Below are 123302 nucleotides of genomic sequence, written 5' to 3' on the forward strand. Positions count from 1 at the left end.
TGTTACCTCTATCACACAATTGTGATACACTTATTAGACTGTACTTCACTCTATCAATTAGGTAGACATTCTCAATAGAATGAGAGTCAGTCTTACTTACTTTTCCAACCCCAATGATCTCACCTTTCTTCCCATTTCCAAGGGAGACATTACCTCCTTTAAGGTCCTCAAGTGAAAGGAACTGGTTCTTACTTCCTATCATATGCTTTGATCAGCCGCTATCCATGTACCATATTTAGTTGCTTCCCTTCACTTGACCTTTAAAAGGAAATTAGGGGTTAGTCTTAGGAATCCAAACTAGGTTGGATCCCTTTCTATAGGCAAAAGGAAGAACCAAATTCTTTTTAGCCCAGCTTGGCAGCCTATTTTTCTCTTGAACAAATTCTTTGTTCTTTGAACATGCATTTTCTTTTGCAGTGCATTCATTTTTATAGTGACCAGTTTTACCACAGTGTGTGCAAATTTTATTATCAGGAAGTGTGAGGTACTTGCTTTTGGGATCCCACTTGGGTGCAGGTTTCCCAAAGCCAAGTCCTCTTTTGTTTCTACTATGGTGTTCTTGTAGCCATGAAAGTGCATCGGAGGACCTTCTCCATTTACAAGTTCTGTCTAGCTCATGCTTGACCTTGCTCAGATCTTCCTTTAGAATTCTTATCTGCTCATCTTTTTTGTACAACTCATCTTTCATTTTTCCTATATTTTCTTCTAAAGTGAGTTGTGTGTGATTAGCTGTCTCTTTACCTGTTCCTAATTTCAATTTTAGATTTTCATATCTAAGCTCTAGGACAGTAGTGTCAAGTTCATGAACCTGGTTCTTCAACACAGCATTTTCACTTTCAGTTTCACAAGCCCTAAGTTCCAGGTTTTTGCACTTAGCTTTTAAAACTACACTCTTTTGATAGTTGTTCCTTTTCATTGTTTATATCCTCAGATTCATCAATTAGCTCTAGGAGCAACTCAAATAACCTTTCCTTAGAAAAAAATTTAATCTTGTCTTTGAGATGAGAAACACTTACCTCAGCTTCTTCATCAGATTCTCCAATAGCCATAAGTGCTCGTTCATCATCATCATCATCATCTGAGCTATCTCTCCAAGCAGCGACTATAGACTTTTTTGATCCTTTGCTATTGCTTTTCTTGGGTTGAACCTGTTCCTTCTTCCAATTCCTTCATTCAGCTCTTTCCAACTTCTTCCACTCAATTTCCCATAAAGGACAGTTCTTGATGTGGTGATCAGTCTTTCCATACTTGTAGCAACCATCATTAGTTCATTTCTCATGAGTTTTTGATTTGAACCCTTTCCTCTTCTTAGGTACTTCTTGAAATATTTGGTGAGCATGGCCATTTCATCATCTTCCAGATCAGAACCTTCAGTGATTTTGAGAGCCAAACTTCTTTCCTTCTTAGGTACATCCATCTTCATTGTCTATCTCCTAAGTTCATAGGCAGTAAGATTTCCAATCAATTCATCCAGAGGGAGAGTGGCAATATTCTTTGATTCCTAGATGGCAGTGATTTTGCTATCCCAAGTGATAGGCAATACTTTAGTTAATATCTTTTCGACCCTTTCTTCTTCAGGAATAATCCTTCCAAGAGATTTCAGTTTATTTGTCAGTGTAATGAACTTTGTATACATCTCTTGAATGGTTTCTCCTTCTTTCATAGCAAAACTCTTATAATAAGAGTATAGTAGAGTTCCTCTGGATCTTTTCACCTGAGGTGTTCCTTTATGAGCCACTTGTAGTGTGTCCCATATTTGCTTAGACGTGCTACAGCCTTGGATTCTGTTGTACTCATCTGGACTAAGTCCATAAATAAGCCATTTCTTGGCTTCAGCATTCTTCTCCCACTTTCTCAAGTCTTCAATAGTGCAATCAGCTCTTGTCTTTGGCACATCTACTACTTAACCATTTTTCTTCAAGGTAGCCAATGGACCATCGGTGACAATGTCCCATAGCTCGTAGTACTCTCCTATAATGTGATCTCTCATCCTGTTTTTTCACCAAGAGTAGTACTGGCCATTAAAGAGTGGTAGCCTAGTAGTGGATTGCCCTTCCTAGTTTCCAGGTGGTGCATTCATGTTGATCTTCTCCTGAGATGTAAGCATGTTCAAGGATAACTCGCTCTGATACCAATTGATGTTTTATACTTCAATGTTACACAAAAGGGTGATGATTTGTATGGTGTCCAATTTTCGTGTGCACAAATTATAGAAGGACCTAGTTCTTCTATGTGTTCTTTAAACGACTATTGCAGAAATAATAAATGCAAAAAGTAAAGAACACAAGTATTTTACGTAGAAAATACCCGGCCCAAAAGGTGAAAAAATCACGATCTACTACTTAGTAGGATTTTCCCCAAAACTTCACTAAACCACTAAGCCAAAATAGCATTTACATAAACTCTTTGTAAACCTAAAAATTACCTCTAATCCCGTTGTGGAAACCAGCCTTTAACTGTTGCGACAACTTCAAGTTAACTCTAACTTGAATACTCAGAGTACCTAATACAATTGCTTCTAAATAAAGTTGAAAGGTACAATTTGAAAACCACCTACTACAATAAAAGACAAACACTTGGAACTGGTTCTTCTATCTGGTTCATGTAGCTTCAGGTTCGCACACTTGAATCACACAAGAATTGCTTGCAAAATACCTTGCTATTTTGCTCTCAACTCACGTTTAACTTCAGCCTTTTGTGCATGCATGTAAGGTGAGAACATCCTACAATTTATAGAGTTAGTAGAATAGGAAATAACTATACTCCCAATGCTATACTCTTCCTTGGTAGAAGAGTTCTAGTTATCTTCAACTTCTAACTCCTCTCTTATCTTGGATAGTGTTCTCTTCTAGTAAGGAGTCCTTCTCCTTATCAATTATGCAACCTTTTTGATCATGAGATATCTGATATAACCACTTAAGCTTATCTCCCTCACGTATATCCCTTGTGTTTGAATCTTCCTGTGTCTATGTACACTGTAGATGGACCTGGTTCATGCTTGAGTTCCTTTGTCAATATTCAAAACAAACTTCACTTGGGTCAACATCTTTAAACATGAAATCCTGGTGCATTCATGTCACGGTTTAAATTACCTAAACAATTCAAAATAATTGAGAGATAAACTTCCAGTCTTTTCTAGTTATTAGGAGCATTGTTATTTTCTTTCAGATTACGACACGTGTTATTTCACAACCCCAATGACAGGACCAAAATGTCCCCAACATAAGTCACTTGTGATAGTTAAAACATGTAGCATAATAGCCTTAATTTATTGGTGGACATACTTCTTTTTTGACTCATTCGACAATCGAGTACAATAATTGTAGATGTTGCTTTTGTAAATATGTGTAATTTACATTAGAATCTTGGTCAATTATAACCACTAGACCATCATGTCTCTATTTAGAGTTTATTTTTGCAAACAGAAACTTTGAACAAGTAATGCAGATACATTGTCTGCATATCGGTCTTTAGTTCTGTCACGACCCAAAATCAACCGTCGTGATGGCACCTATTGTGGAACTAGGCCAGCCTCAACTCAACAAACCCAATACAACAACAATAAGTTTGAAAACATTAACGGAAGCATTTAATATTTAAAGAAAAGTGTTTAAAACATAAGAAATCCCAATATACGATACAATCCAGCCCAAAACCGGGGTGTCACTAAGTACATGAGCATCTACATTAGAATATAGTCCACCACAGTGTATAGAGAAATAAACTGAAAATACTGTCGCGCCCCCTTTTTTTCCTCTGCGGAGAGAGGTCCGGGTTTTGACATTCATGGGGGAAATAACTCGTTTCCTTTTAGGAATTGGGTATTGAAGAGTCGCCACCTAACGGATTATGGTACGTTAGGGCACCTAGAGCGATTAACTCTTGGATTGGTTTGTATTACCAGAGACTTAGGGTAAGGGCTCGAAATAACCTTGTGGGGAAGGTGTTAGGCACCCCTCTTGGTCCACAACTGTGGGTCCCGACCGAACTTATATTTATGAACTAGTCCATCAACAAACAAATAATTTTAAACACATAATTACAAATAAGAGCACGTTTTGGACATTACATGACTCAAATAATGAGACAAAGGAAAGGCTTAAACAAATTGTATACATATAGAAAAGTAAAGTTTTAGCAAAGGGAATTCGGGAAGGAGGGGTCCTAGGTTGGTTAGCCTACAGGATCACCCCACGCAATGCCTGATAAATACTCCTCAATGAGGGGCTACACGTGACATTAGCGCGTAGTCATCATATCCCATTCTACCCATTCCTAACCCTTAGCGGCTATTTAAGCGAGTGTTATTTAACGATCTCTCTGTGTGTTGTTACCCGTCCCTTCTTAATGGTCCTGGAGAAAATTAGGACCTCTACCTATAGGCAGTTCTAGACAAACCCCTAAGGTTTAAAAGGAGAAAATACTAGGCGACAGGCAAGAACAAATAGGACTTTAGAAAATAAAGGCAGGAAAGAAGCAATTAGAGGCTCAGGTTTACCTCCACAGATAATGCATGTAAATAGCACGACTCAAACACAAACAAGGACAGTATTATTAAACAGGGTCCTAATATCAAGACATAGAAGATATGAAGTTTTATTTTATGAGCTCAGAAGCAAGGGCCCTAATCAGTTTGCCTACTGATTTTAAGCTTATTAACCATTAAGCAATAAACATAAAGAACAGTTTCTAGTTTTATAGAGGTTGATTACCTAAGGCTTGCCTAGGCGTTGGATAGTGCACAGTTGTTACCAAAACCATTAGAACAATGAAGGAGCTATTTTACCTAAAAAGCATGTTGTTCTAAGTCTTACAGGATATAGGATTATTACTAATTTGTTAAAGCAGGATGAGACTGTTTATATTCCTTTTCATGCATCAGTAGTTTAACTAGGCATAGCTGAGTGAGTATGAACGAGAACCTAAACATGGTATCCAATATGCACACATAAGGTATAGAATGCTTTATATGCAAGATTCCTAAAGCAGGATTTCTAAATGCACAACATGATTGTAGAATTTCCTAGAGCAGGATTTTTAAATGCACAAAAGGTTACAGCATTGTAGAGCATGCTGTCAAGTGTGCAGGAGTAGCGTTTTTGTTTTAATGTTATTTATCCTAGAAACAGGATTTCTAAGTGATAGCAAGAATGTCAAAATGAGATGTTGAAACAATATACATGAAACCTAAGAGCATGGTATCTGATGCATGATGTGCTTCGCATGTATTGGTCCTAAACATGGATTCTAGTGCGCACATAGAAAAATGTAAACCTACAGCATGGTTCCTACCCTTGATATCTATAGCATGTATAACTACCCCTCCCCCCTTTTTCACTAGCCATCCCCAATATTCGTTTACAATAAATTATTACAGACCAATATTGCATGAATTACATAAGTAGATAAGCAAAAATAAGAAGTTACACTATAGGGAGCCTGAAAGTAGGCCCAAATTTCCAGAATTTCCAATACCATATTTCCTCACAGCCTTTCACATAATCTGGGTATGTCAGAGTTCCCTAAGGACCTCAAGGGATCCCGGGCAGTGCTCACAGCCAGATTTCATAATCATAGTTGAGTAAGTGTAGTGTGGAAGGGCTAAATCCAATACATCAGAGTTCGGAGGGATCTCATGGGGATCCCTAAGCAGTCACACATTGGAGGGGCAGAACATAAGGACCTAAGAGTAGAGTGAGAGTGCTTGACATAGTTTTGAAAAGGTTTTAGCAGGAAAGCAGTGTGAAAAGAGACTTAGTTGAAATAGTTTTATAAAATAGGAGAGTTTGTTCAGTAAAAAATAGTTTTGACAAAAGTTGTGTAATCAAACAAACAGCAAATCAAACATATAGCCAGGACAGATTCAGCCACACTCAAATAACAGTCCTTCACACAGGGGTGATGGGAATTGGGGACACATAGAGCACATAGTATACAGGAACATAGCAGTTCTTGTGGGGTTTATGGGATTAGGGGATAGCTAGTGGTACCAACACAGTATGAATTTCAGAACCAATCATAGAATCAGACATTTAAAGTGACAGATCAGTTTGCAAAGTAAATGCATATCAAAATTGGATAACAAGTAGACAAGCATTCTAAACAGGGTAGAGTCACATTGAGACAGACTACCAGGGGAGTAGAACATGTTCTGAAATGCCCTAATAGGGTTAGACTAGCACGCTAGATGAAGCTGTAATGTAAACATGTCAATTACATGTTGAACAACAGAACCGTAGATAGAAGCAAATTAGAAACATGATAAACTGAAGTAGTAAAAGAAACATATTGGTTTTGGGACTTGAATTGAAATCAGAACTTACTAGTAAAGAAATAGTAAACACAAAGTGAAGAATAGGAGAGCACAATAATTAGCCTTGGCTTGCAGCCAGCTAACTCAGAATAATAGCAAGTAACCAAAGAAAAAAAGCAGAAAAGTTTTGAGTGTGAGATAGTTTGAACTAATGTGTTTGTGTGTGTTAACTATTAATGAGAGAGCATATATATAGTAGTTTGAAACTAGGTAAAATAAGGTAAGAATCACAATTGTATAGTAATTATGGAACTCGGAACCAATTAGAGCAAAATCAGTACAAGTACTCCATTAATTAAGGGAATCAATTCAAACGATAAGAATAGGTAGCAAATAAGGAAAGAAATCAAAGTGTAACTGGAGCATAACAGATAAGAAAATAATTCAAACATAGTAAGCATAGAGTAAACAATTAGGGCTAGGTTCATAAGGTTCTAATTAAGGAAATAATATAAGAATAAATTAACAGTATAGTCAGCCATGTAATAAGGCAAGAAGTAAACTAAAGGTCGGAAATCAGTAAAGAATATTACCATAGGAAATCAGTAAAGGGTATCACTCACAGAAAATTAGGGATTCAACTAGAAATAGTACTGAATAGAGGAAATTACCACAAATTTCTGTCAGTAATCAAAGTAAACATAATATAGGCGGGAGAAGCAAAATCAGAAACCCTAATGAGCATAAGGGGTAGAAAATCACAGAGACTCAGAACATATGCATGAGAAACAGACATACACACAAATCAGACGAGCAAATAAGCAAAGACAATCTCAGAACCCAGGATTAAAACCAAAAAATTAGGGTTCTTAGCATAGTTAATCGTGTAAAAGGGAAAACCTAGATTAATTGTTTAAACACGGTAAAAATTGTAGAATGACACTTAAAATCAGAGAAAAAGTCATTTTGAAGAGGGTTAAGAAACCCTAGTTATGAAAATGAAGAGACGTTTTGAAAAAAAATCGAAAATATTCTCATAGAAAACGGTAAAATAACTCAAAATACTCTGCGATCTGTTACAGATCTAAAGAGTCAAGATATGAAATTAGGGTTTTAGAGAGAGATAACCTAGAGATAGAGATATTCCGGCTTAGAAGCCATAGATCCAACTCGAAAAAAGAAAGATCTTACTCAGACGGGCCAAGGTGGCCTGAGAATGGTGAGCACAGACCATAGGTGTGAGTTGAACAGCCGATGGTCCCTTGAGGACCTTAGGGTAGCAATAATCCGGCATGGGGGGAGCCATGGAGGCTAGGGGTGGTGGTGGAACCACCATTGTTACCGGCGAGCCAATGGTCAGCGAGTATGAGCCATGGTTTAGCAGAGATAGCTTGAGAGAGAATGAAGGGGTGTGATGGCGGAGAGTGATGAGAGAATGAGGGTTTGGGGGGGTATGGTCTTAGGTTAATTTAGGAAAGAGTGAATCTTGGCCATTGATCAAAATTGATCGATGACCAAGATTAAATCAGGTCTGGGCCTGGTAGATTTAGGAATTGGGCTTTGGGGTATTAGGCTGATTTAATTGGGTGGGGTCTGATTCAATTAGGCTAGAATTGAAATGAAATTGGCTATTTGTTAAATACCCAATTAAATTAAATAATTTTTAAAAATAGCTGATAATTGTACAAAATGAATTTCATGCATAGAAAATAGTTAAAAATGATTACTTAGTATTTTAAAATACAAATGATTAATTTCCGATCAAAAATAGTATAAAATCGTATGATTGGGCTATAATTGCAAAGTTATTGTAATTGTAGCCAAACGATGCCAATTTGGCTAATTATGAAATAATTTGGTTTAAATAGGACCATAAATAATAAATTAAATCAAGAAATGCTTTTGAAATCATTTGTAATGCTATTTTGTAATTATTTACTGGAAATAAAATGCTGGATAAATTAATAAAAATATAGGAAAATTATGGAAAAATACCAATTGCTATTAATGCATGATTTTGAAGGTATATATGCAATTTAAAATATTTTTGGAAAAAATTGGGTATCAACAAGTATGACAAAAGATAAAGAAAGAGAGTCAAGGCCCACGAACGCCATGCAGCTACCTCGATAGTCTCCAAACTCTAGAACCTCAATCAGCAACCGCCGATGCGACCGATATCGCCTGGATATGCACACGAGGTGTAGGGAGTAACGCGAGTACACCAACTCAGTAAGTAACAAGTCCAAACTTTGGACTGAAAGGTAGTGACGAATTCAACCGCAATAGATGTAACAGAAATGATGTGCAGAAACGTAGGAATGCTTTCAAGTAAATAGACAACTCAAGATAATAAAGGAAATACAAATTTGAACAATGTAAGGTATACAGCTCAGCTATCTCTACATGCCAATGCACAGACTGTATGAAATGCACTATATGCTCCCACTCTCCAGTGCTCAACCACTCGGTACTGTATATGGCTATCCGGCTCAGGGAAATCTATCCCGGAGCATATACAACACTGAGAATAAGTCACCCAGTACCGAGGAAAAGGGGCGATCCAACCCTACAGAGAAATCCATCTCCAGGTATCAAGTACTTCGGACAAATCCATGTCCGGAAAAATCCATTCCCCACTAATATCATCTACGCTCATTGAGGGTGTGTTACAGACTCCGGAGGGGCTCCTACAACCCAAGCGCTATCATAATCATCAATATAACCAATGCGGCATGCAGCCCGATCCTATAACTGTCACTTATAACCAGGCTCTCATCCTCACTCAGTCATCAACCTTTCCAGTCTCACCCACGGGCTCACAATTTCATGAAACAAACCCGAAACAATGATATGATAAATCAATAAATAACTGAGACTGAGATATGATATAAAAAATGCATGAACATGATTGAGTACGGAATATAAATTAAAATAGCGAGATGACAGCAAGAAACGACCACTAAGGGTCCCAACAATACCGACATGAAGCCTAAACATGATACCTAGCATGATTTACAGTTCAATCACTTTTCCACATGATGAAAACATGGATATCAACAGGATAGAGTCACCAAACGGTGTCATGGAATCACCTAGGTCACAATTCTCACGGTGCATGCTCGCACGCCCGTCACTTGGCATGTGCGTCACCTCAGCATTTATCACATAGCACATAGTTTGGGGTTTCGGACCCTCAGAATCAAGTTTGGAAGTGTTACTTACCTCAAACCAAGCAAAATCCTACTCTACGATGTCTTTGCCTCTCAAATCGGCCGCCAAACGTCTCTAATTTAGCCACAGGTAATACAATACAATCAATATAGGATAAAGGGATCAATTCCACAAGAAAATTACCAAAATAGAGTCAAAATCCAAAATTGGCTCAAACCCAGCCCCCCGAGCCCACGTCTCGAAATCCGAAAAAAGTCACAAAACCCGAAAACCCATTCACTCACGAGTCTAATCATACCAAATTTGTCAAAATCTAACCTCATTTGGTCACCCAGCTCCCCAAAATCCACTCTCCAATTCTCAAGCCCTAAATCCCCAAATTTCCAACTCAAGTCCCTAATTAGGTGATGAATAAAGCCATGGATTCACGAAATTTAGACCATTACGGGTTAGAATTAATTACCCCAATGTTTCCCTTGAAATTCCTCGAAAAATCGCCTCTCTCCCGAGCTTCTCAAGTCCAAAATTGAAAATGAAAGACAAAACCTCGAGCTGGTGTTTTTCTGCCCAGCAATACAGCATATGCGGTCCATTTGACGCTTATACAACGCCGCACCTGCGGGAATTCCATTGCGAGTACGGATCCCACTTAATCTCCCAGATTCCGTATCTACGGTCAAATAATTTTACTTGCAGGTACGCACCTGCGCGCCCTACCTGTTTTGCAATCCTCCCTTCTCAGGCCCTTTTCCGCATTTGCGCTCCCCTTCCGGATCTGCGCTTTCGCAGATGCTCTCCTAACCTTGCACATGCGATTTCGCAGATGCGCTCCTTACCTCGCACTTGCGCTTCCATTCCAGCCATGCCCGCATCTGCGACCTCCTCTTCGCTTCTGCGGGGCTGCACTTGTTGGCTCCCTACCGCAGGTACGAAAACACCAGAACCAGCAGCTTCAGCTGCACTTCTTCAACTCAAAACAATTCGATAACTACCCAAAAGCATCTCCAATCCCTCGGGACCAACACCAAACATACCAACACATCCCATAACATCATACGAACTTAGTTGAACCTTCGAATCACTCAAAACAACATCAAAACACCAAATTACACCCGGATTCAAGCCTAAGAACTTCTAAACTTCTGAATTCAGCAAACGACGCCGAAACCTATCAAACCACCTCCGAATGACCTCAAATTTTGCACACAAGTAATAAATGACACTACAAACCTACTCCAATTGATAACTGTTGTTGTAAGCAAACTCCGCGAGTGACAAAAACTGGTCCCATGAACCTTCAAAATCAATGACACAAGCGCGTAGCATGTCCTCCAATATCTGAATAGTGTGCTCAGACTGTCCATCCGTCTTAAAGTGAAATGTTGTGCTCAACTCAACCTGAGTGCCCAACTCTCATTGCACGGCCCTCCAAAACTACAATGTAAATTGCGTGCCTCTGTCTGAAATGATAGAAACTGGCACCCCATGAAGGCGAACAATCTCTCTGATGTAAATCTCAGCCAACCGCCCTGAAGAGTAGGTAGTGCTCACAGGAATGAAGTGCATGGACTTGGTCAGCCGATCTACAATCACCCAAATATCATTGAACTTCCTCGAAGTTCGTGGGAGCCCAACTACGAAATCCATGGTGATCCGCTCTCACTTCAACTCTGGAATCTCTATCTTCTGAAGTAAGCTACCCGGTCTCTGATGCTCATATTTCACCTGCTGACAGTTGAGGCACCAAGCTACAAACCCAACTATATCTTTCTTCATCCTCCTCCACCAATAGTGTTGTCTTAAATCCGGATACCCGGATGGATGGAATACCGCAAGTCGTGGGCCTCCTCAAGAATCAACTCCCATAGCCCATCCATATTAGGCACACATATCCGTCCTTGCATCCTCTATACCCCATCATCACCAATAGTCACATCTCTGCATCGTCGTGCTTGAGGACAAGTAAATGAGGATCATTATACAGGCACTCTCTGATGTGATCGAATAAGGAAGACCGAGAAACTACCCAACTAGAACCCGACTGGGCTCCAAAATATCCAATCTCACAAATCGATTGGCCAAGGCATGAACATCAACTATAAGGGGTCTCTCACCAACAGGAAGGAATGCAAGACTACCCATACTCACTGCCTTTCTACTCAAGGCATCGGCCACCACATTGGCCTTTCCCGGATGGTACAAAATGGTAATATCATAGTCTTTTAGTAGCTCCAACCATCTCCGCTGCCTCAAATTGAGATCCTTCTGCTTGAACAAGTGCTGGAGGCTACGATGGTCAGTAAACACCTCACAAGACATACCATGGAGATAGTGCCTCCAAATCTTCAGTTAACTCCAAATCGTGAACGGGGTAGTTCTTCTTATATGGCTTCAACTGATATGAAGCATAAGCACTCACTCTACCCTCCTGCATCAAAACACACCCAATGTCGATCCGAGAAGCATCACAATATACGGTATAAGAACCAGAAGCTGATGGCAGAACTAACACTGGAGCTGTGGTCAAGGCAGTCTTGAGCTTCTGAAAGCTCGCCTCGCACTTATCTGACCACCTGAAAGGAGCACCCTTAAGGGTCAATATAGCCAAGGGCGATGCAATAGACGAGAAACCCTGAATGAAACGATGGTAATAACTAGCCAAACCAAGAAAGTTCCAAATCTCTGTGGCTGAGGACGGTCTATGCCAACTCTGTCCCGCCTCTATCTTTTTCGGATCAACCTGAATACCCTCACTGGACACCACGTGTCCCAAGAACGCTATTGAACTGAGACAAAACTCACACTTTAAGAACTTGGCATAAAGCTTCTCCTCCTTCAGCTACTGCAATACAACCCTCAAATGCTCGGCGTGCTCCTCCTGGCTACGAGAGTACACCAAGATATCATCAATGAATACAATAATGAACGAGTCGAGATAAGGCCGAAACACAATGTTCATCATATGTATGAACGTTGTTGGGGCATTGGTCAGCCTAAAAGACATCACAAGTAACTCATAATGACCATATCGGGTCCTGAAAGCTGTCTTAAGAATGTCCGAGTCCCTAATCTTCAACTAGTGATGCCTTGACCTCAAATCAATCTTGGAGAACACCCTCGCTCCCTGAAGTTGGTCAAATAAATAATCAATGCGAGGCAGAGAATATTTGTTCTTGATTGTGACTTTGTTCAACAGGCTGTAATCAATGTACATTCCCATAGTGTCATCCTTCTTCTTTACAAATAGAACTGGTGCACCCCAAGGTGACACACTAGGCCGAATAAACCCCTTATCAAGGAGTTCTTGAAACTGCTCCTTCAATTCCTTTAAATCTGCCGGTCCCATACGATATGGTGGAATAGAAATGGGTTGAGTGCCCGGTACCAAATCAATACCGAAGTCAATATCCCTGTTCGGCAGTATGCCCGGTAGGTCTGCATGAAACACATCCGAAAAATCTCGCACCACCGAAACTGAATCAATAGTAGGAGTCTCTGCACTGACATCCCTCACAAAGGCCAAATAAGAAAGACAAACTTTCCCAACCATCCGCTGGGCCTTCAAGAATGAAAGCACCCTACTGGGAACATAATCCAATGAACCTCGCCACTCAATCTATGGAAACCCCAGCATAGCCAACATCACCATCTTAGCGTGACAGTCTAGAATAGCATGACATGGAGACAACCAATCCATGCCCAATATCATATCAAAATTACCATACTAAGCAGCAACAGATCAACTCTAGTCTCTAATCCCCCAATAGTCACTACACACGATCGGTATACACGGTTTACAATAATAGTATCGCCTACCGGTGTAGATACTCGAACAGATGAAACTAGAGACTCACGGGGCATGTCTAGATAATGAGAAAAATATGAGAACACATATGAATAGGTGGAACCAGAGTCAAATAATACAGAAGCATCTCGATGACATACGAAGATAATACCTATGATCACTATGTCTGAAGCAATGGCATCTGGTCTGGCAGGGAGTGCATAGAAATGGGCCTGACCGCCATCTGATCGGCCTCCCCCTCTAGGGCGACCCCTAGCTGACTGATCTCCACCTCGAGCTGGCGGGGCGGGTGGTAAAGTAACCGGTACTGAAGTCGAAGGCTGACTCCTCTGCTGAGATGAACCTCCCGTGAGGAGGGGACGGTACCTCTTGATATGACCCAAATCTCCACACTCAAAGCAACCTCTACCGGCCATTGGCGGTGGGGACTGAAGGGAGCCCTGAGCACCGGGATACCCGCTAGAAGGTCCCGACATAGATGAACCCTGAGTTGATGGTGCATGAGACGAACTCTAAGCTGGAAGGGCACTGAGAGATGAGTGGCCCTACTGAGAACTGTGAGAACCATGGCCAGATGATGCACCACGGTGAACTGGGTGGGCCGGCTAAGCATGCCTGTAAGAATGACTTCTGTCGTGGTGAAACTGAACCCCATGAGGAACACCACCAAAGCTACCTAAACCATGAGACCTCTTGGCCTCCCTCTCGACTCGCTCCTGGCTGCGAACCGACTCTATCTCCTGAGCAATGTCAACAACCTCATCAAAGGTAGCACCAGACACTCTCTCTAGTCATAAGCACCTGCAACTTAAATGTGAGGCCATCAATAAACTTCCTAATCCTCTCTGTGTCTGTGGAAACCAACCAAACAGCATGACGGGCTAACTTAGAAAATCTCGTCTCGTACTGTGTCACAGTTATGTCATCCTAACGCAACCTCTCGATCTGCCTGTGCAGCTCTTCTCAGTGAAACTACGGCACATACTTCTCCAGGAAGAGTACGGAGAACTGCTGCCATGTAAGTGGAGCTGCACCCACTGGCCTATGCCTCTCATAAGCCTCCCACCAAGTGAAAGCAACTCCAGTGAACTGAAAAGTAGTGAACGAGACCCTACTGGTCTCCAAAATACCTGTTGTATGGAGAATCCTCTAACACTTATCCAAGAAACCCTAGGCATCCTCGCCCTCTGCACCGCTGAAAGTCGGAGGCTGGTGTCTCTCAAACCTCTCCAATCTATGTTGCTCATCATCGGGAATGACTGGAACCACATAGTCCTGAGTAGGTGCAACCGGCTGGGCTGGTAGTACCCCCGGTGTCTGGAGTCCCTGTACCACCTACTCTAGTGTACATGCGGCGGGAGTCTGAGTACCTTCCCGGGCCAGGGAAGTGGTTGCTGCAGTAGAAACAGAGACCGCCTGAGTAAGACTGGTGTACACGGTCAGAATCTGAGCTAAGGTCTCTTGAATACTAGGATCACGAAAGGAACATCTGATGTCTGAGCTGGTCCCCCTGGTGCATCCACAACTAGGACCTGATCTTGAATTAGGGAAACTGGTGGATCTGCAGGGGCTTCCCTAGCTGCTATGCGGGCTACACCTCTGCCCCTACCACGGCCTCTACCGCGACCTCGGCCTCTACCGCGACCTCGGCCTCTCGCGGCCCTGACTGGTGGCACTAGTGGTTGTCCGTCCTACCCAGTAGCATGTGTCCTCACCATATGTGAGAGAATAGAATAACAGAAATTTAGTTACCAGTATCAACATATTCGCACGATAAGAATCCAAGAATGTGAAGTTTCCTAAGATTTCTGTAGCCTCTCGAAGATTAGTACAGACATCTCCGTACCGATCCGCGAGACTCTACTAAACCTGCTCATGACTCGTGAGACCTATGTAACCTAGGCTCTGATACCAACTTATCACGACCCAAAATCAACCGTCGTAATGGCGCCTATCGTGGAACTAGGCAGCCTCAACTCAATAAACCCAAAACAACAACAATAAGTTTGAAAAAATTAACGGAAGCATTTAACATTTAAAGAAAACTATTTGAAACATAAGAAATCCCAATATACGATACAATCCAGCCCAAAACCGGGGTGTCACTGACTACATGAGCGTCTATATCAGAATACAGTCCATTACAGTGTCTAGAGAAATAAATTGAAAATATGACAAAAGATAAAGCAGGAGAGTCAAGGCACAAGAACGCCATGCAGCTACCTCGATAGTCTCCAAACTCTAAAACCTCAACCAGCAACCTCCGTTGCGACCGATATCACCTAGATCTGCACACGAGGTGTAGGGAGTAACGTGAGTACACTAACTTAGTAAGTAACAAGTCCAAACTTTGGACTGAAAGGTAGTAATGAACTCAACCGCAATAGATATAACAGAAATGATGTGCAGAAACATAGGCATGCTTTCAAGTAAATAGACAGTTCAGGGCAATAAAGGAAATACAAATTTGAACAGTGCAAGTTATACAACTCAGCTATCTCTACATGCCAATGTACACTATGTGCTCCCACTCTCCAGTGCTCAACCACTCGGTACTGTATATGGCCATCCGGCCCAGGGAAATCTATCTCGGAGCATATACAACACTGAGAATAAGTCACCCAGTACCGAGGAAAAGGGGTAGTCCAACCCTACAGAGAAATCCATCTCCAGGTATCAAGTACTTCGGACAAATCCATGTCCGAAAAAATCCATCCCCCACTAATATCATCTAGGCTCACTGAGGGTGTGTTACAGACTCCGGAGGGGCTCCTACAATCCAAGCGCTGTCATAATCATCAATATAACTGATGCGGCATGCAGCCCGATCCTATAACTGTCACTTATAACCAGGCTCTCATCCTCACTCAGTCATCAACCTCTCCAGTCTCACCCACGGGCTCACAATTTCATGAAACAAACCCGGAACAATGATATGATGAATCAATAAATAACTGAGACTGATATATGATATAAAAAATGCATGAACATGACTGAGTACGGAAGTATAAATTAAAATAGCGAGATGACAGCAAGAAACGACCACTAAGGGTCCCAACAATACTGACATGAAGCCTAAACATGATACCTAGCATGATTTACAGTTCAATCACTTTTCCATATGATGAAAACATGTATATCAATAGGATAGAGTCACCAAACAGTGTCATGGAATCACCCAGGTCATAATTATCACGGTGCATGCTCGCATACCCATCACTTGGCATGTGCGTCACCTCAGCATTTATCACATAGCACATAGTTTGGGGTTTCAGACCCTCAGAACCAAGTTTGGAAGCGTTACTTACCTCAAACCAAGAAAAATCCTACTCCGCGATGTCTTTGCCTCTCAGATCGCCCCCAAACGTCTCTAATCTAGCCACAAGTAAAAAAATATAATCAATATAGGCTAAAGGGATCAATTCCACAAGAAAACTACCAAAATAGAGTCAAAATCCGTAATCGACTCAAACCTGGCCCCCTGGACCCACGTCTCGAAATTCAAAAAAGGTCACAAAACCCGAAAACTCATTCACTCACGAGTCTAATCATACCAAATTTATCAAAATCCGACCTCATTTAGTCATCCAATTTCCCAAAATTCACTCTCCAATTCTCAAGCCCTAAATCCCCAAATTTTCAAATCAAATCCCTAATTAGGTGATGAATAAAGCCATGGATTCACGAAATTTAGACCATTATGGGTTAGAATTACTTACCCCAACGTTTCCCTTGAAATTCCCAAAATATCGCCTCTCTCCCTAGCTTCTCAAGTCCAAAATTGAAAATGAAAGACAAAACCTCGGGCTGGTGTTTTTTTGCCCAGCAATACCGCATATGCAGTCCATTTGTCATTTCTGCGACGTCGCACCTGTGGGAATTTCGTCACAGGTGCAGATCCCACTTAATCTCCAAGATTCCGCATCTGCGGTCAAATATTCGCACCTGTGGGTGCGCTCCTGGGGGCCCTGCCCGCTTCTGCGATCCTCCCTTTTCAGGCCTTTTTCCGCATTTGCTCTCTCCTTCCGCATCTGCGCTTTCGCAGATACGCTCCTAACCTTGCACCTGCTCTCCAGTCCACCCCAGCCTTGCCCGCATCTACGATCTCCTCTTCGCTTCCGCGGGGCCGCACCTGCGAGCTCCCCACCGCAGGTGCGAAAACACCAGAACCAGCAGTTTTAGTTGCACTTCTTCAACTCAAAACAATCCGATAACTACCCAAAATCATCCTGAGGCCCTCGAGACCACAACCAAACATACCAACACGTCCCATAATATCATACGAACTTAGTCAAACCTTCGAATCACTCAAAACAACATCAAAACACCAAATTATACCAGGATTCAAGCCTAAGAACTTCTAAACTTTCGAATTCCGCAAACGACGCATCAAACCACCTTCAAATGACCTCAAATTTTGTACACAAGTCAGAAATGACACCACCAACCTACTCCAACTTCCAAAAATCCAATCCGACTCTGATATCAAAATTTTTACTGCCGGCCAAAATTCTAATTCAAGTCTAATTCTACCACGGACGTCCAAATCACATTCCGGACGCGCTCCTAAGTCCAAAATTACCTAACAGAGCTAACAGAACCATAAAGACTCAAATTCGAGGTCGTTTACGCATAAATCAATATCCGGTCGACTTTTCCAACTTAAGGTTTCTATTAAGAGGCTAAGTGTCTCAATTCACACCGAAACCGCTCTGAACCCGAATCAACTAACCCGGTATATCATAATATAGTTGAAGAACACAAAAGAAGAAGGAAATGGGGAAACGGGGCTACAACTCTCGAAACGATCGGCCGAGTCGTTAAAAGTTGGATTTTTTTTGGTGTTATTTACTTAATAGTATTACATCATAAGTAAAACATGGATATCTACTCGATAAACTTATAGTTGAACAACTTTAAATTAAAAACAGTTAATGTATACTTTAACAGTAACAATTCTGAACAACTCCAACTATCTTGGACAGTCCAGTACACAAAGCATTTTTCACTTACGCAAGGTCCAGGAAAGTGTTGCACCCCTTGGTGTGATATAGACAACCTACCCTAGCTAGCTCATGTGGTGCTTATAGATTCAATAAGAAATACATTATAATTTAGTTTGATAATCAAGTAATTCATGTATAATAAAACTATGTTTGATTTCTCTTTTTCATAGTTAGTTTTTTGTGTTTATGTCTCCAAAATCCTTAATTTCAGTCCAATGCTTATAGGAGATTTGCTTTCACCATTGTTCTCCTTTGCATCACAATTCACACAATTGCTATTGCGATTATGTTGTTGCGCTTATTGGTATCATGACACTTGCATTTGCGAGAATCTACACAATGTAATACACTAGTAAATTCTCTAAGAAAACATAATGAGCTTCTATTTTATTCGTTCAATTGTAAAAAAAAAAAAAAAGTTATTCTTTTGATTGCAGACCGAAAGTTAAGTAAAATACAGAGTTGAGTTTTCAAATGGTTATCCAATTACAAGTTTTTTCCAATAAAAGTCACTAAACTAATTATTTTGACTGTCTTTAATAAATGGTAAATTTGTTATATCATTTGCAGAACACCATGTTCAAACGTCGGAGCTTCACTCTTATTGAACATGTCATTTCTTAAATTTCTAATATTTCCTTGCCAATAAAATCTGAAAAAATAATTAATAGGTGTATCATGTCAACCCGTTTATTACTCAGCTTAATGTAATTTACTCTTTTCATTGTCCTTTTTATTTTTATTTATAAACTCTCACTTTACCTTAAGTTTTTAGCTTGTCCTTTTACTTTATCATCTTAAACAATGTGATTAACACTTTTTCAACAATTGATTATGATTATGGACATTTTTGCTTGAAGCAAGAGAAAACCTCATAAGTTCTACTATAATCTATATGCTTATCTCGCTCTAATAGAGTCAAATAATTAGCGAAGATACATATAGTTGACATAAGTAGCTTGAGATTGAAGCGTAATTGTTGTTTTTTGACATATTTATATTGCGGTGATAATTAAAGACTGATGAGAGATCAATGTGATAGTGACAAATATGCCAAAATTAAAAGGAAATCGTTGAATGCGAGACATAACTTTTGCCTAAATTGGACTTTATGTTCTAAAAGTAAATTATATAATCCAATATTATCTCTGTAAAGATATTTCTATAAGACATATCGTGTAAAACTTTCAAAACTTAGGAGTCATAGTGCCGTCAAATTACATATTATTTTGTATCAATTTGGAGATTGGTCTGTAAATTATTTTTTCATACAATATGAATATCTTGAAACTACATAAAGAATTATGTGAAGTACATTTTTTACGAATTACAAAATACATAAAATATCTAAAACGTTTAACAAAAAAAATTGTCAAACTTGTCAAGTAGTAATAATGGCATAGAAAATGGGGTAAAGGGATACTAACTACTAAGAAACAAAATATTTGAGGCCTCCTCTTCATAAAGCCTTTTCGTTTTGGAATTTATTCGATTTTGGGCAGTCATGAATCATGTGATTGTTCTTTTATATTAATTTATTTTTCTTTTTTCTTTCTGGGGTGTAAAAGGGTGTCGGTAACTTTTTATTTTCTTTTTATTTTTGTTGTTTTAAGGAAAAGTAATGAAATAAAAATGATTATTGAGATAAGGTTGGAAAACAACTTTGTCCATTTTCATTTCATGGCAGGCCCATCATTGACTGCATGTTTGGATGTTTATGGTTTAAAATTCTTACCGCCTTTTTTGCAAGGCTGTCTAATAGATATTTAACTCTTTTTATTATGCAAAGGTACTTTACGCAACGAAATAATACTTAAATGGTTATTATTATAATCTTTTCAATGAAACGATTAGTAAGGATTCATTTGATTCACATACTAATTATATAATATTACAATACATTGATTATTTTATAATAAATAAATTATTGTACGATAAATAAATAAGGTAGGAATTATCATGGTAAATATAACACACGTAATGTTACGAAGGAATTACCTACTTTTTGATATTTTTATCTTAGGTGCTTTTTATTTTCATATTGCTAATACAATTATACTTATTTTACATTTAATGCCACACAAAATAATATATTGTTCCTCGTATAATTTAGTGCTGATATTATTTGATATATCAAACAATATCGTATTAGTTATGTAAGATTATTTTCTTTTCAAAAAAAATATAATTTTTACTCCATCCAGCTAAACATTGTATTATTTTATGAAAGGTTATTTTTCATCATCCTCCAACCAGGTGTCCCTATGAGTTAAATAAATATAGGGACGACTATATATATATATTCAATTTGTTATGTATTTATCTTGTCATTTTTAATTTTAAAAAGCACATTTTTTCACGGCAAACTCATCACATTTCCAAGAGTCTCTCAATCTGAAATAGAGTACTATTCACAAAATGCAAGTTGGATTTTCAGCGGCAAAGTCTTCATATACCAATGATTCCAATGCAAAGTTCGTATTTTCAAACCTAACAGGTAACAATGGCAACTACTATCATTTTCTTTCTAAATTGTGAAACACCAAACCTTTTTGGTTTAGCTATAGTGATGGCGTTTTATTCTCCATACAAAATAATGTTTTTTGACATGTTGTAAAACAAATTATGATTAAGTAATTACTTATCACGTGTTTTGAGATAAGTCGAAAAAGAAAGCAATATGTACTTCTATATCAATAACAATCGGTAAAAGTTTATCCACACTCAATTTTACATCAAATAAATAAATGCTTGATATGTGTTGATATATAAATTTCTCCGCTTAATAATAGTAAATTGATATATAATGTTATGTCAAAAATGGGTACGAATAATTGTTACCATGTTGACTAAGCATCAATTAATTTGTCGCAATAAAATCGAAATTCGAGTTATAAATTATAATCTCTATCTTCCGCATTCAATGCTTTATAGATATGGTAAAAACTTAATCATGTTGGATGTTTTTATTTAATTAAATAATTAATCTTATAGAATCAACAAATTAAATTAAAAAAATATATTACTTGATTATGATTTAGTATTAAAAAGTACATATGTAACATATATCTTATATTTATTGGTTTGGTATAAACACCTAATACGATTAACTATTTACATTATCGAGTCTATAGTTATTTCTCTTTTATTTAGTTTTTTTCCCTCAGTTTTCCTGTTACTTTGTACCTTCATGGATGACATCGAAAAACTCCAATTTCTTTGTACTAGCATAAATATTTTAATAGCAATCTCAGACGTCTGATCAAATATGAAGTCGTCACTCCAGCCATCTTTTTTGCAAATCTTAGAGTTGAAAAGGGAGAAATTTTATTTTGTGACTCGTACAACTGACACTAATTGTATGAGGCTCATTTTTGTCTCACAAATATATGGATCCAATCTTACATGTTTGGGTCCACAAGATTATGAGACAAAAAAAAGGCCTCATACAACTATTGTCAGTTGTATGAGACATAAAATAAATTTTTTCTGAAAAAGGGTTTTTTTTTAATTAATTTGTACATGAGTTAAAGAATGTCTATCGCAAGTGTGGAAGCTACATTTCAATTCGGCCCCGCTTTTTTATATATACTAGTCTAAGCGTACACGCGTTGCGCATGTTCTTCGTGTTAATGAAAATAGATTTTTAAAAATAATATAAAAAATATTCAAAAGATATAGTTGCGTTATAATATAAAAATTAATAAAAAATTGCAAGCTTCAAAGTGATATATATTAATCATATTTAGGAGTTTAATCCACTCTATTATATTCCTACCTCTGTAATTCCAATAGGCATTCAAACTCAGTTATTATTAATCGTTCGTATAAAATTTTAGCTTGATTATTATTTTATATTACCTATAATTTCTTTTTAAAGTACTTCTTTTACTCGAGACCCATTACATGTATATGTCATTTTCCTATTCATATTCCTTTGTACAAAATATTAATCAATCTATTTACCTTTTAAAATAGATTTTATATTTAAAAAAGATTATAATTTGATCATTTTTTAATATTTAGACAATAAAAGTGGACAAAGAATTTGAGTATGCAGTTCAATGAAAAAGAATGTCCTAATTGCTAAGTCTAAACCCATGCCTACATGTTACCTCAAATAAGAATTATCGTTAATTCTTCCATATTATTTTTATCAAAATTATATTTTCCATGCACTTTTTTTATGTTCCCTTTTAAATATTAGCATAAAAACTGCACGAACAGTTAGTTACTATATGATTATATATATCTAAAATACTATTTATTAGAATGTAAAATTATTTTTATATATAAAAGTATTGTAGGAATAATATTCGATTAAAGAGTAAAATGATCGTTCAAATTTTTAACATTTAGTTCTATCAACTGACTATTATAAGTTTCTTACTTTGTATAATAGTAATTAAATAAATAGTGGATAAATTTCTTATTTTATCTTTTTAAAATAATTCTTTTTTCACCATCTTCTCTAGATAGGTTGATTAGTATTATTCTCATAAATCTCTCTTATATGACAAACAGACAAAGCTTTCAATGTTTTATGTTGATGACTTGGTACTTTTTCCGTATGAGAAGATATTTGAGTTGGTACCCAGATTCAATTGGAAAAGTGGAAATTGATTGTTTAACAAATTTATCAAATATAAAATTATTTCTTTAATAGAATATCCTAATTCTTAAGGATGTGGAGGGGGGGGGGGAGCAACAAAAAGAGAGAACGTGTTTAGGACAACTAAAATATTGCCGAATACAAACGTTGTGAAAAGTGAAATTAAATTTAATGTTATGATTTTTTTATATAGTTCAAATAAGGAAGATTTAATAATTAAAAGTTTAGTTAATTTCAAACTCATAAATATTAGGAAAATAATTTAAATGACAATTTTGTCTAGTGTAATCAATAAATATATAATTTTTAAAAATTATATATATTAATAAATAATGTGTTTGAGTTATTGAAAAAATATAAAAGAAAAAATGTAAGTTTCTAAATATAATGAATGTTAATCTCACTAAGCTAGCTCATTAAATAAAGAAATTCTACTCCACATAAGTCTTTATATGTCTTATTATGATTTATGAGACATGGAATATATATCTTATGAAAATTATTATTAGCTTTATTACCAAATACTATACACAAATAAAAAAATACTTTAGAATAATTATTCAAAGATAATAAAACAAATTGAAGAATTTGAATTTTTCGGTCTTTTAGAAATTTGTGAGTGAAGAGATAGAACTATAGCTCTTAGAAAAATATTGATAAATAACAATATAATTCTTAAATAGCTAATATTGAACTGTAAAAAATAATGTAATACGATATGAAAAATATAGGGAGCTATCATTTGTTGAAATGAGTATAAAAAGAAAGAAAAATGATAATGGCAATTTTCCTTAATATTTTTTGTCTTATGGTGTATACTTATTGCTTCAACTTAGCATTTTAGCAATTTAACTTTTAATTCTATATTATAGCAAATTTTGCTCTATTTCTTATTCCTTTCACGACAAATGCTTTTATTGTGAAAATAATTTTTGTACCTTAAGAGTTTTATCAACTTGGCAAATAAGTTTACTTATATAATAATTTTGAAACAAAATTGAATTGACTTTTTTGCTGCTTTATTAATTCAAAGACTTGATTATTTGTTGAGATTTCATGCTTTTATGATAGTATAGAAGATACAAATTATTTTCAAACTTTTGTCGTACTCGAGCGTGATACTATTCTCTTTATCGTTTATGTAATATTAAAAAGTACATTTAATAATTAGAGTAAAAATTTAATTAGGTACAAAACCTCTTGCTTCAGTAGTAACAGTATATAGATTGTTAGAATTATAGGTTCCTCCTTTCTATGGAAATTATCGTGAGTATATATAAGGACCCTTACTTCTCTTAAATAATATCTATTTTAAAGTCCTTAATATTAGAATTTCTTACTTAATTCAATAAGAAAAAATCTAATAATCGAAGTTTTAGTTTCTTTTAAAGTACTAAATATTAGGATAATAATTAAATTACCATTTTGTCTAGTATGAATTCTATTTTAAAAGGGTAAAAACGGCGAACGATATTTGGCTAAGGGCCTTTGTACTTTTAATATAGTATAGATATAGATAGATAATCTTATTCCTTTTTACTTAGAAGTAATAATTTTTTTTTACAGATTTTTTTTTTTTTTTGTAACATAATTGATAGGAAAATTTCAACTAGACAATTATAGTTCAGGTTCGCGATACTGAAATTGGACATAGAATGCTCTGATACGAAACAGAATATGGTAATTTGATAAGATCTTTTAGATTAGAGTTTTCGCAATTTTGAAATTTTAAAAATGATTTGAATAATATTGGTTCACATAATAACGTTAAATATTATAAAAAGTCATGTCTAAAATGTCATTAAATTCAATTAGAGAAGTTTTAACCTTTACATTTACATTCACGAATAGTATGATAAAAATAGTGAAATATTTTTCTTTTTTGGTACATCATGTGTTCGAGATTTATATTGAAACCTCGATTAATTCGAATCCGTATTGTGTAAGGTCCATTATAGAATAAAGTACTTCCTACTAACAGTAATTTCAAGGCGTAATGACTTCCTGACCACTTAAACTTGTAAGGCTTTTGAAAGCCGATACACAAACTTTGGACTTTCCCATTTGAACACTCAAACTCGTGAAACCTTTAACTAATAAACACATTTGACCCTTGACCCTATGTGCGTGTATTACGCATTCACAGACGTGTCCATCCAGTCAGCAAATGACCAATGGAATTGTTACACGTCAAGGGCGCGAATAAATTTATTAATTTCTACTTTTTCTTCTATTTTCCTTAGTTTCTTCTTCACCATAGCTGTGCAACTTTTACCTGATGGGGACAGAGCAAAACGACGTCACCAAACCCAGCCACCATAACTGTGCAACTTTTATCCGAAACATTGGTTGCAGCAATTGAATGGATGGTAGAGGAAAATAAGGCTTCATTTTGCAAAGATGAACTTCCCTTAGAAGGAACGGGACACAATAATGGATTTCATTTTGCAAAGATTCGTTTCACATCACTATGAAGTGTGAAGACTAAGATTATAAGGGAAATCTATCTAGCACTGCAAGTCGGGCCTAATGAGTTCCCGGTCCTATTCTAAGTGACGGATATATCATCGATATAGAATTTTTTTTAGGGAGGCCGTGAGATCATATGGCAGGAGAAGTTCCTTCCACTCTGAACCAGTATGTGAAATTTGAGTGGGATTATCAGGAGGTCATGGTTCATGAAGAACTTAGTCATCCCATCTATTCTGAACACTTGATCCCTATCATTGAAGAGATTGAAAAATTTGATGGAGCTACTTTTCATGGAACCGGCGGAATAAGGCGGAGTCAATAATCCCAGGCACCATTTTCTTCTTCTTTTTTGGTTTTCCTTATAGTTTTTGTTTATTTTTTTAATTTTACAATCTTTTTAATGAATAATAATAAATACACGCGCCAATTGAATTTGACTTGTACGCATTATGTCCACGTAAGATAAGCTACGCCACATAAGCATAGTCAATAGCCAAAGGTGTTTACTAGTTGTAGATTTCACGAGTTTGAGTGTTTAAATGGGGAAGACAAAAGTTTGTGTATCGGCTTTCAAAAGTCCTACAAGTTTAAGTGGCCACGAAATCATTTCGTCTATTTTCAATCTTAGGACCTCAACACTATAACCTTTGTTTAAGGGTGAAGAATCTTATTCATCTCACCACAACCCATGCGATATAACGAAATATGCTATTAAATTCAAAAAGGTTTTTTAAACAATTTGAGATTCTTAGAGCTTTTATCTAAGTTGACATTATATTTGTGTACAAATGTTAATTTTAATATCTAAACTAAAAGAAGAAACAGTGTTTTGTTTCCATTTTGCATTTTCTTTAATAAAAAGATATGGATAGAGCTTGGTCTATAAAAGAGGAAAGTATAAGTAGTAAATACAACAACTGCAAGGACAAATATTAAATAAAGTATTTCCAAGAATTACGTCAACTTTTGCTACCTAACAAAAGCATTTACCCTCTACATAAATACTATATAAAACAAGTAATTTATACTGTCATTTTGGCCCCCCAAATTTCATCAATTGTCCCATTTATGCCCTTAGGTGAATAGGATAACAATTACAAGAAGATCATGTTAAACAAGATAAAGATTCACCTAATCAAAATTTATTTGTTTTTACCTTAACCCTTCTCTAAAATTAATTTTATTTCCTTATATATTCACACAATATATCTAACCATATAAAAAACAAATTTTATAATAAAACCAAATAAAAATTTTGCCTTTGTTTCTTTGCCTTTTCTTTAACCATCAGTTTCCTCGATTTGTTGATCTACTTTGTCTGAAATGGGAAGCTGTTGAATCTTTGTACTTTGAGCTCATTTGGGTCACTGATTAGTGGCTCATGGCTGAAGAATGTCTATTAGCAAAATTCAAGAGAGTGTAAAGTTGGAATTTTTATGAACTGGGGTTTTCTTGAAAAGTGAAAGAATACATCAAATGATGAAGGCAAAAGTACAAATCTTGATTATATATAGAATTTTGTGAAGTGGGGTTTTTTGTTTTTGTGGGTTTTGTTTGATTTGTTTTTTGTGGATTTTGTTCACAATGAAATGGGGTTTTCTTGAAAAAGTGAAAAAAATCAGATGGTGAAGTCACAAGTAAAAAAGATTGATTCTTTATAGAATTTTGTGAAGTAGGGTTCTTGTTTTTTGGAGGGTTTTGTTTGATTTGTTGTGTGGATTTGATTATGGGTGGGTGTTTTCCTTGCTTTAGATCATCACACAAGGAAAGTGGAAATGGTGTTAAAGAAGTTGTAAAAAAGGAGTCTTTTAAGGATGGTTCTGCCGCTCAATCTATCCATTTGAGCAAAGTTAATTCAGGTGTGTATTTGATTTTGTTTCTTTATTTATGTTCTGTTTGCTTTTGGTTATGTTGAATTTTAGTTTTTTAGTTCTATTTTGAGCGTGGTTTTTCTTTTATATACTTGATCTGAGTTTTTCTGACGGTGTTTGTGGTATTTTAGAAAGGGTTGTTACAGATTTGACTGGCTCTTTCATGAAATAAATTTGTTTCTTTTTTACTTTGTTTTTCTTGTTTATTCTTAAGTAATGCTGATGGACATTTGAGAGATCTGTCAATTGTTCTAATTGTTTACTAATTATTTTGCTCTATTAAATTGTTTGAATTAGTCAGAAGTATCTCTATACTATGAGAAAATAGATTCTGGCAAGCACATTCGATGAAAAGCAGCAACTTTTGCTCCTTGGGGAGGGGGGGGGAGGGGGTTCTTAATTAGGTGAAACATGTAACAAGGACTTTTAACTTGGAGAGCGCATGAATTACTAAATGGAAGGAGAAGAAGTTCAATTTTATAACCATGATATGACAATTTCTTGATGGTCTACCTCCTATCGATAATGAAGAATACATATACTAGCTGAACAGGCTGCTAATGAGAATGCTTTGAGTATGAATGTCGAAAGGACTGGCCTAGTCTGAAGAACTATTTAGGAATTTGGACTCTTAAAATATAGCAGTGCCCGAAAGCTCCGTGGAGCTTCATAATTAATGCAGCATAATGTTCAATTTTTATTTGATTTTTCTTCTAAAACAAAAATGTCAACGGAACATTCGCAACTTGACTTGTTTCTTTTTCTTTTCTTCTTTTTGGTATTGGCTCAATGATTATTTTTCATAAACAGATAAATCAAAGTCTCGCGGCAGTCATGATTCTAAGAAAGATCCAGCCATTCCAAAAGATGGACCAACAGCACATATAGCTGCACAGACGTTCACGTTTCGTGAGCTTGCTGCTGCAACAAAGAATTTTAGGCCAGAGTGTTTGCTTGGTGAAGGTGGTTTTGGACGTGTTTACAAAGGTCGGCTGGAAAGTACAGGACAGGTAGGTCTTATTTGATAACAATATAATTCCATAGTGCAAAATCAAATCATTAGCAATCTCTATGTTAGCTTAGCAAATGTTAGCACAGGGAAGGTTATTAAAAAAAGAATATGTTAGCATAGGAAGATTAAGTGCCAGAATCTCCAATTTTGCACTGACTTGCTATTCCAGTATCGGTTATATTGTACTGGTCCATTTGCAGGTGGTTGCTGTTAAACAGCTTGACCGCAATGGTCTTCAAGGGAATAGGGAGTTTCTGGTGGAAGTTCTGATGCTTAGCCTACTACATCATCCAAATCTCGTCAACCTGATTGGTTATTGCGCAGATGGGGACCAACGCCTCCTTGTTTACGAGTTTATGCCATTGGGTTCTCTGGAGGATCATTTACATGGTTAGAACATTTACTGCAATTTATACAATGATTTGCACAGTGTCATTATAATTTGTTTTATCATGAACTAGTTACTTATTGTCTAGAACACTGCCCCTTCTTCCTATATAAAAGGGCATCCTGGTCCATTAAGCTCCTGCTTTTTTGTGTGGTACGAAAAAGGTCGGACGACATTGGATCTATTGTACTTGGCCTTACCTTGCATTTTTGCAAGTGGCTGTTTTTACGGCTTGACCCGGTGATGCATCAAGGCTCTCTTTCTCCCTAGTAAAAGTGTAAAATAATAATAATAATAATAATAATAATAATAATAATAATAATAATAATAAATAAGTTCACATGAAGACGTGATGACTTGGGTCTTGGAATGGGTTAGACTATTACAGTTCATGTCCAAAGTGCTTGTGGAAGCCTCATATGTGAATATAGGTTTTGAATAACACTAAAAGCAAGTTCTAATTTTGCTGAATGATTACATCAATTAAGCATGATATGAACATGTGGTGGAGCATTTCAAAAATTAACTGACCAAATCGAAGCAATTGTAACAGTTCACAGCAAATGTAATTAGATGAGACGCTGCTTGCTGCTGATTTCTCTTACGTTATGGTTTTCTTTTTCTGTTTCTGTCCTTGGTTTTGTGGCATCCCCACTCTTTCTTTTTGAGTCTTCTATTTTATACATAAACATTCCAATGAAGGGGTTGCAATATGGATAAAGCTGATGACTGTCGTACAGTTTACTTATAGATATGGTAGAGGACGCAATCTAATTGTAGAACGTTGAGTATCACATGGAATTGTGGTTCCAATAAGAGTTGGCTATTGCACCAATATTGGACTATGCTCAGTTACTGGAACATTTGGCTGTGCAAAGACATGGCTTAGGTGATTGTGCAATAATAATATGGTGTTTAGACGTCTACGAGCAGCGATTAATCTTTATCGTTTAGAAATATATTCTTTGGTTGAAGAGGTTCTTGCATGTGGTGAAAATTATAACGGAAGTTAATGGAGTAAATTTAAAAGTTCTATTTGGCTTTGTCGCTTACTATGGTAACAGGTGTTAGCAACTTAGCATTTCAATAGCTAGCACTAGCATAGCGTCATTATTTGATTAAATTCAGCAATTGTATCTGTTACTGTGTTACATGTAGTTGTTCTTCTGGGCCGGTCAACGTTGCCCCTCACATTGTAGGATATTGCATATCTGGAGTTATTTGAGCTTAATCATCCTATACGCAGTGAATTCCCATGATTTGTGCAGTGTTGTGGTTATTAGGAGCTCTTTTTTGGGGGGAATGATAACTGGATATTATTTTTTATAAAAGCTAAAATTTGATAGCTGAAAACCTGTTAACATAGAGTACTTTTTGAACAACTGGTTTACATCAGTATATAAGATCTTTTGAAGAAAAAAAAAACATGTAAGATCTGACTCTGGGCCAGAGTCTCTGGCTTAACCTATTAAAAAAAGAGGAGCGTTTAACCACCTTATTACTTACCTTTCCAAAAAAGAAAAAGAAGGGGGGGGAGGGAGATTAACAATCTTACTATTTACCGGAGCTGGAAATTCACTACAATAACCCCAGAGCAAACTTGCAAAATATTCTCTAGCAATGTTGTGGGTTTAGGTGAGAGTGAGAGGGACAAGGAACTCTATAGTGCAAATTTGCAGCAAAGCCTCTGTCAAATAATGATAGCCTACTGCCACTAGTAAGTCTTCAACACCACGGCAATTTATATTTCAGCGTATGTGGGATTAAGCAAAGCAATAATAGTGGAAAGGACTCAGAGGACGTTACTGAGGTTGCAGTAAGCAGTTTAGGCAGGCTACAGCTGGAGATCAAGGACTATGGAGCTACCATAGGTCATAGATGTGCAAGAGATGGAGAAAGAATGTAATAAACGTTGGGGCGGCAGGTGCTGATGGAATTGATGATTGGATACTACTTGAGTGGGAAAAGGAGGAGGAGTCTGGTGGACAGAGTACCTCAGCTGGACTAATATGTGTATTGGATTAGGCAACCACTTCCCACTCCCTCCCTTCTGAAAGAAGCGTTAAATGCCAAAATCAATTGGAGAGCAGTAAAAATTTGTGATTTTATTTTCTCTTTCAACTTTCTGATGTCAGAATGTTTTTCTAAATAAGAAAGGGTGGTAACTGTGTCTGAATTTCCTAAATATATAATTAATAAATTTCCAGAACAAAAGAAGGCCAGTAGAAGCTATCATCAAGATGATTATTCAAGAAGTATTTTGTGAGAGGAAGGATGAATCCAAAACTGGGAAGTAGATTAAATAGATTGAACTTCTATCCTAGTTAGAAATGTTGTTCTGTGTTGTGTGGTGAGGTATAGTTATGCATACTGGGGGTGTCCAGTATGTCTCTATTTCTCTTTTTTCTTTGAGCTGTAACTTCTCAATTGGTAATAATAGTAGTAGTTTTATTTGAAAATAAGTTCCTAAGATGTTATGGTAGTAATGGTTGGAGAGAAGCATTTGGGGAGTACTCTGTGAGTTGTAAGTAATTAGAGTAAAAAAAATATTTACCTTATTCTCGAGGTCCCAAGCTTCAGTTCTTTGCATACTCTACATAAAGGCGTGCATTTAGCGTATCTAGGGTTCAACACTTGCTTGCCTTTCACTCATTTCTCTTCTCCACTTTCTATTCATCTTAGTGAACTAAGGATTAGGAGATTATTCCTCTTACCAGTGGAAGGCCGTGTATAGCTTTATCAAAGATTTGATTCTGAAATCTAATATAGTGACATAACGAGGTTGCCACTTTTGAAGGTTGATTACGTCCTAGTGGATTCTATTACTCATCAAGATGTTTGAGCAAAAAGATCATGATTTGAGTTTTCCTAAACCAGGGGAGGAAGCAATGTGGTTTCCAACTAGGCTCTTTTCCAAATTGGTTCATTTATGACTTCTGTACAGATGGACCAATGTATAATGTATTGAGCTGCTTTTGTTTGATCAATTCGTGCTTTAAGTGTATTGAGCTGCTTTTGTTTGATCAATTCGTGCTTTAAGTCTGAATGTTTACTGTCATTTTAGTTCATATTGTCACAATATGCCATAGTCCTAACTGTTAGCATTCTAAAAATGAAAGAAATATGCCATAGCCCAAATATTGGAAACTTAAGGTAAGCAAAAAAGAGTCGGTCACTTTCCTGGATAACTCTATTTCAATCAGAGTTATATGCTGCATGGAAAGTAGATTCAACCACTTTGATATTGGGGAATACAGAAATACTCCAAGATCCAATATACGTGTAAGTTGTAAAAGTGTGTGGATAGTATACTTTCACTCGTAAGCAATTTTTTTTATAGTTTAATAAATAATGGGAAAATCTCGGTAATACACGCAATCTAACAAAAACTAGAGAATCTACAACATAATATGATTCTCTAGGAACGACAACCAATCTTCTATACGAACTGGAACCTCATTGGTGCACCGGGAAGAAATTAAAATTGAGAGGCTATTCTTCTAATGCACACAGGAGCTCTCTATCCCCTTGAAATCCTATTTCTTTCCTTTCATAAGAGCCACATAAGTGCTAGTGGGGCAACATTCCAAGCTTTTCGATTTTTCTTCCTTCTGCTAAATTTCTGGTTGGAGAGTGCTTGATTCGGTGAGCTTGGCATTGCCAAGTTGCAGCAGGAACCATTTCAAGATCATCGAGTTTTCACCCTACAATGTAGGAGGAGGTGACCAGGGGCATACACAGGATTTTTTGTAAGTTGTGTCGATATTTATAGAAGAAAAATAAAATAATATTAATTACCACATTCGTAAATAAGGAATAACCTTGGCGCATTGGTTTTGTCGAGTCTTAACCTAGAGTTCAATTCTACTTGACCACAATTTTTAACAAATAGAGGCTCTCTCTAATGGTTGTCAAAATATGTTCGAATTAAGGTCCGACCTCTAATTGCAAAATCAGTTGCTTAACCAGCCTGCCAAGTGACAATCTTTGTGAAGTGTTATTTTTTCTATCTATTCATTTTCGCATAGTATTATTACACATGCTCATAAGATTTTCTGACGAAGCGGTATCGCGTGACACCGCTTCATTCAACGTGTGTGTCCGCCCCTGAGGTGGTCCACATCCTCACCTAAACATTTGCACATGAAGCACCAGTTGGCATATGTAATCTTCTTTCATCAAATTCTCAGTTATCAATATTGTTCCACTCGTTGCCAACCAAGTAAAAAGCACCTTTCTTGGTGTCCTGGAATCCAAACAAAATAAGTGTGGGAAACTTGACTCCCTCACCAAGAGCTTAGGATAATATGACTTTTACTGAAAAGTGAAAACAAGCCATCTCTTCCCACCCTCCACCTCCGTGAGCCCTGAGTAACATGAGATGTACTCTGCTTGTAAAATAATTCAACTAGATCTTGAGATGCACAGCCATTTCCCTGTCCCTAAGGTTCCTTTGGACCCTTACGTCCTAATGAAATCCCCCTCTTGTAACATGTGAATCTGTTGTATTGTCCTCTCCTTCTGGTTTGAGATACTGTGAACGTACGTGAAGTTGAGTCTCAACGTCTCTCCTCCACACCAGGTGCAACTCTCAAAGCTGATTCTACTTCCATCCCCTATCTTGAAGGTTTTGTTTCCTGTGTAGCCTTCCCTTCCTTTAGTAATATTCCTCCAAAGTCTGCACCCATAAGAAAGTGTGATATTTCTAGTCCTCCATCCTCCAATAATTCCATATATCATCTACCCGCGTAGAGGCTAGAGTGTGCTCCTCAATCCCGAATCTCCATAGTCATTTTCCTGATAAGGCCTTGTTGAAAACTCAGAGATCCCCCCCCCCCCCCAACTGAAGCAGTCACATAAAGTTTGTAGGGATGCTCAACAGAGTGCTCTTAATTAATACTTTCATTCTTCCTTTCTACAAGTAGAATCTCTGCATTATTTCTGGTATATTTAGATAAAAGTTTTCATTGTCTAAGTTGAAGTGATCTTTAATGTTGGTTGTTTTGTGTTGTGTTGCTACTTCTCTCCTGTAATAGAAACAATGCAAATTATGCAATGGCACCTAAACCCCTCTTTGGAGTCCATATGCAGATCTTCCACCTGATAAAGAACCATTGGACTGGAATACAAGGATGAAGATTGCAGCTGGTGCAGCTAAGGGTTTAGAATATCTGCATGACAAAGCCAACCCTCCTGTAATATATCGAGACTTAAAATCTTCCAACATACTTCTTGATGAAGGATACCACCCTAAATTATCAGATTTTGGGCTTGCTAAACTGGGCCCTGTTGGCGACAAGACTCATGTGTCTACGCGTGTGATGGGCACATATGGCTACTGTGCTCCGGAATATGCAATGACCGGTCAACTCACATTGAAATCTGATGTTTACAGTTTTGGGGTCGTCTTCCTTGAGCTGATTACAGGACGCAAAGCTATTGATAATGCACGGTCTCATGGGGAGCATAATCTTGTTGCCTGGGTATGTCCTCTCTGCCATTGTATTTGGCCATTATTGTTTGTGTCCTCTGTTTCTTCGATTTCTTGAAATATAATGTGTGGAAGATCTGTGTTTCCTTTAGTTGACTGTTACACCTTTGAAAGGCAGGGTATTCTTTTTGCCTTTTTTAATGCATTGAGAAACGTGTTTGCAGGCTCGACCGCTTTTCAAGGATCGGAGGAAGTTCCCGAAAATGGCAGATCCCCTATTGCAAGGCCGTTACCCAATGCGAGGACTATACCAAGCACTGGCTGTGGCAGCGATGTGCTTGCAAGAACAAGCATCTACTAGACCTTTAATAGGGGATGTTGTGACGGCTTTATCATATTTAGCCTCTCAAACTTATGATCCTAATGCAGTTGGTGCACAAAGTAACCGTGTTGGTTCATCCACTCCAAGGAGCAGGGAGGATAGACTACACTCCGCAGATGGAGTAGAGAGCCCTGATGAACATAGCAGTGCTCACCATGGTTCTCCTTCCATCCAGAGGAATTCTCCTGATTCGAGGAAACGAGATTCTGCGAGGGATTTCAATACTGGGATAGAGTTGAGGAAAATTGCAACTAGCGGTGGATCTGGTCGTAAGTGGGGTTTGGATGAATCAGAACGTCCGGATTCTCAAAAGAACAGCCCTGTCAGTGCAGGTAGAACTAGAGAAACCCCAAGGAATCGTGATCTAGACAGGGAACGTGCAGTTGCTGAAGCAAAAGTATGGGGCGAAAATTGGAGGGACAAAAAGAAGACAAGTGCAAGGGGTAGTAGTTTCGATGGGATGAATGATTGATTTGCGCAACAGCGTATGTTCAGGGGTTTCTAGGAATGTAGGTTTTGGGCGTCACGATGCAAAACCCGAGGTACTACAATTGCATCATTATTATGCCCTTGGTCATCCATACTCAGAGTTGAAGCAAGAGTCCTTTTATCCAACTTCCTGTGTTTGCTCATTGAGGTAATTCATTCTTATTCAATGTGAACTTAGATGTTTCAGCTGTTGTAGCGCTTGAAGGAAAAACTGCTAAAAAGAGGGGAAAGCAGCTTGATGGTGCAATATATGGAGCTAGAGTTGGGGGGATAAATGGGGGGTTTCATTATGGCAACATGTTAATCATGTGTTATGGGGTTTCTAGAGTTTATGACACAGGAGAAGTGGGCAAGATATCAAACTTTCGCTTCTTAATGTGTTCTTTGTATGGAGGAACTTGGTGGATATGGTTTAGGATGTCCCTTGTAATTCCATTCTTACACCTTGTGTTCTGTTGTAGTTCCCATCTGTATGGATTTCAGAGTCTTGCGTTTTGGCTTTTATAGAAAAGGGGTGTGAGTATCATACCGTGTCCCGTTAAACGAACTACTGTATATTTTGAATTAACAGCTTCAAGGTTCAAACTGAATATCTCGCCACCATTTCTTCTGACTTGCTGAGGTGACCTATGCAACCGTATGGCATGTAGGTTTCCTTTGGGGGTTGAACCTGCTGTCGACTAAGAAATTTTGCACTTTCATATCATTTTGTTGTCACCAACTAAAAATATCTTAGTGAGAATATTTCAGAAAGATCATTAAACAGATAATCGCAGTTTCAGAAAGTAAAAACTTAGCCATAGTAAGTTCAATTGGTTTGGTGTAAACACCAAGTGCAGGTACCCTTTATTTTTAGTATCTCCCTTCCCATCCCTCCCAAATGTAGTACTACGAAGAGGTTTAAAAATAAACAACATAAACTCCGAATCAGTTTGGCTGGAACAGAGGCAGAGAAGCCGCCCTAGGCTATGAAATGTTATTTACTCATAAAATGAACGAATATGTGAAAAGAGGTGAAAAAATCTAACATAACGGCAACTAACTTCTAATCTGCAGCTTGTCGCCGTAATATTACTTTCCGAACTTTATGTCCCATTTCTTCGAACTTAACAGGATATTGACTTTTGGCTGATCAAGCTTAATTCTCTTGGCATCTCAAAATTCTATTGCTGTTGTTCAGTAAGTTCATTTAACATTTGCCTGTAGGCACCTACTGTTTAATATTGGTAGAACTTATTCTTTTCCAATGAAAATTGCGTACAAATATATACACCATACAAGAGCGGAGTAGCAGACAGGCAAGAACAATGAATTAGTACGTTGATTTTCATTACATAATGTTCAGCCACAGTGATAAGACTAGCCTTAATGGAATTGTATATTTGGATTTTGTACAATGGACTAACACACCATATCTGAATACTCTGATTCTCCTCTGCACCAGACAGAATCGCAATGCCCTCAACATTGCAGCTAGAGAGCATCGGATTGACCAACCTGGTTAAACAAAATACTAGAGGATCTAAACCACAAAAAGAGAAGGCTATCTAAGTTAAGATCATCATTTCTTCCTCTTACCCTGTAAACAGAGGGATTGCGAAAGTTAAGCACAATCTTGAACTCAAACAAAAACAAACACAAAATGACAGCAGAAATATTTACCGAGCTCACATAGTCATCCATTGATGACTGCTTCCGCTTCTTTAAGGTAGGAGAGCTTTCAGTTGCCTGTCTTGCCAAAGTGCGCTTTGTTGGTGTCATGTTCTGTTAAATACAAAAAGCTTTTAGCATCAAATGTAATCTTATGCTGTAAACAGCACTAAGAGGTCCCAGTACCTTTGCAAGCTTCTTTTCTTTGCGTGCCTGCCTCTCCCTCTCATCAAACTCTTGGTTTTCCCTCTCCACCAACCGAATAAGTGCATCACATCTTCTGGCAAGTTCTTGAGTGGTTCGAGACTTCACAAACCAATCAAACCGAAACAAAGGTGATGTGCGGAATGCAGCCTTCAGCTCATCCCAGTTTCCGTAGCCGAGCTTGTGAACCATACATAACTGCAAAATGATCTCCATATACATAAATCCTAAAGACATAAAGTAAAAGATTAAGCACCAAAAGTTTTAGTCCGCTTACCATGAAGCGATCACACTCCTCATTATACAATTTCCCTTTGTTCTGACCATACTGGATCTTCAACTCCAACCATGGATTCTTGTAGCGGTCCAACTTCTTCCCAATTGTTTTCATGATCTCATCCTTCCGCGAAATTCTAGCCTCTCCTCTTTCGATATTCTTTATAATCCTATCATAATCTATACACACACCATCCATTAGAATAACTTGCCTCCAACATCAAATAAAAGCATGCCCCAAATGCTATCTAAAGCAAAAACATTAACCACAAGACAGAACTTTATTCCTTTCCTGCCCGAACATCAAGAGCTTATCCGTCCACTCGTTTTTTGTAATTCTGTAATATCAATTAGCACGACATTGCATGTAACAGATCTAACATACACAAAATGTGTTCCCAATATATATAATACCATTTGGCTGAGCACATATAATAAGATGCCAATGTTGACTTCTATATCACTAGAAATAGAAGAAAATATTAAGCTAATAGTTGAAAAGTATGTTTAATAGCAATTTAACTGTGAATAGTTAGATCTTTTAAAAAAATAACTTTGAATAGTTCAATAATACTGAAATTGTTGAAGTCTGTCAAAGTTGTTTAAATAACACTATTAGCAAAAGTATGTAACATTTTTAATGTGGATAAAGTGTGATTAATCTTCTCTTAGGAGGTTAGAAATCTTTACATGGAACATGAGCGTTACAAGAGCAATCACATAAATAATTAAGTGGTGGTGTATACTGAAGATGAGAACCATATTGCTCCATATTTGTAACTAGATCAATAAAGAACCTTTGGGTTACCATATTTTGCAGCTTATTGCAAGCTTACCATTTATAAAATTTGCGCTAAAACAAGAATATTTGGATTGCCACCATGGAGCGGCTTTTTGCAACAAAAAATGACAGATATTACACAATTTTTAGAGGAAGATGGGGAAATTACACATTTTCTTTTTGCTTTTTGGACTCTAGTTCCTTAGCCTCTCAAACAAAACGGGGATGTACCCTAGACAAAGGAAGAATGGCCAGCACGCAATCCCTTCCCAAATTAAAAGTCAGTTTTTTTCGATAACCAGCATTCCACCCAATACAATATAAACAGTTGCATAGGATCCAAATTACTCATTCAGGCACACTGATTTAATTGACAAAAAACAGTCTACTTTCAAATAGGGTTTCCTCTCTCCTTCCCCATTCTTAGACCATAAAAAGAAAGCAACATGTGCACCAAATGTTTACCACTTAACACTTAAATAGTATTTACCACTCTCGTGTTAACAATTATTTCATATAACAATTGGATGTTCTCTTTGGACCGGAAAGACTAGAGTAATTCTTTCTTTATTTGCAAATTAACTACCACTTACCATTTAACTCTTTGTATCTTTCTTTGAAAACTTTTGCATATCTTTCAACCTCCTCCTCTGTCTTTCCTTCCATTTCAGCAGCAATACTTTTTATGTCATTCCGACCATACTTCTCACATGCCCTGATAAAAGCATTGAAGTCTCTCCTACTCCATGTTGAAAATCCCTACAAGTACAAAATGCCAAATTCTGATACATATAAAAGCTAAATATAACCCCATCATGAGTTAATAAACCACTTACCTCCTCCAACAGTTTCTCCTTTTCTTCCTGTTCCTCAGCAGTTAAAGGCTCTCCAACATCTACAATGCAACAATTGTTAGCACATTTCACAAAGCAAAGTAGACCCTAATGTGTCCCCACATCCAAATTTTAGAGGGAAAAAAATTCCTTTAAAAGGAAAAAGGAATTATACCTTCATGCTCTTCCACTTCTATTGTGTCTTTTAATTGATTCTTCTGGTGCGCTTGCTGAAATGAAACGGAAAATTAAGATACCAAACAAAAAGGCACATACGAAGATGTCAATAAAAGAAATCCTGGGAAATCCCGAGGCATAACCCACCATGAGACAACGCACTTCCTTCTCGTACAGCTCACTTAGTCTCTGGGTATTAAAGAACTGAAAGTCGTGCCTAAGAATGTTAAGATATGTCAATAAACAGAATTTTGGCATAAAGATCAGCAAACTTGCGAAAAGCTGGAACTCAGAGAACTCAGTATTGCTTATGGCACTAGGAAAAATGGGAGGAGTAAAATTAGTACAACTGATTGCAATCAACTTACAACTGAGGCATCCTAGGAATCCTGGGCTCTTTAGGTCTTGCAGGACCACTTTGTCGCATGGTCTGCTTGAAGTATTCGGACTCTGAGTAACTGACAGCAAAGAAGTCATTTAAAATGATGATAAATTAAGCTCTAAATACATCAAAAGGTGAACTTAGCAACTAAAAATCATACTTGCGTTTTCTCTCTCTTTTTGGAGGTTCTATCCAATTTTCACTGGCAATTTTCTTGAAATCCACCTTGTTTTCATCCTTCATCAACAATACATAAACCAGAAAGACGAAAGATAAGCACACTAAAGATGTCTGAAACAAAGAATTGTTAGATAACTAATCAAGTTAAACACCCTTACCTTTTCGTCATCAAAGTCATACAAGTCAGCAGCTGCAAAAAGTAGGCAAATCTTAGTTAAAAAATCCAAATTGTTTAGAACAGCAAAAAAGCACAACCAATTATATAGAGCCAAAAGATACAACCCACAAGCCAAAAAGAAGAGCAGAGTGCATACTGTCATCCATCTTAAACTTGATGGCATCTTCTGTAAACTTCTTCATCTTGGCATCAAGTTCTGCTGTTGCCTCTTCTCCTTTGGCAATGATTCTATCGATATCCTCATCTGTAATAGTACTATCTTTGGAACTGAATACCATTTCAGCACCAAACCGCACCATCTGCAGCAGCTCATCCTTATTAACAGCTGCATGATCGGCCAATAGATGATCAAAATTCAGTATACTCTAACATCTAAAATATAATCAAGAGAAAGCAATAACACAAGAATGAAAGCTTACTCTTTTGTTCAGCCAGCCGTCCCTGCTGGATAACCAATGCATCAAGTGCCAGCTTTTTATAAGCCCTTTCAATCACCTTTTCCTCAATTGTGTACTATTTGAATTAATTGAAATAAGAATGTGTCAACCGTCACTACAGAGACCAAAGTGATGGCATTATTTCAGTATAGTAACACATCTAGAAAGAAAGCAAACCTCAGTGCAGAAACGGAATACTTGGACCTCCTTCTTCTGTCCAATCCTATGGGCACGGTCCTGCGCCTGCAAGTCAACCTGTGGATTCCTGTAATACAATGACAGGAAACCCAATAGACTCAGATATCATCTATTCTCCAGATTCTGAAAACCAGACTTATAAGATCCTCCCTCACCAGTCACTGTCATAAAGAATTACAATATCTGCTGTAGCAAGATTGATACCAAGACCGCCAGCTCTGGTTGACAATAAGAAGCAAAAAATTTCACTCCCTGGACTGTTAAATGCCTCAATAGAAGCATCACGATCTTCTCCACCAGTGTTTCCATCAATCCGACAATATTGGTGACCACGGTACATCAGGTAGTCTTCGAGGATATCCAATAGCCGTGTCATCTAGATCATAATATTGAAGCAAAGGTTCAGCCCGAAAATCTGTACATGAGCTATTTAGAAAAAAGATAGCAGGAATGTCGAGAACAAGAAAGAGAGATAAAAAACCTGTGAAAATATTAAAACCCTAGAGCCACGTTCCTTCAGCTTAGGAAGTAACTTATCTAGAAGAACCATTTTGCCTGCATTGAGAACATGCATTATAAGGAAAAGCTTACAACCAAAAATTGATAAGGTTTTCCTATTCATTTATAGAAATAAAATATTACCAGCATTTTCTATGAGATGCTCTCCTGTTGTATATGGAGGTCCTGGCTCAGCTCCTTGGAAAAGATATGGATGATTACAACATTTTCGGAGCTGCATTGCTATATTAAGAAGACGCTTGCGCTCTCCTCCAGAATTAACAACCTCAAGATCTTTCTGCAACAGAGCCCTATAGTAGTGTTTCTGCATCTGGGACATACCAACCTTAAGAATTGTTTCCTTCTTTGGAGGCAAACCTTTCTCAACATCAGACTTTAGTCTCCGAAGAAGAAATGGACGAAGGACCTGATCATGTAGCAAAAATTGGAAAGTCAGTGGATATACAAGCCCCCCCCCCCCCAAAAAAAAAAATTGTAAACAGTATTTTTCTTAGTGGGATTTAAAAAGTATGGAGATCAAGTCTACTGCAAGCTCTCACACACGTAGTTGATCTATCTTTATGCCCTCAACTAGAACACTGTTTCTTACAACATAGCCGAAACTGCTACTATCAATTATACAAACTACTACTGCCAAATATACCTTATGAAGCTGCTGGACCACCTCCTGCTGGTCATTCTCACCAGATATTTGAAACCACTCATCAAATGTCTCGGCCGAGCTAAAGATCTCAGGCAGCAAAAAGTTCAGAAGTGCCCAGAGCTCATGAAGATTATTCTGTGCAATCGCATAGACCCCCAGCACATCAAGTAATGAGATTAAAGAGATCCATACCAGAGAATAGTACAGTCTAACAAAGTTAAGAGATGAAAAACTAGCATTTCACTGTTGCAAAACCGAAGATAAGGTTTAAATGATAAAAAATTCCGAGAAAAGGTTTAAGAAGCAGTGATATAGGAGAGCTTAATAAAATAACATCTGATATATTAAGAGAAAAAATAGATTAGTTTTCTAAAGAGATGCCCCACATGAATTACAAAAAGGTAACACTATTCCATATCAATTTTAAAGTTCTTGGACAGGTAAATAAGCATTTCAGGATAGGGTCAGGCTAAATTGAGACATGTATAAAAGGACTACTTGCTAAACAAAAAGAAAATCATCAAAGACAAAAATCACCTGAAGCGGTGTCCCTGTGATCAACAGCCTATAATTAGTATTGTAGAGCCTCATGGTCTTGGAAAGAAGAGAATTTTCATTCTTGATTCTATGAGCCTCATCAATGATGATGTAACGCCAACTAAAGCGACGTAAAGCAGATTTCTCTTTGATGGCCATCTCAAAACTTGTGACACACACATCAAACCTCCCAGCAACAAGTAACTCCTCTCGGATGTATCTCTATAAAAGGGAAACATCGGCATAGTCAGGAGAAGTAATAAGATATATACAAAAGGGAAAGAAGGAGAACTCTGTAACTGCTTACCCTTTCTTCGGGGTTTCCAAGGAACTTTACAGCACGCAAAGTAGGACAAAAACGTTTGATTTCATTCATCCAATTGCCAAGCGTGGATTTCGGCGCAACAACCATGTGAGGACCAGTAATGCCTCTAAACTCATGCAGGTACCCCATCAAGGAGATGGTTTGCAAAGTCTTACCAAGACCCTATGCAATTACAGGAATAATTAAATCAAGATGTGTCTCCCAAAAAGCCCGAAGCACAAAATGATAAAGGAATATCCCAAAAAAATTCAAGTGACAACACTGACCATTTCATCAGCAAGTATCCCATTTATGCCATTCTCATATAGCCGTATCATCCAGTTCAAACCAGCAAGTTGATAATCCCTCATCTTTCCTTGAATACCTGATAAACACGCACGTGAACCATTACATCCTTAATGAGGCAAGGAAATGAGAGAATTAAACAAGAAGTTTGTCGGAAATATAAGCATTAATCACAACGGAATTCAAATTTCCACTACTCAATTTGATCTTTTCCACCAGAATGCCCACAAGGTCAAGGCTATCAGACTTTTAGCACTTTCAAGTAAAATGCTAGTAGTGGAAAACCTCAGTAAAGAATATATCGTATTGTGTGAACCACATCATTTGAAGGTCCAAGATGTTGCAGAGCAGACACTCTTATTGAATTATTTTAGATCTGCTACACGCCCCTTCCATGTAGGCCCAATTCTATTCTCCTAGGTCAAAAACATGGAATAGTTTTTGATAAATGGCAGCAGACTCAAACTCGGGACGAACCTCTGCATGCTCCAATACTATATTGAATTGTGTCAACCACCTCATCTAAAAGCTTAAGCTATTCTATAGGGGACACATTTAAGGAGATCCATTGTTCCTAAGCTTCATTTATTCCTCAGCGACTTCATACAAAGTAAAGATTACACAGTTTAAACAAGTGCTGATTAGATACAACCATAGAGAAGGAACTCAAGTTCTTTGAAACTCTGCACACATACTCGTATAACCTAACCGTATTACCCTCAAACATATATAATGCCTTCAATACAGCAAACTAAACTATGGATGTACCTCTAGAACTTAAACCAAGCACATTACATCTAACATAGTAGGAACATTCCCACAATCTAAGTCAACAGTACCTGATATCTAGATTGCTTTAGTTGGTGGTACAGGAATGAGATTGAAATTTACCTAGCCAATAACACAACTTGCAGGCTCTAGGCTTACTAAATTCCCCAGAATAAGACATAAATATTTCTCAATTAGCAGAGAATTCCAAAGATTTACAAATTAACTTCAAATAGGCGAAGTAAAGTTTGAGGAGATTATCTAACCTTATCAAACAAAATGTACTCAAATAGATTATTGAAATCACTTTTCTTACAAGTACTGTTTGTAGGCACGGTTGAAAAAAACATTTTTTTCAACTTGAGTAGGATTTCTATATATATGGCTAAATCATAAAAGAGAAGGATTATAAAGGGAATTACTAAACCAGACATTTTAAATCTCTAGAAAGGAGGGACATATTCGATCAGATAGATCATTAACAATTCCGGTTACATCTGATCTAAGCAATTCTGAGACAGTCCGGTAGAGGTTTCATACTATAAATATACTTGTGCTGAAACATACAGTGTAAAGCAAGAAGCTAAAATACAGGGGAAGTCCTTACAAGAGGGCTGAGCCACTAGCCGTGTATTTCCAAGCCCACCCTCTTCTTCTTTGAGATACTCTTCATCTTCTTCCTCTTCAGTCATCTTTGACGCATGACGACCCCTGAAGAAAAAGTTTAATCAGTGGATTCATACAGAAGACAATCGTACATATATAGAATTTAAGCAGTAAATCACATTAATGAAGCAAGCTTCTCCATATAACACAGCAATTCAACTGGAAGGGATCAGGTTCAATCATGTAATCATCTATAACAATATATAGCAGTCAATTGTAAAATAAGCAAAATACAACCACTATTATTTTTGGGAGTAAGCCTGCCCTAACTGTACTAAGAGTAGAGACAACAATCCCTAGTCACCATTTCAAGAGGAGGTGGCCACTTGAAAACCAAACAAACAAAGTGAATCTCCCTTACCATGTTACTCAAACAGCAAAAATATTTAGGATGTGTTGATTTCAATTTGCCGACTAAACCTACCAAACAAGAATGGATCCATATATGTAAACCTTCTTCCTTTTATCCCATTCTATTTCCTGACCGCTAACACCTTTTTTTTTATAATGTTAACAAGTATATTAAAAATAAACAACACTAGGGCAGTGCCAAGCCATATTTACAAGGAACAAAAACCAGCTATGTCAACCTAGGATTACAGTGCACCTATCAGGTCTACTAAAGATTCTGCCTCCTCAACATAACTTTCTTTACACCAGAAATGAAACAAAAGTAAACACTTCATCTTGATTTTCTGTAAAGAATTGCTTCTGTCTTCAAAAGTTCTTAAATTTCTCTCCTTCCAGACAGTCCACCATATGCACGCAGGAACCAATCGCCACCATTTCTTCTGTCTCACTATATCCCCATTGTAATTCCAACACTTCAACAGTTCACAAGTGTTAGCTGGCATGCTCCATTTAAGGCCCACAATATTAAGAAAGAGCTGCCACAGTTTGTCAGTAAAAGGACAATGAAGAAACAAGTGGCTATTAGTTTCTATAGCTGAACCACATAATAGGCATCTAGAGCATAGCTGAAAACCTTTTCTTCTCAAGTTCTCTTGGGTTAGACAAGCCTTTCTTGCAACTAACCATGAAAAGCATACCACCTTGAACGGTGCCTTTACTTTCCATATATACCTCCAGGGCCATTGTTCTAACTGTTGGTTTGAAGCGGCAATTAGAGTGTATGCGGATTTGACCGTAAAATTCCCACTCCTGCAAAGGTTCCAACAGAGTTTATCTTCAGTTTCTCCAAGACCTTGGAAACGTTCCAAGATATTAAAGAAATCCACAACCCTCTCTAATTCCCAATCATTCAAGGCCCTTCTAAAAGTAACATTCCATCCTTGATGACCCCAGGCATTGTCTAAAGTGGATGTAGGCGATGTTGCAATGCTGAAAAAATTAGGAAAAAAATCTTTGAAAGGACCATGTCCTAACCAGTTATCACTCCGGAAAAGTGTTTTCCTTCCATTACCCACCTTTATGGATGTATTATCAGCCAGAGTATTCCAGTGAAGTCTGATTGACTTCCATACCCCAACCCCATGTGAACTATTAACAATGTTAGAGCACCATAGTCCATTTTGTCCATACTTGGCACGGATGACCTTTCTCCACAAAGCATTAACCTCCTGACCGCTAACACCTAAAAAGGTGCACGGCTCAAAAATACCTGAATCCCAAATCTACTAACAGGTCTCTAGAATCACACTGACAGCTTTCAAACTAAAGTCCCTGCATATAAAAAATACAAAAACCGCATTACACGTACCTTCCTTTTGCCTTCTTTTCTGGAGTAGACTGGTCAGTTTTTGCAAAATGTGCAAACAACTCTGTTTGCTCCAAAAGATACTTCAGACGCCCCTTTCCCTTGTTATTCTGCCAAAGATAAAATTTCCATAAGGCACATCTTCACAAGAAACTAATTGAAAAGAGCAGAACCCATGATCTCTCAGCAATTGGTCTAAGTAAGATACCATATCAGCTTCTATGGCAGCATTCTGTGCATCCAACATATCCTGTATCTTTTGCTTCTTACGCCTCTGCATCTCTTTTAACCTCGCTTTTTCACGCTTTGAGATCTCATTAGCTGCAGCATCTTCCTACAGGTGGCGTAGCAAAACAAACTTAAGATAACTCTCATAAAGCTACATTAAATCACCTAAAAGTCATCATCACTTTAGCTTCACAGATACTACAAATTGAATAATTCATATTGATGAGCTATTTCAACACGTTTTATCAGGGACAAGATCTTCTGTTTCTTTGATGAAATGTTCTTTCCTTTTCCTTTATGCCATCAGAAATTCACTTGAAATATTAACTCTAAACTAGAAAGTCTATGATGTTTGCTAACTTGGGGAATAGTTACTGGGCCTTAATTCGTAACAATGACCAGAGCTTCTAAATTCACATTTGCATTCCTTTCTGCCATTTCAACACCACCTCAAATTTCACATATCCATTCATTAGCACATTATTATCGGGCATTACTTAATAATAATGAGCTAAAAACAGTAACAACAGCTCTATTGCAATGGTTGCATATTCACATTCCTTTCTAATGCTTTGAAGCTTTACTTAAAATATCCACTCAGTAACACATCATTATTCGTCAGTAACACAACATTATTCCTCGTCTATTTCAGCAAAAACACCAAACCGAAGAAGAATTCTAATGTAAACTTAGATCTGCAAAATAACAGTTCCAAAAAAAAAAATACCAAAGCCTAAAGAGAACGGCCAATAAACGCACCTCGTCATCGTCGTCGGCTCTGTTGGATGCAGGAGCATCGTCGTCTTCTTCATAGTCATCGGCGGACCTAGCAACGGCTTCAAGCTCCTCCTCGTCTTCTTCATAGTTGACTTGATCGTTGACTTGCTCCTCCTCGGAACCGTCCGAAAATGGCTCCTCCGACGAGGATTTCGCTCTCGAGTTTTTCGCCATCTGCTCCGATTTCAAAACGCGAGTTTGAGGGTTTTCTCTGCTGGAGGAAAACACCTTAAGAGGAAAGTAAGTGGTACTATAGTATGGACCGACTCGAAAACGGTCTAATACGTTTTCAGTATTTATAGTGAACCCGCTTAGACCAACAAAATTGGAACCTTTTCAGAATATTTATATTTTCTTTTGTGAAGCGACCTTCCCGCCACTTATTGGTGAAATGTGATTTCCCGCCTTTGGACTGGGGTCCGGTATTTGTTTGGGCCGAGTCACCTGATTTGGGTTGGATCACAACCTCTTTTGGGCCTATTGACTATTGTGCTCAAGCCCTTTATTAAAAATTTATAACGAGTGTAATTTGTATCTATATCTATATCTATATCTATTTATCTATACTATATTAAAAGCACGAAGGCTCTTAACGAAATGTCATTCGCCTTTTTTATCCTTTAAAAAGAGAGTTCATACTGGACAAGATAGTCATTTGAGTATTTTAATAATATTTATGACTTTAAAATCAAATCAAATTTTTCCTAAATTTTTGGACTTAAAAACAATTAAGATTTTATATTATACAAAGTTTCCTTACTTAACATAACTCTAAACTAATACGTTTTCTTTGCTTGATTTATTAATGAATCTTAATAAAATCCTACTATAGGTTAGAAAACCATCAATAAAAGAATTCTAAGAATGAAAGAAAAGTTGAGTTCTGCCACAACTCATAAATCTATTGCTTATCAGATTAGACTCTCAATTATGTTGCTTTACCAACTTTAACCAGGTCTGATTCTCCACTTAATATCAAACTAACTTGGGATATTTGACATTTTAGTTTATAAATTTGATTATGCATTCTTTGTTTGTTGCGATTCATGTGGATTTTCAAGGATTTATGTTACCTATTGGTATACCTCATGGTTTTAGTGGATCTATGTTTTTATAATTTTTTTATGTTTCTATATTCTTGAGAGCTCAATCGCGCTTTGTGTGTCATTGCTTTGAAAGAAAAATGTATTAGTATGTTTCTTACTTGCGTACAACTTTAGTTGGTAGTTGGTACTACTTTAATGTTAGGGATATGTAGTTATGCACCACTTTTAGTTTTTGATAATTTTTATATCCATAGATTGTATGTTAGTACATTCCGTCGTGTCACTCTAACGACACTTCATGTAGAATCATAATTCCAATATATGCATTAAGTGAGTGTTAATTTGTACCTAGGAAAAGAAACGAAACTGAAAATCATTCAACCTTAATTCTACTCACATAGAAAAAGTTATCCTAGATCTCTATGTACAAAGATTTAAAAATTAAGAAGAACTCATGTTGAATAATCATTATGCAAGACGCAATCCCAAAAATTTTACTGTAAGAGTTTTAACTTATATTGTAAGTGTAATATTCATCTTTAAGTTTTATAGCAGATTATAGATCTTACTTTTTTTGGTAGTTGCGGTGAGATTCTGTATAATAATTATACCTATGGTAAGCTTATAGGAGTTTGTACACAAGAAGGATTGAAATTGTGTAATGAGCTAAGGCTTTCTAGACAGCTTAAGATTGATAAGCTTAAAGAAAAATCCATTATAGATCTTACTTTTTTTTATGAATGATTATTTGTAGATTTTTGTTGGATGACCTAATAGTATAAATATATTTTCTAAACTATTGGTATATTCAAGTTATACTCGTGTTCAACTAAAATTATTTTATCTCCAATTTAGTTATATGATATTGCCGTTTTTTTTTTTTTGGAAATTTGTGATTCCTTTCCGACATGCTTCTGGTCAGCTTTATTAGTTGAATATTATCTATTTGATGCTTTCTTACATTGTTTGTTAGAGAAAACATATAACAGAGATGAAATAAATAAGAGCCATTTCTAATGTGCGGAATAACTTTTAAGATCTCATTCATTGTTCGTCTAATAACCACTAGCATTAAATTAGGCTAATGCTGCTAGAAGTATATTTATATGTGAAAGATTAATAATCTCTCAAATTTCATATTGATGTGTTTATTCGCTTATCCTCATGTTTATTATTCGAGCTAATTGATAATTTTTTGGCAACTCTTTTTGATAAGTTGTACGCAAAAATTTTTAAGGTATATTAAAAATGTGGCCATGATAAAATAATGTAAATGTTGTTGTCATGATAAAATAATGTAAATGTTGTTGTCATGATAAAATACGTAAACAATAGAAAGGAAAGGAACCCGTAAACTAAATTAATATATTGGTCATGTGTTGTCCACAAGCAATCTGAGTTGAAGTGCTAGGTCGATATTACATTGATGTTTCACACCATGTTCTATTTTCAACAGTAATTGATCACATACTTAATTAAATTATTTTTTTCAAATAAATGATCTTAGAATGTATGTGGTGTAAATTTTATTTCGCTATATAAGTTTCATAATTGTAACATCGATTTATTTTGTTAATATTATCTAATGATAATATTTGAATTCAATATAAAGTTTACTTGATTATGGTAAGCCTTACGGTCTTACCGTAATCATACGAACATATTTAGCTTTTTGTTGAGCTAAAACATACTTGGTTCGTTATAACTAAAGCTAAAGTCTACATATTAGAACAAATTTATAAAAGCTAATCTTAGTTAATTCTAAAGTCTTGCATATTAGGATTTTATGTATAGTTCAAATAATGAAAGATCTAATAAAAAGATTATAGTTGACATACAAATTTAAATACTAAAAAAATAGTTAAATGATAATTTTGTCCAGTATAAAATATATTTTTAACAGGTAAAAAAAATTTGTCAGTATCTTAATTTTGGGCGTTCGGTGAAAAAATAAGAAAGATTTGTCGGTTAGTTGATCCTATTTTATATCTTCTATAATTAACATATGAATATATAGTTTTTCAAGAAAAAAAAAAAACCTCAATCTTCAAGGATATGTGTACTAATAATAAAAAGGAGCATGATAACCTCAGAAATTAAGTAATAAAATTATAAAACTAAAATAAATTTTAAGTTAAATATATTGATTAAGACAATTGATCGACTTATGCAAGGATAATTTTCTTACATTATTGAGTTACCTAAATAGGATCAACAATCATCATTTTAAAAAATTTAAATTTTTTCGTTAACTTCTACCTTATACATATCTCAGACACAAATTTTAAATATAACATTTATGTGATATTTTAAAAATTTAACTTATTAAGATAAGGTACACGCGTTAGGATACACGCGCAACGCGCGTACCCTGAAACTAGTATTATATTAAAAGCACAAAGGCCTTTAGCGAAATGTCATTCGCCTTTTTTACCCTTTAAAATAAAGTTTACATTGTACAAAATCGTCATTTTAGTCATTTTCCTAATATTTAGGACATGAAAATTAATGTATGGTTGACTTATAAATCTTTCCTTATTTAGTTGTGTAAAAAGTCCTAATTTATAAAATTTAAAAATCAGTTTATATTTATATTATAGAATTTGTTTTCTTTTAGAGTATGTAACAAAACTATAAATAAATACAACCAGTTTCACGAATAAACGATCAAATGGTCTCAATTTAAAACACTTGAGCATATGAATGTTGATCTATCGAAGAATGCTTTCAATTGTAAGCCTAATATATTTCCATGTTATAGTTAAACTACTTTTCTACTAAAACAATATTTTTCCATTTATCAACCTTTTAGTATAATATTTAAAAACTACACTCAATAAATACAATAATTAAATAAGAAAACATTTAAGAATATAAGAGAGAAAAGTAGTTGATAAGAGTCAAAAACACTAATAATTATACAAACACAAATATCTAAAAATAAATTATATTTTTTATCTTTTAAAAATATATCAAAAGCACGACGTCCTTTGGCGAAATGTCGTTCATCCGTTTACCTTAAAAAAATTACTGAAAATAGTTATTTAGTTATTTTCATAATATATAGGAATTTGAAATCAACTAAAGTTTTCATTATTAACTCTTTCTTTATTAAAACCAAGAAATATTAATATTTAAACTTTTAAAATCAATTAAAATTTACTTTAGATTGAATGGGTAAATAACTAAACGCAAGAATTTGTCTATATTATTGTTGAGTTATAAGTTAGAAACCCGAAATGCTGGGTTAAAAAGGAGTGTATGCCTCCTTTTAAGAGCTCTAATATCTATTTCTTTTATTTTTAACAGTACCTTATATTTTATAAATTCATTGATCTACAATACAAGGCAAAAAAGGTCTAAAAGATTTCAAAACAAAATATCTTTATTTGAGAAGTAAAAATGAATATTAACACTAATTTTAATAATTTTTATAATAAATTAAATTACTAGAGAAAAATTAGTCATTAATTATTTTTCTAATATTTAGGACATAAAAATTAATTAAAATTTTAGTTATTAAAGTTTTCTTTATTTGGACTAGATATGAAATCGTAGTATTTAAAACTTTAGAGCAATTAAAATTTTACCATGTATAAAATATTTTTTTTACTTGAACTATCTAAATATAGGTTTAAGTTAAAGAAGGAATTCTTTTAGGGCATAATTTTGTTTTTTCATTGAAGGGTCCTTTAAAAGCTCCTTCAATTGATTCTTCTTCTTCTCACTAAGCCAATATTTTTGGGTGTTCATAACCCAAACTTCAAGCATATGTTAGGTAAGTTTTTACTTTTTATGCCACTTTACCCTTTATTTACATTAAAAGTCATTCCCTAAGTAGTTTATTAGCATAACTGTAATGTAAATGTTCTAATATTTACGTTGTACATGCTTCTATGTTTATAACCAAACAAGTCAATATAATTTTTAAGTCTTAAAGTATTATTCTACTACTGTTTAAAAAGGGCATGGATCTGATTTCTATCATGATGTTAACCAAAAATTTACTCGCGATGTTCAGGTATAAACTATGTAACATAATTATAATTTCTTACCAAAAAATTATTAGAAATTTAAGAGTACAATATTCTTCTAATTGCCTTCACAATAAATCACAACTGAAGCATACAATTCCGTCTAGCAGCTAAGCAATAAACATAACCAATAATTATGAGTTTATGATTTCATAACAAAGCAATACTCTTTACAAAAAAGACACAAGAGATTGTTATAGGATCAATATTCATCATCTTTAGAAATTTATATTTTTACTTATAATTTTTATTTTATGATTGCATCATATTCTTTAATAATATTTATGTAATTTTCCACAAAATCAGTACCTATTAATCTCCATCGCTCTTCATGTTCTTTTAAGTTGTTGCACGCAATCTAAAATGCTACCCAAGCCTCTGCAGTCTGAAAATATTGGTTTGGCTGATTAAGTCCTTGCATTATCTCTAATTCGGATGATAAATTTGTCATTTCTCAATATGAGTTTGTCTTCTTTTATTACGTGTGAAAGATGCTTTTCTTGTCCTTCATATTATTTTTTGTTGTTTAGATCCTCTGTTCACCAGCAAATTCGGACAATTTTAATAGCGTCATAGTTTCGGACAATTTTAATAGCGTCATAGTTAATGTGTATGCACCGCCGACCCCTAAAACTTTTGCTTCTTCATATAGCAAACATATTTGATCAATTTTTCTACAATGACTTTAAATTGGTGTCGTAATAGCATTAATACTTGCATTACTTTTAAGTTGTGTGACTAATATATTTATTGTTTTCTATGTATTTGCCTAAAATTCTACGCCATAATTCAGTTTATGTGAGAACATTACTATTTAGGAAGTCTACAAGGTTGATCTTTTGACCATATTCTTCTTAGATATTTTATAAGTATTTTGAATTATAAATTATTATGACTTATAATATTTTTTAATGTAATTTTTAAATATGTAAATTTTACTTTCAAAAACTTGAATAATTTGTATCTAATCTCACGATCAATGTTAAGAAATTTTGCTAAGCAACAACAAGAAAGAGGAGAAAAAATAGAGTTTAGAGGAGAAAAATGACATAGGGAGAAAAAGGTTGGAAAGAAAAAATATTAGAGGATAGAGAAGTAATGCACCTGACTTTTATGGAATATGAGACTATTTATAGAATTAAAACTTGAGAGGAAGATTAAGGATAAAAAAAGAAGTGAAGAAAAAGAGCCTGAAAGAAAGTATTTGAAAAATAATAAAGGATGGGGGAAAATTACATAACTAATGGATGAACATTGCAACTTGGATTGGCACTTATTTAATTTATTTATTTATTGTTTCTTTTCTTTACTTTTTTTTTTAGTTTTTCTTTAATTTGAGAAGAGAATTTTAGGAAAGTTGAAATCTCACTATCTGATGAAATTAAAAGAAATCAAATACTCCTATATTTATGTATCCAAAATACAATTTAAATAAGAAAATAGTGTATTAAAAACCAAGTAAATACACATTATATAGTTTTCTGTTCGAAAAGTACTATAATAAAAGTTGCAATCATTTATGCTCTAATTCTAACGGAAATAATTATATTTGTTATCTCATGAAAATAACTAAATTTCATATCTCTATATACAAAAAAACTTAACATATTCTATTTCGTCATAATTAGGTTTAGTGATCCTTTTTCAATTTCAGTAGTTCATAATATAATAGTATTACTTTTTTCATTTCAAAATCCTAGCAGCCACTCTACCATTGACTCTCCTTCTTCTCCATCGTACCCAAAAGCTTCATAGTCACCTCTCCACCATGAACCTCCACCTCTGCACAACAGTCAGCTGACTGTTGCCCTTCAACAACTCCGCCACACCCCTAAAAGGAGCACTTCTTCGCCAATGTCGCGTTGTAGTTGTCATGGTTTGCTTCGCATCCAAAACAACCTGCGTCTTCATCCCTTTTTTCTCCACCATGGTGTGCTTACAATGCAGTATGATACAAAGAGTAGTTGTTGAAGAAGAAAGAAGGAGTTGTAGCCTCCGTTCACAGGGATTTTCAAGTTCCTGAAACCAGATGCGTTTCTATGTCTCTAAATGTCATTTTTATTAATATGTCAATTTGTTGGATCCAACTTTTTGCATTTTCCTGTGATTTGATTTTGCATCTAAAAATAGTACAACTTAAAATTGTATATACCATCAAACCATGAAAGCTTATCACATATATACCATTAACATATCTTTGTTAGATATACACAGAAAAACAAAAAAAACGTAAATATACGTAATACCATCATTATACCATTTGTATAATAATGATACATACTTTAACTGAAGCAAGATATCATTTAAGATTTTTTTAATTATACCAAACGTGTAAATAATCTATAATGTACATTATACCACAAATATACCTTATATATTTCCACTATATATGTGTATTTTATATTTTTCAGAATATAAGGGTGTTTACGATAAATATACATGATTTATTTTAATATTATACCATATTATTAATTATACATGATTTATATTTGTATGCATATACTTTTTCGTTGAAATAAGAAGGGAGATTTTGAAATATTAATATTCAAAAATTAACTTATAATATACGAGTATTTTAAACAATTTAAGAAGTGAAAATAATGAAATCTTGAATGAAAGAACAAGATACATTGAAAATAGAATAATATTATATAATATACATATACTAGTATTATATGATGTGTATAATATTAATATACAAGGAATGCATATACTAATTTTACATATACACGTTTTATATGATGTATGCGTATATATACAAAATAAATATACGGGAAAAAAAGAATTGGAAATTTTAAAATCTATAAGTAATGTTAAATTAACGTTTTATTGAAATAAATGAACAACATTATATAAGTTAAATAACTATTAGTGGGGTATAACTTAAAAATTAATAACAATATTATTAAAGAGAACACGTTGGGTGAATGTATATTTTAATTCAAGAAGAGTAGCCATCACTTTCTTATTGTAGTAATTCATGAAAGTTCAGTAATTCATTTGTGGATTCGTAGGATTTGTGCATCATTAATTAGTATGCCTATTTCAGACGCGAAATTTGAAAGAGTGTTTAGTTTTGGATGAAAGTCATCATCTTTCCTTTTATTTTTGCTTGAATTTAAGAATTATTAACTACCATCTCTATTTTAACGGGACTAAGTGCTTGGTAATATAATTATTTAATTGCCATGTATGTAAAATTAAGTTTTTGAATTTTTTCTCAACTATTGCCGATTTATATTTTCCCCCCAAATATAAAAGAGTGAAATAACCCATATCATAATTGACCACCAAAAAGAAGCCAGAAGTAAACAAAACAAGACAAACTATCGAAAAGAGGAATAGTGGAAAGGGAGATAATATTGTGATAGGTACTATATGATGACATTTTTAAATTTTTAGTAATTATTTAGAAGTAATATACCATAATTAACAAAAGGGTGAAGATTGACACATTACGAGCGGTGGAGTCAAGAATTTATATTAGAGGATTATATAAATTAGAATGTCACACATAAAATCTGATCAATGACCTAAAATAATTTTTGAACTCCTCTTTCTATTATATCAAAAAGATTCAACAAGTTAGTAAACAAAAAACAATTAATTCGATTATAATATAATTTTCTACAAGAGGGGGAATATGCACAATATACCAGCAAAATAAGACAATAAAATAGCAACTCAACTCAATCCTAATCAGTTACCGGCAGTTGTCAAAACCGGCCTGTATCTGAGTCACAATCTGCTTCTATACGCCACCGCATCACCGCGTTTCCCTCTCTAAGGCAACCTCTAAATAGAAGCCGCAGAAAAATTCACGTTGAGCATAAATAATTGCAATTATAGTCAAACCCAATTCACCTTTTTTCCTGCCTAAAAGCTTGGACCATTCTGCATTTATCGCCGGTGGACCTTGCAAATCATCGCCGTCGCCGGTGATCGTAAGATAGAAAAAGAAAATAATACAATTTGTTCTATGCGGAGCTTCCAATTGAGCTTCTAGAAGTTTCAAGGTGAACTAAGTGGTGTTTATTTGAATTTTATGTTAATTATATCCTGATTTGTATGTACTTTACTTGTGGGTTTTAACACTATTAATTTGAGTCTAAAGTTTTGTTTTGATTGTTGTCATACAGGGCATGGATGGCAAAACTTGGTTAAAGGTCGCTATTTTCCTATGCTTAATTGCCTTTTCGACTAGTAGGGGTAATCATGATTTTCATATTATTGTAATTATGAATGACTACTTTGACTAGATTTTTTTAGTTTCATAGGTGCTAAGTGGAGCATGTTTTTCTTGGATTGTTTTGCCATCCAATTTGTTAATTTCTCTAATCTGAGCTGAATTGAAGATGAGCAGAAATGAATTTAGTTATCCATCGAGGGAAATTGAAGATGAACTGAAGACAAAGAGAAGTCAGAGAAGGTTTTCTTATTCAGCTAATTCACCAAAATGATGTATTACAAGTATATATACACATACGGTTATAGCTAACTAAGTGACAGCTAATTACAACTGGCAACTTAACCGACTACTAACAGCTGAGGCTAAAGACTAACCATGGTTAAACTCTATCTAACTCGAGTTAAATACAAGCAGACAAAGTGTGATAGTTAGTGGACTTGTACACACATATTGAGCTCCTTTACACCCCCCCTCAAGCTAGGGGATATGAAGATGTTCTTCATCCCTAGCTTGGAAACCAAGTAAGTGTGTTGAAGCTTGCTCAACCCTTTAGTTAAGAGGTAGGCCAGCTGGTTGTTCAACAGAGGACAGATAAACAGGAAGAACAAGGCCCTGAAGAACCTTCTCTCGGATAAAGTGACAGTTGATGTCGATGTGTTTGGTCCGGTCATGAAAGACAGGATTAACAGCAATTTGTATTGCGGCCTTACTAGCACAGTGCATTGCAACAGGCAACTGAAGGGTGACCCCAAGCTCTTTGAACAGACCAAGGAGCCATGTCAATTCTGCTACAGTGGAGGCTAAACTGCGATACTCAGCCTCGGCAGAACTCCTGGAGATGGTGTTTTGCTTTTTGGACTTCCAAGAGATGAGAGATTCGCCATACTTCACCATGTAACCAGTGATGGACTTCCTCGTGTTGGGGCAAGAAGCCCAGTCAGTATCGCAATAAGCAGTAAGTTCATTGGAGCCAGTTGAAGACATCAAAACACCCAAACCAGGTTCCAACCGCAAATATCGAACAACTCGCAAAGCAGCTTCCATGTGAGACTCCTTAGGAGCATGCATAAATTGGCTAAGGCTCTGAACTGCAAAGGCAATATCAGGCCGAGTCACCGTCAAATATAATAGCCTCCCAATGAGCCGTTGGTATTGCCCGGGATCAGCCAGAACAGGATCAATTGTGGACGGAGTACCAACATGATGATCAAACTCAGCAGAAGTGAACTTGGAATGTATTTCCAGAGGTGCTCCAAAAGGCTTGGCACCTGACAAACCTAAGTCAGAGATTAACTCCAACGCATACTTGCGTTGATGCATGAGTATACCTTCATGACTTCTTGCAAACTCGATGCCAAGAAAGTACCTGAGATCCCCCAAATCCTTAATTTTGAATTTGCTTTGCAAAGTGTGCTTAGTCTCCTGTATTAAGGACAAATCATCACCAGTTATCAGTAAATCATCAACGTATATTAAGACAACCACCATGTGTACTCCTACTCTTCTGGTGAACAAAGAATAGTCCAAGGAACTTTGTGGGAAACCTGAGGCAAGAAGGGCTGTGGAAAGCTTGATGTTCCACTGCCTAGAGGCCTGTTTGAGTCTATAGAGTGATTTAAGCAGCCTGCACACAGGGTGCCCATCGACAGAATGAGTGAAGCCTTGAGGAAGGGTCATGTAAACCTCTTCTTCTAGGTCCCCATGCAAAAACGCATTGTAAACATCCATTTGCTGAATATGCCAGTGCTGTGCAGCTGCTATAGCTATCACTGTTCGTACTGTGACCATCTTTACGACAGGGGAAAAAGTCTCTTGGTAATCGATGCTCTCCTTTTGATTATAACCCTTGGCGACAAGCCGAGCTTTGAACCTCTTCACCTCACCAGAGGCTTTGTATTTTATCTTGTACACCCATTTACATTCAATGGGTTTCTTCCCCGAGGGCAAAGGGATGAGCACCCAGGTTTTGTTCTCCTCTAAAGCCTGAATTTCTGCTTGCATGGCATCTACCCATGTGGAGTCCTTAATGGCTTCAGAATAAGATCTAGGTTCCACATCCACTGAGAAGTGAGACAGAAAACTCTGATAGCTTGAGGATAGTGATGCTCTGATAGCTTGAGGATAGTGAGTCATAGCCCATCACCTCAGAGAGTGGATACAAGCAGGTGTTGGCAGTGTCCTTCCTTTTGTCTGGTCTGATGAAATCTTTGAGCCAAATAGGTGGCTTGCTTTCCCTTGTTGATCTTCTACAAGCAGACTCTTGGACAGATGAAGCAAGGGGAGCAGATGATGGGATAACAGGCTCACCAAGATCCCCCAAGCAATGATCTTGCTGAGAGGAAGTCAACTCAACAGATTGATCCAAAACAGGAGGTTGCAATGACTCAGTCATTGAGCCCAGTGGAGTTGCAGAGACCACCTCATGAGTCGAAATAACCAATGGACAGTCTGCAGCATCAATAAACTGAGGAAAAGCAGTAGGGGAGTGACGCTCTGCTGGGAAGAGTTTGAAGGGAAATATATATTCAAAAAACTTCACATCTCTGCTGATAAAAAAACATCTGTTCTCTAAATCATAAAGGAGATATCCCTTTTGATATGCAGCATAACCCATCATGACAGATTTGATGGCCCTAGGTGCAAACTTATCTTGCTTGGGCAGGTGTGTAGCAAAGCAGAGGCAGCCCACAACTTTCATATGGCTGATACAAGGAGGTTTCCCATAGAAGACTTCAAATGGAGACAAACCACCCAAGATGGTAGAAGGAACCCTGTTGATCACATAAACAACAGCCAAGATACACTCACCCCAGAATTTGATGGGTAGCCCCCCCGAAATCTAATAGCTCGAGCTGTCTCTAAGATGTGTCGATGCCTTCTTTCAACCACTCCATTCTGCTGTGGAGTGTAAGGGCATGAACTTTGCTGCACGATTCCATGAGAAGTAAACAGTTCTCTGCAGTTACAGTTGGAAAATTCAGACCCATTGTCTGATCTAAAAGTCTTTATCTTTTTACCAAACTGAGTGGAGACCAAAGTAATAAATTTTTTCAGTAACATAACAACATCAGATTTGAGTTGCATAAGAAAAATCCAAGTCATTCGTGAATAGTCATCAACCAATGTAAGGAAGTATTTCATTCCATTATGAGTGGTTATTTTGTAAGGACCCCATACATCAATGTGGACTAAATGAAACACACCAGTTTCTCTGCTAGTACTAATAGGAAATGGCACTCTAGTTTGCCTAGCCAAAGGGCATACATCACAATGATCTAAGACAAAACTATTTTTATTCTTGAACATAGAAATCTTTCTAATAACTGGCATTGGAACATGTCCCAATCGTTTGTGCCAAATCTCAGCATCCTCCAAGTGTTGTACAGCTAGTGAGGTATGACCTCTATCTGATGTTTTTCCTTTTTCTGCTACTAGTAGATATAATCCACCTTCCTCTTTACCAATCCCCTTGACCTTCCCAGACCAAAGATCCTGAAAAATGCAGAATCCAGGGAGGAAAGAAACAAAGCAATTCAAATCTCTTGTCACCTTTGAAACTGACAATAAATTGAACTGAAATGTTGGGACTTATAAGACTTTCTGAATAGAATCACCTTCAGAAAGCTGACAATCTCCTACATGAGACACTAGAGTCGAATCTCCATTTGGTAGCTGGACTTTCCCTTGATCAGCTACTGGTACAACATTGTTCAACAGAGATTTATCACCAGTCGTATGGTTAGTTGCTCCAGTATCAATGATCCATTTAACAAATGATTCATGACCAAATACTAAATTACCTGCCATGTGTACACTAGGGGCGTTTTCTGTTAAAGTGGCCTTGCTCAGTAGTTGTAGAATCTGATTGAATTGAGACTGGGAAAAGGTAGGTGCAACAACATATCCTTGCCCCTGTTGTCCACCAAGAAAAGAAGTAGTTGATCCATTGATGTCACTTCCAAAGACTGTAGAGTTGGCCTTTCTTTTTGTTTTGAAATCTGGCGGATACCCCAACAATTTGTAACAGTTCTCTTTCAAATGTCCCTTCTTGAGACAATAATCACACTTCATTAGTTTGTAACAAGCGTCTCTTGTGTGCCCTTTCATATGACAGAAATCACATTCTAAAGTGTAGTTCCTTTTCTGCTTTCCCCCTGATTGTGCAGTAAACATAGCAGTTGGCTCTATATGTCCAGTGGTGCCAAAGTTCCAGAAATTTGTCGCCTACTTTCATCTTGAAGTACCATTGCATTAGCTTGATTAATCGATGGTACATTAGGCATCATTAGGATTTGACTTCGGGCTTGTTCAAAGCTGTCATTTAATCCCATTAGGAACTGTAACAAACGCTGACACTCCAGTTGTTCAACATAATGCTTTGCTGGTGGAGGAGGTAGTATCGAATCATACTCCGCCCAAAGGTCAGTCAACTTTGTAAAATATACAGAGACAGAAGAAACACCTTGTGTAGAGGTAAAAATTTCCTTGTGCAAGTAATAGAGTCTTGAGGCATTTACCTTGTCAAAGCGTTCCTTAAGTTGTGCCCAGACAGTTTGAGCATTGGCAGAGAAAAGAACACCCGTCAACAGATGTTGGCTTACATTGCTCATAAGCCACGAAGTCACGATCGCGTTACAACGATCCCATTGATGAGCAAGAGTTGGTCCAAAATCTGCTTTAGATGTGGATCCGTCAACCAAACATAATTTGTTTTTTCCTAATAAGGCCACCTTCATCGCTCGATTCCATAGAGTATAGTTCTCCATTCCAGTTAACAAAATCCCCACAGACATAGGTCCATCTGAAGGGTGAAGATATAGCGGGTGGCTATGGTCGAGTATCATTGTTCCTCCGACCATTCCGCTAGTGGCGATTGTCGTTCCGGTACCGGAATTGGTTGTATCGTCAGAAACAACCATGAAATTGCACCAAAAGGTGTAAAATTAGGGTTACGATGCCAGATTCGAAATCGATTCTCTCGATTTTTTCTTCAATTGCATGAAAAAATCCCTATAATCATTTGTACGAAGGCTCTGATACCATGTTAATTTCTCTAATCTGAGTTGAATTGAAGATGAGCAGAAATGAATTTTGTTATCCATCGAGGGAAATTGAAGATGAACTGAAGACAAAGAGAAGTCAGAGCAGGTTTTCTTATTCAGCTAATTCAACAAAATGATGTATTACAAGTATATATACACATACGGTTATAGCTAACTAAGTGACAACTAATTACAACTGGCAACTTAACCGACTACTAACAACTGAGGCTAAAGATTAACTATGGTTAAACTCTATCTAACTCGAGGTAAATACAAGCAGACAAAATGTGATAGTTAATGGACTTGTACACACAAATTGAGCTCCTTTACACAATTAAAGTTGGCTATTTTTCTATGCTTAATTGTTTTTTTTAAAAATAACTAGTAGAGGTAAATCATTATCTGCAATAACTTTGAGTTAATATTATTGATTGAATTTTAGTTTGGTCTGTGTTAAGTTTTAGTACTCCCTCCGTTTCAATTTATGTGAACCCATTTGACTGAGCACGGAGTTTAAGAAAAGAGAGAAGACTTTTGAACTTGTGGTGTAAAATGAGGCACATATATTTTGTGTGGCTATAAATTATTGCATAAAGGTAAATTGTTTCCAAATAGGGAAAGAGGTCATTCTTTTTGGCACGGACTAAAAAGGAAATAGGTTCACATAAATTGAAACGGATGGAGTATTTTTTTCTTGGATAGTTTTGCAATCCACTTGAGGGTGGCTAAATTTAACTTTTAACTGATAGAGGTAATTATGCAGTGCAATAATTATGAGTTACTACCATCTATTTGATTGTTACTTTTGTAGGTGTTAAGTGTATTAGATTTTCTTGGATTGATTTTGCAATCCAATTTTATGTAATCGTGCATAAAGAAAAGAAGATGTCATCTTTCATCGTGCAGGAGCATGCGAAATTTTGTGTTAGAGTTAAGTCAAGCTTATGTTTTTTGTATATTCAGCTTCAGGTGAAGTTCTTAGTGGTTTTTGTAATAGCTGATAGATAATGGTACCTTAGGCATTAGGTCTTACTAGCATTAGTGTTATCAAAGGCGAAAAACACAAAAAACTCTAAGGTCCATTAGGGCTTTAAGCGCAAAACGCAAAAAAAGCGTGAGCTTTATTGAAGAAAGTGCAAATGGAGAAAAAATACACATGTGTAGTCCTAGACTAATAATATAAGCATGAATAACAAATATATGTACAATAGAATTGAAAAGAAATTACAATAAGTAAAATATCAATTTTTAGTGTCCCATTTTCGTGATTACGCTCATTGGCAAGGAAAAGTATGCCTTAGAGCCTTGATGGCATTACTAAGCGTCCACTAAGCGAGGCGAAGCACTCAACATGTTTTGCGTCTCGCTTCAGGGCTTAAGCACGCTTTAAGTGCGCCTTTGACAACACAAACTTGCAATGCTCACTGCATGAGGCCTTATGAGGATAACTTTGATGTAGCTTATGCTAAAGGGTCTTACTCCCTCTATTTTCCATTTGAATATTTAGTTTTTAATTTTAGTTCATGCCAAAGTAATGTCTACTTTCTTTTATTAGTGCAAAAGAAAAACGTGTTAAGGATAGCCGTGGTTTTTTTTTTTTGTTTTGAAGTTTTGCCCGTGGAAGAAGATATTTCTATTGATAGTATCTCAAAGTACTTCACAACAATTTTGAGAAAACTTTAGAGAAACAACATTTTTACAACAGTTTTTACCTCGAAACACTTATATTTCAAAAGGTAAAACAAGACTAAATTTTATTAATTTGTTTTTGACTATTTCTACAGCATCCTAAGAAAACAAAAGATTCAATATATCAGCCTACAAAGTTAACCAATTTAAAATTTAACTTTCTTTAATCTCTGTGCAAGTCAAACTAGGACATTTTGAAATAGAGAGAGTAGGAAAAAGAAAAAGATTGAGGTAGGCACGGTGCGCTGCTTCAGAGGATTGTACAAACACTGATAGCTCTGCTATATCTTTAGAGGTTGGATCTTAGTTTTTGCTTATATCTAAAATGACTGCCATTGCAAACTGATCTAGACTTGGTAGGTTACCAAGTTATTCTAAAAGTTATTTTACTGCTGTATGTTTTGAAGGTATTTCTCTATTTACATTGTGCTCTTTATGATTGTCGTGGTAAACTGATTGTGGACTTGCTTGACTACCGTTAACAAATCTCTAGATAGCTTACAGTTATTTTGGCTGTAGAATTCAAAGTGAGGGCCAAGAACAAGCATCACGCAGCTATTTACAATCATACTCTTGCCACCATATTAGTGGAATATGCTTCTGCTGTAAGTTCTGATTACATACCTCGTTAGGATTTGTTCCAAATCTATCTGAATCTGTTGTAGTTTTGGGGCCGAAAAATGGCTTTATTCTTGTAAAACAGTATAAAAGGTCTGTATTTAGGACCTTGGAGGCTTCATTATTTGAGTTGAGAATGCAATTGAAGTAAGTATTTTATTAGGATCTTTAAATGCTTTTTCTGTAGCTTTAACTTCCGTGTCTCTAGAAATCCTGTCCTTTGTTTTCTGCACTCTTAATTTGCAGTTAGTGAACGACATTTTCCAATTCAGGTTGCTCATTTGACGCAGTAACTACAGTACATTGTTGACTTTTCTGTGATAATTATCAACTAGACTATGACCCAAAAATATCCTTTTTCTTTGCAGGTCTATGTATCAGATTTGACGGAATTATTTACCTGGACATGTTCAAGATGTAATGATTTAACTAAGGTAATCCATTTGGATTATCATCCGCTCATTCCTCATGTTAAAGAAAAGCTGTGCGTAAATACCATGCCATGCTTTTCATATATGATTGGTTTTATTCAAGCTTTCATAACTTCATTATTAAGTTGCTTCGATGATATATTTCTATTTTTCCTGAGCAGGGCTTTCAAATTATAGAGCTCATTGTTGATGTTCAACGATGCCTGCAGGTGTGTATTACATTATGCAGAATCAAGCGTGCTCCTAATAAGAGGCTGTAATTTGTGATCTAATATGTATCCACCTGTTGCAGGCATATGTCGGGGTGGCACAGGATCTTAATGCCGTTGTTGTTGCATTCAGAGGCACTCAGGAAAGCAGGTTTTGTTTTTTATTGTCCCTGTACTTTGTTGTCATTGTTGTGCAATGTTAAATATGATATATGGGGAAGCAAAAGGTGTAGTTTCGTGGTTATGTAGTCCAATTATCGTCAAGATGGACACCTTCGTGGGAAAATGCTCTTTTGAAAGAAATAATGATTTTCTACTTACTAAATCCTGTGAAAAAAGTGAAGGCCAGCAAGAACTTCATGATTGAGGCGGCAGAAATCCTTTAAAGTTGTACTACTATGTATCTTATAAAAAGGAAGTAAGTTCTGCTTGCTACGTAGTTTGCTGGTTATCGGTCTGGATGCAAGTTGGCTATTAGTATTCCTAGCGTATTTATTTGTTGAAAATGAGATCTAGATCTAAACCACCTTCTACAATGTTGTGGATTTGCTTTGATTTGGATAAGCTTAAAAGTTTTAGTTGATCATTGATTTGACATGAACTATTTCTCTTAAGTCTACTTTCAACTTGAATAGTCCAAATCAACGTTAGATGTGCTAACAGCCTAACACGGTGAAGCCTAAGTTCCTCAAGCAGTCAGATGCGGGGATTGCCTGTGAGATTTACAATTGTTGGCATGCCTGACATATGCACCTCAGAGGGTTGTTTCTCGAATGAAAAAGGAAAAAAGGTGGTTAGAAGGGATAATTTAGTCGGTGAAGCTTATTTTAGCAAGATGTTTGGTAATTTATTTGTGGAAACTCATTTTAGCAAACTTCATCATGTGTGCATGTTGGGAGAAGCCCAAAATTATGTGAAATTTTGCATACAAGCAAAACATGAGCCAAACAACCTAAAATTGCCCCTTTTTCTAGGTTTTTTCAGCCTGTCTCTATTTATTTCAAATTTTTGGAGACATTCTTATTAGTAGAAGAAGAAAATGTCAATAATGGGTATTGTTCTTTCACTTTAGGCACCTCATCATAACTAATTTCAGCATCCAATATCCAATAATGTTGATCTTAATCCAACTTTTCAAAGTTGAGATTCAAAGAGCCGACCGCTTCTTGTTGAGATCACTTTACGTGTCACTTCTTGAAGTGCACACTTCTTTAAAGCATATGGCTTCTGCATGAAGCGAATGAAAGTTGAGATTCAAAGAGCCAACTGCTTCTTGTTGAGATCACTTCACTTGCCTTTGTTTGAAGTGCACGCTTCTGTAGAGCATATGGCTTCTTTCATGAAGTGAATCAAGCTCACACCAGTTCCTCGCTTTGAGCAGCGAAGTGATGGTTTCTAATAAGACTAGTTGATTAGAATTTTCAGGGGCTAAGGTACTTGTGTGCTTGTCTAGTGTAATTACTGTATGGCTGGTTCTGATTTTGGCTTCAAAACTTTGTTGAGAAGAGTGAATGGAGCCTTTGCCATCATAGACTATGATTAGGAACTACTGAAGCTGATTGGATCTTCATGTTGTGAAAACTACAGAACTCTATTACTTTCTTTGTGGGACAATACAATAAAGGGGAGTCAATAAAGCTGAGTAGAGCCTTCAGGTCTAAGTTGTGAAATGTTAAGTTAAGACCTTACCTTTGTTTGTTGTTCAATTTGACCACATTTAAAATCCAATAACCTCTGATCAATCTGCTCACGGTTGTGATGTCATATGGGTTATCTAACTTACTATATGAGTATATGGTCTCTGGCTCTGTGATTCAACAATATTTGATGCTGAAGTTCAAGTGTGGACTTTTTGGTTGCAGCCTACAGAATTGGATTGAAGATCTGTACTGGAAGCAGCTTGATATCGATTATCCAGGAATGGAAGGTGCAATGGTGCGTGTACGGCATCAAATCTCTTCTCTGCCTTTCTTGTCTTTTAACCTTCTTTTCTGCATATCAGTCATCTCTGCCTCTTGCAGGTGCATCATGGGTTTTATTCTTCTTATCACAACACGACGATCCGCCCAGGAGTTTTAAATGCTGTCAAAAGAGCGAAAGAGTTGTATGGAGATATTCAAATTATAGTGACCGGGCACTCAATGGGAGGGGCTATGGCTGCTTTCTGTGCCCTGGATCTCAGGGTATGCACTAAAGACTAGCCGCTATTTTGTAAAAATCATTGTCTACCTGTTTTGACTTGCCATTTAAAGAGAGAGATTCATTCTTAAATATCATTGATCTTGCGTATCATTACCAACTGACACATGCATTTTTCTCAACAAAAGTAGGAATATTACATGTTTCTTGTGGACTTCTTGATATAATGCAAGAAATTATCTATAACTTGCAGTTAATGGATTTATCTTCTCATTCAGGTTCATCTTGGATGCCAGAATATTTCGGTTATGACTTTTGGACAACCACGAATTGGCAATGCTGCTTTTGCGTCCTACTATAGTAAACGGGTGCCCAATACAATTCGTGTTACAAATGGTCATGACATTGTGCCTCATTTGCCCCCTTACTATCGCTATTTCCCTCAGAAAACTTATCGTCATTTCCCTAGAGAGGCAAGTTCTTTTGCTGCAACTCAATACCTCTACTGCTTGCTTTTGAACTGCATAAGTCTAACAATGTCATTAGGTGCACAAAGGTTGCAAGGCACGAGGCAGCTATGTTCTTTTACATAGAATGCCTCGAGTTCAGTGCTGCAGGCTTTTCTAAAAATTCTATTGTCAAGAATTTAATTCATTTAGCTATCAAATTTACATGCTGATGTGATCATTTCTCCATTAACCAACTTTCAGCAACCATTTTACTACTTCCATCCTTACAGATAATAAATTTAATTCCGTGTTCACTCAATATTGTCACACAATACAGAATGGAGGGAGTATCATTTTTCTATCCATTGGTTATTTTATTCACTTATCTCATACTCTACTAGAGTACGTTGAAATTAGGGTATCAATGAGTTTATTAAAAATGGAAGGGCGTCAATGACTATATTTTTTTAGTTGCAATTTCTGTATTAATATGTTTGCTGCGATAAAGCCTCATGGTGATAGTCTTTCTCATTGAGAGCATTCAAAGTATGTTTAGAGTTTAGACAAATCCAAGTCATGTGCCTCTTGCTGTCCTGGTTTCTGGTTGCATATTTTGACCTTGTGAGATCTTCAAATTGCAGGTCTGGCTTTATGATCTTGGCTTTGGAAGTCTAGTTTATACAGTTGAAAAGGTCTGTGATAATTCCGGGGAGGACCCTTCTTGCAGCAGGTAAAAGTTTCTCTTTCATGTGCTCAGCAGAAATATTTGCACAGGATTTCTTCAAATTGATTTGCATGTTGGTTAGATTAAGTAAAACTACGATCTGAACGGTGGAAAAATGTTTATGGCAAATCATAACCAGTTAAGGGCACACTTGAATCCCTCTTACCCAATAAAAATAAACCCCTCTTGCGCTCTATAAAGCATCATGTAGCATCATGTAAAAAATGCCAATAGATCACACGAATTTCACTTATCAAAGAAGAAAAATAATTCTGGAAAAAAGAGGAAAGTTACCTTAAACACTAAATTTAAAAAGATTTGTTTTAAAGCTGTACTCAAGCGCACCAAACTGTGATGATGCGAGAGAAGAGTCTCTCTCGCTCTTCTTTTGTTGATAACAAATCAAGCAAGTGAAACCATAGAACACACTGATATTCGATAGGAGACAAGTCACTCTGCAGAAAATTGAGTAGAAGTGGTTTCTTTGTTTTGAAGTTTATCCAAAGAACTTCAAATGGAACATGACATGGTAGTGGTGATTTTACTGATGAACCACGTCATAATGAAAGGAATCTATAACTTGCTGGTAAGTTGAGATCAAAGAATATTATGACAAGGAACACCTAACGACTGCAGTGGCGTAGTCAGGATTTTCACTAAGGGGAGTCAAAATATAAAAAAGTAAACACTCAAAGAAGCCAAGGGGGTGGAACATTATGATATATATCCATTAAAAGAAGTTTTACCTAGTTACACAGGTAATTCTGGCAAAGGGGTGTCAATTTGCCACCACTTGGACAAAGGTGGCTCCGCCATTGTGCGGCTTCCCCTCCTTGATCATCTTCACAGTAATAGATGACTGCCTGAGTTTTTCTAGATCTATTGGTCTCTTTCTAACTTGATAATGAGTTTTTCTAGATCTATTGGTCGCTTTCTAACTTGATAAATCTATGTAGGTCGGTGAGTGGTAACAGTATTTCGGATCATTTAAGATATTATGGTGTAAAATTAGCATGTGATGTATCAGCGGGATGCAGAATCGTGATGGATGATGGCCTAGCGGCGTACCGCACATTAGACAGCGACGGAAATGTCATCTTCTCCAGAGATATATCTTCTTCTGTTTTGAGAATGAATGTTGAGTCTAGGGAGGAAGGGAGATCAGTATAGAGTTTCACTGGGATTACCAGCCGACTCCCTAAAATCTGGGAGAGTTGAAGCAGAGTTTCCCAACTTAAGGCTTAAAGTGGAAATTGTATAGCAAGGCTAATTGTGCAGTTTTATCCTTGGCTGGGGAGGACGTCATGTATATAATTCCTTTTCGTTAACTTTTTTTAATCTTTGTTTTTATTATTTTGTACAGCTCATCCATGTAAATAAAAAGAGATTTAAGTATTTACCAATCATATTATGATAATATATTCTGTTAATTCTTTGAAGCAGCTATCTGCTCCTTAGGAAAAGGCAAAATTGAATTTCCAATCACTGAAAGTTGTGGTATAGGCGAATGATGCTCTCCAATTCCTAAAGCTCGTGGCTCTTATTTTGTTTGCTTAAGGGAGTGCCGTGTTTTTTTATTTGAGCATCTATTTCAAGATTTGGCGGTTGGAATTAATGGTGCCAAAATGGTTAAAAGAAAATATTTAATTGTCGATATTATCTATTAAATAATGGGTTGGATAATGAACTTTTTAAAAACGGGTCAAATATAAATAAGAATCATATTATCAATTTAGAAAATGGATAACTGAAGGGTTTAAATTTTACATTTATAAAATCTCAAATTAGGGATTCCTCAAGTTTGAGAGATTAGAAATTCTTCGAAAAATGATCATATTCAAAAAGCCATGGACAATATGGTTACCTATATTATTTGTCGGTTAACCCGTTTTTTATTCGTGTTAAATATGGGTCGGGTCGGATGTACGATTTTTTATTACCCGTTTTTACCCGCCCCATATCGACCCGACCCGTTTGCCACCCCTAGTTGGAATGCCCGAGTCTAAAACACCTATTTTATCTATTCCTACGGTTTAGTTTCTTTCTCTGGGCGGGGACAAGGGATGGGAGAGTTTAGCCAGCAATATTTTAAAGAAATTTTCATAAAGCACTATCTTTTAGTAGTAATTAGCCATCTATAGATATTATTTGCTATATTACGGATTATAGATACCTTTTGTGTGGTTATAAGATGTATTTGATGTATTTAAGCTATTGTATTCATGAATACAATAGCAAAAATAGGCGTGAATCAGGGAAGTCCAGCTAATCAATTGTTGTATTCGAGTGTATTCGACTGTATTCATGGAGTGAAACATGGGATTACAGCTGGACAAGTTATTATATTCAACTGTATTCACCGCGTGAAATAGGGTATTACACTATTTTTAAAACGGAAAGTGAATCAATTAATATAATAGACTCCTAATATAACTCAACAAACTCAATTATAACGCACAAATTTTGTATTTTCAGTTATAAAAAAGATTCTCAACCGAAAAATACCCCAAAAACATAGCAATCTTTAGAGAAATTATATAATACATCTGAATACATAAATTATATTAATTGAAAAAACATATGAATACATTCATGAAATATAGCGAGACAGTGAATACAATGAAATACATGGAATACAACAGGATACATTAAAATATAATAAAAAAAGACAATGAATACAATGAAATACATCGAATACATCGAGATACATTGAAATACATCGAATACATCGAGATACATTGAAATACAATGAAAAAAAGGTAATAGACTCTTCAAGTTGCTCAGCCCCAAACTCCGTCATGTTTGTTCAAGAGTAACCCTAATGTCGTCTCGTCGATAGCAGATTTCGAACCTAGCTATACGAAAGTTTTATTGTCAGCCCCAATTTATTGTTTATCTTCTTATCCAAATGTTTAAAGGCCACTGCTGGACATATTGACACATATTGTGTTTCTGAAGTTAGCGGTATCTTACGCTTCAAGCCTTTGAATTTGGTGCATTGTGTGCCGATAGAAACGACTTTTTCCGGTGAGTTTCAGAGGCATCGTCGCCGTCGCTGCTGGAGGTAAAACCGCCTCCGGTGCCGTCGTATTCCATTGAGGATCTTTACAGCTTTACTGGGAGAAAAGAGAAATCAATAAAACCTTGGATAAAATCTAAGAATTAAACTTACCCTAAGCACTTGTATCGGCTCTAAAACAGTGATTTTAGAGAAAAAAGAAATGGGGAGTGATAATGGCGGAGACCTAGAGAATTTGGGTGGGAGAAGAGGTATGAATCGTGGGTTTGTGGGAGAAGAGAGTAAAATGTATGTAAAAAGAGAGAGAACGTGGTTAGTAAGATTTACTGTGATTATGTGAGAGAAAAGACTAAAACGGAGAGAGAAAAATATTATTTAGCATATATGGTACCTTAAATGTAGAATGTAACTATAATTAGATATTTTGCTATAAAGGATAAAAGGTATCTATAGGATGTAATATTTTAAAATGGTATTTATTTAAAATAAATAGGGTACTAAGCTTTTCTATAGGGTGTAAAATTTCCTATTTTAAATAAGTCGATACAACTTCATGTATATGACATTTTTTTTGGGTCATTTTTTTTATGCCTCAAAAAATGTTAGCTTGTTCCATTTTTATATACCTTTTAGCTTCTAGAATTTAAATTCATTAAAGTATCTAAATTTTAATAATAATTGACGTGGTATTTTTCTATATCAAACAAACTTCAGTTCCTTGACCGGCACTCACATGATCTATAGATCATATTAACATCTTAAATTTCATATTCAGATAAATAAGAATTATATAAAAAGGAATGAAGGAAACAATATTTAATTTTATAAAGGGTTGATGGTTCTTCTTGATAATGTCAAGGAGACCAAACAGAACAAAATTATGAGTTTTTCCCAACGTATTAATAACTCAAGAAAAAAAGTATGGGAATGATCAGCCATTTGCAGTCACAAGCTCTAACAACAAATTAAAGAAATTCCAATCATAATACCGAATAGAAGTAGATTTTGGTGAAAAGGGACAAGAAGAACAGAGTAGTATATCAGCCAATCCGAAAACAGAACAAATATGTGTACTGAATACTGGAAATTAGAACAGGCTTTAAAAATCAAGGATTAAACTAGTAAACAGCCCTTTTTGATACTCCCATCTCTGCATTCTCAATCTGTTTTCGAATCTGTAGTTGCTGATGCTTCAGTTGCATTCTCCTGCAAAATCCAAAAAAAAAAAAAGAAGAATTTTTTCAATCAACAACTGGCCAACTGCTAACATTATGAATATGGGAATAAGACATTTTGAAGAACAAAATTTTGTTAGCACAAGAACTTTATTTCTGAAATATTTGTTAAGGGGTTTAGTATTGTGCCATTGTTATTGCTTATTGTTATTGCTTTCTCTTTATTTTCTGGTTATTACGTTGCTGATGCTATTTTTCTTTCTTTCTTTCTTGCTTCCTATGATATTACTGTGCCACTGTCTCTTTTCATCTTCTTTAGCCGAGGGTCTATCGGAAACAACCTTTCTACTCCTCCGGAGTAGGAGTAAGGTATGCGTATGCACTGCCCTCCCCAGACCCCACTTGTAGGATCCCACTGGGTTGTTGTTGTTGTTGTTGTTGTTAAGGAGTTCTAACATTTTTATGGTTCAATAATGGGAATCTGAGAATTCTCATACCTCTTTTGGCTTTTCCTCTGTCTCTGGTTTAGCAGCATCTTTGGCCTCAGAAGCAGTAGTAGTAACTTCTTCCTTCTCTTTCTCTTCTTCAGTTGGCTTAATGGTCTCCTCTATGAGTTAAAAAGATGTGCATGTTAACATCAACAAGGGGGAATAAAAGAAAGAAAGGAGATAAACAAGTTCAATTTTTAGTCAAACATAATCCATTGTCTTCCCCTTGTTGAGGTAAAGCACAATTTTGCTATGCTATGTAGGCCTGCAAAACCTATACTGCCTTAATCTTAACACCAATAAAAAATCTTATTCTTTAGGGTTAATCAATAAAATCTTACTATAATGAAACTAAAGTGCAGAAGGAGAGTCTTGAAGCAACGGTAAAATTGTCTTCGTATGACCTATCCGGTCTAAATCACATCATTGAATTGCAGTCCTTTGCCAAACCCTATGTAAATACGAAATATTTGTGCATTTTAAACCATAGGAGGCAAAAATGGCAGCCCGATACACAAGGTATCCCGCGTTCAATACAAGGTGCAAGAAAGGGCCGCACCCAAGGAGTATAATATAGAGAACCTACCCTATGTGTTTCCACGGCTCGAACCCGTGCCCTATAGGTCAACGGGAGACAACTTTGCCGTTGCTCCCAACTTTAAACCATAGGAAACAATTTAAAATCATAAAATGAATTTCTTGAATTTTGGAAGCAAAAAAAGTTTCTTTTTTTCCTACAGATCACATAAAACTACAAGGTGACAATTAACATACCGGTTTTCTCTTCTGCTTTGATCTCTTCAGCTGATTCTTTCTTCTCTACGACATCAGCAGCAGCAACAACAGCAGGGGTTGTTTTTTCATTTCCAATTTTCTTCTTCTCCTCAGGTTGAGATTGTACAACAACTTTTTCTTCTTTCTTTTCAACAACAACCCCTTCTGTTTTCAACTCCTCTTTCACTTTTTCCATTTCCACCTTGGCTTCTTCCTTAGCCACAACTTTTGGTGCAATTACATCTGCAGCCTCCACTTTTTCAGCTGTTTTTACAGTTTCTGCAACCCCAGATTCTCCATTTTCAATTATCTTGACATTTTCTTGGGATTCAGCCTTTGTGGAGTTGGATTTAGAACTCAATGATCTCTTGTTCTTTGGAATGGTGGTGTTTTCTGTTGCAACTGCATGCTTTGATTCCCCACAACCCATCTTTGTTTTTTTTTTCCAAAGAAAGAATTGGAGGAGTTTAATTTGCAGAAGAAAAATGGAGGAAAAGGGGGTGTTGATTATTTCTGTTTTTCCCTTGATTGGATTCAGGGAAAAAAGAAAAGATAGAGAGAAATAGAGAGGAAGATTTGATGGAGAATATTATTAGCTCTCTGTTTTCTTTCACCCTTTTGGTTTTTCTTTGGCGGGGGCCTCGAGGTTTCTAATATAATTGACTGAGGAGCCGTTTTTTCCGTTGGCTTTTTAAGGTTGAGAATTTGCTGAACTATTTTTTTGGTTTTTATTTTTTAGTTATTAAAAAAAAAAGATGTCCAAAGGTATATTCTCTCGCCAAATTTACTACTATGGCTAATTATAAGAAGCAAAATCATGATTTAAATTTATTCACACGCAAGTTACTATATATACATATTTTTAGTTTATTATTAAAAAGTTTAAATTATAACTAAACTAAGATTAAATTCAATTGGCATTGAAATTGCAAAGGAATAACAAACTTTCACTACGTGTCCTTCTAATTGGTTACATGGACTTTTGCCTAACTTTTCGATTATGCTTTTAAAAAAAACGGATTTGAGAAGAAAATAATAGTTCTTCTTTTCGTTTTTATATTTTACCCCTTTCCCGATTTATTAGTTTAATAAAATTATGGATATTAATTAATTACCTTGTTTTGTTAAGCCTGCAAAAAGGACTTTCTTGGACTCCCCTAAACATAAAATAAGCGGCAGAATTAATTGCTCCCCTCCCCCAACCCCCCCCAAAAAGAAGGAAATATTAAGTAAGAAAAATCAAAAGAAAAGAGGTGAAAAAATGTTTAAATAATTATCTAGGAGTACAATATTATAAAGCTATTGCTCCTACCTTTTCATGCAACAATCCAATGCATGCAACAAAGAAAGGGATTTTGGCATGTTGCCGGCCGTCTGAAGGTGGACATAAAAGTTTAGTTTTATGATATTAAAATTGAAATATCCGCTCAACAATTATATTGTTTATTGTTGGCCTTTTTTTTTTAAATTTTAAAAAACCTTTTCTTCTCTATAAACCAGCAGTCAAACTCAAATCTCTACTGCATTTCCTATATATATAATTTAGGGTCGTTTACTTTGTCATTTTCTTTCTGTTCCTTTATATTTCCTATGATACGATAGTCACATGTTAAAACTATACTTTTAGCTGTCTGTTTCTTCTTTTAAATAATCAACTAGTATTACTACCCGTGCGATGCGCGGACTTTATTAAAGAATATTAATCATATCAAATATTTATGATCTGATTTGTTTGTATACATTTTAACAAAATTGTAGTTATCATCTTATCTCAATGTAAGTACCCTTATAATAAAAATATATGTAACTAAATTAAATAATCATATAATCATCGAATAACTCTTGGATGATACTAAAATATCATACTCCTTTCTTTTCAATTTATCTGGCATTATTCGAGTTAGTAAAAAATAAGAAAGACTTTTAAAACTTGTGGTCTAAAATAAACCATAAATATTTATATGCCTACAAATCAATTCATTAAGGGGTAAAGTATACATTCTACTTTTAAATGGCTACATTTTACGTAAACAAACAACATAATTTAGGGAAACCACCGGAAGATGGGACCAGTTAAATATATTTGAAGTTCAAGACTCTAAACCAAATATAAAAAAGGAGAGATTTTGAATACGACAGCATATAGAAACTAAAGCTACAAGAAACATGCGTTATTTAGATTTTTTTTGAAAAGATTTATGATTGAAAGTAAAATGAGTTTAAGGGACTTTTTTTTTGTCAAAGAGGTAGTATTAAATGTGAAGTTAATTCCAACAAAAATTAAGCTTTAAGATAATCGTTCAACTCAATGTACCATCAATAGTTTCCTAAAGATTAACATATAAATAGAACTGATTATTGCATCGATGAGAAATTAATTAAGCAACACTTGCATTAGATTATCTTCTTGTCGACATTTGAGGACTATACCTTTTTTAATCCTTTTTTTTTTGAAAAAAAAAAATTACAGCCGGTATAAATATTAGATTTTTCAAAAAGCATCTTAGTGCATTTAGAATAAACAAATCACACAACCTATCTTTTTTCTTAATTCGTACAAGAAGTGATGCTTTGTATTGTTATTATAAAACTAGTATTAGTACCCGCACGATGTGCGGATAATATTATGATCCTGTTATATTCTATAAATTAAAAAGAATAAATTATATGAATACCTATTGGCATAAACTTAAATATTATAATCCTATGTATAGTTAGTGATACAAACAAATAAAAATACAATATGATTCAAAAATAAATACTCCTTTCCTTGCAATTTACATAAAGTATTTTTCTTATTAGTCTATTCCAAAAGAATGACATATTTCTATATTTGAAAATAATTTAACTTTAGATTTTTTATTTTACTCATTTTACCCGTAATGAGAAGCTCTTACACCCATACAACTATCACGACCTCACAAAGCTTTTAGGACCACACTTAAAAGTTTTTTTTTTCATTCCTAAATTTTGTGCAAAGTCAGACAACAACAACCCAATGAGATCCCACAAGTATGGTCTAGGGAGGGTAGTGTGTACCTGCCCCTACTCCGGGGAGTATAGAGGCTGTTTCCGATAGACCTTCGGCACAAGAATAAGGAAAAAGACAGTGTATCAGTAACAACTAAATTCAAACTATCTCATCAAAATGAAACTGAATGAAATAATACTATATGGAGTAACAACTAATAAAATACATTTAGTAATATCTTAATTTAAATTATAAAATATATTATATTATTATCTCAACATAATAATTTCTCACATCAACATCAACTTCTACCGACCTAAAATTTCACAATGGACAAATTAATATATACACACATGATGATTTATTGACAACCAATATATTCTAGTTTTTGGGAGTAACCAACATATAAAATAGTAGGATCGTAATTTGCTCAAGAATTTTAATGTCACCTCAATTTTAACCACACAATTAAAGCCACTTTATTTTTAACAATTTAAATGATACTTTTGGGATATAGTTAAGATTAACATATTATAATTAAATAAATGTTAAAATACTTTAAATGTACCATGCACATGTACTAAAAGAAGATGACTTCTTACAGGTAATTCTTAATTAAATGAATTTTACCTTACCATTTTTGTAATTCATTTTATTTTGTATAAATAGTAATCCCAAATAGTGCAATTATATTCCTGTATATGTTTACTCTATCTAAATCTACTTCATTCTAAGTGACACATATATACCGACCCCATTAGTTGCTCAATCAATTGGCTCATACATTTGAGAGAACATAAATATCAACAACGGGCTAAAAAGTCATAGTCTATACCTGAGCCATTAGAGAAGAATCCATCCTCCCTTCTTATCTAATTTAGCATAGCAACTGCTAGCACTAATAGAAAAATAAAATAGAAAAAGTGTATGAATTGCTTCCAAATAATTGAGATATAAAATAAATTATAAAATGCTGGATAATTAATTTCACCATAAGGCAACATAATTGACATTTAGTTCAGCCGATATCTGAGTTGCTTTATAGTTTAAAACATTATCCCCACGGAAATGTATGTCATCAGTTCCTCTATTCTTGTGTAAAATTATGATTGAATAACTCCCTTCCAACATTATTGGAGTTGCTTTAAAATTGATTGAATCGAACTGTATTTATGTGACAATTCTCTTTTTGAGAGTCATTTTAAAAGTATTCGACTCCAAACTACATACATCACACATCTTGATTTTTAAAACTAAAATGCTAATTGAGTAAGAGATATAGATTTTTTTTAAATTAATTCAAAATATCAATTTACTCACATTATCTTTATAGCCTCCCCCCTCCCCTTCTATATTATTCCCTCTACTATGAAATTTTATATAATTATTTCATTTATGTGGAAGTGTGACATTAAATTTCCATTTAAAATACTATATAAGAATTTAAATTATATTTAAATATTTTTAATTTATTTCTTGAAATTATGTCAAATGTCTATATTTTTTTAGTTTTACCGGTTATAATGGTTTTAAATACGTATATCTTATTCATATAATGTGACTTATCTCATTATTATTTTAGAAACGTTTCTCTTCTCAAAGATCAAATAAATCTTGTCATTCAATATACATCTGCTACTGAGATTATTATTTATTTACATATTTTTCTTCTTTTTTGATTCCTTGTTCATGTTATTGCATTATCCATAACTTAGAATTGTTCATATCATTGCCCAAAACTCCCATTAGTAGTTGAATTTAGTTTTTCTTTTTCTTGTAATAAAAATTATATTCACTATTTTTTATTCTATTGCTCAAATTAATATTTAAATTTATCAATAATATTTTTGAGTATCATTTATTTATTATCTTTATTTTATATTTTAGCTGAATGGAGTACGTAGTGGTACTCGCATTATGTGTTGATAATACCTCCATATTTATCTTTATAATGAGCTAAGATAAGGGTGTTGTTTTTATCTTTCAGCTCAAAATTTTCTTGTGGTAAAAAACTTATTAGTTAAGATAGGGTAATTGGTTGTATCGTTATAATACTATTATTCTTTCTTTCCATTCAGGTTCAAAATAATCTTATTTACTGCCTTTCCATTTAAACTAAAAAAATTACCTTTTAATTTTAAATTAAATTAAAAATTATTATAAATATTATCCTAAATTGTCTTTCAATTCAACTTTTCTGTGGTCAAAACTTTATTTGTTAAGATAGGGTAGTTGGTCATATTTAAAATAATATTTAGCTTAGCCACAAATGCACATTATTCCTTTAGATTGATTTGAACATTGAGTTTACTGATTGGTGAAGAAAGTACTGATTGGTGAAGAAAGTACGCTATCATTAAAGCAAATTTTCTTTTATTAATCACCATACAAGTTGATGCTTCAATTTATATTTTCACTCTTCTTTTATCACTACTAATATAATATAAATTTTAATTTCATATTTGTTATACTTAAATTTATTGAATTAACGTCTTAGGGCACAAGGAGAAGTGAACGTTATTGATCAACCAAGCTAGTTACGAAAGTTAAGTTTTAATCCAACAATTCGGTAATTATGATTATGGGTTCAAACCTAGATTTTTTAGTTTTATTTCTAGTAACACACACTTTTTTATTTTTTCTGTTGTTTTTGTTGTGAAAAGTTTACAAAAAGCTCTTTCTTATTATTTAGAACAATTCGCCTCACTCATTGAACCTCTCATTTGAATTGGAACATTTATGTGTTGATTAGCTTTCCTAATTAGCTAAACAATCAATTCAAGTTTAACTTTCTTTCCATTTAGATTCAAAAGAATCTTATTTACTATCTTTCTATTTAAATTAAAGAAATATTCTATCTTTCAATTTAAATTAAATACTATAACAAATATTTTTCTAAATTGCCAAATGGCTTTATATTAGCTTGCCACTTGGCTAAATGAGAAACAAACTTTTTTGCTTTAATATATATATATATATATATATATGTCGGAGTTTTCATTTGCAAGTCCTCTAATGGACTGGGCTGCAGTAGTTCGTTTATGGGGCTTCAAAAGCAAAAAGTACAATTGCTTATTGCAGGTAGGTATGATAACAATGGGAGAAAATTGGTAGGCGTCGCCATTTTTTGAGCCGACTATTAGAGTTTAGCTATATTTTAAAACGTAATATAAAAATAGCCACTTTTTAATGCGAAATAAAATTTAGACAAAATATCCTTACTTAAGATACAGCAATTACTGGAATTCAAACCTTCTAAAGGTAAAACTCCAGTATACTGTGTTAAAATTCGAAGATTTTCCTATAAGTAAAAACTCCAGCACTGTATACAGGCATTTTATTTGTCAAAGCTTTGAAATCCAACAACGATTACTAGAGTTTTTTGGTGTTTTAGTTGAAGATATTATTGTCCAAAATTTCTTTCTACTGAAAGAAGTGGCTAAATGCTAATAACTTTTTAAATACTGATCAAATTCTAATAGCAGGGGTTAGAAGTGACTATTTGCTAATATCATACTAGTAATGGCATGATAGTCTTTACTTTTAACTTGAGACAAATATAGTATTCGTTGTCACTAGTTTCAGAGTGCGTACGATTTACAATATCTAAGAATATGCTTTTAAATATATATATATATATATATATATAGTTCGAGTTGAACATATTTATTGCTCATAATTTGAAAAATTAGCTATTGGTTGTTATTTCAGTTGCAAGTTTAGAGTTAAGAAACTGAAAAGTATTGTTATGCTAAAGGCTTGAAGTGTAATTAGCAATATGAGTTTACGAGTCCACTCTTAAATCTAGGATTTTGTTGGGACTAAACACATACGCAAGTATACGTGATCGTCAAGTAATAAAGTGACTAAAAAATCGGATATCATTCCCATAGAGACTTAGATTGATCGTTGACTAAGCAAACTAAAATCAATTAATTGTCCAAGATAATCAAGAGCGATGTTCTTCTATTAGTCTAATATTGCGGAAATTAAACAAGTAACAACTAATTTAACAAGAATGCAAATGGGTATGATGAGACTTTAATTCAGAGGATATGAAGATTCCAGGGTTGTGGTTGGTTTAACAATCCTATTAAGTTCAACAATCACACTCGTTAATAAGAATTATCTATGGTTGCTAGTTGACGAGATCGTTTATATGAATAGTATATTCCCATAATACTATCCGTCTATCCATAATATATCAACCCTATATTCCTATGGCATTGCATCTATCATGAACGAATATAATACGTCATTCAACTAAGCAAGACTGTTAGGTATATTCCTATCCTAACCGCGAAATCTTTCCCCGAGCCACGGGTTCAGAACAAGCTCTCCTTAATTCTACTCTAATCTAAATACGGCTTTCCCGAGCATATCATAGATAGTAGGGCGAATTGCTAGCTACAACAATTCACAAGTTAAAACTAGAATTAAAGAAACAACCACAAGATGATAATCCGAATTAACAGAGATGTAATTAATAAACGTTAATAATCATGTCAACCACAACCCTAGAAAGTAGAGTGCTTAGCCACTCATGCTCATAGCAATAATTTTCCAAGTATTTCGCACAAACAAATTACAAAGAAAAGATGAAGGAATGAAGAACTCGATGAATTTCTCCTCCAAAGAATGCTCCAAACGTCTTCTCCCTTCCAAAATAGTCTCTCTAGGTCTAAGATGTGTCAAAAGTCTCAAAAATAACGTTTTTACATGTATTTATACCAAGTTGGGTCGGGCCCAGACGAAAACACCTTTTTCGACGCGAAATAGGATTCCGTCTCTGTAAAAATTACACAGGCGCACCTCATGGGGCGACGCTCCACGCGCTGTGGTGGTGGGGTTTATCAGGAACCTTGCAATTTCGAGGCAGGAGCAAAATAGGCAGCCGCGCCGCCCCACGCGGCGCGACTGTGAAAATTTGGCAAAATGTAAAACATGAAAGTTATAGACCTTTTAAATAGCTTTCCAACGATATATTGTGGAGCCCAAACTGATTTCTGAGCGAAAATGTTCCTTTTACTGGACAATGCGCAGTATACCTGCTCGATTCTTCATTCGTTCTTAAAGTGCATTTTCATCCGTTGATCCCCGAACACGATCCCAACTTAATCCTGGGGATTTTACTCAGACTTCAAAGCTCCAGAATAGCTTGAATTCATTCCATAATATCTACATAGATCGGAATCACTCCTACATGGCATAAAACACACATTTAGTGCTAAACACTAGCGATTAAAGCTCAAACTTAATTAAAGTCCAGTAAATTAGAGTGCGATAAGTGACAAAAATATGTAATTATAGCCTATCATCAACACCCCACACTTAAACCATTGCTCGTCCTCGAGCAATCAAACTACACTTTATATAGACATGACCTTTTGAAACAATTCTCCTAACTCATCACATCAAGTTTATTTAAAATAGACTAAGCACAAGAGTGTAAATCTTCACCTCAAGATTTGACTCACAAGTACCACGCATTATTCACAACTCACTCACTTACTCTAACATAAAGGTCAATGACATTATCTTTCCTTCATGAATTGAGTATCCTCACACAACAAAAGAGAGTAATTCCACACACAATTAAATTTAAGAACAATTAGGAACTCAAGATAGAAAGAATTCACTCACTCTCAGAAATAACATTCATATGCCTCAAAAGATACACCATAGGCTTGTCCGTAGTGTACTACTCTACTAATCGAGCTCATTCAGTCTAAGATCAAGTAGGACTTTAATTGGTTGTAATGTAGGTTGCAGGACAAGTAGGATAAATTTAGATATAAGCTCCAAGCACTTTAATACATACACTTTAACATTTAAAACCTCATACTTATATCAAACCATAACTCCACCTTCACATCAATGAACATTAACTCCCTACTTCTTGTTGGGGATTTTAGGAATAATGAGGCTTAAAATAAGGTGAATGAGAAATGAAGGAAAATGAAAATTTTAAGTGAAAATTTAAGTTTTCCCCCTGGCAAAGGGACGTTGTCCCCATATTGGAAAAGGAAGAGATTTTTATGGGTATATAAGCAATTGCTCTTCTCTAGCTCTTAAAGAGTTGAGAACAAGGCAAGCCTCGCGCCGTCGTCGTCACTCGCTCGGCTCGGCTTCGGCTTCGGATTTGGTCAAATGATCAATTGATTGATTAATTTTTTGGACCAAATTTATTTGTTAATAGTAAAATATTCACTGAAATGTTAAATCCAATCCATTTTTCAGTTGTGTAACTGAAAATTAAACTACCCTCTTCAATTTTTCCTCTTTATTTTTCCTCTTTATTGTTGAGTAAATAGCCATTTATGCTGTGGCTGTTTTGCAGAAACATCCATTCTGAAGAGTTGCACCTTTTCAGATTTCAGCCCAACTTTGGCTATAAATACAAGTCTATTCTCTCAGAATTTCCATATGACTTTTTGAGTTTCTCCTCCTTCTTCTGCATACTTTTAACATCAAACAAAGCAATAATAAGTGTGATTTGCTACCGAACTTTGTGTTCGCTGAAACACTAGGGTTTGAAGTACCACTACACTAGTGTGTAATTCGTTCTATCCTGGGAGGAAATAGTCCATAACCTTGGGTACTAGGAGGGGATTAAATTCATTAAGGAAACGCTGTAAATTCAGTGGGCTCGAATTGATTTTGTTTCTTTACATTTTCTGTTTATATATTATTCTGTTTTGTTTTTCCAGAATTAATTTACAAATACAGGTTACTAACAAGCTTAAGTAATTTTATATATTTTCTGTATTTGTTTTATACTCACTATTTTTGGAGAACAAAACCTTTGTGGTTTTGTACTCTATTGGAGATTAAAATCTACGTGATTTTAATGTTTGTGTCATTCTTTTATAGAAATGACGAATGACAACGGAAACCAAGCTGTTCCGATGGTAATTGCCAATGCCTCAATGAGTCGAACAACACCGGCAAGATTGGCACCGACAGAGAAACCCAAAAAAATTTTCGGGATTGATTTCAAGCGCTGGCAGCAAAAGATGTTCTTCTACTTGACTACTCTAAGTCTCCAGAAGTTCATCAAGGAAGATGTTCCTGTGGTGTCCGATGAAACTCCAGAGACTGAACGCTTTCTCGTGATTGAGGCGTGGAAACATTCAGATTTTTGTGTAAGAATTATATTCTAAGCGGGCTGGAGGATGCTTTGTATAATGTCTACAGTGGCGTGGAAACGTCAAAAAAATTGTGGATTGCGTTTGAAAAGAAATACAAAATTGAAGATGCCGGGTTGAAGAAGTTCGTTGCTGCAAAGTTTTTGGACTACAAAATGGTAGATAGCAAGTCTGTTATTACCCAAGTCCAGGAATTGCAAGTGATTATTCACGATCTCCTTGCTGAAGGTATAAGTAGAATTAATACTAGTGCTGGTAGTATTAATTTTATTATTTTTACTAACAGAATTTTCATTGAAGGTCTTGTCATCAATGAAGCGTTCCAAGTAGCAATAATGATTGAGAAGTTGCCTCATTTGTGGAAGGACTTCAAAAACTACTTGAAACACAAACACAAGGAGATGTCCCTTGAAGATCTCATTGTTCGGTTGAGAATCGAAGAGGACAACAAAGCTGCTGAAAAGAGAGGCCATGGAAACTCAACAATAATGGGAGCAAACATTGTTGAGGATACATCTCAAAATAAGAGAAAGAGGAAGCATGTTTCTGGACCAAAAAGCAACCCAAGCAAGAAGCGGTTCAACGGAAATTGCTACAACTGTGGGAAAGCTGGGCACAAATCTACAGAGTGCCATGCTCCGAAGAAAGACAATAAGAAGGGTCAAGCAAACATGGTTGAAAAGCATGATGATGTTGATGACTTGTGTGCCATGCTTTCCGAATGCAACTTGGTGGGCAATCCTAAAGAGTGGTGGATTGATTTTGGAGCCACTCACCATGTTTGTGCTGTTAGAGAAGCTTTTGCTATTTATGCACTTATTGGACCCGATGAGACACTTTCTATGGGAATGCTGCAAAGGCCAAGATTGAAGGATGTGGGAAGATTCAAAATGACTTCCGGCAAAGTGGTGGCTTTGAACAACGTCCTTCATGTTCCCGAGATTAGGAAGAATTTAGTCTCTGCTGGACTTCTTGTTAAGAATGGTTTTAAATGTGTATTTGTATCCGATAAGGTTGTAATAAGTAAGAACGAGATGTTTGTAGGAAAAGGTTACCTCACCGAGGGCCTTTTCAAGCTAAATGTAATGGTTGTTGAGAATAATAATAAAATTTCAGCTTCGTCTTACTTACTTGAGTCAAATGAATTATGACATATACGTTTGGGTCATGTTAATTATAAAACATTGTGGAAAATGATTAACTTGGAAGTATTGCCTAAATTTGAATGCGATAAATCAAAATGACAAATATGTGTGGAATCTAAGTATGTTAAACATCCTTATAAGTCAGTTGAAAGGAATTCAAATCCTTTAGACTTAATTCATACAGATATTTGCGACATGAAGTCAATACCATCTCATGGTGGAAAGAAGTATTTCATAACTTTTATTGATGATAGTACTCGATATTGCTATGTTTATTTACTTAATAGTAAAGATGAAGCAATAGACGCATTCAAGCAATACAAAAATGAAGTTGAAATACAACTTAACAAGAAAATCAAAATGATAAGAAGTGATAGGAGTGGTGAATATGAATATCGTTTTGAACAAATACGTTTAGAATATAGAATTATTCATCAAACAACAACCCCTTAAACACCCTAATCCAATGGGATTGTGGAAAGAAAGAATCGTTCATTAAAGAAGATGATGAACGCGTTGTTGATAAGTTCTGGTTTTCCACAGAACTTGTGGAGGGAAGCCATTCTTACGGCTAACCGAATATTAAATCGAGTACCCTATAGCAAAACACAATCCATTCCATATGAAAAATGGAAATAAAGGAAGCTCAACTTGAATTATTTTAAAGTGTGGGGGGTGTTTGGCAAAAGTGCAAGTTCCTAAACCCAAAAGGGTAAAAATAGGACCGAAGACCGTTGATTGTGTTTTCATAGGATATGCGACCGATAGTAAAGCACATCGATTTCTGGTTCAGAAATCAGAAAATCCCGACATTCATAATAATACGGTTATAGAATCAGATAATGCTAAGTTCTTTGCAAATATATATCCGTATAAAAAGGAATGTGAGTCGATTGGTGAAGGATCTAAACGACCTCGAGAAGAAACAAAAGAAAGTACATTTAATCAGTAGGATCCAAGACGTAGTAAACGTCAAAGAACGTCTACTTCATTTGGACCAGATTTTGTGACTTTCTTATTGGAGAATGAGCCTCAAACATTTAAAGAAGCTATGTCTTCTTCGGAATCATTATTTTGGAAAGAGGCAGTCAATAGTGAAATAGAATCTATATTGAACAACCATACATGTGAATTGGTTGATCTTCCTCCTAGAAATAAACCGTTGGGTTCTAAATGGATCTTTAAGAGAAAAATGAAAGATGATGGTACTATTGACAAATATAAGGCAAGACTTATGGTCAAAGGGTATAGACAACGAGAATGTCTTGACTATTTTGATACATACTCTCCAGTTACAAGAATTACGTCCATACGGATGTTAGTAGCATTAGCTGCAGTTTATGGTCTTGAAATTCATCAAATGGATGCTAAGACGGCCTTCTTAAATGGAGAGTTGGAGGAAGAAATCTACATGGAATAACCTGAAGGGTTTGTGGTTTCAGGTAAAGAAAAGAAGGTATGTAGACTTGTTAAGTCCTTTTACGGACTAAAACAAGCACCCAAACAATGGTATGCGAAATTTGAACAAATAAAGTTATCAAATGGTTTTAAGATAAATTAATGTGATAAATGTGTGTACATTAAAAATGTTCCAAATCACATAGTCATTGTTTGCTTATATGTGGATGATATGCTGATAATGAGCAATGCCATTGCCAACATAAATGCGACTAAGCGTATGCTAACTGGAAAGTTTGATATGAAAGTCTTGGGAGTTGCTGATTTAATTTTGGGAATTAAGATCCATAAGACTTCTCAAGGTCTGGAATTGTCACAATATCATTATATTAAGACAGTACTTGAAAAATTCAAGCACTTGGGCTTTAAAGTTGCAAAGACTCCAATTGACGTGAATCTTGCATTAGCAAAGAACAAAGCATATCACAATTGGATTATGTTCGTGTGTTGGGATACTTAATGTACATCATGAATTGTACACGACCAAATATAGCTTGTGCTATAAGTAAATTGAGTCGATACACGAGCAATCCAGGTCAATCTCATTGGATGGAAATGAAACGAGTTTTGGGATATTTAGAACATATCCAGGGCTTTGCTTTGCACTACAGTAAATATCCTGCGGTGATTGAGGGATACTGTGATGCAAATTGAATCACCGGTTCAGCTGATTCGAAGTCTACAAGTGGATATGTATTCACTATTGGTGGAGGAGCGATATCTTGGAAGTCGTCCAAACAAACTTGTATTGACCGCTCTACAATAGCGGCTGAGTTCATCGCCTTAGATAAAGCCGGTGAAGAAGCTGAATGGCTCCAGAATTTCTTGGAAGATATTCCATTTTGGCCCAAACCGTTGGCACCAATATGCATACATTGCGATAGTCAAGCAGCAATTGGAAGGGCTGAGAGCGTTATGTATAACGGTAAATCTCATCATATACGACGAAGACATAAAACCGTTAGGCAATTACTCTCTAGAGGAATTATCACGATTGACTATGTAAAGTCAAGTGATAATGTGTCGGATCCACTTACATTAACTAGAGAGGTAGTTGAGAAATCATCAAGGGGAATGGGACTATGGCCGAGAGTAAGTCATAGTGGCGGTAACTCTACCTAGAAGACTGGAGATCCCAAGATCTAGGTTCAAGGAGATCAAACAAAGTCATTAATGACGGTTCAACATTATCAACTAAATTTTTGGTCCATTCTCGTGATGAGACAATGTTCAGTACCAATGATAAAGAATTAAGGCTTTTTAATGATTTCTAAATTTATACGGGGTATATCAAATAGTGTATCTACGGGATGACACGTTTAGCAATCACCTATGTAAGTGTGAAGTGTTAGCCACTTCAAGGAGAACTTTGTAAGGCCAGTTCTCTACGCACTTATGAAACCAGGCAGTGTTCATGGCTGAAACGAACACAACAATGAGAACCAAAGACGGTTAAGGGTTGGTTGTGTGACTTATGGTTGTCTAGGTATACACCAAAGTTCGACAGTTTATCAAATCTACTAATTGACTGAGTATATCCGACATAAGTTCAATACGGAAGTTCAAAGGGAAACCTACTTATCCAGATGCAATTAATCCTTGCTTGCGAATCACACAGATTTCCATGCATATTTCTGTGATATAGCCATTCCCCATTCATGTGGGGGATTGTTGGGGATTTTAAGAATAATGAGGCTTAAAATAGGGTGAATGGGAAATGGAAGAAAATGAAAATTTTAAGTTTCCCCCCTTGGCAAAGGGACATTGTCCCATATTGGAAGAGGAAGAGATTTTTTATGGGTATATAAACAATTGCTCTTCTTCTAGCTCTTAAAGAGTTGAGAAGAAGGCAATCCTCGCGCCGTTATCATTGTCGCTCGCTCGGCTTCGGCTTCGGATTTGGATTCGTATTCGGATTCAGTCAAATGATCGATTAATTTTTTTGGACCAAATTTATTTGTTAATAGTAAAATATTAATAGAAATGTTATCAAATATTTGTTTTAATAACAGAATATTAATATTAAAATAAATATTAATATTAAATCCAATCCGTTTTTCAGTTGTGTAACTGAAAATTAAACTACCTTCTTCAATTTTCCCTCTTTATTTTTCCTCTTTATTGTTGAGTAAATAGCCATTTATGTTATGACATTTATGCTGTGGCCATTTTGCAGAAACAGCCATTTTGAAGAGTTGCACCTCTTCAGATTTCAGCCCAACTTTGGCTATAAATACATGTTTATTCTCTCAGAATTTCCATACGATTTTTTGAGTTTCTACTCCTTCTTCTGCATAAAGTGTGATTTGCTACCGAACTTTGTGTTCGCTGAAACACTGGGGTTTGAAATACCACTACACCAGTGTGTAATTCATTCTATCCTAGGAGAAAATAATCCATAAACTTAGGTACTAGGAGGGAGTTAAATTCCTTAAGGAAACACTGTGAATTCAGTGGGCTCGAATTGATTTTTGTTTCTTTACATTTTCTGTTTATATATTATTCTGTTTTGTTTTTCCAGAATTAGTTTACAAATACAAGTTACTAACACTTCTTTAAGCACAATTACATCAAGAGCCAACACTATCAAGAAATATTTTTCATACAACAATACAACTATTTTTTTTTCTTTTTATTCAAGTGAGCCTTATTTTTTTTCAAAACAGTGCGCCTTTCTCCTTGTCTCATTAATTCCACTCAAAAGCCAAATCAATCACCCCACACTTTAATGTTTACAAAGTTCATAACAATTCAAGTGCTCATGAGAGGTGAAAAGGTTCAAATAGATGGTTAATTCAAATAAATGAGTAAGACTTGTAATGTGGTTGCCAAAGAAATAGGATTACAAGCTCAAAGGGGTTAACTACGATACATAACAATTAGGCAGGTAAAATATATATATGGCTCAACAAAGACACGCCTATATCACTTCCAAGACTGAACAAAACTATTATTTCGCTTTGCAAACACACATGGCAAGTTCTAGACATCAAATGCAAAGCACAGAACAACACACAAACCTCACACACACATGGCACATAACACACTCCGTAACTCATCAAGACACTCTAGTGAAAGTAATTAAGCAAAGTTAAGATCATACAATTTAAGATACTTCTACAAGAGTCAAAGCGTCACATCCAAAATACTCACTATTCTCAAGGCATAACAAAGTCAAGAGATATTGGTTCAATTCAAAACATAGCACAATGGCTCCTACTCCTAAAAAAATAAAACTAGCTACACCTGGTTCAAACAAAACCCTTGGTAAAGAACCGTGGCACAAAGAAAAACCAAGGGAAAATTATTACACTACCTAACAAAAGAAAATCTTTTTGTCTTTTTTCTTTCGATTTAAATCCCTTAAGAAACCTGGCGAATGAGATCCATCATTGAGAAAAGTCCAGTTTTTCTATTTTTTTAGGAGCTATACCACACAACTACGAAAACAAAAATAAGAAGCTAACGTTTATCTAACACATAACTAATCATCTAGAGAAATTCTCCCACCCCACACTTAAAAGAGTGCAGTGTCCCCAGTGCACCAATAAAGCAAAACAATAACAAGGGTGGACAAGAAACTCCCTGAGAGGCCAAAGGTCGAAGCAATAGCAGCTCACGAGGTACTCAGACTTCACCCAGATATGGTCCTTTGTGTGGGCACCCGACACTTAGTTCTCACCATCTAGCTCGCTTTTACACTCTTCCACTGGCCTTGCTTCCTATGCTTATAATCCTGCAAATTAAAACAAACACTACAAAAATAATATCATAAAAATAAAAATAAAAGAAAGAATTAAAGCTGGGTTGTCTCCCAACAAGCGCCTAATTTAACGTCGCAACACGACACAGAATCTCGTCTAATCATTGGCAAGTAACACCTTCGACTTCTGACGATCAAAGCCACTTCCATAATAGTGCTTTACTCTTTGTCCGTTCACTAAGAATGTTCTCTCGCCATCTAAGATGCGCAGCTCAATTGCACCATGTGAAGTGACTCTCACTACCTCAAACGGGCCCAACCATCTCGATTTGAGCTTCCCCCGAAAGAGTCTCAACCTCGAATTGAACAAGAGAACCAATTGGCCCGATTCGAACTCGCGATGATGGATATACTTATCATGCCGGTTCTTGGTTTTTTCTTTATATAACTTGGAATTCTCATATGCATGCAAGCGAAACTCATCAAGCTTGTTCAATTGCATCAACCATTTTCTACCCGCTAATTCTGCATCAAAGTTCAGCTTCTTTATCGCCCACTAGGCCTTGTGCTTAAGTTCCACCGGTAAATGGCATGCCTTCCCATAAACTAGCTTGTAAGGGGAGGTTCCGATTGGAGTTTTGTAGGCGGTCCGGTATGCCCATTGAGAATCATCAAGCTTTGCAGCCCAATCTTTCCTACTTGTACTAACCATCTTCTCCAGAATCTGCTTTATCTCTCTATTTGAGACTTTAACTTGTTCACTAGTCTGAGGATGGTAAGCAATTGCAACCTTATGTCTGACCCCATATTTCTCTAAGATATTGTCCAATAGCTTGTTACAGAAATGGGTGCCCCCATCACTTATCATCACTCTCAGGGTGCCAAACCTTGTAAAGATATGGTTTTTCACAGAGTTGGCCATAACCTTGGCATCATTGGTAAGAAGAGCAATGGCCTCCCCCCACTTCGACACATAGTCAACGACCACCAAAATGTACTTACACCTACTGGAGGAGGGAAACGTACCCATAAAATCAATTCCCCACATATCAAAAAATTCAACCTCCATAATACCGGGCAACGACATCTCATGCCTGTAATCACCCTGCCGGTCATTTTGAGAGATAGAGCCCCAATCCCCTATTAACTTCTTTCCTCATGTTTATTTATGCTATTGTGATTTGCCGGGATGATTCGTTTTGAGTTTTTGATTGTTTTGAGATACTTAGTCCCTAAATGAGAGCTTAAGCCTTAGAACTTGGACCGTAGTTGGAACAGTATGAATATGGATCTAGAATGAAATTCCGTCAATTACGTTAGCTCCGTTAAGTGATTTTGGGCTTAGAGGCATGTCCGGATTGTGTTTTTGAGGTATGTAGCTCATTTAGGCTTGAAATGACAAAAGTTGAATTTTTGGAGTTTCGGGCCGATAGTGGAATTTTTGATATCGAAGTCGTAATCCAATTCCGAAAGTTGGAATAGGTCCATAGTATTGAATATGACTTGTGTGCAAAATTTGGGGTCAATCGGACATGATTTGGTTGGTTTCGACATCAGTTGTAGAATTTTGAAGTTTCAAGTTCATTAAGTTTGGATTGGAGGGTGATTCGTGATTTTAGTGTTGTTTGGTGTGATTTGAGGATTGACTAAGTTCATATGATGTTATAGGATTGGTTGGTATGTTTTGTTGAGGTCCCGGGGCCCTCGGGTGAGTTTCGGATGCTCAACGGATCATTTTTTGACTTAAGAAGATGGCAGATTTTGCTGGTATTTGTTCTTCGCATTCACGAAGATAAGCCCGCGTTCTAGAAGAAGAGTTTAGGCAGGAGAAGAAAATTCTCTTTGCGTTCGCGAGTCTGGGGACGCGTTCGCGAAGGTTTGGACTTCAGTGTATCGCGAACGCGTGAATGGCATCGCGTTTGCGTAGAGAATATAGAGCAGCTGGGACCTCAGGAGTTTACTCATCGCATCCGCGGATGAGGAGTCACGTTTGCGAAGGCTCTGGCAGCTAAAGCAACGCGTTTGCGAAATGGAACTCGCGTTCGCGAAAGAGGAAAATTGAGTAGTGGAGTTTTTGTTCTACGCGAACGCGAGGTGGTGGTCGCGTTCGCAATGAAGGATGTAACTGGGCAGATTTTAAAGTTCAAAACGAGGGTTTGGGTACATAACTTCAAAATTTGATTGAGAGCTCGGTAGAAGGCGAAATTTGGAGAGATTTTCGGAGGAAGTTTGTTGGTAATGATTCCTAACTCCTTTTTTGGTTATATCCAATTAATCTAAACATGAATTCATCATTTAATTTCGGATTTGGGTTGAAAAATTGGGAAAATTTGAGAAAAGTTCTTAGGCCGAATTTTGGGATTTTTTTTGAGATTTTGGTATCAGATTTGAGTGAATTTGGTATGGTTAGATTTGTGAGTGAATGGGTGTTCATAATTTGTAACTTTTACCCAATTCCGAGATGTGGGCCCGGGGAGGATTTTTGGGCGTTTTTCTATTTTCTTGCCTTAGCTTCGATTTCATTAGCTAAATTAGTTGTTTGTAGTTATATTTACGTTATGTAATTGATTTGATTAGATTTGGGCCACTCGGAGTTGGATACTCGTGGCAAGAGCGTGATTTTGGATGTGTTTGAGCTTAGTTCGAGGTAAGTGGCTTGCCTAACCTTGTGTGGGGGAACTCCCCTTAGGATTTTGGTACTGTTTGATATATGAGCTCCGTGTACGTGAGGTGACAAGTACGTACACGGGCTATTTATTGCAAAACTTTGCTTTCACTAAGTCTTAACCTATTTTTCCTTATTTGAACTACCCTAGCATATGTAATTACCTTGTTAGATTAGAAAAGCATGCCTATGTGTTTAAACTGTCTATTTGAACTCTGTGCAGTATGTTCTAGTGAAAATTTCCTATTTCCTTGATGTAAACTTAGTCTAAACTGTAGAATTTCCTTGATATAACTATTGTTTGTAATGATTGAGCTGCATATTTACTTTGGGACTACGGAACGGTATTTCGGGACATCCCCTTGTACTGCATATTTACTTTGGGACTACGGAACAATATTCTGGGAGATCCCCCAGCATTGCATATTTACTTTGGGACTACGGAACAGTATTCTGGGAGATCCCCTTGCATATTTACGTTTGGGATTACGGGACGGTATCCCGGGAGATCCCCTATTACTATTACTGTGTTCTGAGCTGTTCTTCTTCTGTGCTTATTTTCTGGTTAAAATTTCAGTATTTACTTCTTCACTACGATATTTCTTTCTGTTAAATTTTATTATATTTAAACCAGTAGGGCCTTGACCTGATCTCGTCACTACTCGACCGAGGTTAGGCTTGACACTTGCTGGGTACCGCTGTGGTGTACTCATGCCCTTTCCTACACATGTTTTCCGTGTGCAGATCTAGGTACTAGCTAACAGCCTCGAGTCTAGCTGTGTGGTTTCTGCATCGAGAGACTTTAAGGTATATCTGCCGCGTCCACAAACCAAGGATTCCCTCTCCGCTCTTCCTTAATTTAAAGACTTTCTTGTATTTTCTTCGTTGATAGTTTCCGGAGTTTAGGAGCACTATTTACTTCTGTAGCTTGTGACTTATGACATTCCGGATTTTGGGAGAGTTATTGTACTTATCTTTAAAGTGTTAATGTACATGACGAGCGGCATCTCACTTCCTTGTTTAAATCTACTTATTATTTGATAGCTCGTCTTTATTTCCGCAAAATGTTAGGCTTACCTAGTCGTAGAGACTAGGTACCGTCACGATAGTTTATAGTGGAAGAACTAGGTCGTGACAAGTTGGTATCAGAGCTCTAGGTTCATAGGAGTCGTGAGTCACAAGTCGGTTTATTAGAGTCTTGTGGATCGGTACAGAGATGTCCGTACTTATCTTCGGGAGGCTATGGAACTGTTAGAAAAATTCTACTTCATTTGATTCCTTGTCGTGTGAGATTATTGACTTCGAAATTCTAAACTTCTATCTTCTATTCTCTCACAGATGTTGAGCACACGTGCTACAGGAGATGACTAGGCACCCGCGCCCCTGCTAGAGCTGCCCGAGGCCAGGGCCGGGGTAGAGGCCGAGGACGTGAATGCAGTGTAGCCAGAGCACCCGCACGAGATATGGCAGAGGAGCCACCAGTAGCTCCAATCGGAGCATAAGCACCTGATACGCCTACTACTACAACTCCAGCTCTTCAAGAGACCCTTGCACAGTTTATGAGCATGTACATCACTTTAGCTCAGGCAGGGTTGATTCCCCTTACTGCAGCCACATCTCAGGACGGGGGAGGAGCACAGACTCCTGCCGCCCGCACTCAAGAGCAATGGGTTCAGGTTGATCAGATCCTAGAGGTTATACCGGTACCGCCTGTAGCCCCAATTCAACCCGAGGGTAGGGCAACAACTTCAGAGGAGGAGCAACGGAGGCTTGAGAGGTACAAGAAGTACAAGCCTCCTACATTTAGTGGTCTAGCCTCAGAGGATACTCAGGGATTTCTGGAGGAGTGCCACCTATCCTCCGCACTATGGGCATAGAAGAGTCGAGTGGGGTTTCTTTCACTGCCTTTCAGCTTCGAGGGGCGGCCTATTTGTGGTGGCGTACCTATGAGTTAGACAGTCCAGTTGAGGCAGCTTCTCTTTTATGGACTTAGTTCTCTGATAGGTTTTTGAGAGAGTATGTCCCTCAGAGCCTTAGGGACGTTTGGCCCGCAGAGTTTGAGCAGTTGCGCCAGGGTACTATAATTGTTTTAGAGTATGCAGTCCACTTTAGTGACTTGGCTAGACATGCACCGACTTTGATTTCTACAGTTTGAGAGAGGGTTCGCCGGTTTATTGAGGGTCTCATTCCCAGTATCAGGACTAGCATGGTCCGGGAGCTTGAGATGGACATCTTGTATCAGCAAGTGGTGAGTATTGCTAGGAGAGTAGAGGGCATGCTTGCTCGGGATAGGGAGGAGAGAGAGGCCAAGAGGTCTCGAGAGTCGGGCTATTATTCTGGTGCCCGTGCCCTAGCTGTAGTTCATCATGGTAGGGGTTATGTGAGTCGCCCCGTTCATTCAGCTCTTCCAGCAGACAGTGGTATTCCAACTCCGCCTAGACCTCAGGAGCCTTATTATGCACCTCCAGTATCTAGTGTGCCTCCTACACGAGGTGCCATTAGTGGTCAGTCCAGCAGACCTGGCCCGAGCCAGTCATAACTGCCACATCCTCCCAGAGCTTGTTTTGAGTATGGCGACACTCGCCATATGGTGAGGGATCTCCCCAGATTTAGGAGGGGTGCACCTCTACAGACTTCTCAGCCACAACATGCTCCACCAGGTTCTCAGGCTATGATTACAGCACCAGCTGCCACCCCACCTGCTCAGCCAGCCCAAGGTGGAGGTCGGGGTGGTAGAGGTCACCCTAAAGGTGGAGGTCAGGCCAGATACTATTCCCTTCCTGCTCGCACTGAGGCTGTTACTTCTGATTCTATCATTACAGGTATTGTTCCGGTCTGTCATAGAGATGCATCAGTTCTATTCGATCCAGGCTCCACTTATTTTTATGTGCCTTCTTATTTTGCCCCGTATTTGGGCATATCTCGGGATTCTTTAAGTTCCCTGTTTATGTGTCTACTCCCGTGGGAGATTCTCTTGTTGTGAACCACGTGTATTGGTTGTGTTTGATCATCCTTAATGGGTTTGAGACCAGAGCCGATTTATTATTGCTTAGCAGGGTAGATTTTGATATTATCTTGGGCATGTAGTTGTCGCCCCATTATGCTATTCTTGATTGTCACGCCAAAACCATGACACCGACTATGCTAGGTTTACTATGATTAGAGTGGAGGGGTACCTTAGTGTTTGCCCAAGAACAGGTGAAGTTTTGAAGAATTACAAATGAACTCAGTCATGGACTAGGTCCATCTTGTGAAGCACTGTCATGATCAACCTACACATGTGAGATGCACGTGAAGGAGATAAGTCCTACTAATCAAGCAGCAATATCTCCTGATCTGATCGAAAAAGTTGCATATTGGATAAGGGGAGAAAGTCTCCTTATATGAAAATAACACAATCTGGATAAAGAGAGTGTTGATACTTCAAGGACTCAACTACGATTGAAGATCAGAAATTGAGTCCCAATCAAACTCTGATTTCTAACCTATTAAATGACAACGATTGTTCTCTTTTATAGGTATTTCACAAACGCAGAAGTTAAACTAAATTGAAACCAAAAGAGCAAGACAATTTTGCAAGAAATTTATGTGAGATTTGAGTGTGCACTCCTGAAGCTACTTGAACGAGATAGAAGAACCAGTTCCACTATGTTTTTTTTTATTCTAGTTCAATTGTAGTAGATGGTTTAAAGTTGTACCTTTCAGCTTTCATAGAAGCAATTGTATTAGGTACTTTGAGTGTTCAAGTTATAAGCTAACTTGAAGTTGTCATAACAGTTGAGGCTGTGTGCTACAAGGGATTAGAGTTAATCCTTAGGTTTACAAAGAGTTTTTGTAAATGCCGTTTTGGCTCAGTGTTTTTAGTGGAAGTTTGGGAAAATCCTACTGAGTAGTAGGTCGTGGTTTTTTCACCTTTTGAGCCAGGTATTTTCCACGTAAAAATCTCTGTGTTCTTTATTTTATGTACTTTTTATTCCGCAAACTGTAGTAGTTAGAACATCTAGAAGAACCAGGTTCTTCTAGAGCGAAAATTGGGTACCACACAAATCATCCCCCCTCTTGTGTGGTATTGGCGTTTAGAACATCACTTAGATTACACTCCTAGCAGGGTTATTTCATTTCTTAAAGCTCAGCGAATGGTTGAGAAGGGGTGTGACGCGTATCTAGCCTATATGAGAGATGTCAGTATTGATAGCCCTACAGTTTATTCAGTCCCAGTAGTGAGGGATTTCCCTGATGTGTTTCCAGCTGATCTTCCGGGCATGCCACCTGATAGAGATATCAATTTTGGCATTTATTTGTTGCCGGTCACTCAGCCAATCTCTATTCCTCTTTACCGTATGGCCCCTCCTAAGTTGAAGGAACAGTTATAGGAATTGCTTGATAAGTGTTTCATTCGGCCTAGTGTGTCACCTTGGGGTGCTCCTGTCTTATTTGTGAAGAAAAAGGATGGTTCTATGCGTATGTGCATTGATTATTGTCAGTTGAACAAAGTTACAGTGAAGAACCGGTATCCTTTGCCTCGTATTGATGACCTATTTGATCAGTTACAGGGTGCTCGAGTGTTTTCCAAGATTGACTTGTGTTCAGGTTATCATCAGTTGAAGATTCGGGAGCCAGATATCCCGAAGACTTATTTGAGGACTCGATAAGGTCATTACAAGTTCCTTGTTATGTCATTTGGGCTGACCAGTGCCTCAACAACATTTATGCATTTGATGCACAATGTATTTCGGCCTTATCTTGACTCATTCATCATTGTTTTTATTGATGACATTCTAGTGTACTCCTGGAGTCGGGAAGATCATGAGCGACACCTGAGGACTGTGCTTCAGACTTTGAGAGAGAAGAAATTATATGCAAAGTTCTCAAAATGTGAGTTCTGGTTAGATTCCGTGGCATTCTTGGGACATGTAGTATCGAGTGAAGGGATCAAGGTAGATCCAAAGAAAGTGGAAGCAGTGCAGAGTTGGCCTAGGCCATCCTCATCTATCGAGATTAGGAGTTTCCTAGCAGCGCCTATGACCAGACTGACCCATAAGGGTGCTCCGTTCAGGTGGACGTAAGAGTGTAAGGAGAGCTTTCAGAAGCTTAAGACAACTTTGACTACGGCCCCAGTATTGGTATTGCCTTCAGGTTCGGGGTCTTATATAGTTTATTGTGATGCGTCGCGAGTTGTCCTCGGCACGGTGTTGATGCAGGACCGTAGGGTGATTGCCTACGTGTCCAGGCAGTTGAAGGTGTATGAAAAGAACTATTTTGTCCACGATCTTGAGTTAGTTGCCATTGTTTATGCCTTGAAGATTTGGAGGCAGTACTTGTACGGTGTCCCTTGTGAGATCTATACTGATCACTGGAGTTTGCAGTATCTGTTCAAGCAGAAGGATCTTAATTTGCGTCAGAGAAGGTGGTTAGAGCTACTTAAGGATTATGATATCACCATTTTGTACCACCCGCGAAAGGCCAATGTGGTGGCCGATGCTTTGAGTCACTGGTTGGAGAGTTTGGCTTATCTACCAGCAGCAGAGAGGCCCATGGCAATGGATGTTTAGGCCTTAGCCAGCCAGTTTATGAGATTGGATATTTCTAAGCCTAGTCGAGTATTGGATTGTGTGGTCTCTCGATCTTTTCTTTATGATCGTATCAGGGAGCGTTAGTATGATGACCCCCATCTGCTTATTCTTAAGGACACGGTTCATCATAGTGATACTAAGGAGGTTACTATTGGGTATGATGGTGCATTGAGGATGCATGGCAAACTATGTGCGCCTAATGTGGATGACTTGCGTGAGTTGATCCTTTAGGAGGCTCATAGCTCGCAGTACTCTATTTATTCAGGTGCCTCGAAGATGTATCAAGACTTAAGGTAGCACTATTGGTGGCATAGAATGATGAAGGATATAATGGAATATGTTGCTCGATGCCTAAATTGCCAGCAGGTGAAGTATGAGCACCAGCGGCCGGGTGGATTGCTTCAGAAGTTAGAGATTCCGGAGTGGAAGTGGGAGTGGATCACTATGGATCTCGTTGTTAGGCTCCCATGGGCTCTGCGGAAGTTTGATGCAGTTTGGGTGATTGTAGATAGACTAACCAAGTCAGCCCACTTCATTCCTGTGATGACTACCCATTCTTTTGAGCAGCTGGCTCGAGTTTATATCCGGGAGATTGTCAGACTTCATGGCGTGCCGGTATCTATCATCTCTGACCGGGGCACGCAGTATACATCACAGTTCTGGAGAGCCATACAGTAGGAGCTGGGACTCGGGTGGAGTTGAGCATAACATTTTACCCTCAGACAGACGGGCAGTCTGAGCGTACTATTCAGATTCTTGAGGATATGCTCCGTGTGTGTATGATGGAGTTTAGAGGTTCTTGGGATCAATTTTTCCACTTGTGGAGTTTTCCTACAATAACAATTACCAGTCCAGCATTCAGATGGCACTGTATGAGGCTCTGTATGGTAGGTGGTGTAGGTCCCTAGTAGGATGGTTCGAGCCGAGCGGGGCTAGATTATTGGGCACAAACTTGGTTCAGGATGCCTTAGAGAAGGTTAAGGTGATTCAGGATAGACTTCGCACAGCCCAGTCCAGACAGAAGAGTTATGCGGATCGGAAGGTTCGCGATGTTTCATTTATGGTTGGAGAGCGGGTCTTGCTTCGGGTTTAGCCTATGAAGGGCGTTATGAGATTCGAAAAGAGGGGCAAGTTGAGCCCAAGGTTTATTGGTCCCTTTGAGGTGTTTCGATGTGTTGGGGAGGTTACTTATAAGCTTGCCTTACCTCCGAACCTAGTAGGAGTTCATCCGATATTTTATATTTTAATGCTCCGGAGATATCACGACGACCCGTATCACATGTTAGATTTCAGTTTAGTCCAGTTGGACAAGGATCTATCGTATGTTGAGGAGCCAGTGGCTATATTGGACAGGCAGGTTCGAAAACTGAGGTCAAAGAACAGTGCATCAGTAAAGGTTCAGTGGCGGGTTCAGCCGGTCAAGGAGGCAACTTGAGAGACCGAGCAGGATATGCGTAGCCGTTACCCTCATCTTTTCACCACGTCAGGTATGTCTCTATGCTCGTTTGAGAATGAACGAATGTTTTAAGAGGGGGAGGATGTAATGATCCGACCGGTCGTTTTGAGAGTTAAAGCCCGATCCCCTATTAACTGCTTCTCCCGTGTTTATTTTTGCTATTGTGATTTGCCAGGATGATTCGTTTTAAGTTTGTTAGATGACTAGTTTGTACTTTTAAATTCCCTTTTCCGCAAATTGCATAAGGTTTCAAACTTCAGAAGTCTAATAACAAAGGAAATACAGGGAAAAGCCTATCATTGAAGGGAGAATAAAGAGGGGCTTCTAGGTCTGTGGACGCGGCAGATATACCTTGAGGTCTCTGAATCGCCTCGCCTCACGGATAGAATGGCTGAGCAAAAGAACCTGGATCTGCACATGAAAAATATGTACAGGAAAGGGCATGAGTACACCACAACGGTGCCCAGTAAGTGTCGAGCCTAACCTCGGTCGAGTAGTGACGAGATCAGGTCAGGGCCCTACTGGTTATATATATATAACAAGGTAAATAATATGAAATAAGACAATATAATTAAGCGCTAACAGTCAATAAGGAAGAAATCACAGAAAGAAACAAACTCAATACACAGAGATAGCAACAGGGGATCTCCCAGGATAGCGTCCCGTAGTCCCAAAAGTAAAGGTGCGGAGGATCTCCCGGGATATCGTCCCGTAGTCCAAATCGTAAATATGCAGGGGGATCTCCCAGAATACCAATCCGTAGTCCCAAAATAAACATGTAGGGGGATCTCCCGGAATACCGATCCATAGTTCCAAAGTAAATACACAACAGTCTCAAGAAAGAATTCTACCATTTCTATTCAAGTTTGTATCAGAAAAAAAAAACAGGGAATTTATAATCTAAACATGCTGCACAAATCCAAGTAAGCAGTTAAAGCAGGTAAGGCAGTTAAGTCACATAAGCATGCTTTCCTAAGCTAAATATGAGGCTTCATATACTAGTGATGCTCAGTTAAAAGAAAACATAGACATTTACTTAATGAAAACGAGGGTTTTCAACAATTAGCACATGTACGCACTCGTCACCTCAAGTACACAACATTCATATAACAACAATACCAAAATCCTAAGGGGAGTTCCCCCCACAAGGTTAGGCAAGCCACTTACCTCAAACCAGCTCAAAATCAATCCGATATCGTGCTCTTGCCACGAGTATCCAACTCTGAGTGGCCCAAAACTAATCAAATCAATTACATAACGTAAATAAAACTACAAGCAACTAATTTACTAATGAATTCAAAGCTACAACGAGAAATTAGGAAGAACGCCAAAAAATCCTCCCCGGGCCCACATCTCAGAATCAGGTAAAAGTTACCAATTTAGAACACCCATTCACACACGAGACCACTCGTCCAAAAATCACTCAATTCCGACATCTAAAACCCAATCAAAACCCCAAAACTTGGTTGGGGAGCCTTCCCCCAAATCCCCATCCTTACACTCAAATTCTTAGATTAAATGAGGAAAATAACAATGGATTAGTGTATTAAAATCAAATTAGAGATAGCATTTGTTACCCAATCTTTCTCCTTCAAAATCTCTTCAGAAATCGCCCTCCACCAAGCTCCAATTCGATTTTAGAAGTCATGAAGTCAAACCCTTGAAATTTCATATTTCTGCCCAGCGATTACCGCATCTGCGGTCAAGGGGATGCACCTGCGGTCCCGCACCTGCGTAAAAAGCTTCGCAGGTGCGAAAATAACTTATCTGGGTTGGGGCCGCATTTGTGATCACCAGGCCACATTTGCGGTTCTGCGTCTGCGGTCCCTGAAGAAAAAGACCAAATCTCTCTTCTGCGGTACCCTCAGCCGCTTCTGCAGCACCACACCTGCGGTCTAAGACCCGCAGGTTCGAAAACAACAGGTTCAACAACTTCAGAATTTGCCTAAGTCCAAATTCACTTCCGTTAAGCATCCAAAACTCACCCGAGGCCCCTGGGACCTCAACCAAACATGCCAACCAACCCTAAAACATCATACAAACTTAATCCAACCCTCGAATCACATCAAACAACGTTAAAACCAAGATTCACTCTCCAATCCAAGCCTAATGAACTTGAAATCTCAAGACTTCTACAACCGACGCCGAAACCAACTAAACCATGTCCGATTGACCCCAAGTTTTGCACACAAGTCACATTCAACACTACGAAACTATTCCAACTTTCGGAATCGAATTAAGACCCCGATATCAAAATCTCACTATCGATTCGAAAACTTCAAAAATTCAACTTTCGGCATTTCAAGCCTAAATAATCTACGGACCTCCAAAACACAATACAAACACGGCCCTAAGCTTGAAATCACCCAACGGAGCTAACAGAATCGACGGAATTCTATTCCAAGGCTGTCTTCACACCATTCCAACTACGGTCTAAATTTTAAATCTTAAACTCTCATTTGGGGACTAAGTGTCCCAAACACTCCGAAACTCAAAACAAATATTCCCGGCAAATCATAATAGCAGAAATAAACACGGAGAAAGCAGTTAATAGTGGATCAGGGCGTTAATTCTCAAAACGACCGGCCGAGTCGTTACATCCTTCCCCTCTTAAAACATTCGTTCGTCCTTGAACAAGCATAGAGACATACCTGAAGTGGTGAAAAGATGAGGTTAATGACTGCACATATCCTGCTCGGTCTCCCAAGTCGCCTCCTCGATCGGCTGACCCCGCCACTGAACCTTTACTGATGCAATGTTCTTTGACCTCAACTTTAGAACCTATCCATCCAATATTGCCATTGGCTCCTCAACATAAGATAGATTATCCAACTGGATTGAACTGAAATCCAACACGTGCGACGAATCACCGTGATACCTTCGGAGCATCGAAACATGAAATATTGGATGAACTCCTGCCAAGCCGGGAGGTAAGGCAAGCTCATAAGCGACCTCCCCAACACGTCACAATACCTCAAAAGGACCAATAAACCTCGGACTCAATTTCCCCTTCTTCCCAAATCTCATAACGCCTTTCATAGGCGAAACCTGAAGCAAGACCCGCTCTCCAACCATATAGGAAACATCACGAACCTTCCGATCTGCATAACTCTTCTGTCTGGACTGGGCTGTGCGGAGCCTATCTTGAATCACCTGAACCTTCTCCAAGGCATCCTGAACCAAGTCTGTCCCCAATCTAGCCTCGCTAGGTTCGAACCAACCTAACGGAGATCTACACCACCTACCATACAAAGCCTCATACGGTACCATCTGAATGCTGGACTGATAACTGTTGTTGTAGGCAAACTCTGCCAGTGGCAAGAACTGATCCCAAGAACCTCCAAACTCCATCACACACGCACAGAGCATATCCTCAAGAATCTGAATAGTGCGCTCGGACTGTCCGTCTGTCTGGGGGTGAAATGCTGTGCTCAACTCCACCTGAGTACCCAACTCATGCTGTACGGACCTCCAGAACCGTGATGTGAACTGAGTACCTCTATATAAAATAATGGAAACTGGAATACCATGCAGTCGAACAATCTCCCGGATATAAATCTCAGCCAACTGCTCTTAAGAGTAGGTATTACACATAGGAATGAAGTGCGCGGACTTGGTCAGTCGATCCACAATCACCCAAATAGCATCGAACTTCCTCGAAGTCCGTGGGAGTCCAACTACGAAGTCCATGGTGATCCGCTCCCACTTCCACTCCGGAATCTCTATCTGCTGAAGCAAACCACCTGGTCTCTGGTGCTCATACTTCATCTGCTGGCAATTGAGGCACCGAGCTACAAACCTAACTATATCTTTCTTCATCCTCCTCCACCAATAGTGCTGCCTCAAATCCTGGTACATCTTCGCGGTACCCGGATGGATGGATACCACGAATGGTGGGCCTCCTCTAGAATCAACTCTCGAAGCCTATCAATATTGGGTACACATATCCGGCCCTGCATCCTCAATACCCCCTCATCGCCAATGGTCACATCTCTGGCATCGCCATGCAAAACCTTGTCTTTGAGGACAAGCAAATATGGGTCATCATACGAATGCTCTCTGATACGATCAAATAAGGAAGACCACGAAACCACACAAGCTAGGACCCGACTGGGCATCGAACTATCCAACCTCACAAACTGGCTGGCAAGGGCCTGAACATCCATTGCCATGGGCCCCTCTACTGCTGGTAGATAAGCCAAACTCCCAAACTCTTTGCTCGACGACTCAAGGCATCAGCCACTATATTGGCCTTTCTCGGATGGTACAATATAGTGATATCATAATCCTTAAGCAGCTCTAACCACCTCCTCTGACACAAATTAAGGTCCTTCTACTTGAACAGATGCTGCAAACTCTGGTGATAAGTGTAGATCTCACAAGGAACACTGTATAAATAATGGCGCCAAATCTTTAAGGCGTGAACAATAGCAGCTAACTCGAGATCTTGGACAGGATAATTCTTCTCATGCACTTTCAGCTGTCGGGACGCGTAGGCAATCACTCTACCGTCCTGCATCAATACCGCCCCAAGTCCAATCCTTGAGGCATCACAATAGACTGTATAAGACTCTGAACCTGTAGGTAATATCAATACTGGGGCTGTAGTCAAAGCTGTCTTGAGCTTCTGAAAGCTCGCCTTACACTGTTCCGTCTACCCAAACGGAGCACCCTTCTGGGTCAGCCTGGTCATAGGTGCTGCAATAGATGAAAATCCTTCAACAAATCGACGGTAGTAACCCTCCAAGCCAAGAAAACTACGGATCTCTGTAGCCGAGGTTGGTCTGGGCCAACTCTACACTGCTTCCACTTCCTTCGAACCCACCTTGATCCCTTCACTCGATACCACATGACCTAAGAATGCCACGGAATCCAACTAGAACTCACATTTCGAGAACTTTGCATATAATTTCTTTTCTCTCAAAGTCTGAAGCACTATCCTCAGGTGCTGCTCATGATCTTCCCGACTCCGGGAGTATACCAGAATATCATCAATAAAGACAATGATGAACGAGTCAAGATATGGCTGGAACACGCTGTGCATCAAATGCATAATTCTGCTAGGGCATTGGTCAGCCCAAATGACATAACAAGGAACTCGTAATGACCATACCGAGTCCTGAAAGCAGTCTTCGGGATATCTGGCTCCCGAATCTTCAACTGATGATAACCTGAACGCAAGTCAATCTTAGAAAACACTCATGCACTCTGTAACTGGTCAAACAGGTCATCTATATGAGGCAAAGGATACCGATTCTTCACTATAACTTTGTTAAACTAGCGATAATCAATGCACATACACATAGAACCATCCTTTTTCTTCATAAACAAGACAGGAGCACCCCAAGGTGATATGTCGGGCCGAATAAAGCCCTTATAAATCAATTCCTATAACTGATCCTTCAACTCAGGAGGGGCCATACATTAAGGAGGAATAGAAATGGGCTGAGTGCCCGACAACAAATCAATGCCGAAATCAATATCTCTATCGGGTGGCATACCCGGAAGATCAGCTGGAAACACATCAGGAAAATCCCTCACTACTGGGACTGAATCAACTGTAGGGGTATCAATACTAACATCTCTCACATAGGCTAGATACGCGCCCGTTCTTAACCATTCGCTAAGCCTTAAGAAATGAAATAACTCTACTGGTAGTGTGATCTGAAGTACCCCTCCACTTTACTCGGGGTACACCTAACATAGCTAGCACCACAGTTTTGACATAACAATTAAGAATAGCATAATGGGGCGACAACCAGTCCATGCCCAAGATAACATCAAAATCTACCATGCTGAGCAGTAATAAATTGGCTCTGGTCTCAAAACCATTAAGAGCAATCAAACATGACCGATAAACGTGGTCCACAACAAGAGAATCTCCCATGGGAGTAGAAACATAAATAGGAGAACTCAAGGAATCCCGAGATACGCCCAAATGTGGGGCAAAATAAGAGGACACATAAGAATAAGTGGAGCCTGGATCGAATAGAACCGATGCATCCCTATGACAGACCGAAACAATACCTGTGATGATAGAATCGGAGGTAACAACCTTAATACAGGTAGGAAGGGCATAGTATCTGGACTGACCTCTCCATCTAGGATGACCCCTACTACCCCGACCTCCACCTCGGGCTTATAGAGCGGGTAGGGTGGCAGCTGGTGCTGTAATCATAGCCAAGGACCTGGTGGAGCACGCTGTGGCTGAGAAGGCTGTGGAGGTACACCTCTACTAAGTCTAGGGCAATCCCTCACCATATGGCATGTGTTGCCACACTCAAAACAAGCTCTGGGAGAATGTGGCGACTGTGACTGGCTCAGGCCAGTTGATAACTAGGGGTTCTAGTTCATTTTACACTCTTTTTTACTTGAGTTTTGAGTAAAAATATATACAAAATAGTCCCAAAGGCTTACATGTTGTACTTGTTTGCAGGGTTTGGTAAAAAAAGTAACAAGTAGTCAAAACTATATCAAAAAAGAGTGAAACATGTACAAGTACCAAGAACAAGTCAAGGCACTACTGCAGCATAAAATCCACTGCAGTCGCAAAGGACCCACCGCAGCCGCAGACCATTTAGTGCGGTCCGTGGTGGAAAAGTTCAGAGAGTTGCACTTTTGGGGCCTTCAACTAGTGCAGTCTGCGGAGGATTTCTTGCGGTCGCAGTAGCCTCTTCGCGGCCGCAATCCATTTTGTTCGGTCCGTAGAGAGGGGTGTTCAGAAAGTTGGGAGTTTGAAGATAGAAGCCAATGCGGTCTGTGGTCCTTTTTGTGCGGATCGCAGTTGAAGCCACCGCAGCCGCGGTGCATTTTATGCGGCCCATGGTGGCTAGATTAAGAGAATGAATAATCAAGCCGAGAAGCCTCATCGCGGTCCGCGATGCATTTTATGCGGACCGCAGTACCTTGTCAGGGGTATTTTTGTCCAGAAAATTTGGCCTAGTATAAATACTTTCTTTTCACATTTTTAGGGTATCTTTTGTAATCTGTTGGAGACCAGAGCACGTGAATGGCATTTTAGTTCCGTTTTGAGTAATTTGTAGCTAGATTAACACTGAATCTTCTTTATCTTAGTTTGTAATCAAATCATATGGGTTATTTTTCATCTATTTCTTTGTTTTCGTCCATTATTATGAGTAGCTAGACCCATTAGCTAGGGTTGTGGCTCAACTCTAGTGTGGGTATTTGATGGGTCTTTTGATTTAAGGCTTAGATGTTTATGGGTAGTTGATATTTAGGCTGATGTGTGTTTTCCATGTTGAATTAGTGGTTGCAAACACTAATTTGTGCCTATTTGACTTGGGTTCTTCTTGAAAAAGAGAGCTTGAGTCTAGGAAAATCAGCCCAACAAGGAATTTGGGTGTAATCAAGAGATTGATAGCCCCAATTAAAGGGTTAAACCTAGAGATAGTAATACCTGATTTGAGCCTATATTGCTTGCACAATTTGGACACCCAATTGGTCTTGAGAAAGTCAATTAGGGCAAAGTCACTCAAGCTACTGAGAGGTATAGAGTGAGTAATTCCGTGCATTGGCTATATCACAATCCCTAACATAACATCTTTTCCTTAGGCTTTAGATCCCGTCAAGTATTCACCTAGGAGAAAGTCACTTCCCTAGTGCCTCTTTAACTATTTAGAAAACCTTACAAGCAATCATTCTTAGTTTAATTTAGTAGCTCTTTAGTATAAAAGTAGAAGTAACAAACAACAATTATGATTGGAAGTATAATTAAGAGAACTACACATTTCTAGTTTAGATCAATTCTTGCTCCCTATGGATTTGATCCCGACCATCTCGAGTAAAAGCTGCTTCGACCGCTCTCGACACTTTGTAGTGGTGTAGGGTTAGTATCGATCACTTTTTGGTGCCGTTGCCGGGGAGCTAATGGTTTTGGCTATCTATCTAAATAGTTTTGTGTATTTTTCTTCTTTCCTTCTGTGTTACTAATTTGTGTGTGTCGCAAATTCAGGTACAAAATGGCAGCAAACAATGCACCTCTTGGAGATCTTCCGCCGGGGGAGAAGGTAGATGACAATATTGATGATGAGGTTCCTACTGTACCTCAAGGACAAAGGAGACCAGGCCAATGATAATGTTCCAAACCCTCCCCCACCACCTCCAAAAGTGACTCCTCGAGTGCTTCCCAACCAAGGATATGCTAGTGCAATTGTCCCATCCCAGATCCGGGCAGGCAATTTTCAAATTACAAATGTGATACTGACATTGTTGGAGCAGTGAGGGTATTTCACGAGTGCTCCCCATCAGAACGCTTACAAACATCTCAAGGGTTTCGTGGATACCTGTTGGGGGAGCAAGCAAACTAATGTGTCAGAGGATGCACTTCGATTGGGATTATTCCCTTTCTCACTTAGAGGGAAGGCATTGGATTGGCTTGAACAGCTTCCCAACCATTCCATCACTACTTGGGATGAGTTGGCGGATAAATTCATTGCGAAGTTTTTCTCGTCGGGACATATGACAGCATTGAGGGATGAGATCTTAGCTTTCAAGCAGGAGCCCAACGAACCATTACATGAGATATGGGAGAGATACCAAACCATGGTAAAGGAATGTCCCAACAATGATATGATTGAGGCAATGATACAACAGACATTCTACTGGGGCATTAACACAACAAATCAGTACATAGTGAACCAACTTGCTGGGGGTAATTTCATGAAGTTGTCTTATGATGAGGCTTGTGACATTCTTGATAAGATGGCTGACATGTCCTCCGCTTGGCAAAGTAGAGACAATGTGCCACAGGGTCCCCACGACCATTCACTTGCATAAAAAGCTCCATGATCATGGGTAGGCAATAGCAGAGCTACAACAACAATGAACGAACTAGCAAAGTCACAGTTACACCAGGTTCAAAATCCACGACAAGTAAATTCTATGAAGGGTATCAACATGATAGTGAACAAAAGAAGACAAAGAGATCAACAAAACCAAGAGAGTTCGAATCAATATGACAATGATAATGGTGGATTCCAAGATGATGGTTATGATGAGCAGAATGAAGAAGTGCAATATGTGAACAATTATCAGGGCCAAAGGGGCAATTCTTCCAACCAACAACAATGGAGACCCCAAGGCAATTGGGGCAATCAACAACAACAACAAGTGAATAGTAATTGGGGGAACAACAACCAAAATTCTAATTGGGGCAACCAGAACAATAATCAAAACAATTAGGGTAATTGGAATGGTAACAACAACAACTGGGGTGGAAACAACAATCAGGGTGGTTGGAAAGGCTTCAAAGGCCCCCAATGTATCAGCAACCGAACAATCCACCCTCATTTCCATCCCAAGGTCCTAGTTCTTCCAACAATGAAATGGGGAGAATTGAAATGATGTTTGAATAGATGATGAAAAAGAATGCGGACTCTGATGCTCAGTTGGCTTCACATAATATTTCAAGCAGAAACTTGGAGGTCCAATTAGGCCTAATCTCAAAATCCTTGAATACTCGCCCTAAGAGAGCTCTACCTAGTGATACGATAGTCAACCCGAAGGGTAGGAACAATTCTGGGCATGTAATGGCGGTAACTACAAGAAGTGGACAAGGCAGTGATGTGAATGCCTCCAAACAAAAAGAAATGTTGAGTGATGAAGTTGAGTTGCAAGAAGATGAGATCCCTTTGGTGGTTGAAAATGTGATTGATGAGAATGTGAATGAGTAAGTGAGGATTGATATCCAAGAGGCCTAGGTGGAAACTCAGAATGACGTGAACCCATCTAGGGAACATGTAATAGACATGCCCGAAACAGTTGTGCCTAAAGCCAAGGCTCCCTTGCCAAAGCCTCCTCCACCTTATCCTCAAAGGCTTGCGAAGCAGAAAAATGAGAATCTGTTTAAGAAGTTCATTGATATGATGAAGAGCTTATCCATTAATGTACCTTTGATGGAGGCTCTAGAGCAAATGCCGGGTTATGCTAAATTCATGAAAGACTTGGTGACAAAGAAAAGATCCATGGATTGTGAGACTATCAAGGTGACCCACCAAGTTAGTGCAATAGTGCACTCAATGGCTCTGAAGCTAGAAGATCCCGGTACTTTCACCATTCCTTGCACCATTGGGAGTGCAGACTTTGCTAAAGCTCTATGTGATTTGGGGGCAAGTATCAACTTGATGGCCTACTCAATTTTTAAGACTTTGCGTATTGGGCAACCGAGGCCGACTTCCATGAGATTGCAAATGGCAGATAGAATGATGAATAGACCATTGGGTATAATTGATGATGTACTTGTCCGGGTGGACAAATTTATCTTGCCAGCTAATTTTGTGACTTGGATTGTGAGGTAGATTATGAGGTTCCGATCATATTGGGTAGACCTTTCCTTGTTACTGGGAAGGCCTTAGTTGATGTGGAAGCAGGGGAACTCACCTTCATGGTGGGTGATGAGAAAGTGGCCTTTTATGTGTGCAAATCCATGAAGCAGACCAACAGTTCTGAAGTGTGCTCTTTTGTGGATCTTGTTACGACAGTGATAGTTGATGATACTAGTGCAGTGATCAATGTGGAGGACCCTCTTGAAGCGGTATTGTTGAATCTTGATGTAAATGAGGATGAAGGACGAGTGGAGTGTGTCAATGCTTTACATGGAATAGGCTCTTACTCTTATGAGCCTAGGAAACTCTCTTTGGATATTGAGAATAGGAAGACTCCACCAATAAAGCCCTGAATCGAGGAACCTCCGGTGTTGGAGTTGAAGCTGCTACCTCCACACCTCAAGTATGAATTTTTAGGACCTAGTTCAACTTTGCTAGTTATTCTTTCCTCTTGTCTTACTAATATGTAGGTTGATGACACATAGACGGTGCTCCAAAAGCGTAAGAAGGCAATTGGATGGACCTTACCTAATATTCGAGGGATAAGCCCCGCATTCTGTATGCACAAGATTATTCTGGAATATGATGCAAAGCCCTCCTTGGAACATCAAAGGAGGTTGAACGAGGCAATGCAAGAAGTTGTGAACAAGGAGGTGATCAAGTGGTTGGATGTCAGGGTTGTGTACCCTATCTATGATAGCTCTTGGACTTGGTTGGTGCAATGTGTGCCGAAGAAGGGTGGTATGACCATGGTTACCAATGCGCAGAATGAGTTGATTCCTACCAGGACTGTCACCGGGTGGAGGGTGTGCATGGACTACCGTAAGTTGAATAAAGTGGCCCGCAAAGATCACTTTCCATTGCTTTTTCTTGATCAGATGCTAGATCGATTTGTTGGGCGTGCCTTCTACTATTTCTTGGATGGGTATTCTGGGTACAAACAAATTTTGATTACTCCGGAAGATCAGGAGAAGACCACATTCACTTGTCTATATGGTACCTTTGCCTTTTCTAGGATGCCGTTTGGGTTGTGTAATGCACCGGCTACATTCCAACGGTGTATGATGACCATTTTCACCGATATGGTGGAAGATATTTTGGAGGTGTTCGTGGACGACTTCAGTATTGTGGGTGACTCGTTTGATGAATGTTTGAAAAATCTTGATAGAGTGTTGGCCCGTTGTGAAGAAACCAATCTTGTTCTTAATTGGCAGAAATGCCATTTCATGGTTGAGGAAGGCATAGTCTTTGGCCATAAAATTTCAAAGCGTGGTATAGAGGTGGACAAAGATAAAATTGAAGTGATTTCAAGGATCCCTCCCCCTACTTCTGTCAAGGGAGTTAGAAGTTTTCTTGGGCATGCGGGGTTCTACCGGAGATTTATCAAAGACTTTTCAAAGGTAGTGAATCCTTGTGCAAGTTATTGGAAAAATATGCCAAGTTCGTGTTCAATGAGGGATGTATGCAAGCTTTTGAACTTCTCAAGCACAAATTGACCACCACTCCTATTATTACCGCACCCAATTGGAGCTTGCCTTTCGAGCTTATGTGTAAAGCGAGTGATGTTGTAGTTGGGGTGGTCTTGGGTCAAAGAGTGAACAAAATGTTTCATCCGGTGTATTATGCGAGCAAGACAATGAATGATTCTCAAGTGAACTACACGGTGACCGAGAAAGAGCTTTTGGCTATTGTGTTCGCAATGGAGAAATTTTGGCCGTATCATGGGTTCCAAAGTCATAGTTCATATCGATCATTCCACACTCCAGTACTTGATGACGAAGAAGGATTCCAAGGCTAGGCTGATGCGATGGGTCTTGTTACTTCAAGAGTTTTTTGGAGATTGTGGACCGGAAGGGTAGTGAAAATCAAGTGGCGGACCACTTGTCCCGCTTGGAGGAGAAGGGGAGGCCTCATGATGGCCTAGAGATCAATGGTTCATTTCCCGATGCGCAACTCCTTTCTGTGTTGGTGAATGGTATGCCATGGTTTACGGACGTTGCTAATTACCTTGTGACTGGTATAATCTCGGGTGAGCTCTCTTATAACCAAAGGAAGAAGCTCAAACAGGATAGTTTGGACTTCTATTGGGATGAGCCGTACTTGTTCAACATCTGCACAAATGGTGTGATCCGAAGGTGTGTCCCGGAGGAGGAGCAATTGAGTATCTTAGAGGCTTGTCATTCCTCTCCCTATGGTGGCCACCATGGCGGGGCGAGGACGGCTTCAAAAGTTCTTAGTTGTGGGTTTTTTCTGGCCAACTTTGTACAAAGATGCAAGTGAACTTGTGAAGAGATGCAACGAATGTCAAAGAGCGGGTGGAATTTCGAAGAAAGATGAGATTTTGAAGTTGATATTTTTGATGCGTGGGGAATTGATTTCATGGGCCCATTTGTTAGCTCGTGTGGGAACACATGCATTCTAGTGGCAGTTGACTATGTTTCAAAGTGGGTTGAAGCCATGACTTTTCCCAACAATGAGGCCCGGAGTGTTGTTGCATTTCTCAAGAAGAGCATTTTTACTAGGTTTGGCACTCCTTTTTCTTGCAAAAACCATGATACAAGCCTTTACCCGTTCTAAAAATACCTCTCTTGGCACCCGATCTTTTCTTAGCACAAGGCAAAAGCATAAGTTTGGGGGGAGAGACGAGGAATGCAACAAAGTGGTAAAAGGTACAAAATGAAGAAAAGGAAAGGCAATGAAAAAAGAAAGAAAATCAAAAAGTCAAAAAGAATGAACAATGTAAAAGAAATGGAGGGTTTCAATAAAAGAAAAGAGATGAAAGGTGTGAAAAGTTTTGAAAGGAGAAAAAGGTTTGAAAAAAATAAGAAAGAGTGACAATGTGTCTCTCTAACCCCTAAGAAAGGAGTAAATGACTCAAATAGTTAAGAGAATGCATGCCAAAATGAAGAAATGAAGTGCTTAAGGGAAGATGGAACCTACTTAGACCAAATATTTCCTACCCTGAACCAAAAGCCTTCACTATATCTCCACAAAAGTCCTATATGATCTTGAGTTGAATGAAGCTTACATTAGTGGTGACTTACATAAGGGGCAAGCTTATGGTACTTGCAGGCGGACTTGTAACTTTTCTTTGAGAGAGATGAGTGTGTTTCCACTATGCTTGTTTTGAGTGTTACAATCTAAAATTGAGGTTTGCTTAGGGAGATTTGAGGATGTATGAGTTTGGGTTCCACAATGACCAGAGTAGTAGAAAGAGTTTCCTTGATGGGTTGAGTCAATTCTTGATGCTCTTGTGTCGTACTAAAATCATGATGTTTAAAAAGTTGAATGTTGTTAATGATTCATTTAATTTGAGGGCAATTGTTAGTCCCAATTGATGCTAGATGATGTCACTTTAGGTCAGCTGAATTTTCTTGGTTTTATCCTTAAGGAGGTAGGTCTTATTTTGTTTGCTTGAGGACAAACAAAAGCTTAAGTTTGGGAGAGTTGATAACTAGGGGTTCTAGTTCATTTTACACTCCTTTTTACTTGAGTTTTGAGTAAAAATGTATACAAAATAGTCTCAAAGGCTTACATGTTGTACTTGTTTGCAGGGTTTGGTAAAAAAAGTGACAAGTAGTCAAAATTAGCTCAAAAAGGAGTAAAACATGCACAAGTACCAAGAACAAGTCAAGGCACTGCTGCAACATAAAATCCACTGCAGCCGCAAAGGACCCACCGTGGCCGCAGATATTTAGTATGGTCCGCGGTGGAAAAGTTCAGAGAGTTGCACTTTTGGGGCCTTCAACTAGTGCGGTCGGCGGAGGATTTCTTGCGGTCGTAGTAGACTCTTCACGACCGCAATCCATTTTGTGCGGTCTGCGAAGAGGGGGGTTCAGAGAGTTGGGAGTTTGAAGATAGAAGCCAATGCGGTCCGTGGTCCTTTTTGTAAGGACCGCAGTTGAAGCCACCGCGGCCGGTGCATTTTATGTGGCCCATGGTGGGTAGATTCAGAGAATGAATAATCAAGCCAAGAAGACTCATCACGGTCCGCGATGTATTTTATGCGGATTGCAGTACCTCGTCAGGGGTGTTTTTGTCCAGAAAATTTGGCCTAGTATAACTACTTTCTTTTCACATTTTTAGGGTATCTTTTGTAATTTGTTAGAGACCAGAGCACGTGAACGGCATTTTAGTTCCATTTTGAGTAATTTGTAGCTAGATTAACACTGAATTTTCTTTATCTTAGTTTGTAATCAAATCATATGGGTTATTCTTCATCTATTTCTTTGTTTTCTTCCATTATTATGAGTAGCTAGACCCATTAGCTAGGGTTGTGGCTCAACCCTAGTATGGGTATTTGATGAGTCTTTTGATTTAAGGCTTAGATGTTTATGGGTAGTTGATATTTGGGCTGATGTATGTTTTCCATGTTGAATTAGTGGTTGCAAACACTAATTTGTGCCTATTTCACTTGGGTTCTTCTTGACAAAGAGAGCTTGAGTCTAGGAAAATCAGCCCAACAAGGAATTGGGGTGTAATCAACAGATTGATAGCCCCAATTAAAGGGTTAAACCTAGAGATAGTACTACCTGACTTGAGCCTATATTGCTTGCACAATTTGGACACCCAATTGGTCTTGAGAAAGTCAATTAGGGCAAAGTCACTCAAGCTACCGAGAGGTATAGAGTGAGTAATTCCGTGCATTGGCTATATCACAATCCCCAACATAACATTTTTGCCTTAGGTTTTAGATCCCATCAAGTATTCACCTAGAAGAAAGTCACTTCCCTAGTGCCTCTTTAACTATTTAGGAAACCTTACAAGCAATCATTCTTAGTTTAATTTAGTAGCTCTTTAGTATAAAAGTAGAAGTAACAAACAACAATTATGATTGGAAGTGTGATTAAGAGCACTACATATTTCAAATTTAGATAGGAATCCAATTCCCAATTCTAGCTCCCTGTGGATTTAATTCCGACCATCTCGGGTAAAAACTACTTCGACCGCTCTCGCCACTTTGTAGTGGTGTAGGGTTGGCATCGATCACTTGGTCTGCTGGACTGACCACTGAACGCACCCCATGCAGGAGGCGCACTAGATACTGGAGGTGTATAATAAGGCTCCTGAGGTTTAGAAGGAGCTGGAATACCACTGGCTGCTGGAAGAGCTGAATGAACAGGGCGACTCATATAACCCCTACCATGATGAACTGCAGTTGGAGCACGAGCACTAGAATAATGGCTCGACTCTCGAGACCTCTTGTCCTCTCTCTCCTCTCTATCCCGAGCAAACATACCCTCTACTCTCCTAGCAATGCTCACCACATGCTGATAAGTAACATCTATCTCCAACTCCCAGGCCATGCTAGACCTGATGCTGGGAATGAGTCCCTCAATAAACAAGCGAACTCTCTCACGAACTGTAGAAACCAAGTTCGGTGCATGTCTAGCCAAGTCAGTGAAGTAGACAGCGTACTCCGAAACAGTCATAGTACCCTGGCGCAAATGCTCAAACTCTGTGCGCCATGCGTCCCTGAGGCTCTTAGGATCAAACTCCCTCAAGAACATATCTGAAAACTGGGTCCATATAAGGGAAGCTGCCTCAGCCAGACTGTCCAACTCAAAAGTACGCCACCTCTGCTAGGCTGCTCTTCGAAGATTGAAGGCAGTGAAAGAAACCCCACTCGATCCTGATATACCCATAGTGTGGAGGATACATTAGCACTCCTCTAGAAATACCAGATCATCATCTGATGCTAGACCACTGAATGTAGGAGGCTTGTACTTCTTGAACCTCTCAAGCCTCCACTGCTCATCCTCTGAAGCTGCTGCCCTATCCTCGGGCTGAACTAGGGCTACAGGCAGTATCGGTATAACCTTAAGGATCCGATCAACCTGAACCCTCTACTCTGGAGTGCAGGTGGTGGAGTCTGTACTCTTCCCCTGGACTAAGATGTAGCTGCAATAAGGGGAATCAACCCTGCCTGTGCTAGAGTAGTGTATATGCTCATGAACTGCGCAAAGGTCTCCTAGAGAGCTGGAGTAGTAGCAGTAGGCATATCAGGGACTGGACTCCGGCTGGAGCTGCTGGTGGGTCCTTTTTGATAGCTTAAGAAGATGGCAGATTTTGCTAGTGTTTTGTTGCAGAAGATTTGTTCTTTGCGTTTGCGAAGATAAGCCCACATTCGCGAAAAAGAGTTTGGGCAGAAGAAGAAAATGCTCTTCACGTTCGCGAGTCTAGGGACGCATTTGCGAAGGTTTGGACTTCAGTGTATCGCGAACGCGTGAATAGCATCCGGTTCGCGTAGAGAAGATGGTGCAGCTAGGACCTCAGGAGTTTACTCATCGCGTTTGCGGATAAGGAGTCGCGTTTGCGAAGGCTCTGGCAGCTGAAGCTATGCATTCGTGAAAAGGAACTCGCGTTCGCGAAAGAGGAAAATTGAGCAGTGGAGTTTTTGTTCTACGTGAACGCAAGGTGATGGTCGCGTTCGCGATGAAGGACGTAACTGGTAAGATTTTAAAGTTCAAAACGAGGGTTTGAGTTCATAACTTCAAAATTTGATTGAGAGGTAGAAGGCAAATTTTGGAGAGATTTTCGGAGGAAGTTTGTGGGTAGTGATTCCCAACTCCTTTTTTGATTATATCCCATTAATCTAAACATGAATTCATCATTTAATTTCTGATTTGGGGTGAAAATTGGGAAAAATTAAGAAAAGTTCTTAGGCCGAATTTTGGGATTTTTATCAAGATTTTGGAATAGTATTTGAGTGAATTTGGTATGGTTAGACTCGTGAGTGAATGAGTATTCATAATTTGTGACTTTTACTCGATTCCTAGATGTGGGACCGAGGAGGAATTTTGGGCGTTTTTCTATTTTCTTGCCTTAGCTTCGATTTCATTAGCTAAATTAGTTTTTTGTAGTTATATTTATGTTATGTAATTAATTTGATTATATTTGGGCTGCTCGAAGTTGGATACTCGTGGCAAGAGCATGATTTCGGATTGATTTGAGCTTGGTTCGAGGTAAGTGGCTTGCCTAACCTTGCATGGGGGAACTTCCCTTAGGATTTTGGTACTGTTTGATATATGAGCGCCGTGTACGTGAGGTGACGAGTACGTACACGGGCTATTTATTGTAAAACTCTGTTTTAACTAAGTCATAACCTATTTTTCCTTATTTGAATTACACTAGCATATGTAATTACCTTGTTAGATTAGAAAAGCATGCATACGTGTTTAAACTGTTTATTTGAACTCTGTGCAGTATGTTCTAGTGAAAATTTCCTGTTTCCTTGATGTAAACTTAGTCTAAACTGTAGAATTTCCTTGATATAACTGTTGTTTGTAATGATTGAGCTGCATATTTACTTCGGGACTATGGTACGGTATTCCGGGACATCCCCTTGTACTGCATATTTACTTTGGGACTACGAAACGGTATTTCGAGAGATCCCCCAGCACTACATATTTACTTTTGGACTACGGAATGGTATTCTGGTAGATCCCCCTACATATTTACGTTTGGGACTACGGGACGGTATCCTAGGAGATCACTCTGTTGCTATTGTTGTGTTCTGAGTTGTTGTTCTTCTGTGCTTATTTCCTAGTTAAAATTTCAGTATTTACTTCTTCACTGCTATATTTCTTTCTGTTAAATTTTATTATATTTAAACTAGTAGGGCCCTGACCTGATCTCGTCACTACTCGACCGAGGTTAGGCTTGACACTTACTAGGTACCGCTGTGGTGTACTCATGCCATTTCCTGCACATGTTTTCCGTGTGCAGATCCAGGTACTAGCTATCAACCTCGAGTCTAGCACATGGTTGCTACATCGAGAGACTTCAAGGTATATTAGCCACGTCCGCAGACCTAGGAGTCCCTCTCTACTCTTCCTTAAGTTAAAGACTTTCTTGTATTTTCTTCGTTGATAGTTTCCGGAGTTTAGGAGCACTATTTACTTCTGTAGCTTGTGACTTATGACATTTCAGATTTTGGGAGAATTATTGTACTTGTCTTTGAAATGTTAATGTACATGCCGAGCGGCATCTCACTTCCTTGTTTAAATCTACTTATTATTTGATAGCTTTCATGTTTTCGTCTTTATTTCCGCAAAATGTTAGGCTTACCTAGTCGTAGAGACTAGGTGCCGTCATGACAGTTCACGGAGGGAGAACTGGGTCGTGACAATGCCTTTTCATAACTGTTCCTGTTCTATGGCACCTATCACACCTCCTCACGAACTCATGGGCATCTTTAAACACCCTAGGCCAATCGAAACCTGATTGCAACACCTTAGCTACCGTTTTGTCACTCGCATGATGACCACCATAAGGAGACGCATGACAACCATGTAAGATAGCATTTACTTCAGATTCAGGCACACATCTTCTCATTAACTGGTTGGTACAAGATTTGAACAGAAATAGCTCATACCACACATATGATCTCATATCTTGCAAGAACTTCTTTTTAGCATAAGGTTCAAGATCAGGCGGCATTTCTCCACTTGCTAGATAGTTTACAAATCTCCATACCGTGGCACCTCCCCAGCAGTAACGACCAATAATTGCTCATTCGGGAAGGTTTCCTTGATGACATCTCCCTCATCTATATGATTCCGAGTTTCTAACCTGGACAAGTGACCAACCACTTGATTTTCTGTTCCTTTACAGCCTCATATCTCCAAGTCAAATTCCTGCAAGAGTAAAACCCAACGGATTAGCCTTGGTTTAACATCTTTATTTTCAAACAAATACCTGATGGCATAGTCTGTGTAGACAATGACTTAGGTGCCAACCAAGTAGGTCCAAAATTTATCGAACGCCCACACTACAACAAGCAACTCCTTTTCTGTCACATTATAATTTATTTGATCAGGAGTGTGGGTCTTGCTTGCATAGTAAATGAAGTAAAATATTTTTCTCCTCTTCTAGCCCAATACGACTCCAATGCCATCACTAGCATCCCACATCAACTCAAATGGCTCGTTCAAGTCAGGAGCCACTATGATTGGTGCACTCACTAGCTTCTTTTTCAGCTCCTCGAATGCTTTTAGACATGCATCATCAAACTTGAACGGCACATCCTTCTCTAACAACCTGCACAAAGGAGAGGAAATTTTTGAGAAATCCTTTATAAATCGGCGATAAAAACTTACATGTCGGAGAAAACTCCTATCTCTTTTCACTGAGATTGGTGGTGGCAACTTTTCAATTGCTTCCACCTTAGCCTTGTCAACTTCCAGTCCATCTTTGGACACTTTGTGCCTCATCACTATTCCTTCACGTACCATAAAATGACACTTTTTCCAGTTCAGTACCAGATTAGTCTCCTCGCACCTAGCAAGAACTTTAGCAAGATTGGTCAAACATTCATCAAAAGAAGGACCAAACACAGAAAATCATCCATAAAGACCTCCACAAACCGTTCCACCATACCGGTAAAAATAGCCATCATACACCTTTGAAAAGTTGCAGGTGCATTACACAACCCAAATGGCATTCTCTTAAATGCATAAGTGCCATAAGGACATGTATAAGTGGTCTTTTCTTGATATTCCGGGGTATCAATCTAATTATATCCCGAATAGCCATCAAGGAAATAATAGTATTCCTATCCGGCTAACCTGTCAAGCATTTGATCAATGAAGGGGATTGGAAATACTATACCTGCGTCGAGCCACTTACTCACTTCTTTTCTTACCACCTCTTTCATGATTGGATTTAGGCGGCGTTGATGTTCCACGCTAGGCTTGTGTCCCTCCTCCATGAATATTTTGTGCATGCAGAATGCAGGGCTAATACCCTTTATGTCAGACATTGTCCAACCAATGGCATGCTTGTGCTCCCTCAGCACTAAGGGTGGTAAGTGGCCCGGTTAGGCCCGGGCCCGCGAGCCCATGTAGGTAGTGGGCCTAAGCGGGCCTACCCCTTTAAGCCCGAGACCAGGGGGTTTGAGGCCCAAGTGGGCCGGTTCAAATAATATGCCCGTTAGAACCGGGACCGTTTGGGCCCGGGACTGGCTCCTAAGTGGGCCGGTTCAACCGGTCCTAACCGGTCCCAAACGGTCCTAAACAGGCCAAACGACTAATTCTTTTAATTTTTTTTTCTCAAATCAAAATCTGACCGTGGCACCTTTAAAAAATAGCCGTTGGCTATTTATAAAATAGCCATTTAACCTTCCTAACTTTGTTTTAACCCCAAATTTTTTATAATTATACTTTTTCCCTATTTTCAACTATAAATACCCTTCATTCTTTCATTTTTCTTCACCAAATCATCAATCTCTCTCGATCTCTCTCAGTCTCTCTCTAATTTTCTTCTAAAATTGGTTACTTTATTGTTACAACTTGTGTGAAAAATTGTGAAGTTGGTGAATTTAAGTATTCAAGTCTTCAATGATAATTAATTTCAACAAGTATTCAAGTTGTTTGTTTTATTTAATTACTTTGTATAATTATAATTAAGATGGATTTTTCGTTAAAAAAAATATTTCGTAAAAATAAGGGAAAATCCAAGAATGGTGAATCTAGTGGCCAATCTATTCCTCCTCTAATTCCCCGGCCTCCCCTACCCAAACCCCATACCCGCCCTCCACCTGCTCCGATTCTTGATAGTGATATTACTTTATTACAATTTACGGAGAGTCAATATGTGCATAATGTTAGAGGTGGTGAAAACTTAGATCATGAATATATGAATTCTCTTTATGGTAATCCAACTATTGCGATAGCAGGTCCACGCTCGCGAAGGGTAGCACCCCTAGTGCTTCGTGTTAGCGTCCTGTTTCTCGCATTCGCGTAGAAGGAATTGTCCTTCAGCCTGACTTACCCTTCGCGTTCGCGAGAGTCCTTCCGCGAACACGAAGAACAAAACTCTAGAATACCAGAAACTGAAAACCTGCAACTTTTCTAAGTATAACTCCACTCGTGGGTGAATGGGTGATCGAGTTTTGGTCCGAACCTCGAGTTTTGACCAAGCGGGCCCGGGGTCAATTTTTGACTTTTTGGGAAAAATGATAGAAAACATATAATTAAGCATTGTGTATGAATGATATAGCATTTATTGATATTGTTAAATTAATTTGGTCTAGATACAAGTAATTTGGAGGCGAATTCTAAAGGAAAAACGGTGTTTGAGGCTTGAGTTGGCCATGTAAGTTTGAGGTAAATGTTTGGCCTAACCTTAGCTTGAGGGATTAAGAGTTGTGTCTTATTTGCTATGTGTTAATTGTGGAGTACGACGTATAGGTATGGTGACGAGTATCTATACGTCGGTGTCAAGCATGCCCGTGGGTCTAGTGTTATAATTGTTGTGACTCCGTTGAGATATATTCATGCTTAACATGTTGATTATTATTGTTGGTTCCCTTGCTGGGATGTTATTGTTTACGATATTGTCTCCCTTGCCGGGATGTTGTTGTTATGTTCTTGTTCCCTTGTCGAGATTCTTTCGTGATTGATATTGATTTGTAAATGGGAGCGGGTGGCACGCCACCACAAAAATATTTGAAAGGGGAGCGGGTTGCATGCCTGCAACAAGATATATGAAATGGGAGCAGGTTGCACGCCTGCAACGAGATATATAAAATGGTAGTGGATTGCACGTCTGCAATGAGATATATGAAATGGGAGCGAGTTGCATGCCTGCAACGAGATATATGAAATGGGAGCGGGTTGCATGCCTACAACAAGATATATGAAATGGGAGTGGTGTCGCCCCCCTTTTTCTCCCTCCCTTTTTTACGGGGAGGAAAAGGTCTGGTTTTTCGACATTTATGGGGGTAATAACTCATTTCCTTTTGGGAATTGGGTATTTTGAAGAGTCTCCACCTAACGAATTATGGTGCATTAGGGCACCTAGAGCGATTAACTCTTGGATTGGTTTGCATTACCAGAGATTTAGGGTAAGGGCCCGAAATAACCTGGGGGAAAGGTGTTAGGAACCCCTCTTGGTCCACAACTATGGGTCCCGACCGAACTTATATTTATGAATTAGTCCATTAACAAATAAGTAGTTGAAACAAATAATTGCAAGTAAAGCACGTTGGACGTTGTATAACTCAAATAAGACAAAGATTTCGACAAGTTGTGTATATATAGAAAAGTAAAGCAAAAGGATTTTTAAAAAGGAGGGGTCCTAGGTTGGTTAGCCTACAGGATCACCCCACGCAATGTCCTATAAACACTCCTCAATGAGGGGCTACGCGTGATATTAGCGCGCAGTTATCATATCTCGTTCTACCTAAGTCCCTCCCTTTGGTCATAGCCTAAAGCGTTCTAATATCCTTGACAATGTCCTACGCATGCACTACCCATCCCTTCCTTGTGGTCCTGGAGGTAGTTTAGGACCTCTAAAGCTGAGCAGTTCTAGACAACGCCTAAGGTGCTTAAAAGGAGAAAATTCTAGACGACAGACAAGAACAATTTAGGACTGCATATAAAGCAAGTTAGAGGCTCACAGTTACCTCCTCAAGCATATCACATAAGTGCACGTCTTCAAACAACATTCAAACTCTTAAGAAAACAAACCCTAAAACATGATATCTAAGTGAGCAGAGGATATAAAGTACTGAATTAGGCCAATATGTGAAGGATCTTATTTAACTTGCCTACTGACTAGACCTGTTAAATCTGAACAACTTCAAGTAGTAGAAATACAGTTTCGGAATTGCAGAATTTAAACTCGCCCTATAGGCTTACCTAAACGCTGAATAGTGATGTCCCAAGAGCATGATAACTACATTTGATATAGTAAAACAGTGGGCAGATTTTAAAAACGAACTCTTGAATTCCTATAGACATGCTTTCTAATAGTAAATTAGGGCAGTACTCGAAAGAATTCATTTAAGGAAAACAAACCACTAATTAGACTAGTTTCGAAGTAAACTAACATGAATTGAACTGACTTATTTAGACTAAAATGATTTTAGATTTATAGGCAGAATTTCTGATGTTGTTCCCTATAAGCATGATATCTAGTTGTTAAGAGCTGATGTTAGAAACTTGTAGGCATGAAAAAAATGTAATTACCCGTTATAATAGAAGTTGAACTGGATCATATTCTATAGACATGGTATCTACTATTGAAGTTGATTTTAAAACCTATAGACATGATTTCTATTATCGAAACCACTTGAAACCTATAGGCATGATTTCTAACATGGTAAGACAAACATAACAAATATAAAATCCTATAGGCATGGTTTCTACCCATATTACCCCATAAATATGTAACTACCCACCACCTTTTCACTAATTACCCCAATATTCGTTTACGAATTATTACAAACCAGATGAATGAATTACATAAATAGATAAAGGAAAAAGAAGAAGTTACACTATAGGGAGCTTGAAGCAGGCTCAAGTGATTTCCCAAACCTCTAATAGCCTCAAATGCCAATTTCATAGACAATATCATTGTCTAGGTGCGTCATAGTTCCCTATGGATCTCAAGGATCCCGGGCAGTGCTCACACCTAGAATTTATAACCAAATTGAGTAAGTGCAGTGTGGAAGGGACAACTTCAGTGTGCTAGAGTTCAGAAGGATCTCAAAAGGATTCCAAGGCAGTACACACTGGAGGGGGCAAAACCTAGGGACTTAGAAGTAGAGTGAGAGTGCTTGACATAGTTTGCAAGGGGTTTAGTAGGAAAACAGTGGTAAAAGAGATTTGCTTGAAATAGTTATGTAAAAACAACATAGGGAGTTATCATTGTTGGCCCTTGCCGGGATGTTATTATTTATGATATTGTCTCCTTGTCGGGATGTTATTGTTTATGACATTGTCACCCTTGTCGGGATGTTATTTCCTCTTCAATTTTCCTCTCAAAATCGCCCTCTCCCGAGCTCCAAATCAATTTTCCAACTTTTGAAACTAAACTCTCGAAATTTCTTATTTCTGCCCAGCTATTTTCGCATCTGCGGTCCCGCTTTTGCGGACCAAAAGTTGCACCTGTGACTGTTCACTTAAAGGCCAGGTTCCGCATCTGCAACTCCCAATCTGCAGATGCGGTACCACTTCTGCGGAATCACCATCACTTCTGCAGTTCCTAAAGAAATTCCCAAGTTCCGCTTCTGCAGCTATTGAGCCACTTTTGCAGCGCCGCACCTGCAGAACCCAAACCGCAGGTGCGGTTATAACAGAACCAGCAGCTGAAGCTGCAACTCTAACTCCAAAATCTTTTCATCAACCATCTGAATTCATCTCGAGACCCC

General features: G+C 37.6%; 5 protein-coding genes across 7 annotated transcripts; 3 read left to right on the plus strand and 2 right to left on the minus strand.

Moving 5' to 3' along the window:
* Positions 1 to 26571: 26571 nt before the first annotated feature.
* On the plus strand, positions 26572 to 35485 carry LOC104215325 (serine/threonine-protein kinase PBL27). Its single transcript, XM_009765094.2, has 5 exons — positions 26572 to 27181; positions 28004 to 28203; positions 28406 to 28595; positions 33685 to 34076; positions 34249 to 35485. The coding sequence occupies exons 1-5, from the start codon at positions 27049 to 27051 to the stop codon at positions 34876 to 34878; spliced, it is 1545 nt and encodes a 514-aa protein (XP_009763396.1). The 5' UTR covers positions 26572 to 27048; the 3' UTR covers positions 34879 to 35485.
* Positions 35486 to 36198: 713 nt separating this feature from the next.
* On the minus strand, positions 36199 to 46934 carry LOC104215324 (ISWI chromatin-remodeling complex ATPase CHR17). Its single transcript, XM_009765093.2, has 25 exons — positions 46639 to 46934; positions 45860 to 45985; positions 45655 to 45761; positions 43876 to 43979; positions 42482 to 42579; positions 42198 to 42377; positions 41891 to 42112; positions 41354 to 41488; positions 40834 to 41116; positions 40673 to 40746; positions 40347 to 40567; positions 40171 to 40258; positions 39976 to 40069; positions 39693 to 39881; positions 39537 to 39568; positions 39359 to 39435; positions 39185 to 39274; positions 38964 to 39033; positions 38815 to 38869; positions 38643 to 38701; positions 38400 to 38565; positions 37027 to 37205; positions 36732 to 36947; positions 36558 to 36659; positions 36199 to 36474 (listed from the first exon to the last, which is right to left on the minus strand). Exons 1-25 carry the CDS (start codon positions 46828 to 46830, stop codon positions 36457 to 36459), a joined length of 3177 nt encoding a protein of 1058 aa, XP_009763395.1. The 5' UTR covers positions 46831 to 46934; the 3' UTR covers positions 36199 to 36456.
* An 8486-nt stretch (positions 46935 to 55420) lies between these two features.
* LOC104215323 (lipase-like) lies at positions 55421 to 68665 on the plus strand. Of its 3 annotated transcripts, none has more exons than XM_009765091.2 (11): positions 55421 to 55752; positions 55876 to 55945; positions 63176 to 63261; positions 63643 to 63708; positions 63867 to 63914; positions 63998 to 64065; positions 65777 to 65855; positions 65936 to 66097; positions 66332 to 66526; positions 67144 to 67232; positions 68183 to 68665. In XM_009765091.2, exons 2-11 carry the CDS (start codon positions 55879 to 55881, stop codon positions 68394 to 68396), a joined length of 1074 nt encoding a protein of 357 aa, XP_009763393.1. In that variant the 5' UTR covers positions 55421 to 55752; positions 55876 to 55878; the 3' UTR covers positions 68397 to 68665. The 3 variants fall into 3 exon arrangements, with proteins under 3 accessions (XP_009763393.1, XP_009763394.1, XP_070007574.1); XM_009765092.2 differs by having other exon boundaries at positions 65777 to 65849; XM_070151473.1 differs by lacking the exon at positions 63176 to 63261 and having other exon boundaries at positions 55876 to 55902.
* A 2545-nt stretch (positions 68666 to 71210) lies between these two features.
* Positions 71211 to 73303, minus strand: LOC104215322 (uncharacterized). Its single transcript, XM_009765090.2, has 3 exons — positions 72683 to 73303; positions 71918 to 72027; positions 71211 to 71451 (listed from the first exon to the last, which is right to left on the minus strand). The coding sequence occupies exons 1-3, from the start codon at positions 73110 to 73112 to the stop codon at positions 71404 to 71406; spliced, it is 588 nt and encodes a 195-aa protein (XP_009763392.1). The 5' UTR covers positions 73113 to 73303; the 3' UTR covers positions 71211 to 71403.
* Positions 73304 to 108568: 35265 nt separating this feature from the next.
* LOC138869773 (uncharacterized) lies at positions 108569 to 109629 on the plus strand. Its single transcript, XM_070147436.1, has 4 exons — positions 108569 to 109054; positions 109114 to 109323; positions 109473 to 109547; positions 109615 to 109629. The coding sequence occupies exons 1-4, from the start codon at positions 108569 to 108571 to the stop codon at positions 109627 to 109629; spliced, it is 786 nt and encodes a 261-aa protein (XP_070003537.1).
* Positions 109630 to 123302: the final 13673 nt, after the last annotated feature.

This window comes from Nicotiana sylvestris, chromosome 1, assembly GCF_000393655.2.
Source record: "Nicotiana sylvestris chromosome 1, ASM39365v2, whole genome shotgun sequence".
Classification (NCBI taxonomy): Eukaryota; Viridiplantae; Streptophyta; class Magnoliopsida; order Solanales; family Solanaceae; genus Nicotiana; species Nicotiana sylvestris.

Bases quoted from the DNA above. Each gene is read 5' to 3' on its own strand.
- LOC104215325 (XM_009765094.2), top strand. From the start codon at position 27,049: ATGGGTGGGTGTTTTCCTTGCTTTAGATCATCACACAAGGAAAGTGGA. The intron at 28,204-28,405 runs GTAGGTCTTATT...GTCCATTTGCAG, and splicing joins GGCTGGAAAGTACAGGACAG to GTGGTTGCTGTTAAACAGCT. The intron at 34,077-34,248 runs GTATGTCCTCTC...ACGTGTTTGCAG, and splicing joins AGCATAATCTTGTTGCCTGG to GCTCGACCGCTTTTCAAGGA.
- LOC104215324 (XM_009765093.2), bottom strand. From the start codon at position 46,830: ATGGCGAAAAACTCGAGAGCGAAATCCTCGTCGGAGGAGCCATTTTCG. The intron at 42,378-42,481 runs GTCAGTGTTGTC...GTAATTGCATAG, and splicing joins GGATACTTGCTGATGAAATG to GGTCTTGGTAAGACTTTGCA. The intron at 39,275-39,358 runs GTATGATTTTTA...CTTTGCTGTCAG, and splicing joins AAAAGAGAGAGAAAACGCAA to TTACTCAGAGTCCGAATACT.
- LOC104215323 (XM_009765091.2), top strand. From the start codon at position 55,879: ATGGATGGCAAAACTTGGTTAAAGGTCGCTATTTTCCTATGCTTAATT. The intron at 65,856-65,935 runs GTACGGCATCAA...TGCCTCTTGCAG, and splicing joins TGGAAGGTGCAATGGTGCGT to GTGCATCATGGGTTTTATTC. The intron at 66,098-66,331 runs GTATGCACTAAA...CTTCTCATTCAG, and splicing joins TCTGTGCCCTGGATCTCAGG to GTTCATCTTGGATGCCAGAA.
- LOC104215322 (XM_009765090.2), bottom strand. From the start codon at position 73,112: ATGGGTTGTGGGGAATCAAAGCATGCAGTTGCAACAGAAAACACCACC. The intron at 72,028-72,682 runs GTATGTTAATTG...TTTAACTCATAG, and splicing joins CAAAGCAGAAGAGAAAACCG to AGGAGACCATTAAGCCAACT. The intron at 71,452-71,917 runs GTATGAGAATTC...TGGATTTTGCAG, and splicing joins CAGAGGAAAAGCCAAAAGAG to GAGAATGCAACTGAAGCATC.
- LOC138869773 (XM_070147436.1), top strand. From the start codon at position 108,569: ATGCCCGAAACAGTTGTGCCTAAAGCCAAGGCTCCCTTGCCAAAGCCT. The intron at 109,055-109,113 runs GTACTTGTCCGG...TTGGATTGTGAG, and splicing joins CATTGGGTATAATTGATGAT to GTAGATTATGAGGTTCCGAT. The intron at 109,324-109,472 runs GTGATCAATGTG...TATTGAGAATAG, and splicing joins TAGTTGATGATACTAGTGCA to GAAGACTCCACCAATAAAGC.